The 140,205-nt window shown below is 43.6% G+C and overlaps 1 protein-coding gene across 1 annotated transcript; it reads right to left on the bottom strand.

Annotated features, from left to right (window-relative positions):
• Positions 1-6,357: 6,357 nt before the first annotated feature.
• INPP5F (inositol polyphosphate-5-phosphatase F) lies at positions 6,358-95,254 on the bottom strand. Its single transcript, XM_075935359.2, has 20 exons — positions 94,900-95,254; positions 75,379-75,459; positions 54,478-54,614; positions 48,621-48,749; positions 46,855-47,022; positions 46,482-46,538; positions 43,732-43,930; positions 42,127-42,306; positions 40,210-40,277; positions 39,598-39,722; positions 38,375-38,452; positions 30,141-30,261; positions 24,456-24,584; positions 22,241-22,358; positions 21,262-21,460; positions 19,909-19,980; positions 19,686-19,759; positions 16,776-16,904; positions 15,019-15,106; positions 6,358-8,609 (listed from the first exon to the last, which is right to left on the bottom strand). Exons 1-20 carry the CDS (start codon positions 94,994-94,996, stop codon positions 7,460-7,462), a joined length of 3,399 nt encoding a protein of 1,132 aa, XP_075791474.1. The 5' UTR covers positions 94,997-95,254; the 3' UTR covers positions 6,358-7,459.
• Between the last annotated feature and the right edge of the window lie 44,951 nt (positions 95,255-140,205).

The following is a 140,205-nucleotide window of genomic DNA, read 5'->3' on the forward strand; positions in this document are numbered from 1 at the left end:
CAAAACATCTTCCAAAGAGTAAAAACACCACCTGGGCTGTCTCTACATTGGCAAGATTTAGCTCAAAAGCAGGTGCTTTTGCGCAAAATCTTGCCACCTGTCTACACTGGCCATGAGTATTTGCGCAAGAACACTGACCTTCTACTGTATGAAATCAGGGCTTCTTGCACAAATACGCTGATGCTCCCGCTCCGGGGCTAAAATGGCCAGCAAAGCTTTCTTGTGCAAGAGAGCATCTACACTGGCATGGATGCTTTTGCACAAAAGCACATGCCAGTATAGATGTTCTTTTACTCAAATACTCTAAATGCAAAAACTCTTGCATTTAGAGTATTTGCACTAAATCTTGCCAGTCTAGACGTAACCCTTATGTTTCAACAACTTCCTGACATAGGTGCAAAGTGTAAAAAAGGCAGAATGCAGCAATGAATAAGCCATATGCCATCTTCAGCAGCAGAAAAGGCAAAGGGTATTACTTTCTGATCAAACAAAGCCAAAATTCCTTAGTCCCTCTAGGCCCAGTAGTAATTTTTGATTTTTGCAAATGGCATTTCCAATGCATAACATCAAGACAGTGGTAGAAGTTGCACTTTTTATTCTTGTACAACCAATCCAGTAGTTTAAGAAACTGCTGTAGCTTTTTTCACAACCTCTCATTGATAGTTACAAAATGAAGTCTATCTTGTAAGTTCACCTGGCAATTGACATCCCCTTGTGGCACTTTGAGAAAGATTAAATGGGGATCAATTAAACTTGTAAGCACTACTCAGCCATGAGTGAGGGCTAAATTTTATGTAGTTAAAGAGCTGTGGCCGTTATTGACCACCATGCATATGCTGTATCAGCCATTTACTTTTGAATATAAAAGTGACAGCTTATTCTAGTGCTATTACTAGTGTATATACACATAACTTTATACCTAACTTATAACTGTCCTAAAGGGTAGATACTATAATGATGTAAATACACTTTGTGGAAAAGAATGAGATCACTTGACTTTACTGCAGGTTCCTGTAAGTGGGTAGGAAAGACAGGATACACATATAGCCTATTGTGTATTTCACCTACATTACCCTGAATATGAATTTTCACTCATTGCACTCTCAAGAGTGACTCCTAGCCCACCCATCTTTATTGTTGATCTAATTTAAAATTAAGGTGACAGACATCTTTCCTTAAAGCACTAAGTGTCTGTATTCGCTTCCACTACCTCCCCCAGCAGTGTTCATAGTGAGAGGTCATTATCACCCAGCTGGAAAAATGTTGTGTGTGTGTGTGTGGGGGGGAACCTTTGAGTCAGGGGCTACTGCCCCCTAGGCAAGTAGATTGTATGCTCCATCCCTCATAGTGGGGGGGGGTCTGGAGTGCCAGCAGAGGCTGCCCAAATGCTGGGGAGTAGGGGAAGGCTTGAGCCTTAGGCGACTGGATCTAGGCAAGCCAAGGGGCACAGGTTCCCTACCTCTCCTGTAGAGAGATGCAATGAATGGTTCAGTTGAAGGCATGTGGTCAAAGCACATCCATCTATAAAGAGATGCTAATCCTCCTTAGCTGGGACAAATAAGAGTTTCAATTGCAGGCCCAGCCTTTTAAGTTTAGATAATCCATGGAGTTTGCAGAGCAATGATGCAACCTGCATCCAGTTAAAGGTCACTGTTGAACAGAAACCAGTTTAACATGCAGCAGCTATTCAAGGACAGTCTACATAGGCTAAGCTCTCAGTCTGTACATTTAAAGATACAGGCAGTCCCCGAGTTACGCGGATCCGACTTACATTGGATCCGCAGTTAGGAACGGGGCCCTCCCTCTCCCTGGTCTCCAGCAGACCAGGGAGAGGAAGCAAAGCCATGGAGCACAAGGGCAGCGGACAGCCCAGACACGCCCGTGTGTTCCGCCGCTTTGCTCCCCTGTCCCCGTGGTCTGCAGACCAGGGGGACGGGGAGCAAAGCAGAGCAAAGCCGCGGAGCCTGCGGTTCTTAAGTTGAATCTGTATGTAAGTCGGAACTGGCGTCCAGATTCAGCCGCTGTTGAAACTGATCAGTTTCAGCAGCGGCTGAATCTGGACGCCAGTTCCGACTTACATACAGATTCAACTTAAGAACAAACCTACAGTCCCTATCTTGTACGTAACCCGGAGACTGCCTGTATATAGCAATACATCATCAGTATGAGCTTTTCATGAGTCAACCATGGCACAAGGTAGAATTTACTCAAGCCAACTCTTGAAGCAGAGAGATGCTATTCAGAGTAAATATGCAACAAGCTTTTCTGAAACACAGTATTAGGTAAATGGTAACAAGGCCCTTTTTCTTGAGGGGGAAAAGCTTCTTCTACATTTTCTTTCACTATTACTATTTTCAGTCTCTATTCAGCTATTAATGATTTCTAAGATACTTGCTATTGTAGAAATACCATTTGTTCAGTTATTCTGGATACTCAATTCTTGGGAAAAAACCCAGCATCCACCTGCACTCCCTTTTTATGCTTATACTGCCATGTGTTATACTTCTGAGAAAAAAAAATATTATTTCTGGGGCTAATTAAATAAGTTGTGATAATGGTAGTTCTGATGCTTTTGCCAGTCTAATGAAAAATATTTTAGATAAGGTTTGTTCAAAATATTGCAGACCTGAGGAGGGAAAAATAACTAACTTGACAAAAGTTTTCCTGACAACACAAAGTGAGGTCATATTTATTCTACTGGTCTAATACATAGATTCACTCCAGTCTACACAAAAAGGCTTAAAACAATCAGTTTGGTTAGGGATAGCTCAGAAACTTCTCCACACTACATATATATGTACCATGTAGTCAGACAACCTTCTTGAATTCTCTGCTTAGCTGTAGACAATTGCATGTGCTGAAAGTCTGAAATGAAGTTCATTTTCAGTACTGAGAACAAGTTTGTACAGCACCTGTATATCACCTTCCAAGTAATGCTGTTCATTGAGACCCTTGTCTGAAACTGAGCTTCAAAGTGGCTTGCTAGATCAGAGGATTCCTGTTTTGTAGCAGACAATAAGTTTCTGTAAGTTTTCATGACAAAAGCTTGTTTGCACAAAGCGCTTTGAAAAGTTAAGCGGTGAGTTATACAAGTTTTCTAGAAGCGGAAAACCCCAAAGGACAACAGATTGTCACTGTCACTTCTCCCTTCCCTGCCACTTACTAGCTCAGTATGTGTCTGTTCTGTGTGTATTCTTTGCATACACGCACACACACACACACACCCAAAAGGTTACTGATCCCTCCAAGTCTCCCAGAGCTAATACTGTCTACCATGGGTGGCTATTAGGGATGTTAAAATGCATTTATCTTGGTAAATATGTACCCTGCTGAAAATTTCATTTTCATGCATGGGTGGGAGGTGGCTCTGCAGGAGTTGGTGTATTCAGGGAGCCAGCTTTTAACCTTCAGTTATATACAGTCCCTCCCCCCTCGCCCCCCCCCCCCCCCCCCAGGCAGCAGCACAGAGGGAAGGGACAGCACGTAATTGTGAAGGTTAACCAATGAGCCATCGTTTATCTGTTTACACTACTGCATTCCCAGTAGCAGACTATACACACACACACACACACACAGTTGCCACCTAACATGGATTGAACAAAAACCCAGCATTCTGCAATATTTAAAAAATTAAACTGAACAGGATAAACAAAATATGAATCCACTTAGGTGTTTACATACACCTTACACTGTATTTGAAGAGAAAAAAAGTAGCCTGAGGTAAGTACAATGAAGCAAGATATGAGTTAAGCTCATTCAGTGTTTTCTTCTCTTTACTGTGCAAGTTCTAATGATGAAAACCACCACTAACAGACCACGGAGCTCTGAAAAACGTCACTTCTATTGCCAGTTTCAGAGTGTTAGGCTAGAGGTGCAAGTGTCAAGTCAAGCCATAGACTCTGCAGTCTACTTAAGTAGTTTGTTTCCAGATTCCCCTCGCTCATTGCTCTGCACAACCCATCCTAGGATGGCATCTTGCTATTGATTATGCTCAAAGCCTAGACCTCCCTCAGGCTGTAATCACTAAGCCAGTCACACATTGCTACCTCAGAAGCAGACAGGCTCCTGAAAATGGAGGCTTTGAAGCAAGATATCCTATTGCAGAAAAATTAGTTTTCTTCAAGTCAGTGCCTAAATTACCAAAGATAACCAAAAAGCTAGACAGAGGAGTATGAATCTGCCAAATGCCCCACGCAAAAGGTGATAGGTTTCCAGCACATTCCTTCTGCGATTGTCATTTGCAAAACATCTACACCACATTGTATGTACATAGGCTTTAGACATAAATGTCCCTGTTCCTAGGAGCTTACTACGGGGGGAATAAAATTGCAAAATGCACACAAATTATCAGGTGTCTTATTTGTAAATTAATTCCTCCTTCACTGTGCACCAATGCCATAGCATTCTGAAGGGAGCATCTGCCTGCATTCCTTGAAGTGTCTGATTTTTTTTTCCAAATATTGCAGGAAACTTTGGCAGGCAGAGTAAGTGACAGATGTGAAAGGTTAACTGGGGCCTGCTCTGGTCCGTCCTGTCCTATCTGTGGCAGCCCTGGGCACATAGCAAGCAAGGTCTGCTTTGGTTCGGCTGGAGCAGCCCTCCCTCCCTTTAATCAGTTAACCAATTAAATGGGATTTTAAAACCCTAGTAAGTGATGATTCAAGGCTAGAAAGGACCAACAGATCATCTAGCCTAACCTGTACCACACAGGCTAGAGCAGGGTGGGCAAGAGGCTTCCAGCAGGCCAGATCCAGCCCACAGCTGCCTCGCTGAGGCCCTTAACCACAGCACAGCTGCAGCCCTTTAAATGTGGCTGCTCTATTCTAGGAGTGAGGAGGGGAGGCTTTGTGCTCTCTCACTCACCCCCACTCCACCTCAGCAAACTCTCCTAGCTCCCATTAGCCAGTTTCCAGCCAAAAGGAGCTGAGATATTTTGCTGGCAGCAAAGACAACCAAATAAGCCTCCTCCCTCCCTCCCCTTCTCTACCATGCTCCTAGCAGAGCCACATAGAGCAACTTGTGACTGAAGCCTTCATGTTCCTGCAGGGCTGCTGGCTGGGAGCTGTCTAGGTAAGCCCCTCTCAGCCAGAGTCTGCCTCTGGAACCCTCCCTGCCCCAAGCCATCACCCAAACTCTGTATCCCTCTCCTACAGGTCACAACCCCCTCCCAGATCCTGCACTCCCTCCTCCACCCTTCCCCCAGACCAGGATCCTCTCTGGCACCCATACTCTTTCTCTGACCCTGCACTACATTCCCTTGCCCTAAGTAGTCACCCAAATCCTCTTCACTCCCTTCCCCCAGGTCACAACACCCTCCCAGACCTTGCACCCTCGCCTAGAGCCCCCTCCCTCAGGCCAGAATCCTCTCCTGCACCTGTACTCCCTTCTGGACTCCCCACTCCAAGCCTCTGCCACAGACCACAACCCCCTCCCTTAATCATACTATGACACCACACCCCCTCCTCTACCCCAGTCACCTACCCCAAGCTCCCTCTGCACCCAACTTCTATCCTACACCCCAAACCTCCTCGGTAGAAATGTGGTCTGGGACCATTTGCCAAAACCTTGGAGTGCCCCCCCCCCCATTAAAAACTGCCCACCTCTGGGCTAGAAAATAGTATCTCGTTACTCCTGTGTTGGACCTAATAACTTGCTTTGGCTCAAGCATATTTTCCAGGAGATAGAGAATCCGCCCTTCTCCTTGGTGGAGGATTTAGGGTTGTTTAGACCTCTTACTGGAAGCTCTTATAGGGCTAAATCCTGGGAGCCAGGGAGTGAACAGTGGATGCAAAGAAGGCATGAAAGCCTGAGCTACATTGGGAAGATGTTGCTTTTGGTTTGAAAATTGAGAACCTAATTCAAACATGAAGAAGCAGAAAGCCTCTGAGTTTATTTTTTTTAATTAAAATATTTCTCATGTTCGTCCCTCACAGTAAAATACAATTGATGTTTTATTTTTAAATATAGTCACAAATGTATATAGACACGCCAAAAAACAAACCATTTCACTGTAATAAAACAAATAAATAACAAAATGGAATTTGTTTATCAAAGTTCAGACAATCAGGTTTAGTTAATAATTACTTCAGTTACACTAGAGGGGTTCTCAGACACCTTACTACCACCATGACATTTGATAATTGCTTAGAACACCACATCACCTACCTATAGTACATGTACTAAAACACAGAGGCACTGGCTATATAATCGTGGTGGTTATAGTTATGAACCACAGTATAGCAAGATGCTGCTTTATATGCAGTAGTTTCTATAGATGACATCCTACAAAGGACAGTGTTGGAAGGCCAATTCTGGGGGGGTGGGGGGGGAGGAGAGGAAATCAAGAATCTAAAGAGATTTAATTCCTTACACATACATTTATTGGTCCCTAATTCCCTTCACAAGTATGCATTCAACCTCATCCATGCCAATATCACATAAAGTCAAGGTGGTTTAAACTAAACTAACCGTTTCAATACATATTATAATCTTATTTTTAAAATTACCAGACAGACTTCATGAATGAATACTCTTTCCTTCTATGTTCTGCTTGCTTAATCACTTTCTGGTTTTGGCTAACGGCAGTTAAAACTTCTAATCAAATTAACACAACATCAGGACATGACCTGATATACTTAGCAATATGCATCCAGAAATAAGTACCCTGATTGTTTTACCTTATTATAGAGAACAAAAGTTACAGAGCAATGTGTTTAGTAGAACATAAAAGGGAACAAGAGAGTTTTAATATCAGCAATTAGTTCCCATTGGTTTTACACAATCCTCCCACCCCCATGCTTTAAAGAAGTTGCACTTCAGGCAATTAAGATATTAGATTTTTGCTAGCTGTCTTATCCTTTAATTGAGGTAGGATAGACAAGAGTGGTGGTTGGGAAGAGTAAACTTTCAGTTAATGTAACTAAACGAGTTAAAAGTTATCAATTCCCATTGCAAAGACACCACTTCTTGAGGAACATGTCTAGAACGTCAATGGAAACCACACCAAAAAAAAGTAAAAAAACCTACTTCAAAAATAAATAGAATAAATGTCATTTGTCAGTAAAATATATATTGCTGGTGCAGTGCAAGATTAGTAAGGTAACAGAAGAAGTGCAGTACCAGCCCCTCTTACTATAAATATTCTACACAAATCAGAAGACCTACAAAATTTGTCCCAAAGACAACTGTGCAATCAATTTAAAAGGAACAGCGTGCTTACTAAATATCAGTGTATAGGCTACCTGTTCAGTATAGTATGTATCATCTCAGCTGCATCAGGGAATTCTGAAACCTGTTCAGAACCAAAATAAATTTGCCTCAAAAAAAAAACCCCACTTCCTGTAAACATTACTATTGTTTTATCCCAATGTTCAGTGGCAATTCACAATACATGGGTCTTCTAGTATGAATATTTAAGAATATGTACGAGCCACAACAAGAACAAATTCTAAGTTAGCAACTAAATCTGAATTATTCGTGTCTGGCACTGTGTAAACATTTGTATCAGTTCATTTTGTTGGACTTCATTTACAGCCTCTGGTTCAGCTGGGCTCTTCTGTACCTTTGCCACTGCAAAGTTTATCCCTTGGGTCAATCCAGCTTGTGTAATATTAGCAACTTGGACCATAGAGCTGCGGATCTTAGCAAAGGGAGAGACTGCTCTGCTGCCATTACTGTCTCCTGGAGAAGGAGTCGTATGAAGTCCTGTCTCAACTTCAAGAATACTAGATGCAGATCCTGGGCTTTTATGACATTTATTAGAGTAAGTCTCCTCAACAGCTAAGAACTGAGAACCTGACTCAGAAAATGGTACATCCAGTTTAGATGGCCTGGAAGGGATGTCTGTGTTTGTTTCTGACCAGGTTTCTCTTTTCTGAGAAGTATTATTGCTGGTTTGATCTATTCCTTGGCAGGGCTGTTGAGGAGCAGTTTCTGCCACTAAAGCATCTGTCATCTTGTTTTGAGCATCTTGTACAAATCTGTGGCAGTATGCATCCATGGGTTTAATGAACTCCATTGTCACATTGTCAGCGAAAGGAGTTCCCTGCATAGGTCTGTCTTCACATTCAGGTCTGCTAGCCTGGGCGACATGGATCTCTGAAGGAACGTGAATGCTAATGTTGATGTCAGTGCTGTTTATTGACTGGGACCGACTACTCAGTCGAGGAGCTGAAGCAATGATACCACAGCTGGGCAGAACATAGTCTCTCTGGCCTAGATTCTCTGAAGAGTCAGTTAATTGATGGTCCTCATCAGATTTAGAATTTGTAAGGAAGTCATCAGAATGGAAAGAGTCATTATCTGATAATTCAATATCCGATTCCACATGGACTTTAGTATCTGTCATTGGATTTTCCAGAGTTTCAAGGCTACTGTCCGATTTCCAAAGATTAACTTTCAAGTTGGGTTTTAAAAAATTGACTTTCACTTCAGGCTTAGTAAAATTCCCTAACTTGCGAAGGTTGCCAATGTTAACATTGGATTTGGTTTGTTTGACTTTCTGATTAAGAGATGAAAACTTGCTCATTAAGTAATTCTTGCCTTGTGCCAGGGATCCTCGATTCTGGGATCTAATGCCAATGATGTCCTCATGAGGTTTACTGCTCTTCCTGAAAAATTAAAGAGAAAATAATGTCTTCTCTCGTACAGTTAATCAAGCAGTTATACTTATAAATCACAAGTTTCACAATATCCAAGTTAACACTGATTTTATTTTAATAGATTCAGATACAAACAAATAAACAAAACAAATAAATAAAAGTAATTTTAGAATCATTCCAAAGGAAAGACCAGGAATGAAATAATAAAATTATCTATTCATTTAGTATAACCTGACCAAACAAAAAACGCTTGAGATTTGAAAGTCATTGCTTTTCAGTAACTGGGATGAATCAAGAAAATAAGTAAATTGTTACTTGAAATGGCAAATATTTATTTACGCTTCTCCTTAATAGCTGTATAACTGAAATAGTCTTGCATAAATTTAGTTTATCAACACAGATTGAAATCAAAGTCTAAACTTCTGTTCATGACAATGACATCACATCTATGACACTAAATGTATGAAACAGGATATTCAAGAAGTTTGCTACTTTAAACAGCATACACATAAATAATATTACTGCATGTATAGTTATTTTAAAAAATCCTTCAGTTACAAACCCAAGCAATGCCAGGTACATCTCCTAGTTGGATATATATAAAAGTCCCACTTGATATGAAAACCTAGATTCTTAAACCGTCAAGTGTTTCTTAAATCTAGCCTACATTTTTTTTTAGTTTTACTCCATCCTCCTTACACCTATATTATTTACCTCCCTAGTGTTAACACCTTTCAAATATTTGCAGACCCAGATTGTCCCTGCCTAGCCAAGCTATTCATATTTATTTCTGAGAATGATAATCTTCTCGGTCCTTGATTGTTTTTATTGTTCTCTGAACTCCAAGTCTGATGTGCCAATATCTTTATGGCAATATGATTCCTGGAGTTAAATGAAACATTCCTCATGCAGCTGACTGGTATTATTACTATCCTTAAAAAAGGAGGCCTCTTTCTGACCCAATTTCACAGTGAAAACTCCAACCTACTGTCACAGATCCATCTCTGTATCCTTTTTTCTTCTTTCGGTCTTTCTTTTTCTCTTCAGTATCTGAGGAAGTGACTTGTAGATCACAAAAACTTACGCTCCAATCCCCTAATTTGTTAGTCTTTAAAGTGCCACTGGACTCTCTGTTTTTGCTCAAACAGATTAATACCGCTCACTCACTCAAACCAATCACTTCTTGTTCTCCAGCATTACTTCTTTTCTATGTAGCATATTACTGATAGTTACAATCTTCCAACCACCCAAATGACAGCGTGCCTTTTTTTCTAGCAAAAACAACAAGGAGTTCCAATGGCACCTTTTAGACTATCAATTTTATTATGGCATAAGCTTTTCAGGAGTTGCAACTCACTCCATCAGATGAAATGAAAGAAATAAGAAACATAGAAGGGATACAGAGTGTTACATCAGAGCTAATTCAAAAAGGATCGATGTGGGTAAGAAGGTGAGAATACCTAAAGTGGAAAATTACTTATTGTAATGAGAGCCATTCCCAGTTCCTATTCTGACCCATTCTGGTGGTATCAAATTTGCATATGAATACCATTCAGCAGTTTCAGGTTTCTAAGTCCTTTTCTTATTTCTCTGTCATTGCTACTATAGACTTATACCTTCCCTCCAATTTAGTATTATCAGTGAGATTCAGCAGATCTACTTATTCTTCTAGATCTTAAGGAAAGCATTAAATACAACTAGTTTTGCTACTAATGTCTTGGCACCTCAGCAGACATGTTTCCTCCCTTGCTCAATAAGTTATCATCTACCATCACCTTTTCCTTAAGACCATTTAAGCTTTTTCTAAGCCAGGATAGGTAGGAATGGTGCCCCTAGCCTCTGTCAGAGGCTGAAAATGGATGACCAGAGAGGGATCACGTGAGGATTACCTGTTCTGTTCACTCCCTCTGGGTTATCTGGCATTGGCCACAGTTGGAAGACAAGATAATGGGCTAGATGAATCTTTGGTCTGACCCAGTATGGCCCTTCTTATGTTCTTCTGTTTCAAAGTACTCGTCTGCTATGTCTTAATTTGCAAATCCTTTAAATTCTTCACCTTGTACTCAGGTTGATATGGAGATTCTAAATAGACATGATTTGCTTTCATGCAATACAACATGTATACACACACACCCCCACCCTGTGTTCTGGGTACCTACTTCGCTTGAGTGGAAAGTAGCTTGTTAGTTGTTCAGAGCTTCTCCATTGTTCATCTATATCCAACCAGTTTATCCCGGACTCACCTTCTCTATTCTTTGGCTCACACAATTATTTTCTACATAAACTTCAGGAGTTTGTTCCTGTTGTTGAGTCCTTTTTAGCTTTATCTGAAACCCCACTGATATCTGATAATTCAAATCTCCTATGACTAAAGTATTCTGCAGCTTAGAAACACTGAACTGGCCTAGGAATCCTCCTTTTCCTGTGCTGGTGGAATATACACAAATGTCTACATATGTTTCCTCTGACATTCATTCCTACGTATTTTCATTCCTTAAGGAGGAAAATTTCTCTATCACATACTCAGCAAGTTGCTCTAGTTTTTTTTTCTTTTTAAGTTGAAGTATCCACCATTTTAAAAGTCAATGCAAGTGGTGTGTGCTCAAAACAATTGAAAAAAAAGTCAGGCAATTGAATTAGCAAACCCATCCATCTTTCTGCTACTTTGAAATACATATAGAATAACCAGTCGATAGGCCAGTGTTATCTTCACTATAATATGGATACTAAATTATTCCACCAGTTAACAACTGCTATGAAATGCACATTACACAGGCTCTTCAGGGCTCTACACATTTTCTCCCATAGGCAAGATATTGCTCCTTTGCAAAATCTCTACTTTCCAGTTGTCTATGTTTTGTTAATCAAAGGGAACCTCGATAATCTCTCTGCTGGGCTTTTGTGACTCCAATTTCTGCTGTTTGCTTTTAACATTTCAGATAATCCTTTTATTAACAAGGACTGTTTTTGTTCCATTACAGCTAAAATGCTAAACACAAAACAAGACATTGGAAAATTACAAGTTCCACTGCAACTGAAACTCTGACAAATGTTGTAAGCAGAGATAAAGACAAGGTTATGTAATGAAAGCGTTACATAGCCGCAAGAGAAACAATTACAATTGCTGTGAAGATAGTCTTGAACTTTCTGATTTGTGCTTTTAAAATATCTTCCACAAAGTTAAAGTTAATCACTTGCATTTAACATTTTAATAGTTCAAGATATTCTGTAAAATCACCTTCTCCAGTAAAATGCACTCATCTGACTACACTTGATAACCCATCACCACTTGGACATAGGTTGAGTGTATACTGGTTTCATTATGTATGAATTGTCTTCCAGTACCATTTACCACAACTGTGCTTGTTGTGGGTAGCGAACAATACAGCAGCAATTCCCAACCGCCGATCCGCGGCCTGCTGTCGGGCCATGAACCACAGGCTGTTGGTGCACAAGCCGGCTGTTCCCAGCGGCTCGCCTCTGGCAGCCACAGTGGCTCAAGAGGTGGAACAGGAAGTGCCTTCCTCCCCACTCCACGCTTGGAGAGACACACTTGGGGAGGGAAAGGAGGGAGTTGCATGTGCCACCAATGGACGCTCCTCCTGACAATGCAGCTGCTTTTGCCACCGGCGGCAGAAGGCACCTCCCCAGGGCTCCGCTTTCCCCTCCCCCGCCTGCGCAGCCGCTTTTGCCAGTGATGGCCCTGGGGCTGAGGTGGAGCAGGAGGCATCTCCCGCAAGGCCCTGCCCCCCTGCTTGTGCAGCTACTGCTAACAGCAGCAGTGCAGGGGCTGAAGTGGCAGCAGGAGGTGGAGGAACAGGAGATGCCTTCCGCTCTTCCTCCCCTCTGTAATGGCTGGCTAGGACTCCGCATTCCTCCCATGGGGACGCAAGACGTGCGTGGGGAGGGATGGGCCACAAAGCAGGAGGGCCATTCTTCCTGCTCCAACAGCAGTAAACGGCCATACTCCCTAGAGGAGGCAGCCTGGCTCTGGTGAGTGCAGCAGTTAACGGGGGCAAGAGGGTGTTGGCATGGGCTGCAGGGGGGTCAGAGGTTAAAGGGTCAAAGGGTGTTAGGCACTGGGGAGCAAAGGGCGAGGTGGACCAGTAACATTTTATTTGCATATTTAGTATTTGCATGATAAATATGCAAATAAAGTGTTAGCAGTCCACCAAACATTTGTGAATGGATTTGCCCGTCCATGGCATAAAAACAGTTGGGAACTACTGCAATACAAAATCAACAGTCCTGAGCAATTAGCTGCAAATCAGAGATAATTTGTGTTCTGGGTACACAGTGTTGCTTTTCTAATGAGTTATGTTTTAAGTTTATTTTTCTGGACTTTCAGAGACAGACTTTCCTAGAAATAAATTTAGATTCAGCCTATCCAGAAGTTCATTATAAAGTAAAACTATTTCACTTGGCTGTTTTAACATCTGTATCTATTCTTGAGTAGTATGCTAATATTGAGTACATTTATATAAGACCTTGTTTTGCATGATGAAACTAGAGTCCTTTCATTCAATTATTTTTGACAGTTCTTTCATAGACAGGAGACTGTGAATTACAACTTCTGTATACTTGCCCTCAATATGTCTTGGAATGGTAAGATTGGATACATCCATCTTCTAGACATGTCAGACACCAGGAAAAAAAAAATCAAACTGACACAGCATTTTAAATGGTAATTTAGGACCCAAACCACATACATAAAAACCTTCAAAGAAGTCTAAAATTAATTTTAAGAATTCATTTCCCTCTCCCAACATAGCATTTTTAATACATTATATCTGAGTAAACAAACTGTTTCTTGTTTATCAGATTAAACTTCTGTAAAACTGAGCTGAATTTAGAAAGTTTTTCAATCAATACAGCAACATGCATATTTTGACCATCTAGCTTCACACACACACACACACACACACACCTCCTCAGAGTGGCTCATAGAAGATTTCAACAGATTATAAAGGTTGCCAGGAGTTACACGCAGAATATGGAGCAGCAATGTTTTCTTCCCATGATACTGCTTTTCAAAATTTCAACTTACACTGTCAGACACAAACATTGTGCCGAATAGTAATGTGCCACATTTTAAATAAATGGACTTGAATATAGCATTCAGTGCCCCTCATATGCCTTATAGTATTTCAGCAAATCACTTTAATGTACAGGGTGCACCTCCAAAATCTGAAACACTCGGGTCCAGCAATATCTGTGGTCCAACAAGGACCACAGAAGTTGTTAGCCAGAGTGTCCCAGCAGCAGGAGGGCTGGAAGGTCAACTGTAATGGGCCAGCTGCAAAGGTGGCCTGGAAGCCCCCAACGAGGCCAATGGCAACCAGGAAGCCCCGGGTGGGGTCAGCTGGGAAGCTCAAGCTGGAAACCCCGGCCAGGCTGGAAGGTGCAACCCCAGTGGAGGAGGGGGAGCCAGTGGTCGTGAGCCCTGCTGGACAGGGGCAGAGCCCACAGTGGGGCTGACAGCCAGCAGAGGAGATCTGACCTCCCTGGTTTGGGACCTCTCAGGTCCCAAGGTTGCTGGACCAGGGAGGTCCAACCTGTACTTTCACTTTCTGTAGTTTGTGAAGTCCAGTCCCTCATCATCAATGAGAGATGCCACCACCCATCTGTTGACTATTTCTGAACCTATATTGAGCAGTTCCATTAAGGCTACCTTAATATTATCTTCTGTTTTGTACCATATAAAATACTGAACATATTACAGAACCACTGATTATTATGAGAGGGAACAGAACTACATCTGACTTGCTCTACAAAGTTTTCCTACTATAGTACCAACCACTGGGCGTTAAAATAAGAGAGAGGTCTTGTATTATAAATGGAATACAAGTTGCAAAATGCTACTTTTTAACAACTAAAAATAACAAATAGTATGGCTTTCATTTTAGAGACAGCCTATATGAACACAGCACACTTGTGTGTTCAAATGCAAGATAACAAAGGACACCTGAAAAGGAATATCAAAGAAACACATTGTCTTATATTCACATACTATTCTTAAAAGAAAAGCAGTTACATTGCAGGAAGATCGTATGTGGCAAGGATTCATGGCTCCCAAGATGGTCTCACTTTTGAAGTGATAGTGTTATGTGTACATATGAGGCCAAACCCCCAAGTACACTGGAATCATTGGAAATCTTTCCACAGACTGTGATTGTGTATGGGACTAATCAAAACTTAACAGACAGGGAGAAAATATTTAAAACTTTACCCTTAGATAAATGTTTATAGCATGTAGGTATTAAAAGCAATAAATCAGGAAATGGTTAACACAGCAGATAAAATGGGGACACAGTTGATGTGAGAATCTCATGCAGAAATGACTTGGTGGTCTCAAAAAAGTTTTTATATTGTGGCTCTGAGGATTCAGGGCAGGAAAATAAAAAAACCAAAAACTCACCTCTCCAGCTTCTTCTCTATAATAGGCACATCTATTCCCATAGCTTGCTTCGTGATTTGCAGCATCTCTGCAATACACTGAAGGGTATCTGAAATCCAGCGAGCAGACTGTCAGATTTCCCTACATAGAAACTTTTTAAAATCCCACATTTTAGATGCTGTTTGTCACTTATTTATCATGTTTGTTTCTTTTTTTTAAAATGTTATACTCCAAAAGATGTGGTTTCCTGATGTAAAGCTCAAAGTGCGAGTATTATGTCCTGGTACTAATAGGTTAGAAAGGCATTCAGAAAGGAATGTTTAACTACTCAGTTTGGGGTCAGAAAGGAAATAAATATTATATTAATGGACAATACAGGCAGTCCCCGACTTACGCGGATCTGACTTATGTCGGATCCGCACTTACGAACGGGGCTCTCTCGCCCCGGAGCTCACATGCAGCCTTCAGCCACCTTGACCTCCGGGGCGAGAAAAGCTGCTCCCAGTGCCTCTGGTCTGCTGGAGACCGTCTCCAGCAGACCAGGGACACCGCGAGCAAACCCGCAGCAGCGGCGTATTCCCCCGCTTCTGAGGCTTTGCCAGAGCAAAGCCTCAGAAGCGCGGGACCCCGCCACGGCTGCAGGTTTGCTCGCGGTGCCCCTGGTCTGCTGGGGACCGTCTCCAGCAGACCAGAGGCACCGCGAGCAAAGCGGGTCCCGCGCCAGAGCAAAGCCTCAGAGGCGAGGCACCCCGCCGCTGCGGCTTTGCTCCCTGTGTCCCTGGTCTGCTGAGGGGGTGGGGGGGCGCAGCTAGTGTACCCCCCTCCCCCAGCAGACCAGGCTTTTGTTGTGGACCCTGGGGCAGAGCAGCTGGGGTGCTGCCAGTTGGTCCCACAGCGCCGCTCTGGGCACTACTGGACCAACCCAGCAGCACCCCAGCCCTCTGCCCCAGGCGTCCTGATTGAGCCGCTGCTGGTCAGTTTCAGCAGCGGCTGAATCAGGACGCCTGGGGCAGAGCAGCTGGGGTGCTGCTGGGTTGGTCCAGTAGCGACAAGGAGCCGCGCTACTGGAGCAACCCAGCAGCACCCCAGCTGCTCTGCCCCAGGCGTCCCCAAGTCAGCCGTTGCTGAAACTGACCTGCGCTGACTACAGGAAGCCAGAGGCACAGTTGCTCTGCCCCGGGGCTTCCTGGAATCAGCAGCTGATCAGTTTCAGCAGCAGCTGACTTGGGGTTCTTAAATTGAATCTGTATGTAAGTCAGAACTGGCGGTCAGTTTCAGCAGCGGCTGAATCTGGATGCCAGTTCCGACTTACATACAGATTCAACTTAAGAACAAACCTACAGTCCCTATCTTGTACGTAACCCGGGGACTGCCTGTATTTATTTTATTTCTCACTGACATCAAATTTGGAGCTATACATAGAAAGTAACGTTTTTCTCCTGATCAGTGTTCTGTTAACCAAGATAAACAAGATACCAACAACTTTAGTCATGAATTACAATGACTTAACCCCGCATTTTTCAAACTGTGGGTCCCAACCCCCAGGGAGTCGTGAGCAACTTAGACGGGGGAGCCACGGTATCACAAAGTTTGAGAACCCCTGACTTAATCCATAGTCATAAGCATCTGTGACCTTGTTAATTCATCTTACCATAAGTATGAATATCATTAAATGTACGCTCCTTTGTAAAGAGTTTAATAGATGAAAAGAGTTACAGAAAACACAAACTTTAGTATACTGAACATGATCATGTGTCACTGGAAAATGTATCTGTTACCTTTTCCATCCTCTTCAGGGTTGCGCACCACAGCTCTGAGAGTATGAAAATATCCACTTGTTTCATTGTATGTATAATGCAGCCTCATACAAGAGAACTTGGGCTTTCCAAAAAGGGTTGGTTCAGGACCTGAGAAATAAGCCAGACATCCATAATCTTGGGAGGGTGAGAAGCATTCTTACATGGAATAGCAGAACAAAGATTGCAAAAATTGTCAGCGCATATATATTTGAGAGAATTTGTCTATGCTCCTGTTTAAGAATTCTTAAACGGTAAGAGCCAAAACCATCCAATCTGGTATACAGCATCCTCCTATAAGATAAAGCAAGGCAAGGGTTTGGTTGTGACAATAACATGGGTTTGCTTCTAACAAACCATACAGAAAAAAGAATCACAAGGCCGATGCAAGGGGTTGGCTGGAGAAGCCCCCTCTGCTGTGACTGCCCGAGGCCCTCATACCTCACCCCAGGCACACACCCTTTAGGGAAGGCAAAGGCAGCTGAAGCTCCCTCCCTCCCAAGTCATACATGAACATTCCCATAGCTGCCTGATGAAGGGGAACAGCCAGCAAAGTGCAGTTTGCTTCATTCCTCACTGGCTAGCAGGTGCAAGCGGCAGATGAATCTGGACCTACCCCAACTGGGGACATTCAACCCTCCCCTGGCTGTGCCCGCTGGAGCTGCAGTGGCCATGGAAAGGCACTTCTCATCTGGTCCCAAGATGTGTGGTGAGAGGGTTGAGGTGCAGTAATGTGAGGGCTCTAGCTATTGGTGTGGGCTCTACAGCGGGGCTGAGGTTGAGGGGCCAAGGACTGGGACAGATGTTGGAAGTGCAGGCTCTGGGTGGGGCTGGGATTGAGGGTACAAGAGAGGGACTCCAGGGTTGGAGAAAGACTAGGGCTGGGGGTTGGCATGCAGGAAAGGATACAGGCTCTGAGCTGAGGATGTGGGCTTTGGGGTGCAGGAGAGTGCTTAGGGATGGGGGGCTCAAAGTTGGGAAGGGGGTTATAGCTTGGGCTTATTTGGATGGTGAGGAGGGGCTCTTCCCCCCCAAGTGCTCCGGGCTGGGGCTAGTGGGGATGGGTACCCATCTTCTAGTCATGGTAGCTTTAGGGCTTGAAGAGAGCTCTCTCCCTGCTGTAGCCCACATCTGTGTGGGGTTTAATGGGAATCTGCGCATCTGAAGGGGAACTTAAGACTACCAACAACTCCTACATACATGCAAGTTTAGAAACCATGTGACAGATATTGCAACTGCATACATCATCTGTGGGGACCATTTTCTGTTAAGCGTATTAATGGTTTATACTCCCCGTCACACAGTGTTACGTAGAATCATGGAAATGGTGGGTCAGAAAAGGCCTCAAGAAGTCATCTAGTCTAGTGACCTGCACTCTAAGGCAGAACTAAGTAATAACTAGACCAGGGGCGGGCAATAATTTTTTATGAGAGCCACACCAAGATTTTTGTAAGTGGTCAAGGACTACACTTTTCTATGGAGGAGGTGCAGGGTCTTGGACAGAGGTTGGGTTGGGTTTCAGAGGGGTAGTGCCCACAACCATCCTGTGGCAACCATGGGACACTGACTACAACCCCCAGATCCTTTTCAATAGCATTCTCGCCTAGCTAGTTATTTCTGTTTGTTGTTGGGCATTTGATGTTTTGTTCCTCAGGGCAATCATCAGCAGCTGCCATTACTGAATTTTATCTTGTTAATGTCAAGTCAATTCTCCAAATGTGTACAGATCAGACCAGCCAACAAGTGGGGAACAAATGGGGCAACTGCCCCGGGGCCTAGTAACTGAAAAGGACCTGGGATTCCCAGCCCTTTAAAATGTCCACTAGAGCCCTGTGCAGCACAGTCTGGGAGGCTTTGAGAGGTAGGTGGATTGGCAGGGCACGGGCGATGCTGAGGGCAGGCAATTCTGTTGGCATCCTTGGCCCAGACCATTTTGAATTCTAATCTTGTACCCCAATGTTTATACAATCCCACACAGCTTGGTGTTATGCACAAATTTTAGCAGCATATTCTCCACTCCATTATTCAAGACATTAATGTGAAACTGGCTTGTTTGGGACATCACAGTGAAGGCAAGGGACTCGTGCAGTCTACAAACCCCACAGCTGACGGGAGTATGGTAAGAGTCTCTACCCAGAGATAGGTGATGGCTGGAGACCTCACTGGGCACTTCTGAAGTGGACCACAGGAAAGGATGGGAGGAAGGGGAAATAGGTAGATGCAGTTACCTCATCTAGGAGATACCTACTGTACAACAAGAAAATAGCCTTCAAACCAGGTACCCCTGCTCTGTCCCTTCCCAAAGCCCTTCCCGTGAGCTATGCAAGCCAGGAGATTAGCTGGGCAGCCTGGCATGGGGTAGCAGCAGGGATCCATGCCCTGCTCCTCTCCACCCCGTTGCTCATCTCCCAGCCCAGTCCCAGCCTGCTGCACTCTGGGGAATGGAGCACAGCAGGCTAGGACCAGGCTGGGGCATTCTGCTTCTCCACTATACCACGGTGTTAGGAAGCAATCTGGCTGCTGGAGGGCAGGACCATTGCAGACTGCTGCTTGCATCACTCCGCTTTCTGGGCTTCTGCTGCTAAAGTGAGTGCGGGAGGGGAGCAGAGGCAGCCCCTGTTGCTGCTCCATACCAGCCCTCTCCCCCGTCTCCCAGGTAATCCCCCATGTCACTCTGGACCCTTATGGGCTCCCATCACAATGGGGGATCTTCCCAGCCACAGGACGATTGAGGCGGCTGCTGCAGGGCCCTCTATAGTGCACGTCTCAAGGCAGCCTCCCTAAACCATCCTATGGACAGGATGTCTCTGGACAGTGGAACACTACGTTCTGAGAGTACCTTCAAAGAAGGGGGATAGTATGTAATGAAGTGTAGTGTCTTTCCATTCTTACCTATTTCTATTTTCTCCAATGCTTCAAGGCTTAGTCTTTGATACTGATTTACTTTGTCAACTTCATCATCATAACTAAACAGAGAAAACAGTCAATGTCCAAAGTTATCTCTTTACTCACCGCTAAAAACTTATTGTGCAGCACAAAGCTACATAATTCTGCATATACATTTGGTATGATTATTAACAGAACACAGTGCATGAAAAAAAAATTAGTGACTTACTAGGCCACATAGTAGGCAGAGTTCGAAAGCAGCAATAGAACATCCACATCTTTGTGAGTAGCATCAATGAGGCTACAAAACAAGTAGGCAAATATACACTATTGTTTAGTGATACAGCTGCAGCTGACAGACATTTTGCAGAGATTATGTTTTGGAGAGAAAAAGTCATCACCACAATATCAAAATAAAAAAGGAATTCAAGTAATTGTAACTATGAATGACCTAGATTTAATTAAAGGACTGTATAATATGCTGTGTGCTTAACATAGAAATCCTGGACTAATATATAGTTTTCCATTAAAAAGATGCCAGTGATATGCAAATACAATTTTGAAGAGCACAATTTTCTGTGAGGAATATAAATAGGGTGCATGAATAACACCATGCCGAATTTGCCTGGCTGAAGCTACAAATGAGGTTGAGTAGGATCATACCACTGGGTTTTCACAAGAGGCAGTGTTCATTCCCAGCTGAAGATGTTGGATGTTTCTAAGGATTGCTATGGGGACATAAAGCTTTGACTGCTGAATTTAAGATGAGTCACCTCCACACATTTATTAATTTTAGACTGTTTCGTGGCTTTTGTTAACAAAGCTATGCACATCTAGGTCCATCTCAGTTCCTAGGGGATAGTTTATCACGGCAAAAAAAGTAACATAACTGAATTGACATTTTCTCTGATAAACTTTAGCCTCTGAGACTAACCTGGCAGGAGACACAACCATCCTTTTATCTTTATAGGTCACATCACCTTAAAGTTTGAGGCACTTTGGCACAATGGAAGTCTGTGCTCCTATTGCCTACGGTGCATCCATACTGTGGTTAACAAGAGGACAGAGCTTTACAAATCTTGAATTCACTTAATCAAATATGGCTCCATTACACTACAAATTATAGGTATGCAGCACACCTCAGTTTGAAATGAATACGGGTAACATGCCCATTCTCCTTTATGTCCACAAATAGCAGAATATTCTCTTTATGGTGTCTGCTACACTTGCAAGTCAAAGTCATTAAAAAAATGGCTACATGGCCAGGTGACGTATCCCAGAACTAGTTCTATTACTCACCCATCTTTAGAATACGTATGAGACCGCATTTTAAGAAATATTCACCACATTAACCTGCTCCGGCATTCAATTCAAACCACACTTTGAAGTGATTTGTAAAATACACATTACCAAGTACACTGGTCACTTTCTGCAAAAGTCTTCATTTGCAACATGCCTATAGAATGGATGTATCAAACTATCCAAGCTACAAATAAATTTAAGAGATTTAATAATTGTCAAAGACCCCAGGTTGGCAGATGGCCAATATAAAATGAATCAATTGTAATCTTGTTCTGCGTACCTTGGGTCACAATCAATAAGTGCCCATCCACCATGGAATTTTTCATCATCTGGTAAGAGTAGTTTCATGTAACTTTGCAATAGCTGGCTAATCAGTTCCTGATGGCTTCTCAGTGTCTCCTTATGCAATGCTTCATGTTCTTTCTCTTTTGTAAATATAGAATAAAGATCCTCAGTCACTGGAACACCTTGCATCAAATCTAGACAGCAAAGATAGAAGGTAAATATAAGAAATTGACATAATTAACTGAAGCAGTCTGTTAACACTTGTCTATACATTTCTAAATAAGCTATACGCTCCAAAACCTTGGGGAGGAGGGAGGGAAATGTCACAACAGTAAACTCCTATTTTACAAACTAATTGGGGACTGACATCACAAATTTAAGAAGTTCATAAAATTGAACATCTCAAAGTTACAGTATGACACTTTCTTCTTATTCTCCAAACCCCTGCAGGGTGATTTCCAATATACTGAAGACATCAGAATGTGAAGGGATATTCACTTGTTCTTTACAGACATCATTTAAGTTGTGATTTTTATTTGTAATATTGGTATGTAAAAAATCCAGGGTATGGCCCCCAACATCTTCTCAAGATATGCTTCGGGAATTTTGCTCAGAAAAATTTAGCTAAAAAGCTTTTCTTAAAAAGCAAATGACTAGAACCAGCTTCCAAGAAGCAAGTTTATTCTAATTGTACTGTATGAATAACATAAATGGATAGAGCAAAACACTTTGTGTATCATAAGTTACCAGTCAATCATAAAATGAGGTTATGGCCATATAATCCCACTAAGCAAACTGTCATCTACTACAATGCCATGTTGTATAAAAGTGTAAATCTCACAGAATGTGATTATGTCTTTTGCTTAACCTTTTGCAAGTGTGCATCACAGGAATGCAAGATATTTTCCCAAACATTCATAAAAGCAGACAAATATGCAATAATTCAAATGAAAATAGTTATATTTTCCCCTTACCTATGACTGCTTGCCTATAAGCATCCCTAAAGCGATTCAAGTAGTATCTGTTTGCAGAATTGACTCCATCTTTCATTACTCCTGCGAGTTTCCTTTCACCAGTTCTTGTGAAGTCACCCTATTACATAGAAACACTCCTTTCAACAATTACTCAAATGTGAGGCATTTAAACAAACTTCTCAGCTCTCAAAAAGCTATTTTTGAGATTAGTGTACAAAATGTATAGCTGAATGAGCGAAATTTCAGGGAATGAAATTTAAAGTTGCTTTGTCTGCCAAATAAAGATACATTAAGAATCCACAATAAAGAGAATATTTTCTTTACATGTGAAACAAAAGAATTTACAAATACAGTTCAAGAAATGTTTAAATCTCTGGAGAAACTTAAAAAAATGCTGACGACTAACTTGGTGCTGCAGCATTTTAACATACATTATACCTACAAAGAAATCATTTCTATCAACTTCTAGAATAAACTTCTCATGGATATTTGTTCAAAGTAATATCAATTAAGATAATAGATTATTGCATGACCTGTATATGCAAAACTGTACATTTCAAGTCTCAGGAGAGGCTGAAGAAAGAAATAAAGTCTGAATATTTATCCTATCTATTAATATTAGGATAGGTCACATAGGATTTTTTAAATTAAAAATAAATGAAGGGATCATTATCCTTCAGACTTGTTTGAAATGCATTTTTCTTTTTTTCTTGTCATTGCTCAAGGTTAGAATCTTTTCGATTCCATTATTAATACTAATCAAGCGCCATGCAAGGAAGGACAATGAGCTAACTTGAACTGAGTTATCTATGTCCAAATAGTTGCCCTCAACCATGATCCTCAGTAAGTAGTTGACTTGTGCAGGCAAACCAGGACCTGCAGCATCAAGAGTCAAAATTCTTCAGAGCAAAGAGTTTTGCCAGTGTCACTCCTGGATTTTACTTCATGAGGATCCTAGCAGAAAACTTCCCTGATTTCAAAGCCGCTGGGCACCTACAAAGCTAACAGGAACTACCAATCACCAACCTCTCAAAATCCCTTCAAGTCCTATAAATCCATGATTCCACTGGGACATAGCACCACTGAAAATCAGGTCAATTATCTTTAAAGAAAAATAAGTTTCAAGAATATTTAATTTTAGGACCCTAAGAAATGTATCCATTGCAAGATTGCTCACACTTCCAGGTGAATATCTTGGTTGTCAAAAAACAAGCATCTTTGTGTAAACTAACTATAAACACATCTTTGTGCTTAGTCTATTTGCTTGACAGGAACAAATTAAAGATATGATGGGAGGAAAAACAATCACTAGTTTAGTCTATGAGGATTCTAGCCAGGCAACCTTATTGATTTATTAAGTGACTAGCAAGTGCTGTAGCAGACAAAAATAAAGACCAACTCTACCTGAGGAGAGTAAAATTACAAGAGATGGCTTAACAACAGTGCAATCTGCTGCCAATATTTAGGATCTCCAACACCAGGGTCTGGAAAGATTTCACCAGTGTTTGTGAATATGGAGAACAATTTGCTTAGTTCTTTAATAATCCCTTGTAAAAATAAAAGGAGCAGCATCTACCAAAGGAAAGGGTCGCAGCTGTGAGGTAAAGAACTCTTAATTCTGGTGTTGGCAGGTAAAAAGCCTTTAAAGTTTGCCTACAACATTAAATAATGGAAAAATAATCCTTATAAGTATTTGTTTTTAATGATAGCTGGTTGATTTTCCTCACCATAGCGAGAAAGGCAGACTATCCTTTGCTAAGTTATTCAACACAGGTATTTTTGAAAGATTATCCATGTACTCTGCTGAAATGTAACTCAAAAGATTACAAAACAGGGAAGTTTCAATATTAATCCAGTTCTTATACTATTTTTCTCATAGAGTCAAGCTATTTAACTCCAGAACTGTCATGACCTGAAGAATGCTGGAAACTCTGGCAAAACTAGACATTCATTCCATGGGTCCAATAAGTGGTTCTCCAACTGTCTAATATCATTCTACAGAAATCCCCCGAGAGTCCACGGAATCTCCAAGAACTGTACAGATGTGATTAAACGTTAGCTGATTTTATAGTGTCATTTTTATGTGCATCTTTTAAAAACCAATAAACTAAATTACTTCTACTGCATATTGGATAATAATTCATGAAACTTGACAAAGTACTCATTACACTATGTTTTTGTTTGGTGGTTTGGGGTTTTTTGTTTGTTTTTTTACCTTTAAAGCTGCTGTTCCGGCATACTGTCTGCTTATGGAATCTCCATTGTTTGCCCACATTATCTGGTAGATTCTATTGCATTTCATCGGCAAAGGCTGTTCTGGTGGCATCACACCCAGCTTTTTCAGCTAGAATTTGACACATTTATTAGTGGGTAAGGTCAATGTGACATTCTCTCTCAAATGACAAACTCAAAGACAAATATTAATACAGTACACATTTTAGTAATTACATCGTTACTACATTTTCTTTGTTGAGTTATATTTTACAATCAGAAAAAAAGAGTTTAAGAATGTTTGTTTTTCAGGACAGTCAATTTGAAGATACCAAATATTCAATTCTATTTAGTTTCTATGTCTTCAAAGGCGACATTTCTTTGGACCAAAAAATAAAAAAATACCAGGTTTATTTTTTTAAGTGATTTAAGAAGAGCAATGGTCAATGAGGAACTTTTGAACTAATTTTCTTTCAAAGATTTTAAGAAGTAAGGAACTGGAGAAGTGAAGTAAAGCAAGAAAAAACAAAGCAGCAACTTTAAGATTTCAAAGTGGTTGGCTAAAGATAGTTTCAGAGAGAAGCTATTTTTCACCCTAGTAAGATAGCTCTGACGTTGAGGAGGATTTTGTTGTAGGCTATTTTCTGACACATTGAAAAGAACAGTTACTCACTTGTATTTTGTTCTTTGAGATGTGTATGTCCATTGCAGAGAGAGAGAGAGAGAGAAACTTGTGTGCTAGTTTCAGAGTTTTCTCTAGCAATATACATAGAGCACCCAGGCTTGAGCTCTAAGCTCCTCGTGCTACCAGAGGACAGTACAGAACATGGAACTGTCCTGCTCTCCCTTGAGTTCCTCCACAGCAGACCCCATGTTGGGGAAGAAAAATCAATCATGTAATAGATTTCTACAACACACGTCAAACAGCAAGTATCATGAAAGCGAGCAACCAATTTTGCTTCTTTGAATAATGGCAGATGTCTCTTACAATAGATGGCTCTCAAGCAGTTTCCAATGCAGACAGAGCTAGGAGTCTTATTAGAAGATAAACGGATTTCTCTATATTAGCATCTTTTTTACAGCAGTAATTACTATGTCCAGAAACAGCGTGGACTATTGCAGAGCAGCAGTGTGGTCCAATATCCACAACCGGGACATTATTCACAAATGCTGTGGCTGCTGAGCAAACACTGGTTTAATGCACAAACAACTCTAACAGCCTTGGTATTGTATTGTAATAAATAATGCCATTTAGGCAGCTATTGCATGTTGCAGGACATTCCCCCAATCATTCTGCACAGAAAGAAAAATAGTTTGAAGGGGATGCAAAAGGGCTTTGTTTCATTTAAATAAAAACCCAAGGCTTGAACATCCAGAGTGTGCCCTTGTGTTCACTCTTACAAGCATGTGATATTGGAATCACTAATTTGTAATTAATACAAATTCATTGAAATGATCAAAAGACAGGAGGAGACCCAAGCTGTACCTTGTCCTTGAAGAAAACAACATATAGAGAATATGTTAAAATGGGGGTGGGGAACCTTTTTGGGGTTAGGGGTCACTGATCCACAGGAAAATCAATCAGGGCTGCTCACAAGTGAGAAGCAAAAAACAAAACACACAAATCCTCACTGACATGGACCCCGACTGAGGAGAAAGACACTCCCATATTTCCCTTGCACACCAGAGCCTAAAGGGGCCCAGGCTAGTACCCAAAATCTACTAGCCTGGGTGGGGAGCCCTACACCCTGGGGGCCGGATCCCTGTGTTAAGGCATGCAGCTCTCTACTCTCCTCACAGATATGGTAGCAATTGAAAAGCCACCTTTGCTGAAACGTTGAGCCATGGCTCAGACAGGGTTATCAGTTCATGGGTAACCCTAAATTCAAATCCCATTGTGGGGCAGGGTCCCTAGCTGGTGAAAACAACATAGACCACTCAAGAACCTGGCAGCAACAGGACTGGAGAAAACAGCTCTATCTGTAATACAGATGTGGATTGCTGAGACTGCAGCCAGGATGCCCACTGATCGAACTGCCTGCCAAATCTGACCTTCAAGTGACCAACAGTCTAAGATCTTTTTAACCATATTGTACGTAATGGACACTGTGTCTAGGTGCCCAGACAGAAAATCACTTTCACTTACAAAAGTAAGCCGCCCTTGTGGAGGTTTTCATGTAGGACCATAAGACCTGCCATACTGGGTCAGAGCAAAGGTCCATCTAGCCCAGTGTTCTGTCTTCTGACAGTGGTAAATGCCAGGTGCCCCAGAGGGAGTGAACAGAACTGGGAATCAAGTGATCCATGCTCGGTCACCTATTTCCAGCTTCTGGCAAACAGAACCTAGGGTTTCCTGCTATGAAGCAGGACAATCCAGACCACATTTCTGAACAATGTGTCTCAGAGTGTAGCTCTGGGTGGGGAACCTAAGGCCAGGGGGCCAAATGCGGGCCCCAGCTTGCCTGGATCCAGCCTCCGGCCCCCAACACTCAGTCCCCTCCCCCATCCCACCACCACTGCGGAGAGTCCACACTCCAGCCCACGGCAGGGCTGAAGCACACAAAATCTATAAGTCTGCCCCATCCCCCCCAGGCTCCGGTGTGTGAAGGGAATGTCTTTCTCCTTCTCAGTCAGGGGCCACATCAGTGAGGGTTTGTTTGGGTTTTTTTTGGCAGACTTGTGAGTGGTCCCCAACTCAAAAAAAAGTTTCCCACCCCGATCTAGCCACTAAATAAATGACAACAGAAGTAGAGATTAAACAAACCACAAAGTATCAGCTACATTTATGGAGCCTTACAACAGCTGCCTTGCCAAGAGCTGACACTCTATTATGATGTTCCCAATATTATAGAGACGATTATGATCAATAAAAGTGGTGCGTGTATTAAAATCAGTGTGACCATAGTTTGCCATCAAAGCCTGATAAGCTATTTTAAACTGGAAATCTAGAGAAGAGTATCTTTTTATCTCCAAAATAAAGTAGTATCAGCTCTGGAGACCCATTTAAAAGAGTTTGAGAACCGCTGGCCTACACCACAATTAAACAACCCCTTAGACCAGTGGTCCCCAACGCAGTGCCTACGAGCGCCATGGCGCCCACCGGGCCATTTCTGTGCGCCCGCCGACTGATTGGGGCCGGCCCTGCCCCTGGGTACACAGCACAGGAGCGGCACCGGCCCCTCGGCGTGCGGGCGCTGCCGGGTCCTGGGTGCGCGGCTCAGGGGCGACTCCACCCCTGGGCGTGCGGCACATGGGTGGCGCTGGCCCCTCCCCCGGGCGCCCAGTGCCTGAAAGGCCCCGCCCCTGGCAGCCCTAAAAGGTTGGGGACCACTGCCTTAGACCAAGCCCCACAAGCTAAAGTTAACTGACATGGCTCAGCTGCAGATTTTTAAGTGCGGTGCGGATATATCCCAGGACTTTAACCTAAGATTTCTTTAAAGATTATCTTGCCTTGATTATTCAAGGCAGAAGAGACCGAGATCAGAGGAAAGATGTTAGAAAGAAAAATCAGATCAATCCTTGTCAAACTCAAAAAATCACATGGTCAGGATTCATTGCTGTATATGACACTGGAACACAGCAGCACCTATTTTCATAGTCAGAGAAATTCATTATTTATAGGAAAAAGACAGAAGGCCTTTATACAGGCAGTCCCCGGGTTACGTACAAGATAGGGATTGTAGGTTTGTTCTTAAGTTGAATCTGTATGTAAGTCGGAACTGGCGTCCAGATTCAGACACTGCTGAAACTGACCGCCAGTTCTGACTTACATAGAGAATCAACTTAAGAACCCCAGGCGTCCCCAAGTCAGCTGCTGCTGAAACTGATCAGCAGCTGATTCCAGGAAGCCCAGGGCAGAGCAACTCTGCCTCGGGCTTCCTGTAGTCAGCGCTGGTCAGTTTCAGCAGAAGCTGACTTGGGGACACCTGGGGCAGAGCAGCTGGGGTGCTACTGGACCAACCCAGCAGCACCCCATCTGCTCTGCCCCAGACGTCCTGATTCAGCCGCTGCTGAAACTGACCAGCAGCGGCTGAATCAGGACCTGGGGCAGAGCAGCTGGGGTGCTGCCGGGTTGGTCCAGTAGTGCCCACGGGCGCTGCAGGACCAATCGGCAGCGCCCCAGCTGCTCTGCCCCAGAGTCCAAAACAAAAGCCTGGTCTGCAAGGGGGGGGGGGGGCCACACTAGCTGCGCCCCCCCCCCCCCCCAGCAGACCAGGGACACGGGGAGCAGAGCCGCAGCGGCAGCGGGGTGCTGCGCCTCTGAGGCTTTGCTCTGGCAAAGCCTCAGAGGCGCGGGACCCCCCCGCGGCTGCGGCTGCGGCTTCAGTCCGGGTGCCTGTGGTCTGCTGGGGACCGTCCCCAGCAGACCACAGGCACCCAGACTGGAGCGGCAGCAGCGGCGGTTCCCCGCGCCTCTGAGGCTTTTGCCAGAGCAAAGCCTCAGAAGCGCGGGAACCGCTGCTGCTGCCACTTGGGTGCCGGTGCCTGTGGTCTACTGGGGACCGTCCCCAGCAGACCACAGGCACCGGGTCTCATGCAGCAGCAGCGGGGATTCCCGCGCTTCTGAGGCTTTGCTCTGGCAAAGCCTCAGAAGCGCGGGAACCTGCCCGCTGCTGCCGCTTGGGTCCCGGTGCCTGTGGTCTGCTGGGGACGGTCCCCAGTAGACCACAGGCACCGGCACCCAAGTGGCAGCAGCAGCGGTTCCCGCGCTTCCGAGGCTTTGCTCTGGCAAAGCCTCGGAAGCGCGGGAACCCGCCCGGTGCCCCTGGTCTGCTGGAGACGGTCTCCAGCAGACCAGGGGCACCGGAGCAGCTTACGAACGGGGCTCTCTCGCCCCGACTTCCGGGGCGAGAAAGCTCCGTTCGTAAGTGCGGATCCGACGTAAGTCGGATCCGCGTAAGTCGGGGACTGCCTGTACTTGATTTCAAGCACATCACATCACAGAGCTTTTTCACTTCTTCCTGCACTGCATGTTGGATTTTCAAGCCCTTAGCTACATGGACCATCATCTACTTTTAACGTCCTCTTCGGGAAGAAGATATAACAGAGGTCAAGGTTCCAAAGAAGGAAACAGATGATTAAACTGCAAGAAAGCTCCTTAATCTCCTCCTCCTCTGAAATGAAATGAAATCTCGATATGGGACAGATTAATTCCAGAAAGGGTGGTCTGTCAACTACCAATTTAGTATATCTGGAGAGATGGAGAATCATTGTATGTGGCCAAAGGGAATGACCTGTCAAGCATATCAAGCATTTAGTGTGCTGGTTGATGGGCTATTTTCTTCTCAAGTGCCTGTAACTAAAGTGTATCCCTGAACCCACTCATTTTCTACATATATTTTAATTTTGTAAAAGAAAAAAGCATATGCAAGCAATAATCATTAGCTACAAATTAATAAACAACTGCAAGTTTCCATAATAAAACTAACATAAATAGTGCTGGTGCTCCTACTGCCAGTCACATCTCCTGAAAATGTTAAGGATATGCCTTTTAATCCCAGAGCTATTCATCCATTTAAACGTTTGGGGACATGTTCACATTACCCAGCCTCCAGAAAATCCCATCACCTTTATCCCATCAACTTGAAATGTTGTATGTTATTTTTTTCACAAACATACATATTAACTTTTCATAAGTAAAAAAAAGACTAAGACATTTAGCACTTCAAAATTTACAAGTCATACATGCCTGCTGTTCCATGACGACTCTTGCAATAGCAGCTTGGACAACATTGGTCCGATCCAGACAGTCCATGCAGTTAACACGAAAAATTCCTTCTTGTTTACAAATCACACCAGCTTGATCAACCCTTTCAAAAGAAGTACAAAAATTGAAGAGGTAAAATGTTTGAAAGATCTTAAATACAAAATAACTGATCAGTCCACACAAATTTTCCACTTCAAGTTAGAAAACATGTTTCTACTAGACTAAATCATGGAATATTCATAGAAATGTAGCCGTGTTAGTCTGGGGTAGTTGAAGCAAAATGCAGGACAATGTAGCACTTTAAAGACTAACAAGATGGTTTATTAGATGATGAGCTTTCGTGGGCCAGACCCACTTCCTCAGGAAGTGGGTCTGGCCCACGAAAGCTCATCATCTAATAAACCATCTTGTTAGTCTTTAAAGTGCTACATTGTCCTGCATTTTGATGGAATATTCATTTCAATTTCATTCAACATCCCGGTTACATTCCATCAGAACTGGATGAAGTTTTTCAGACAAAATTCAGGTTGAATGCCCTCATCCATCAGGATTTGACCAGTACTGAACAAGAGAAAGAGAAATCACTCACTTCGTGCAGTAACAATTATTCTTTGAGATGTGTGTCCCTGTGGGTGCTCCACAGTTGGTGTCAGACTCATCCCGGCACCGCAGATCAGAGACTTTGAAAGCAGTGATCAGGCGGCGCAAGCAGCACTCCCACCTTTAAAGTAGCGTGCACAGCCCGCTTCTCCTCTGTTTCTTCTTTGACGCCCTCGTGGGCTGCTATTATTGCCCGAAGAAGTGGGGAGGAGGGCAGACAATGGAACAACCCTGGGGACACACATCTCGAAGAACAATTGTTACTGCACAAAGTGAGTAACTCCTCTTTCCTCGAGTGATATCCCCAGGGGTGCTCCACTGTTGGTGACCATGTAGTAGTGCCCATTCAGGTGGACAATGGGCTTTGATCAATTGCTACAGATTGATCCATGAGAGAACCGCGTTGGCTACTGCGGTATCTGTTGTGGAGCACGGTGGAATAGCGTAATGCTTTGTGAAGGTGTGATTAAACGACCATGTTGCTGCTCTGCATATTTCCTGGAGTGAGACTCCCTTTAGGAAAGCAGCCAACATCACCATGGCTCTCAGAGTGGACCTTTGGATTCGTTGGTAATGCCCTATTCTGGAGCGAGTGGAATGCAGTAATGCATGATATTATGAGCTTTGATATGCTCTGGGAAGACAGTGGTTTTCCCTTGGATCCTTCGGCCAGGGAAACCATCCATCTTTGGGATGATCGAAAGGACTGAGTCCTATCAAGATAGAAGGCAATTGACCTTCTGACGTCCAGGGTGTGTAATATGGCTTCTTCCCTGGAATTATGTGGTTTTGGATAGAAAGTGGGAAGGACTACCGGTTCATTGATATGGAATTCTGAGCTCACTTTAGGTAAGGACGGGTGTGGCCAGAGGATGACCTTGTGCTTGTGAAAGGTCATGTATGGAGATGAGGCTGTGAGTTCGCTGACCCGCCTTGCAGAAGTGATCGCCAGAAGGAAAACATTTTCATGGTAAGAAAGGTAAGTGGTGCGGTTGCCATTGGTTCAAAGGGTGGTCTTAGAATTGTCCTACACTCACAAGTCCCACATGGGGGGGAATGGGTTATCGAAGTGGGTGAAGGTTCTGTAGGCGCTTCCAGAATCTTTTTGAGATGGGGTATGTGAAGATGGGGAACCCATCAATGGAGGGTGGAAAGCCATAATGGCGGCCATGTGTACCCGGAGCGGTGAAAGTGACAAACGTTGTTGTTTCAGGTGCATGATGTACTCCAGTACTTGGGTAGAGCAGAGCCCTGGCTGTGTGCGCACCACTGTGTAAACCGGTGCCACTTGTATAGGTAAGTCTTGCGTGTCATTTGTCTCCTGCTATGCAGGAGAACATTTTTCACTTGTTGGGAGCACTGTTGCTCCACTTGCGAGAACCAAATAGGTACCATGCTATCAGGTGTAGCATTTGTGGCTGGGGGTGAAGTATTGACTCTGGTTCTGGCAGAGCAGATGTGGGCAGTTGATAAAGACATGTGAACCATGTCCATCGAGATCAGGCTGGGGCTATCAAGATCACTCAGGGCCCATCCATCTGTATCTTCCGGAGGACTCTCAGAATGAGAGGAATGGGTATAATAGGTGTCCCCCTCAAGTGAGAAGCATGGCATCGCCCAGGAAGTCACACCCTATACCCACTTGCAAGCAGGACTGGGAGCATTTGGAGTTCTGCATGGTGGCAAAGAGGTGCATCTGTGGTCGCCCCCATTAGTGGAACAGCTTGTGGGTGATCTGAGCATGTAGTTCCCACTCATGTTCTGTGAGGAAACTGAGGGTATCTGCCATAATGTTCTTGTCTCCAGGCAGGAATTCTGCCAAAATGGTAATATTGCAGCAAATGCACCAATTCCAAAGTCTGATCGCCTCTGAGCATAGCGACTGGGATCTTGCAGCCCCTTGGTGGTTGACGTAAAACATAGCTGATGTATTGTCAGTGAGGATCTAGATGGAAGAGCCTTGAATGTAAGGGAGTAAGTGCTTGCATGCATTGTGGACTACTCAAAGCTCGAGCAGGTTTATATGCAGTCTTGACTCGTGTTTGGACCATTTCCCCTGTGCCAACTGTTGTTGGAAGTATGCCCCCTGTTATTTACCAGCCTTGTCCTCTTGGGGAGCCAGGGAGTGACACTCATGGAAAACCATCCCACTCTCCCAGGCCTCCTCCAGAATCAAAGACAAAGCAATGAGAAGGCCAGGGAAGACACACCTAAACTGCCTCAGACAAGAGTGATAGAATTAAGGAAACACCCCAGCCTCATCTGCATAGAAGATAGTACAGAGACATCTCCATTAGCATCAGACATCTCCACTGCTTTTAAACCCAGTCTGCTGAATCCAGAGACATATGAAGGGGTCAGCCTGTGAGTGCTGATTACCCAGTCCTTTCAGGTATGCTCTATTAGTGGGTATGAGTGTCTGTGTGTCTTGCTAAGGTGGGAAGAACCCCATCCTGAAGAACTTGGTTCCTGCAAGAGAGATCCAATGGAAGGGGGAAATGGCAGCAAGAAGAATTCAGCTCCATATGAGAGCACAAGTAAGCACAAGCAACCTCCCCCCAATTCCATAAGAGTAACCCTAATAAATGAGCATACCCCCAGAGTATTGGGAAAATCAGGTAAAAACCCCATCCCATCAGCGAGGTGTCCATTGTAATTTGTTTGGACGGCTGGCTCTGGTGGAAAGGCACCCTGTTGCAGAGCTTGTGTACTTGTGTCCACCATTATAGAGAGATGAGGACTTTTGAGGGAAGGGAAATGCGCCTGTGAATCTGACAGCTGGCTGGTGTGTACACTGAAGAGATCCAGTGTTGGAAACAAAGGAAGCACAGCCTGGTATGTGGTAGCTGCCATGTGCCCCATAAGTTTGAGGCACATTATGATGGGTATCACCTTGCTGCTGGTAATGGTCATAACAAGATTTCTTATATTGTTGAACCAGTGATTGGGAAAGATAGGCTTGAGCTGTTATAAAGTCTATATGAGCGCCTATGAACTCCAAAGATTGTGTGGGGCATAGTATGGATTTCTGCTTGTTGATAATGAAGCTGAGCGACTGAAGCATGGTCTTCGTGAATGTGATCATGCTTTGATGGTCCGTTGTGAGGAACCTCGGATAAGACAACCGTCTAGATAGGGGAATATTGTGATCCCATTGTGTCTTAGATATGCCATGGCTACCTCAAGGGTTTTGGAAAAGACTCTGGGGGCAGAGGAGAGTCCGAACAGGACAACTCTGTATTGAAAGTGGTCTGAGGCTACCGTAAATCATAGGAAGCGCCTATGTGCAGGGTGTATTGTGATGTGAAAATACGCACATTGAAGGTCGAAGGCTGCAAACCAGTCCCCCCCCCCCCCCCCCGGGCCAGTGCTAGAATTAGTCTTGTGAGCATGAGCATTTTCAAGCATTGCCTTCGAAGATATTTAATTGGCGCAGATCCAATATAGGTCTCCAACTTCCTGTTCTCTTTTTGGTGAGAAAGTAGTTCAAAAAAAAATTTTGTATTTCTGGGGACCTGCTCTGTGGCTCCTATTTTGAAAAGGTGTAAAACCACCTGGCGGAACACAGTCTGGTAAGGGGGGGGGGGTCCCAGAAGTGGGAGAGAAAGGGTGCAGAGGCTGGAGGAATTGCCCCGAAGGGGACGATTTCTAGAACTCACTGGTCTGTAGTGATTGCTGCCCACTAATCATAAAAGGGGTGCAAAGTGGTGGTGAAATATATTGTGCTCTCCTGGGACTGTAATTGGGAGAAGGTTGGGCAGACCCTCGACCAAATTTTCAAACGTGCTGCCTCAAGGCCTGGGTCGCAGAAGAGCAGTTGTTTGGGGCTCTCTTTCGATGGTTTTGAGGTCTCAAGGGGTTTTGCTCAAAGGGTCAGTATTGGTGTTGTCTAGTGAAGGTTGTGTCCCTGTCTTTTTCATAGGGTGTGTAACGCTTTCTTCGATAAGTGGGAGTATACATCCCCACTGTGAGAAGGGTATAGCGTGAATCTTTGCTGGAATGTAATGCTACAGCGAACAATTCTGCTTTGTTGAATGGCAGATCCTCTTACTTTGGCCTGGAGGCCCTTAGAGACTCCTGCTGCTTGCAGCCAAGAGACTCCTGCTGCTTACAGCCAAGATGAACATATCATCACGGATGTCGTGGTGGACCTAGCTGCAGTGTCTGCGGCATCCAGAGCCATTTGCGGCGCCGTACGGGATATAGTGTGACCCTCCTTAATGATTGCCTCGAGGATAGGTCTTTTATCCTCTGCAAGATTGTGCATGAGTTCTGTTAATTTCACGTAATTGTCAAAATCTTCAGGGCTTGCCAAGCGGCAGCGAGCCCTGCTCCCCAGCCGCGCAACTCGGCGCACTGCGCATGTGCTGACCGCGCTGTGTGGCTGTGCCAGCTTGTAATCTACTCACCACAGGCGAGTAGATTACACTAATTGTCAAGCCCTGAAAATTACAATTTGCAAGTAGTGCTGTATAGTTAAGATGGAGGGTTGATGAAGAGTATGCTTTTCTCCCAAACACATCCAGGTGTTTGTGCTCCTTGTCCTGTGTATGTGTTTTGTGTTGTAGGTTCTTAGACCTTTGATTGGCAGTGTCAACCACTAAGGAGTTTGGTTGAGGGTGCAGGTAGAGAAAGTCCATGCCTTTAGATGGAACAAAATACTTCCTATCGGCCCTTTTATTAGTTGGAGGGGCCATGGCAGATGTTTGCCAAACTTCATTGGCTGCCTCAAGGATTGCTTCATCTAGAGGCAGTGCAATTTTGGACTTCACAGAGGGCTGTAGATCCTTTAGGAGTTTGTGTTGTTTCTCCTGGACCTCTGCTAAAACTACCTCCTGACTGGTAGCCACCCTTTTAAATAGGTCCTGGAATTTCTTGATATCATCAATGGGTATTGGGTCATTTGGAATAACTGCTTCCTCAGGAGCGGAAGATGAAGCATCATTTGATGCTATATCAGGTGCACAGCTGGGTCATCCTAGCTCTGTCCTTCCTCTAGATCTGAGCCCTCAGACGGGGAATGTGCTCCATCTGAGTGCATGGAAAGCAGTGACCTTTGTCTGTGGTGCAGTGGAGGTGTGTCATGATGCCCAGTAACAGTAGGGGGACCATCAGCTGCGGTGAGTGTCATAGTATTGCCAGTGTGCCACGGAAGATATTGGTAATGCAGTGGTCTGTATGCCCTATAATGTGCGTGTGCCCTATCTGGGAAGGAGTGTTGTGAGGAGAACATGATTCCTGTATCCCTGTAGTAGGCACTGAATTGCGATAAGGACTGTGACCATAGCAAGCCCCTTGTTCGTAGTGGGGATCGTGAATGGTATTGGGGTAAAGGCTCACGAGGGGACAGGGTCCTAGGCCCCCTGGTGTCATGTCCTGGTTGTGCTTGTGTTTTGCGATCTGAGGAACAGCAATGGGATGCAGGCTTGTGACTTATTGCCACGCTGGTCAGCACTTGGCATGGGTGTAGCTGTGACCGCAGGGGATCTAGAGTTAGTGTGGGGTACTAAGTAGCAGCTAGAGATAGCCTTATCAGTTTTCTGTGCCACAGGCGAATGTTGTGCCATAGGTTGGCAATGTGCTGGAGATCTTGAGTATGCCCACGATGAGCCAGGTGCCCTTAATGCCAGTGGCACCTCTGTCACCACAGGGCCCGTGCTAGGTGCCCTTTTTGTGGCAGCTGATTTTGAGGGCTGTTTCGTGAGCTCGTCTTTGAGGCCGTTATTGAGAAGGCTTGAGACTTTGCTGTGCCTGGCTCATCTCCTTTGCTAATTCTTGAAAGTATAGAGCGAGCTGGTGAGGGTCTAGGTTCTGAGCATGTTCTCTGAGGAGAAAGGCTTGGATGTTTGTCCTGAGGAGAAGTTATTGCGAGCCCTTATTGCTCCCTTGACAATTATAGGGGTCCAAGGCTCTATCCATAGACTGTGTGCACACTGTGAGCTCCCCTTCTTTGCAAGCTCTGGTTGTGAGACCACAGCCATGGACACATTTCTGAGGTATGCGTGTCCTCCAAACAGTGTATACATTCGCTGTGGGCATCAGAGGCTGGCATAAATTCTTGGCATTTGCTGAATCTTTTCTCCTTACGAGAGCTTCTGGGAGACATGCCAGATTATCTGTAATTGTACAAGCAGCAGAGACTGCTCATGGGTCACTGGTTTCTGTTTCTTTTGCTTGCCACAATTTGCCACTGTGTGGTGGTAAAAGCTGGCGGCGGCAGCTCTTATTTCCTTTTTTTGGTTTGGTTGTTTTCTGTGTAAAGTGAAGGTAGTCCCGAGTGCCTTAGGACTATCTAATTTGATAAGGTGGTTCTTCTTTCTCCTGCATAGCACACAGAGGAGGAGAGAACACTGAGCTCCATCTGTGGCCGAGGGCGGCAAAGGAGGAACAGAGGAGAAGCGGGCTGCACCCGCTACTTTAAAGGCAGGAGGAAGCCTGCCTGATTACTGCGCAGCCTGCCTGATTACTGCTCTCAGTCTCCGATCTGTGATGCCAGGACAAGCCTGACACCAACTGTGGAGTACCCACAGGGAAATCACTCAAAGAATTTGCCAGACCAGAGAAGGTCTCCTGCCACCAGCCTCAAGCACATGCTACCAGCTGGCTGCTCCAGCAGGCACCCTGCCTTGCCCTCCTCACCAAACCGGCTGGGCTGCTTGCTTACTCAGCTGCTGGCATCTCCCTGGGCATCACAGGCTCCAGCTCTTGCTGCAGGGCTTAGGCCCAGCTTGCCATGGGCTGCTGCAGGACTTCAATCCCGTCTCGCACTCCTAGGGGCTGCCACAGGGCTCCAGTCTCCAGGGGGCTGCTACGGGGCTCTGGCCCCACACTCCTGGGGATTGTCAGAAGGTGCCAGCCCCATGCTACCAGGGGGCTCCAGCCCCAACCCCACATTCCTCAGTCTTGCACTACTGCAGGTGGCTCTAGCCCCAGTCCTGCACTGCCGACTCTGTTTTTCCCCAACCCCAGCTGGCCTTCCTGCCCTTAGGCTCCTGGGCTCTTTGGTCCAGGAGCATCCATGGTCCTGCCAAACCATGGATGTTGCCAGACCAGAGAATACTGATATTCAGAGGCACAACTTATAAGTCTATTGGCTAAAAATGCAATTTTTCTCCTAGAAGCTACCTTCAAATTTGTCAATTTCAAACAAAAAGCCTGGGTGGCAGTAAGAGCGCGCACATATAACATACATTCACAAAACAGAGGCGGTGATAGTGGGTGTCCATCTGAACTTTTAGTCCAGGGATTAGGACAACTCTCTGGGATGTGCGAGACCCAGACTCAATTCTCCCCTCTGCCCGATGTGGAATTAGAAGCCTGAACTTTAGTCTCCCACAAAGAGGGAACAATGTTATTAGGAGTTCTTTTTATGGTTGAAAAAAGATAGACCCCCCCCTAAGTGGAATACTTCAGAGTTGAACCCAAGATGCTGATTTGCTAACCAGGAACTAATGTTCAAGACAAGATAAGACTGGAAGGAAAAGATAATCACTGGAGAAATGTAAGGCCATAACAATCCATCTAAAAGACACTGTTTAAACTGCTTTTTTCCCCTACTCTTCCATTCCAATATTTCTACAAACATTTCATAACAGTCTGAGCATGCAAATACCTACCAACACCACTTCATATCAAGGATGATATCATGAATGGCATCAGTTAACGTTTGAACATTTTCAAACTTCATCCCTCTGCTAAAATAAAAAAAGTTAAAAGTAAATTTAGTTTCACCTAGAAAAATGATGCAATAGGACACAAGTCAAGTACAAACAAATATATATCTAACTAAATTTGAAAATTTATTCAGAGCAGTTCTCAGGCAATGTACAAAGTTTATGAAAATCTTTTCAAATGCCAGTTGCAAATTCAATCATATAAATATTATACTCAAAACAGCTACATTATAGCCACGCCTATCTTCCCTCCAGCCTCTCAATTTTCTGCATGACTCTGGGCTGCGTTCGCCTATAAGAGAGGATTTGGGGCAGCAATTAGGCTGTGTCTAAACTACATGCCTCTGTCGTCCGAGGCATGTAGATTAGACACATAGGCAAAGTCAAATGAAGCCGCGATTTAAATGATCGCGGCTTCATTTAAATTTACATGGCTGTCGCGCTGAGCCGACAAACATCTGATCAGCTGTTTGTCCGCTCAGCGCGCTAGTCTGGATGCTCCCCTGCCGACATCAAAGCCCTTTGTCGGCAGCCCCGTTATTCCTCGTGGGATGAGGTTTACCGGGGCTGCCGACAAAGGGCTTTGATGTCGGCAGGGGAGCGTCCAGACTAGCGCGCTGAGCGGACAAACAGCTGATCAGATGTTTGTCGGCTCAGCGCAGCAGCCATGTAAATTTAAATGAAGCCGCGATCATTTAAATCGCGGCTTCATTTGACTTTGCCAAAACAACAAATCTACATGGCTCCGTCGACAGAGCCATGTAGTTTAGACGTACCCTTACAGTATAAGGCTAAAGTATGAAACAGAAGTAAAACAAAAAAGTGACAAAAGATAAAGTCTTTACATTCGTGTCATTTTTCATCATGAGAGCCTGACAAGACAATGGATGTAGAGATCCTTTCACCCATTATCAGAGTGAAGCCATCTCAGTACTGGAATGTAAAAGGTAATCTGTTCCAGCAACATCATAACAGGATCCAACATCCTCCTGCATGTCCAGACCCACTAGAAAAAGATTTCCCACGCCTGATTTACAAGGAGCAATATTTCTGTCTGTGAAAGTCAATGCACTTCACAGACTATTAAGAGAATGGTTTCCCCTCCCCTCAACATTTCTTTCCTGGTAGCAAATACTACAAGAAGACACATCAGAAAGCCCGCTTACCAGTGCTCATGGAAGTCAAAGGAAACATAAGTGAGGTTTGAATTGTTGTACAGTAACACTTGTTTAAGGTAAGCATCTCCAATAATCTTCTCTCGTCCAGTCTGATCCACCAAATTAATAATCACCTATTCAAAAATTAAATAAGTCAACAGTTGGAAACCTTAGTGAAGATACTTGCAGAATTACACTCTGTAAGGCAATGTACAAATTACAAAATCATGAAACATGATAAAAATGAGACTTAAGTAATTGGGCTCAGCTTATCTAGCAGGTTCTCTCTAGACATTTTTTCTAAATTTTGTTTTTGAACTCAAGTGATTAGGTTAACTGCTGTAGTTAATCTCATCTCAAATAAAAAACTATTGCTCATTTGACAAACCCAATTAAAAAAAACGTACCCAAAAACTGTAGGTTCAATTACTGTTTTCTGAAATTGCTGTATAATTCAGAAAAATCAAGTGCTATACCTGAAGTTCTAATTTTTTATGGTTCTTTTAAGTACTCCAATTGTTTAAATATACTTTAACTATTTCATACTTCAACTATTTCATACCACATGTTAAGTTTTAGTAATAAATACACTCATAGAAGTAGTGTCAGCCTAAAACTTACTTGTTTCTTGTAAATTTTCAGTTGTTCTTCAAAGTGTGCACAGAAATAGGGTACAGTTTCCTTTTCACCTACAAGGTAGAAGGATACTGTGAAGAACTAATAATTTCATTTGATTCATATTCAAGGCATGAACTCTTATTCAAGTTTGTATTATTAGGTACCTTGAGTTTAAAAAAAAACAAACAAACCTGTGTGTGAATGAAAATAGAATAATACATTCTACAGAATCATATCAACACCAATTCCCTACATCAGATGAACACCCTTCACTTCAGAAATATCTTAAATGTTAATCTTGTAAGCATTTAAACAGGATAGCACAACACCTGCTAAAGAATAATAATAAAAAAGGGTTCACAATCCCCAACAAAGTAGACTATATTCTTAAAGATGTCATGTCACAGACTAGGAGAAACTATTTGGAATACATTTAACCAACAAGGTAGGATTTCAACCTTAACCCGTATGCCTCACTTGTTAAGAGTGAGGCTTAATGGTTACACATTCACATCCTTAATTCACACCCCCTCCAGTCCAAACTGCAGGACAATGTAAAAGTGTCCCCACTGACCCAACCAAGATCAAAGCTCCATTCAGTTAGATGCTGTGCAAACATATAGAAAAAAGTAAGACAATCCCCTTTCAAGAGAAAATGCCCAAGACAAAATAAGAAATCCCCTCTCCTGAAGAGATTACAGTCAAACATTCACTGTTACTCCTCAATCAGCAAATAAGCACAGATTGTTCAGAACTATATATAGCTATCAGAAATAGGAGGTGATACATTATCTCACACACACAAACCCAATTTGGCTGAATTACACACTTGTGAATATCTAATCAATTGATTATGAACCCTGTCTATTTTTCTGATCCTATGGCAATACACTTTTCTCTTCTTTATTTTTCCTTTTGTAATAATGAACATCTTGTACTCCTGGGGGAATCCCATGTTAAAAAATTAAAAATTCTTCCAAATTCTGTGTTTTATTGTATTTTGATAAAATAACATAAAACAGTAATTTATTTCAAAATACCTTTGAGCAAGTATATATGTCTGTAAAAATACAGACAACAACAAAGATTCAAGAAATGGTGAGGCTGTTTGGAAGCGGCTGTTCTGTTCTAACATTACATTTTGCCCTGATGGGTAAAAGACAAAATTGCAGCAATTTTCTGTGGAGGAAAATAAACATGCATGGAACATGAATTCTAGAGTAGCACAGAATTCCTCCAGGAGTAAAACTTGGATACAGAGTACTCGCCAAACTCAACCTTTGGCATTTCATTCTGGAGATCCACCCAAATTGGGTACACATGACCTGCACCAACTCTCTCTCTCTGTGCCACTAAGATGACACAAAAAATAGAAGCGTTCTGAGTTGGAGAGAGAACAATTAACATACTGTGTCAAATTTGACACAGTAGGACCTTCTGGATTCTGTTTAACTTTTTAGATTATTTCTAAATGTCCATCCTAGAACTCACTGTCAGTACTATGTTGTAAATTAAATCCTACCCAATTAGAAGAAGCAATCCTTACAGATCAGGAAGAGGAATCTGATCTCTAAAGTCTTTTGCATTTCTGTTTCCAAAGCAGAACACCAGACTCTCCCCCTTGCCAACCTTGAACAGCATTAGTATGATTGGGGCATGAAAGAGGGATGGAAGTGCATACGGTTATGAGTTCGGAACTCTATTAATCCTCCTCTATTTGGGAGAAATAGGAATTCCCTAACCAAATTCTGAATTTAAATCAAGGACAGAAGTTATTTTAATTTTGACCAACTCACCATCATTACTTTTAGTTGAAAATTAAGTGATAATCAGAGTTCAACAGAATAACTAAGTGTTCAAACTGGTTATTCTTAAGTGATCTGGTATGTTTTACAAGTTCCATGGATTACCAATACTTACTCTTGTCCAGTCGTGGTCGTGGGTTGTACCTGTATCCAACCTGACTCCAAAATACTGGCACAGAGCCCCGTGTTTGAATAAATGAGAGAGTATGATTATGGACATGAATCAATTGTTCTGTCTCCACATAATTTGCCACATTCCCATTTTTATCAACACCTCTTCGCTTATACCGCATCCCTACAAAATGAAGAAATATATTGATCAGTTTATTCAAGAAAGTTGGGGTTTTTAAAAAAAATAAATAATCCTAGATACAGTTCTTCTGTACACTTCTGCAAAGCATTTTTGGTGGTGAGGAAATAAATGATATGAAGCAACACAAATCAGTCAGACTATCCAAACCGGCAATAACACTGCTGTTAGGTTCCTCTTCTGGCTCCCCTCTCGTGTTTTATTTTAAAATTTGGTAGAGATGGAACGACACTTTGGTTTTTAGTTCTTATTCTCCCCTGCAACTATTCCCAAGGGCTCTTTTTGTCTAAACAGCCTATGCACCTGTACTGCAGCAGGATCTTAGCTGCAAGAAGAGTAATATCATTAGGATATTCCTGGACAAAACAAAGAGATAATGTTACTTTGATAACATCTCTTTCATTCTTCCCTTCCCCTTCTATCTCTAAACACTGTTGCAGTGAGTGTTAACTTCATAGTAGCACAGAAACAAGATTAAGAATTAATTTTTTATTTGTGAGCATTGGGCTCTACTACTGGAGCAGCTCTATAGCAGGAGTTTAACTATATGAAAAAGTTTAAGAGCTGTCAGAGTGGTCTGAAGGTAATTTATAAGTCCTGTGATAATTAAATAGTGTGATCTAAAGTAATTAATCAGTTTCAAAAGGCATGTAACCTTGACAGAGCAGAACGAACATGTTCACACGGTAGAAAGCAAAACCTAAAAACTAAAAAAAAACCAAAAATACTAGATTGAAAGTCAAACTACAGATCTTTAACAGATGCTTCAATTTATAAAACAGTAATGAAGAAAGTTCCATGAGTAGCTTCAAGATTTAAGATGGGCAGAATGGTTCATTAGCAAATTAAAACAAACATTTTTAATCTATATACCTAGCTCTGCACATTTTAAACATTTCTTTATACTGCAGATATTATACTTTGTTTTTCTATCCACTGTCCTTTGATCTGATGGCCAAGTGTAATAGTTTGGAAAATGTTATAATGGTTTAAATCTCTATGCCAAAGGCAAGAAAGAGTAATTACATCCATATTAAGTATGAAACTAAATTTGTATGGAAATGTAATTCCACAATATCAGAGTAAGAATCAATCCCTGAAGCAGCACTCAACTTCTGAACTGAAGAGCATTAAACAAACAAATACTGTAGGATGACATAGTGGGGGCATTGGAAGGAAATTAGTTAACTAATTTTAAAACACTATTTTTCCCAAAAGTTTTAAGATACCTAGAATGAGAATAGCAAGAACTAAAAACAAAGCTTAAATCTATTGGTATGTACAGATTTTAAGTAACTAATTTTCAATAGCATTTTAGGTATGCTTCAATTGTTTCTCACTTATCAAACTATGGAGTGTGGTTCAGGATTTATCATGCAGCACTACTACTATTTTCTACACTCTACTTACCAGCTCTGTGTCGACTTCGGCGTGAGACAAGTGCTACCAGAAATCGTGGGTGAATATCATCTACACAAGTTGACTCCTGAGGTGGAGTCTCTGGACTACTTTTCTCATCATCAGATGTATCACTGTAATTAACTACAAGCTCTTCAATCTGTACAAATCCCTGAATGATAGGTATAATCCAAGAGTCCACTTCTGTATTCTGTAAATTACAAAAAATATTTACAACTCTAGCAGTTTTAACAATTATTCTAATCTAGCAGTTTCTGATATTGTTACTTCTTCAGGTGAGCTTGGTGCTACTATAAAAGCCAGAGAAGTCTTTTCAAAACTAAGATTCAATCCCAACAACATTTTGAGAATCCTCTACCTCTTCATTTTGTACCAATACCTTCTTTGCTTTCTCTTGCAATGGCTCTTTTATTTAATCAGATGAACCAGAGGCTGGGGGGAGGGGGAGGATGATTGGGGAATTTTGGGGGGCGGGGGATAAGGGATTATGAGATAAGAATTACACATTCCATTTATCTTTGTTAACTAGTTGCAATAAATGGAACAAGTTCTGCAGATCAAATGCACAGAGATCAAAATTAATTTCAGAGACAACCACTAATACTACTTTGAAGAGCTAGACATTTGTGCAAAGTCATGCACTACACAAAGTACTTAACCACACAGAATAAAAGAATAACCAAAAAAAAAATTAAAATCTTAAATTCTGTATATATGGTTTAGATTAGTTTCCCCTTTATTTCCGTTTATCATTTATATTTAACTTATATTCTAAATGAACACACAAACCAAGAAAAAGTAATCGAGTTAAGAAACACAACTGATTGTAGTTGTATTCTCTAAAACAGTGGCTCCCAAACTGTGGTGAGCAGACCCTAGGAGGGCACAGAGGAATGTTTGGAAAGACACACACACAGCAGGAGGGTGGGGATAAATGCTGCACCCATAGCCCCAGTTCCACCCACACTCTGTCGCCAGCCCAGCTCTCTCCTCTTTCCCTCTTTGCCCACAAATCAGGTCTGCTTCCATCCCCAATTTTGTCCCCAGCTCTGCCTTCAGCCCAAGCTCCTCTGCTGAGCCAACTGTGCAGTAATGGAGGAGGATCACAGGCAGATATTATTGGTAAGGGAGAGGGGGGCAAGAGGAAAAGTTTGGACACCACTTCTCTAAAAGGACGTCTCTGTTGAAGTAACCTGTGATTTATGCATCATAAGTCATCAAGTTCCTGATTTCCCTGCAAATTGTGGTATGAGTTTGCCCTAAACTATCCTCTTTTTGGCTCAAAAATAGACACGGTCATATTTGCAGCTAACGGAAATATAACTGAAACCAATTTAGTACATTTTACACCTTGTGATGAAATCTTTACATATTTAGTCCATGATCTTGCAAGTCTCACCATATGAGAAGGCTCCCACAGGAAGACGGAACATTTGACAGCCACTTTTCTTTTGTTTTTTTAAAACCACACGACAAGGCAAGCAGTAAACTTTGTTTTGAAGTTTCTACTGGTCCCAACTAGTTGGCTTTAACACTTAAATCTTTGTGATATATTGAACTACGTTCATATATGAGCTTGCAAATCTAGAAGACAGTCTTAACAATGCATTTCTAATTCATCATTGTATGTAAGGAAAAGATTAAATGGATCATTTGCTGCTTATTCATTTATGTAACAGCCATACATAGCTCAGAATAGGGATGTTAAATTTAGGTTAATCGACTAATCAATGGATTTTTCACCGACTAGTCGATAAGTGGGGGAGCTGCAGTGGGATTAGCTCTCAGCCCAGGAGATAACCCCGCTGCGGCCAGGAGCTAACCCTGCTGCAGGTCTGCCTTTTAAATGTATTAAGAGCTTGACAGGGCAGGGGGGTAGCTGGGACCAAGCAGGCTTACGCCCAGTTCCAGAAGCTGCGCCTCTGCTTTTTAAATGTATTAATAGCCAACGGGGGCGGGGGAGAGACCTGGCACGAGCTGGGAATCAGCTGTTCCGGCTCACGCTGGGTCCCTCCTACTGCACTTTAGCCTTTTAAATGTATTAAGAGCCGGCTAGCTCTTAATACATTTAAAAACAAGAAGCGCAGGCAGGCACTCATTTAAAAATCAGTAGCCTACCTGGTCCCAGGTATCCCCATGCCTCCTTTGCCTCCCCCCGCCACAGAGATGGTGCTGGGGGAACTACCTTTTAAGCTGGCTACCCCCAGCAGCAGCTCCTGCTTACCCCCCTTCCTGCCTCTAGAAAGCAACTAGTCGAGGGACTAGTCAACTATCTAATAAGTCGACTGGTCACTTACACCCCTAGCTCAGAATACTTTGATGCACAGTACCATTTTGTTATATTGAATAGTATTATTATTTATTTGCATTACTATAGCACAAAAAGTACTCATCAAGGACCAGGATGCCACTGTGCTGAGTATTTCACGTCAACAGCCTACATGGGCAGCCAGCCAACCAGGAAAAGAGGCGCCCCTACGCTGCCATGGTGCCTGAAGTCCTCCTCTCAAGTATTCTACCAGGCAGGCTGCCAAGGTTCTGGGTAGCCCAGCACACAAGCTACCAGGGAAACAGGCAGGTTTCTGTTGGACGTTTAGTTAAAAAAAAAAAAATCAATATAATCTCTGCATTTTCCTTTAGACAATTACATCAGAAAATTTCTGACTGTCTTGACTGAACAATGCTCAGCTTTACTTATGAGTGAATATTTAAAATGCACTTCTTAGAAAACAATTACTCACATCAATATTGATGAGATCCTGGATCATGTGTTTGTTCCAAAAGAATCTATCATCAACCTATAAGAGAATAAAAATGACAGCATTGTAACCATGTTTTTCAGAGCCTCTCAGACACCCATGTGATCCCAAACATGAATTAGCTATCCAGTAACTAATTTCTCACTCTTTTTAATCCAAATTATTACAAACCAATCTCAGACCAAGACATGTTCTTGTTAGTTTTGAATTTTGCTTTCATTATGTAGAATCCTAATGTAGGACCAGTTGATGTTTTATACTAGCTGATGATGTGGCTTTTAAAGTTTCAAAAATCAATACTAGCACAGTATGCTGAAAATACAGACTGAGCAGTCATGTTCTGATAAATACGTACTTTCCTCCACAGTGGCAAGTTAGTCTTCTCACATGAGCTTTGCCTCTGGACAGAGTTCGTTAGATCATAAGTCACACTGTAATAAAAGGAGTCTGAATCCATGAACATTTTGAAGAGTTCTTCTAATAACCTCTTCTCCAGTTTTTCCTTCTCCTTGCTTTCTTTTATCTGAATGTCAGAAGAATACCATTACCTGACTTTTACCTATTAAAATGGTAAAAATATTTGCAGAACACTAATAAAAACAAATTTTCTTAATGGAGTGCCCATGCAGATGGAGACAAGATCAAAATTTAATATAAATAGTTGTCATCAGAGTATAAAAAGGTTCCTCAATATATTGGGCACAAATGTAACTTCCCTTGTCCATTCCATGTACTGTAAAAGCATTTTTGCCAAGAACAATATCCAGAAGACCACGCAAGCAAGGTAGACATGGACACATTTTATTGACAACTTCGGAAATTTTATTGAAACTATCGGTCTAACAAAATATTTTACTAAATTACTCAGGTTTAGTCTATTTAACTTTATTCAAGGTTTCAACCTACTTAATATTGCAATGGAGATTTCTATTTAGTAAATTTTTCCTGCATGACGAAATGACATCATCACGTCATCTGCATCCACAGGCGCCAAGCCCCACCCACTCCCAGCCTGGCTTCCCCAGGGGCCATGTGCAGGAAGGATGTTAAAGACTAGTAGTCGACTGTCCAATACACATTTGCTTATCAGATAGTTTTTTGACTAGTCGATAGGCACTTCCACTGGGGCTCTTGTACATTTCAAAGGAGGAATGTGAACACTGTGTACAGCCTGGGGCCAGCATGAAGACCCACTGACTCCAGGCTGCACACGGGTGTCTTCTCGGAAATGCACTAAGTACCCAGGGCTGCATGCCGCTAGGAGCCCAGGGTCAGCTGCGGCATTTCCCAGGAAGCCTGGGGTCAGCTGGGGACTTACTTCCCAGCTGACCCTGGGCTCCCCGCAGCTGCCCCTTCAAATCCCGCAGATGTGTTGTTCAAAGGGACAGCTGCTGCACAGCTGATCCCGGGCTCCCGCGACATTTCCCCAGAACCTGGCTGATCTGGGGACTCCCCAGCTGACATAAGCATATAAGCGTAGCAGGGAGCCCAGACCATGGCTCTGAAATAGAAGGCACCCGCGTGCAGCCAGAGTCAGCAAGACTTCCTGCTGGCCCCAGGCTGTACGGAGAGCTCCGCATTCCTCGTTTGACACAGGGTCTCTTGTACATTTCAAAGAAGGAGTGCGTAAGTGCCCATCAACTAGTCAATTAACTGCATTTTAACATCCTTAATGTGTAAAGCTGGGGCTGCCATGCTGCAGCCCTGGCCCTCCCTTCCCCAGCAGGCGGGGGGGGGCGGGGGAAGACCCAGGGGAAGGGGTCGGCTTGGCCCTCCCCAGCAGCCAGGAGCAGGGGAAGGGGGTCGGGAAGGGGAAAGCCAGAGCTTGGAAGCTGGGGGGGGGACGGACGGAAGGTTGGTGAGCATAGCACCCGGAGGGCAGACACCTAATATTACATGAAAATCAAATGAATGAGTAGGAGGACTAAAATGAAACACTAAGGAGGGAAGTCAACTTGTTTTCTTTGACTTAAACAAGTGTTATAAACCCCTACATAATTCTAGGTTTTTATGGGTTTTCTTTACATAGTGTACTATTTTACTCTGGTCATCCACCATAACCTTCAAATCACTTAATCAAAAATGCTTTGAAAAGACACAAACTAAATAGTAAATCCTTACCTTCTTTTTATTTGATGCAGACACATTTGATTTAATTTGAGTAAAGGTCTTGAGTAGAAATTTAGATTCATCTGGAGACTGTGTAATCTTCTCTGTCTTATTTATTCCAAAGTGATGCTTTTTACAGAGCTGAATAATAAAAAGAGTATGTAAATTACAGTTGATACTTACCATATAACAGCAATTATATTTCATTAACATGTCATTAAGATCTCAGGTAAGAAAAAATAAGGCTAATATCTTCATCGGATTAAATACAAGTTCAACAAGTATTTACATTTTTCCAACTACTTCTTGCTGTTTTAACTGCATGTTTTATGGTGGGTTTCTTATTCACTGCAATAACTACTTAAAACAAAAAAGGTAATAAAAAAAATCAAACCATGTTAAGCATTTTGATATGTACAGTACAAGCATGCTCCCACAAAGAATGCCAGTCAATAATGAACTGCCACTAAACAATACAAACATGAATAATAAAAAGATCTGTTAATTGCTATGCTAGACTTTGCAAGTCAGATGGTTACTTTAAATTTCTGAATAAATTTTTTAAAGAGGGTAATGCTAGTTAATAACAGTATCCCCGTAGATAATTCTGCAAGAGTCAAGTCATTCACTCCGGAACTCAATGTTGTTTATTCCTTACCCTACCAGTGCACAATTCCAAAACTCTGTTCAAATTTCTCTTTGATAGCTAAAACAGAATCATTATTTGATACATAAAAGAGAATAACTTTCTTCTGTTAAGTGAATTAATCTTTTCAGAACTGTGTCCCTACAAAAGACTGCAGATTTAAGATGATACAGTTAAAGAACGGAATACATAAACTGAGTGTTTCATTTTCAATTTACACAAAAATACTTTTAATCTAAAAATTCCAGTGTATATTGGTAAGGAAAGGAACTGCACACTTATGGTGCCTCCATCTCCCACTGAACCTTTCTAGGACACATGCTCCCTTCTATCCTCATCTTGGTGTGTGGCATGGCATACCAGCAGTTACTTTTATTTCTCTCTGCCTCCCTAAGGCAAAATGTAAATTTTTCCATAGGCATCAATAAATACCAAAGATTCTTCAGTCCAGCTCTTAAATTCAATTTGCCTTGAACAAACAAAAACGGATCATTTTACAGAAAGAAAAAGTAAAACAGGTCACCTTCTAACTTGCTTAACTGTATCTTTAGACTGGCTATAAACTTAAAAAGGTACATAATTCCAAGATTTAGATTTACAGCATCATCATAATTAGTTGTTTTTCCCCAATCTCCTCCAGGGAACAAGTCTAACAAGTACTTATATGTGCCAGAGAAGCTTCTTTATGGCTAAAGGAAGGGTTTTTTACCTTATATAGCTATTTACAGTATTGAATGTTTATCATGTGCTGTACTGTTAAAATAGCAAAACTTATCAGAAGTCCTGATATTCAATGTTTTTTCTAAAGCTCCACTTTCCCACCTAAAGTCAGGGGATTATGTGAGAATTTCAGCTTTCATTTACAGTGCTCTCCTTATGCACATGGAGAGACTCAACATGAACCCTAACGGCACAAAATACAGAAGCCAAATGAAAATACAACTTCAAAAATCTTGAATTTTTAAACCAAATGATGGTCAGATTTTAGCAATACTGCCAGAGAAAACTGCAAGGGCAGACCAAGGTAAGCCTCATGAGCACTGCAATAAAGAAAAAAAAATAAGGCTCTCCAATTTAGTGATAAGGTACTACACATTAAGCATTTGTTTACCTTTCGGGCAAAGTATCTTCCTTATGATCAAGTGATGTTTTTTAGATTTTATTCCAAATATACCACAGTGTTCCCTGTAAGCTGTGCACTTGTACGGCTGCTCAGGAGAGATTCAAATGCTGCCCAGATGAGAAGCAGAGTGCCCATAGCTAGGTTTTTTGTTTCTACTGATGATGCACATTCACACGTGCCTTGGTACACACAAAAATTTATCCTGCACTTGGATGGAAAACATTACAGGGAACATTGACCACAATATGTAATTTCCCTTCCTAATTTAGAGTATCTTTTCAGAAGTAACAAAATACAGGACAATGTAGCACTTTAAAGACTAACAAGATGGTTTATTAGATGAAGAGCTTTCGTGGGCCAGACCCACTTCCTCAGATCAAATAGTGGAAGAAAATAGTCACAACCATATATACCAAAGGATACAATTAAAAAAAAAAAAAGAACACATATGAAAAGGACAAATCAAATTTCAGAACAGAAGGGGTATGCGGGGGGGAGGGGAGAAGGAAGGTGAATGTCTGTGAGCTAATGGTATTAGAGGTGATCATTGGGGAAGCCATTTTATCCCCTGGCTAATAGCCTTTTATGGACCTAACCTCCATGAAATTATCTAGCTTCTCTTTAAACTCTATTATAGTCCTAGCCTTCACAGCCTCCTCTGGCAAGGAGTTCCACAGGTTGACTACACGCTGTGTGAAGAAGAACTTTCTTTTATTAGTTTTAAACCTGCTACCCATTAATTTCATTTGGTGTCCTCTAGTTCTTCTATTTAGGGAACTAATAAATAACTTTTCTTTATCTGCCCTCTCCACACCACTCATGATTTTATAGATCTCTATCATATCCCCCCTCAGTCTCCTCTTTTCTAAACTGAAAAGTCCCAGTCGCTTTAACCTCTCCTCATACGGGACCCGTTCCAAACCCCTAATCATTTTAGTTGCCCTTTTCTGAACCCTTTCCAAGGCCAAAATATCTTTTTTGAGGTGAGGAGACCACATCTGTACACAGTATTCAAGATGTGGGCATACCATAGTTTTGTACAGGGGCAGTAAGATGTTCTGGGTCCTATTTTCTATCCCTTTCCTAATAATTCCTAGCATCCTATTTGCCTTTTTGACCACCGCTGCACACTGCGTGGAAGTTTTCAGAGAACTGTCCACGATAACTCCAAGATCTCTTTCCTGATTTGTCGTAGCCAAATTAGCCCCCATCATACTGTACGTATAGTTGGGGTTATTTTTCCTGATGTGCATTACTTTACACTTATCCACATTAAATTTTATTTGCCATTTTGTTGCCCAATCACTCAGTTTGGTGAGATCTTCTTGGAGTCCCTCACAGTCTGCTTCTGTCTTGACTATCCTAAACAGTTTTGTATCATCTGCAAACTTCACTACCTCACTGCTTACCCCTTTCTCCAGATCATTTATGAGTAAGTTGAAAAGGATTGGTCCCAGGACTGACCCTTGGGGTACACCACTAGTTACCCCTCTCCAATCTGAAAATTTACCATTTATTCCTACCCTTTGTTTCCTGTCCAGTTCTCAATCCAAGAAAGGACCTTCCCTCTTATCCCATGGCCATGTAATTTACACAAGAGCCTTTGGTGAGGGACTCATACTTATAACTTATATACTTTCAGAAGTAGTTCAAGTCTGTGTCCCTGCTTCAAGTTAGCCACACTTAAAAATGGGCAAACATCTTCATTTAGCACCTTTTTCATTATTATATACCACCACTAAATTCCTAGCCCATAAAAACATATATAACCTTGATTTTGTACAAGCAACTGTGGAATCAAGCACGAATGACTTAAGATACAACATCTGTTCAATCTCATTATGAGCATATAATACCACTGCAAAGTAATCAAGCAGATCAGGCATTGGTATTACATGCTGCCTTACTGCTCCATCGAATATGCTTCAGGCCTGATTCAGAGGTCATCTCTACAGAATGAGTGCTCTTTTTCCTTTGAAACAGGAGGAAAGTAGTGTTCTCAGCTTTACTACCTGCAAAGTTTCAGGATCCTGAGGTGCAGGTTACAAAGCTTCAGTAGATCATCTCAGACAGAGTTAGGCACCCCGATTTAAGAGATAAATACTCTCCTCTTGGATCTTACAGTGATAGATAAAAAAAATATACTAGGGCAGCAATGTGCTCCTTAGTTTACTGAGAGGGCCTTGTAAGTGGCCCTCCTTTGTCTCAGTGGCCCACAAGATTGAACCTACCCCCTCTGCGGACCTACCCCCTCTGCGGTTCTGCATTTAAAGCATATTAGGAGCCAGGCAGACAGACAGCCCGGCTCACACTGGGCCCCAGAGCTCTGTTTCCCCTAGCCCCTGGACCAGGGCTGCTGCCACCCCGTGTTGCTGCCTCTGTATCAGAGGCAGCAGCACAGGGCAGCAGGCAGCTGGTCTGCACAGGGGGCTGGCTGGTTTGTAAACTGGTGTCCCTTGCAGACCAGCTCCTGCCTGGCAGCGCTGTGTGGCAGGGGGCTCCTCGGGAGTGGGGCTGGAGCACACTGGATGCCAGCCCTACCCCTGGGGACTATAGAGTAACGGATAAAAATTCATTAGGTTAATCAACTATTCAATTAACCAATATTTAACATCCCTACTTACAGGCATGGGCTCCCACCTCCCTCCCCGTTGCTGCTTCTGATACAGAAGCAGCAAGGGGGAGAAGTGCATGTGGCCAACAGGATTAACCGATAAGCCCAAGCTTATCAGTTATTCATGTAGTCAACTAGTATTAACAGGAGATTTAGAACCAAGACATAAGAACTCATGAACTCACCAACATCACATTCTACAAGCCTCTTTGCTCTGATCCTACTGAGGAATACCCAAGTGAGCTATACCATGTACTCAAGAACCTCCCTGCTTCAGCTCAGGACCAAATCTACACAAACTCATCCCCAGAGCACCGACTAGGAGTACTCTGCTACCCAAGATCCATCAACTTGGAAACACTCACCCAGGAAGCTACCTCTGCTACAAACTCTGTTGCCAACTTCATCCATATATCCATACAACATACAATATCACAGGACCTAACCACATAAGCCACAACATCAGGGGCTCATACAACTGCATATCCTCTAATGTGATACAAGCGATCAAGTGCCAGCAATGCCCCTCTGCTATGTATGGCCAAACACCACCGCTCTGTGACAAAGGATAAATGGACACAAATTAGACATCACAAATGGCAACTCACATAAACCTGTAAGGAAGCATTTTGTCAACACTGGAATTTCATATTTATGCATTTCTACTCCTACTTCCGCATGTCTTGCTATAAGACGTTGGGCATGCAGGAACTAATAATGTTGAAATAGCACATTCAGACCCAACAAAGGAGCCTGGCAGAAATAGTGCTTTGCCACACAACAACTTTCCATAATTCTTCAATGAATATTTAAAATATTTAATTGCCCAGTTAAATATCAATACAATTCAGATGTGACTCTATGCTTCTAGGGGATACGTTTTGGATCTGTTAGATTAGAGCATTTCTTACGAACAAGAAGATTATCTCTACAGTCCTGAAGATAGCCTATTGAAAACCACAAAATAAGCATGTACAAATCTGCTAAAATACAAGTGATGGTCAGTCATTTCCCACCAAAGCTGGTGATCATAGTTTATAGGCCCTATTCTCCTCTGTCTCTACAGAGAGGGTAGCCTAAGCCTAAAGGTGATATGAATTTCCCCTCTGTGGCATTCACAAAAGCCCCCCAAAGTAGCTTTGACCTCTGCAGAAGTTGAGAAGTCTGATAATCCCAACAGTCTACCCTGGATTCCCTTCCTCCTAATCCAAAATGGAAGCACAACCAAAGGGCATATTTAAATAGTACTGTTTTCCCTGTGAAGTCCTGGGGCAGATATAGTAAGAGAAGCTTTGGTATGAAGGACTCCCACAGTAGTCATGAATTCAAAAGCAAGTAGAACTGCATGTCAGAGTACAGGTAATGGGCCCCTACACCAATGTCTGCTGCCTCCTATATACATCCCAGGAGATATGTTGATCTAATAAAAGATACTGCCTTACCCCCTTCTCTAAGACTCACAAATGACAAGTTTTGAGTATTTTACCTCCAACTCAAGATCCTGAGGTTCCGTTTCAGAGAGTGGAATCACGGCAATTTTGGTTATTTTGCATACTTCGTGGTCTTCTGGAAGCTTGCCAATCAATGATTTCTGGCGAATGAGAAGCAGCCACCATGGTAGATCTGGAAAATGTCAGCAAAATCTGTTAGTGTCACAACAGAAAATAATTAACCCATATGCATGGAGAGGACCCAGCCATACTAAACCCCAAAACTTCTTAACTCCTACCTTAGGCAGATTCCCTGCAGATCTCCCTGAGCTTTGTAGGAAGCAAAAGACCTCTGCTACTCTATCACTGAAATACTAAGGAAAGTCACCATGTTATATGGGATGTAAGAGACTAGTCGACTATCCCATAAGCAAAAGCTATGGGATAATGTAAGCAAGAGGATAGTCAACTAGTTCCTCGACTAGTCGCTTCCCCACCCTTTGCTGCCTCTATCAGGGGGCCAGAGAGTAGCGGGACCGAGGATGAGCTGGGAATCAGCTGATTCCCTATTCACGCCCATTCCGAAATGCTGCAGCTCTTCTTCTTAAAAGTATTGAGAGCCTCAATACTTAAGAGCCTGTGGCTCTTAATACATTTAAAAATCAGAAGCACAGCGGGGGGCCCAGCATGAGCCGGGCCAGCTGATTTCCGGCTCATGCTAAGTACCCCCTGCTGCGCTTTAGCCCTTTAAATGTATTCAGAGCCACAGCAGGGTTAGCTCCTGGGACCTAACCGCGCTGTGGCTCCTCTGCTTATCGACTAGTCGATGGAAAATACATTAACTAGTCAATTAGCTGATTAAATTATATTTAACATCCCTAAAAGTTATAGAAAATTATATTTATTTATTTATGTTAGAGTGCATCTGTGATTCCTTTGTTCATGAACTCCTCATAAGAACATCCATACTTGGTCGGACCAAAGGTCCATTTAGCCCAGTATCCAATGCCAGATGCCCCAGAGGAAGGGAACACAACAGGTAATCCTGACATGATCCCTCTCCTGTCATCTATTTCCAGGCAAACAGAGGCTAGTGACATCATTCCTACCCCTCCTGGCTAATAGCCATATATGGTCCTAGCCTCCATGAACTTATCTAGCTCCTAAATCATAAGAGCTAGGAACACAAAATTTGGTATGTTGCTTCCGCCTACCCTAACTTAAACCAAGGTCAGGGTTTGGTTGTGCCTGGAAAAATGGGAAGTGCCAGGAATGGGGTTAATTCCCATGACGTGGAAAGCGGGGAGGGATGCAATACTAAGGGTACGTCTAGACTACATGCCTCTGGCGACAGAGGCATGTAGATTAGGCTACCCGACAGAGTAAAATGAAGCGGCGATTTAAATAATCGCCGCTTCATTTAAATTTACATGGCTGCCGCGTTGAGCCGACCAACAGCTGATCAGCTGTTTGTCGGCTCAGCGCGATAGTCTGGACGCTCCCCTGCCGACATCAAAGGGAGTTGTCGACAACCCAGGTATGCCTCATCCCAGGAGGCATACCTGGGTTATCGACAACTCCCTTTGATGTCGGCAGGGGAGCGTCCAGACTATCGCGCTGAGCCGACAAACAGCTGATCAGCTGTTTGTCGGCTCAACGCGGCAGCCATGTAAATTTAAATGAAGCGGCGATTATTTAAATCGCTGCTTCATTTTACTCTGTCGGGTAGCCTAATCTACATGCCTCTGTCGCCAGAGGCATGTAGTCTAGACGTACCCTAAGAGTGGCTACTGTCGGCAGCCGCAGCACCAAGAATGTGGCCAGCAAGGCTGGGGCTCCATCCTTTCACCACACCAATAAAGAGGCCCCCTACCCCAAACCTAGAGCCTACCCCGCCCCCATGGACAGCCTGGAGGGGGGACTGCTGGAGGGGGCAGCCCTTGGAGTCTCATCCATCCCACAGAAAGCCTGGAAGCCACGGGGGCGGGGGAGGGGGAGGGAGGGAGAGAAGAGGGGAGGATGCTGGAAGGCGTTGCAGCCTCCAGAGCCTCACCCACCCCACAACAGTCTGCAGGCCATGGGGGAGGGCAACTGGAGCGCTGCCCCAGCCCCTGGAGGTGTAGCCACTGGAGCAATGCCACCCTAGCTGCCAGAGGCAGCCCTGATAAGCCCCCCCCCCAACCTCCTGCCCTAAGTCCTACACCTTCCATCTGCCTTGATTTCAGCACCCCATCCCTCTAGCTTCCCCACCTTCCTCCCCGAGCCCTCCCCACACCTCCCAACCAACTGACCTAAGCCACCTACTCCCACCCCCAAATGCACTCCAGCCTTCATTTTCCTTCCCTTTAGAAAGATACAATCATTGACATAGTTCATGTATATTTTCCTTTTATTTTTCCAGCAAAAGAAATTCCTTCAGTTACAGACCTGAGGAATGCCAGGAAAGCTATAAAGGGAGTGGGCACCACTGCTTCAATACTTCCAGATCTATGTACATTCCTACTGCATAGGCCAACATTAATAATGCTAGTGCACATTTAAAACAAGGTCAGACAATTTGATTTGTCTCATTAGAAACAAGAAAGGAACAAAATGAGAGTTCACAACATGGAAAGTCAGCTATCAAGGAAAAAACTCCCACAAGGCTGTATCATACTGGAAAGTAAATAAAACATTTAAAACCAGCTGCTGTATCCATTTTAAATGGTCTTAATTGAACAGATCATTTCAGTGCACAGACATGGACACTATGCCCTAAAAGTCAGATTAAATGAAGTTACTGAACCTGTATTTTTCATGTGCATGTGTATCTTGGAGATTAAGCGACAAAAGCTTAGTTTTACAACAAGGAACATGGGAATTTAAATCAGGTTTGTAACACACAAAATGGTGTAATACCCAACACCCATGTAAAGCAACCAGGTTTATCACACTCTCAATTCAAACAGAGATGGGGAACTAGAGAGAGAAGGCGGCCTTCTAATTTCCTATTCATGGTTAATCCTAAAAACTGTCGCTTTTTAACAACCAGCCACAAATATCAGACTCTCCCCGAGCCAATATATTGGGTTTTTTTTATTTTAAACACACACCCTATTTGTTAGACTCAGCAGTCTCTAGCTCTTAAACTCAATAGTTAGCAATAGTAACAAGACCAGAAAAGGCAAAGTATCAAATACAACAATATAGAAACTGTAAAGGTCCATTATTGTAATTGTAAATGAACAGTTCCATCTTTGGAAAACATAACATCTGAATGTTGGCAACCTATAGCATTTCTTTCCTTTCTTAGATCTATTTGGAAAGAACAAACTCTTTACTTTGGAATCTCCAATGTTTTCTTCTTAGCTAAACAGGTACTTTAAAAAGCACTATTAAACAAGAATTAAACAAGAATCTTATCAATAATACTTTTTCCAGTTTCGGTAGCACGTTTTCAATGCAGAATTCAGAATTTGTCCTTATATACACAACGTCCTTTCAGATACTGCAACCCCAGATCATATAAATCCTTTTGCCTTTTACTGTCACCTAACCCTTTGTCTGAATGGTAGGGGGAAAAAAAACTTAAATGAAAACTTCTGAAATTTTCTAAAGCTAACCTTATATTGGAATCAAGTATCTATATTCTCTCTCTCTCACTACTACCGTCATTGACATCTCTATTAGGGATGTGAATACGTATGAGCTTACTGGGTACTGATTAACTGGTACCTGGGAGAAGCCCCCTCCTGCAGCATGCCATAATCAGAGGGCTGCTCCAATCCCCACTTTTGGCATCAGCAGCCAAAAGCCCAAACCACAGAGGCGGGGAGGGAGTGGGCTCCTGCTTAATCAGTTAACTGGTTAACCTAAGGTTTAGCTGGTTAATCCCAGTTCATCTCTATGTTAATAGATCTGCTATACAATTACAAGAACCACAGCTTCAGTTTTGCTTTTGCTCTTACTACAATGTATTGTTGGCTCATTCCTGCAACAGAAAAAAAAAAAAAGACAGACAAAGAAGCCAAAACTGATTCAAGTGTAGCACAGCTGCCACATACCTGTATATGTACTTGTGTGCTGCAGATAAGGTGGATGGGAAGGGGAGGATGGATGTACAGGTTGGACCTCCCTAGTCTGGTACCTTCGGGATCTGACCCACTCCAAACAAGGATATTTATTGGACATGGTGAGGTCCCCATCATTGAGAAACCCTGACTTAGATGGTACTCTCTTCTGCCAAACTTCACTACACCCTGACCCCCTTCTGACAACCAAAATCACTACATAATCCTGGGAGAGAGAGGACCAAAGCCTCATTCCCACCATCCCGAGCAACCCCACTACCCTGGGCGGTGCCAAAGCTGAAGGCAGGGCATGGGTCATCTGCAGCCCTAGCACTTCCCAATCCAGCCCACAAACTAATTTGAAAAGAAAGTTATTTAACCAAGTCCATGCAATTGCCAGCCTGGAAGGAGCTAACAAGGGGCTTCCAGTAGCACCAAAGCCCCTACTGCCCATGTAGACCGGGCCGCAGAGGGCACCACTCAGTCTGGGAAGCTGAGCCAGCTGCCTTTGCCACAATGAGAACTGTGCTGGCCTGGGAGCTGCCCGAGTTGACATGCTTCTGCAGCCAGCAATGCAGGTGTTGGCGGGTTTTGCTTTTGATTTTCCCCAGGCAGGGGTGAGGGATCCCAGCGTGAGGCACCCCAGCGTGAGGCACAGATGCTAGTTGGGGTTCAGATCAGGCAGGATCCCAGGGAATATTAGCAGGAGGAGGAGAAGAGGCAACCCCATCAGGAAAACATGGAATCAGGGTGAGATTTAAAGTCTTTAGTAGTATTGTGGTCTCTATCTCTGGGCTCCTTGACACAAGAGAAAAACTTCGTCAACTTTCATGTACTGTATGGCCTACCCCAAGATTTCAAAATTCAAGACAGTGGCTTCTTGAAATCATAGAAAAATACACTTGAGGATCTTTTGATTTGGCATCCTGTGTGAGGTCTTTGGCCAAACTTGGGGCATGTTTTCTAACTTTTCTCTACAGACCATGAAACTTAAAGTCCTCCTTTATTAGAATTAAGCCAGATCTGAGAACATCACTATCTCAAGCACGGCTATCAAATGTGATTTCTCTGATTTAGTAGATTTAGGTTTGTTGGTTGGTGAATGATGTTAGAATCCCAGCCTTTCTTTTTCTCCCTTTTTTATAATGTGGCTCTGGCTTTCCAGAATTTTTTTAAGCTCCAATTATCAGGAGGCTTGTGATCAAATCAAGGGATATGGCATTACTGATAACTAGTCAGTTTCACCTAATAAAAAAGTTAACAGGTTACACCTTGCACCTATGGATGGGACTGCACAACACACCTCCCCCAGGCCCCTGAGATGTGCCGGCAGCAAGAAGCCATTCTAGCCCCCCTACACTGCTAGTGATGGCAGTGGGGGCCTCTGGCAGGTTTTCAATCTCTCATGGGCAGCAAACAGAATCAGAGGATGTGCAAGGAGGGAAGAACGCATGCAAGCACACAGGGCCGGGAGACACTCATGAGGAGGGAATGCATGAAGACCCCCATTTCCTCAGAGCCTTGCCAGACAGGGAGCCCACTGGCTGCCAGGAGGATTTGAGGAGTGGACCTAAGGTAAATTGAGTTTGCAACCCCTGGCTTAAGAGCTTCAGCCATGGGCAGTGGAGCCTGACCTGGGGCTTCAGCCGCAAGCCAGTCTAACCTCAACCTTCGTGTGACCTAATCTAGGGTCCAACTAACAGTTCTAGAACCACTGGTCTAGGTTCAAGGTTTTTTTTTTTTCAAGCACAGCCATGTTGATATTAAGTGAAACTGAATTTAACAAGATGAGGAAGCAAGTTTAATGAAATTGAGAGTCATTTACACTCCACAATGGAGTACAAAAAGTTTCTATAATAGTGATCAAGAACTAAAGAGATTAATTTACTTTCTCTATTGTAAAATGCAAAATCCAGACACTTGAAGTTGCAAAATGTGTACAGAAAGAATACTTAGATGCATTTTAAAAAAAGTGATAGTTGTACTGTAAGTCTAATATAAGAACGGCCATACTGGGTCAGACCAAAGGTCCATCTAGCCCAGTATCCTGTCTGCCGACAGTGGCCAGTACCAGGTGCCCCAGAGAGGGTGGACCAAAGACAATGATCAAGCCATTTGTCTCCTGCCATCCCTCTCCAGCCTCTGACAAGCAGAGGCCAAGGACACCATTTATCCCCTGGCTAATAGCCTTTTATGGACCTAACCTCCATGAAATTATCTAGCTTCTCTTTAAACTCTATTATAGTCCTAGCCTTCACAGCCTCCTCTGGTAAGGAGTTCCACAGGTTGACTACACGCTGTGTGAAGAAGAACTTTCTTTTATTAGTTTTAAACCTGCTACCCATTAATTTCATTTGGTGTCCTCTAGTTCTTCTATTTAGGGAACTAATAAATAACTTTTCTTTATCGGTCCTCTCCACACCACTCATGATTTTATAGACCTCTATCATATCCTCCCTCAATCTCCTCTTTTCTAAACTGAAAAGTCCCAGTCACTTTAACCTCTCCTCAAATGGGACCCGTTCCAAACCCCTATCATTTTAGTTGCCCTTTTCTGAACCCTTTCCAAGGCCAAAATATCTTTTTCGAGGTGAGGAGACCACATCTGTACACAGTATTCAAGATGTGAGCGTACCATAGTTTTATACAGGGGCAGTAAGATATTCTGGGTCTTATTTTCTATCCCTTTCTTAATAATTCCTAGCATCCTATTTGCCTTTTTGGCTTGCCTAATCCCCAAGCCAGAGTAATAAAAACAAAGCATAAGTCTTAGGGCAGAATGAAAATGGAAATCAGGAAGCGATTATGAAGATAAAATATGACCAGAAGGAAAAACTAGAACAATGGAAAGGGAAGGTTCTCAGTTATTCAGATATTGCTTTCAACTATTATATGGAATCCCTAAACTGGATGTGTGCTGTTACAGATAAGTTAAACAGTTTCCGCAAACAGCTTTTGGACATCACATTAGATTGGAATGGTTTCCTATTCATATATGCACCCTAACTCTCACCTTCAAGGAGGTGTGTACATTTTAATCACCCTCCTCATTTTTCCTGGGATTCAATTGTGTTTACACTGCATTACAAGCTGAGGGGAAACAAACAGATAGCAAGAGCCAATTTAAAGCACTGTATCTGTTAAAATAACCTACTGCTTCAGATTCTTCACTATACCAGGAATTTAATTCCGATTTTTGCTCCAACTACCAGCCAGTTCCTCTTATCAAGGCTACATTAAGCGTTTTTTCTAACACTTCCTAAAACACTCAGTGTACAGCAACATCTCAAGTAACAGATTATGCATAGCGTCTAGTCACACTTCTCCCCTTTACAAGGTGACATTGCTAAAGTATTAAAAGTTCTAACCTTGCACATCACATCACCTACCTCTCTGAACTTTGCTGCTTGAGTTTGCTCATAAATAGACCAGAAAACACTGTCGCTTCCTTATTCCTGTCATTTTGAGTTTGTCGTCTGAGGTAAACAGTAAATTCCTTGCCGAGAACCAAAATGATGTACATTTTATTTCTTGCAAATTTCTACCTATGCTTTGGGTGGAGGAAGAGATAGAGATAAATGCTCATCTAACACAAATACCAGAAACACCACAAGATTCAGCTATTTACTCTCATGTGAAAGCAGACTACATGAACCTTCACATGAGAGAATTATTCTGCTGTATTCAGATGGTTAGTTATTTATAAAGACTATGCCATGACTTATTACAATTTTATCTTAACTAGTAGCTCTGAAGAATGTTTGATATCTCTTCACTGACTTAAGACTTCCGTCAGGGGCAAGTGAGGAAACATTCAACATTAGTGAAATCTGCAAAGCTCTGATGCAGTGTGTTGTGACCAGACTTCCTACCTAAGCCATTTTCTAACCACAGATTCCAAATGGTTTTCAAGGACCCCCCAAGTAAAGTGCATTAAAATAATCCACTCAGGCAATCAAAGATGTAGGTAATTATGGCAATGTTCACATCAAAGAATTAGTCAGAAAGATGAATTAAAGAATGCTTCTATCCACCAAGACCATCTGGTACTCCAGAAATAGCTTGGGAGGGGAAGATAGGTATTAGATTTCAGAGACTGCAAACATTACTCTCCCCCTGCCCAGGCTGCATAAAGTATTAAAGAAAGTTATAGACAAAAGGGAGTGTCTTCTACCAGCCTAAGGGTATGTCTACACAGCAACACTATTTCGAAATAACTAGTGCTATTCTGAAATAGGCAGTTATTTCAAAATAGTGTCAAAATACTGTCAAGCTGGAGGACTTACTCCAACTCCTGTGATCCTCATTGTACAAGTAGTAAGGGAAGCCAGAGGAAGAGTGCTCTATAACACTACCTAGTTAGAAATAAGCTACGCAATTGACATAGCTCAATCTGCATAGCTTATTTCGAGTTAAGCCCTGCAGTGTAGACACACCCTAGGGATAAGTCAATACAAAGCTCCATTACCTCTATCCCCAGGATAAATCAAAAGAGCCTCTTCATCTCTTCCCCATTTTTCTCCCCAGAAAGACAGATAGAAACCCTTTAATAAAACCAACCTTAGAGATTGCTGACCAACAGGACAACTGGATTTAAACAGTTCTACACATGCACACGACGGCTGAAAAAGGGCCCAGCTCTTATGGTGAAATGGCAAGCAGCACACAACACCTCTGAAAATAAATCAGATTGTTTCACCTACACTATCTCCCCAATAAATAAATTCTGTAGTTCCCTACCCCACATCTTCCTTATTTAAAGGTAAGAGCCTTTTTCCTCTCAAATCTTGCTACACCACATTTTCACTTAAATTATCATAATTTATACTGCAGTGAACATATAAATCTTAGAAGGTATAAATGAAAGCAAACGTCATCTTTCTTCATGTTTACAAAAGCACATACCTAATACTCAGTGTTTTAGTGCACATTAAAATGAAGTCAGACTCAAGTACATTTTATTTTCAGCACCCAAAAGTACACTTGGAATTTCACTAAAACCATTTCTGCCTCAAATGTTCAAACAAAGTTGGGGGAAATGCTGGAGCAAGGAATGATGAAGACTGGTGCAGGAATACTAGGCATAAACGGATTCTATGACTTCAACTGTTTTTCTGTTCTAACCAGCTCAATTCCAAGTTTCATAATAGTCCCCCCTTCATTCTCTAAGACTTAAAGCAAAGTTTGTATAGCACTAGTTGACACGATTGAACAAGGTTTAAGTCCCTTTTCTCCCCACCCGTTTTTCATTAAAATCAGCTGCTAGAAGCATCATCATAAAATTGCAGATTAACTATTCCTGAAGACACATGTTCAAAAAACCTAATTCATAGTGGATAAATGGACAAATATTCCCATTCCAAATATAGAAGTACTGTACAGTTACAATACCACACTCATACAAGCTAGTTAACGGTGACAATGACCTTACTTTTTCTTCGGTCATATTTTCAAAGAACAAGTTGCAGTATTGTAGCCATGGATATACTAGGGATTGCTGACATTTACAGACAATATATTCTTTCATCTGAAAATTTCTATTTTCACTTTCATCTATCTAATCTACAGCTCAGCTTTGAAAACTTACTAATTTACAGCTGAGAAAAGGGAAAAGGATTGCAACTATAGTACTTGTTCGTATAATGCCTAATACAGTATTTCCTCAACATATGGCCTGAGGGCTGCTTATAGCACAATCAGCACACATCTGTGGCCCATGTGACATCCTCAAGGCCATACATACAGTACTGGATGCATCCCAGTGGCAGATAGGGTAACCACTGGCCTAATGCAATGGAGTAGTGAGCTAGTGTCTGTAGGCACTATAGCTATACATGTGTTACAAACTGGAACTGCCCTTCATATGGAAAACAAAAGAAAGCCACACAACCTATCACAGGACTGGCCAAATCTTAGCAAAAACTAGTGCTTCTTTAGCACCTGTGTGTCCTAGAGCATGAGGGAACATTGCTAATATATGAGATACTAAAGGACATAACACTGTAAGTGTGGTAACCTGCAACTGCTAATATGATAAAAACTGCTGAAATATTACAACCACCGAGGCCTGGTATTAACAGTGCAGAACTCTAGACTGAAATAGAAGAGTCTTGAAAACAGAGAAGTAAAGCATGAAGACAAAAGAATTGAAGGGATACTGCTGACTTCAACTTACATTGTACATTCAGAATCCCTTTCCCATGAACAGTCTCACACCCAAAGTCTTAAAAACAAAAACAAAAACAAAAAAAAAAACAAAAAACCTAAGGGGCCGTGTCCCCTGCTCACTACACTCACCAACCCCCCATCCTCACTCCTTGCTGGCCACTTTTGCAGCCAGAGAGCCTGTTAATCTTGCATTAAGCTGTAGCCAGACATGAACCCCATCTTGTTTTCCGCCCCCCCTCCTCCCCCAGAGAGCAAGAGAAAGGCAGTCAGCCTTTGATGCCCGGGGAATGCAGGTGTGCTGCCTGTCTCTGACTCTACCATAAAGAGAAACCAGACAGTAAATGGGCTAGCTGACGACTCGGGGCCTCCCGCAGTCCTGATGGCTAGTATCAGTAATTGACGCGCCTGCACTGTCCCAGGAGAGGAATCTTCGCCCATCACATACCAGAGGTGCCCATTGTCTGCATTTTCCCCAGGTGTGAATTATGCTTTGCACCCTTCGTGGGAAACTTCGCATTCAAAGCCATTTTTCCTAATTGGCCACTTGAGATCAGGAAGAAGCCTACATGACCCAAGGGGTATAAAGAGGGGTTTAGTAGCCCACCCCATTTGAGCCCCAATCATCTACACCTGCTGGCAGGTATTGATTGTCTCCCGAGGTCTGTGGGACGCCCAACCTCGCCCTACTTCTTCCCGAGGGATTGAGAGAAAGACGCTGGCCACGCCAAGTCTGGAACGCAGGGATGAGAATATATACCTGCTAGGTGTCTATTTTGAATGCATTTAATAAGAGCTCAGAGAGCCAAAAGGGTTTCATGGTACCTGTGAGTGACTTATTAGTGTAATTTCTGTCCTGTCCTTTGTAGTGGCTGTGTTATCTGTAACACAGTAGTAGCATTTAACAGCTAAGTTTACCCTGTAACAATAAAATAGTAACTGTTTAAGCTTTAACCTGACTCCTTCAGTTGCTGTAACAGAACCAAGCACAATTTAAAAGAACTCCAGCCGGTCATAAGGGACAGGTATAGGGAGAGCTCTGGCATTTTAGATCATGTCACTCCCAGGTGACAGATCCGTTGAGGCATCTCTCAGTCTTCCCTAGACTGCCCGCTGCAAAGGGATCCTTAGCAGCTGAAATCTGAGATGTAATAAGCTCTCCCTGTAAAATTCTTGGGGCGCCCGTCAACCTTCTCCAGGTTGCCCGCTGCTAAGGGACCCTGGTCTCAGCAGTTGAAGTCTTGGGTGTATAACACACACACACACACACACACACACACACACACACACACACACCCCCACTCACTGCCCTGGCCATCGGCTGACAGAATCCCAGCTACGCTCTCCATGACCCCACTCGCACCCTTCTCCACTCCCATCCACCACACCCCTGGATGGACTCCTCTATCCAAACGCTCTCAGCCCATTCCACCCCGCTCATGCCCTTCAATCGCCAGCCAGTCACCCCTCCCTGCATCCTTCTCGCTCCTGCCCCACCAGCCAATAAAAGAGTCCATGGCCCACAGCCCACCGCCCTCCTTCCATCTCTACCTTCACACCTCCATTCCTATACCCACTGGTCCTCCCTAACCGCTCCCTGCCTATCCCTGCACCCACATCCTTCCCTACCCAGTCTCCATTCCTATATCTTCCCACCTGCACTATCCCCCTTACACTCTTATCCCCTTTCCTCCCTCCCTTGGAACACCCTGCCGTCTCCCACGAACAGGCAACTTAACCAGAAAAGAAACAGCACCAGGCACACATGTAGGAATTCCTGTGGGGAGCTTCTCCAGGTGCTGTGACAGCAGGATCTGGTCAGCTGCCTGGAGAGAAGGGGCAACAAAGGTGGCATTGGTAGGGAGCTATGAAATGTAAAAGGGGGATGTCTGTGGGTCAGGGCCACTGACCCACGGGGGGGTGGGGGAAATCAGTCAAGGTCCACACAAGTGAGAAGCAATTTAAAAAAAAAAAACCACACAACCGCCATATACCCCCCCCCACACACACACACACACACACAAAATGCTCAGTGACCTGACCCCCAAGTGATACTCCCTTCAAGCTCAGGGCTTAACCCCAGGGCTACATTAACTCTTCTTGGGGCCTGGGACTAGTACATTTTGTAGGGTTCCCCGAGGCTCTGGGGTGGAGCCAAATATTAGGGGTTCAGTTTATGGGAGGGGGCTGCCAGCTGGGGTGTGGGGTCAAGGGGAAGGCAGTGGGGAGGCCAAGTCTGGATGGGTGGAAGAAGGCAGGAGGTGGCAGAGGATGGGGTGCTCCCTGGTGCAGCTTCTAGGGAGAACAGGTGCTTTGTGTGGCTCTGTACATTGCAGGGAAATGCTCCCACTGGCCATAATTCCAGGTCAATGTGAGTGACAGAGCAGTGCCCCACAGATCACTTACCTACCGTGCACAGAGCCACTTCATCCTCTCCTGCTAGGCAAAGTCCATGGGCTGAATCCAGCCCCAGCATCTCCTGATCAGACTACAAAGCTGAGAGCTCCCTGCTCTGCAGTGAAGTGCAGGTGCTGGTGGTCCAGCCATGGTACCCCCAACAAGGTAGAGTGCCAGCGCTAGCTCATGATGCTGCGGGGGGGAGAGGGAGCAAGCCCCAAGCCTCAAAGGCCATATCAAGACAAGCTACAGGCCAGAATCAACTTGCGGGCTATAGGTTCGCCACCCTGATATATTAAAAAAATCATCTCTTTAAAAAAAAAATCATTTCCTAGATTACAGCAAGATGCTCTGCATTCTTGCAGAAAATGTCAAGTTAGAATTAGCTACGTCCTATATCCAAAAGTAGGAGGCAAAATTATTCTGAATTTAGACAGTATTCCTGGCTGAATGGTCTACAGACACATGCCAGTTCTCAAAGAGAATACCTTACAACACATATCTAAACCTTTACTGTACAAAAGCTGGCACAACCAGAATAAACCTAACCTTTGCCTTCCCCTAATGATCGCCAGCAAAAGATGACTGATTGGGAAAAAAAAAAAAAAAGTTATACAGGTTGTACCTCCCCCCTAACTGGGAAACCCTGGTCCAGCAACATCCGTGGTCTGGCACGGACCATTGATGTTCCTGGACCACACAGCCCAGGAACAGGGAGGTCTGAAGGCGGGGCAGGAGCACTGTAGGAGGCACTGGCAACCCTGTGTCGGTGGAGAGAGGGAAAACAGGCGACCCCAGGCAGCAGCCAGGGAGTTCCAGCCCCGTCCCTCTGCCCCAGCCCTGGCTACTCAGCTCCAACCCCAGCCATGGAGGCAAGTGGCTGCAGAGCTCAGTCCCAGCTGCGGAGCTCCGGCCATGGCACTCCCCTCCCAACAGCAGCAGGGGAAGTGGAAGGTGGCATCTAGAGCACCCCAGGGAGCTGGGGGGCCTCAGCAGGGGCAAGTTGGAGCCCTAACCCAGTGGCAGCACCAGTCAGGAGGGTAGGGACCTCCCCTGGTCTAGCAAATCCCCTCACTCAGGACCAGTTAGGTCCCAAGGGTGCTGACCAGTGAGCAGATCTCTGCTCCAATCCAACAGGAGCATATCTGATGGAGACACTGTATAATGACCCCAGGGGGACAACCAAGGGGCAGAGGTGGAGAAAGGGACAGCTATCTACTATATATTTGACAATGTGTGAGTGTTTGTCCCACAGCTGGGGAACATGCACCCTTCCAACATCTGCACCCAATGGAGCTGCAGCAGCCATGGAGAGGAGGTTCTGACCTGTATGGCCCCAAGCTACTGCTGTAGTCCCCTCTCCCAGGGCAGCCTGTATAATGAACCCTTCATCCCCAGCCCACCTCAGATCAATGATTTAAATGAAGAAAAACAAAAATTAAGAACCCAAGCAATGCTGGTAATCATATAATACACATACAAAACCACTAATTAGTTAAATAGTAAGCCTAAAAGCAAAAGATAATGAAATAGAGCTTGAAATACCATTAGTTACAACAGGTACTCAAGGACAGACTTAGAGAAGGATGTTTATTGTCACCATTAAAGAACATACTGGAACCTCCCAACTGAAAAGACAAATATACATAGACATCTTGGGCAGATTTCCATCATTTATAATGTTAACTTGTGATTGGGGTTAGAAATTTACAGATACTGAGTTGTACAACACTATCACCAACAGGCAATCAAATGACAGCATTTCAAACCCTTTATAAAGCAGTATTAAAATACAGGCAGTCCCCGGGTTACGTACAAGATAGGGACTGTAGGTTTGTTCTTAAGTTAAATTTGTATGTAAGTCGGAACTGGCTCCAGATTCAGCTGCTGCCACTGAAACTGACCAGGGGCTGACTACAGGAAGCCGGAGGCAGAGTTCCACAGATTAACTAGTAAAATCTACAGAAAAGCTAGTACAAGTTAAATCTTGTGTTTCAACTTTACAATAAAAGCAATGTTTTATTCAAAACCCATTATGGGTTGTACAGTAAAACTCCAATAGTCCGGCATCCAATAGTCCGGCACTCCTGATAGTCCGGCATCAAAATGGCAAGAGCCTAGTGAGTGAGCTTTGGCAAAAAATGAGTCACAAGGTAACAGCAGCAGCAGCTGAACTGAGCAAAAAGGGTAAAAAAGGCTTTTAAAATAAACTAAAACATGTACATACTGTATACAGAATGTATAATAAAAAGGATTAAGAACACTTTATATACAGTATATAACCATCTTATAGTACCTCCTGATAGTCTGGCATATCTGATAATCCGGCACCACCTAGGTCCCATAGGTTCCGGATTATCGGAAGTCTACTGTACTAACATGCTAAAGAATTCTTTAAACTGATCATTGCAGTAATTCTTAAGCAATGGCTAATCCTCTTAAAATGAGCTACTTTAAACTTCTCAACACATTATTAACTTTGTTCACCTTAGCCTTCACCTACTTTCAGTGGCTAGTTACAACTCTCATCCTAATTCTATGCCACTTTTAGAGAGATTAGAAGTTAAAACTCATACGTTTGTTCCCTACTTCCAAATCATTGGTCCTTTCTTCTAGCTGTTATTATTCACATACCAAATCTGGTCATTTATATTGTTTGTTTGTAGAGAAATAATGTTCTTCATAGAGAAAGCTCAACACAATATTGTGCTTTTCAGATAAGTGTATTTTGACTTTCAAAATGTGTATGTACAATTGGTGAAAAACTCATTTCCTTTGTGTAAAGAAGAAATTAGAAGTAGGGGTTCAGAAGTACAACAGCAATGCAACATGCTGTTATGCCATTCTGGGCAGCTCGGGTCCCTTTGAACATATATAAGAAGCAGAGGCAGCACACTCAAGCCCTCGATGATGGAGCATTAACCCAGTCATGCAGACTCTCTGACCTCTGTTTACTAGTTCCAGGGAGAACTCCACTGATAAACCTTAACAACAATTGAAGAGGAGTCGAAAAGTCCATGACAGAGATCTTTTGAGTTGTGTAAGAGGTTCAACTGTAAAAGATATCTCCCTCTCATATTGACAGCCAGTATTTTATAATATATCTAACTTCCTTGGATATGTTTAAATGCAAACATTAAGTACAAATAAAAATAAGTCACCTTGAAAAGATAGCATTCAAATGTCATTTTGTGCCTTAACATGCCAAATGTCAGTACAAAATAATTCAAAGCCACAAAATAACTATTTTGATCCCCACATCAATGTTCTTCCCAGTTTAAAATAAAGTTGATTGAATTAAAAAAAAGGTATCTAAAGTAGAAATTAGATATCTTCACCCCACTTTCCACAGCTTTGCACCTATTATCACAGTACAGAAAGCAGCATTTCCTGTGCTCCTGCCACATAATAGCACTAGTAGTTCTCAATTTCAGCATCTCTAATATGCAGCATCTCCATTTCTTATTTTGACAGATAGCAAGAGTCTGATCCATTTTACCACTTAATCTATCCTAGTGTTCTGTAACTTATTTGAAATTTTATCTACAATCAATCATGTTTCCAAAAGCCACTGTTAAATGCTGTGTTTAGCATGAACGAAAATTTAAAAATAGTACTGAGAACAAGAAATAATGTAAGCAGCAGTTACGTAAGCTTTCCCACATAATTTTAACAATGCACTTTTATCCATACCTCTATCAGCACAGAGCATCTCATACAGTGAGAATTGAGTGTAGTCAAAACACACCCTCATTGTGAAGTGTTTGCATTTTAAATTCTAGTCTGCATCTCATTTCCAGACTGTCAAGAATTTGCAAAATAGTAGTTGGTGAGGTACTCGTTTTCATTTATGGTTCAGCGTATTTGTAGTAAAGTCATGTTCTGTGTTTCCACCAAAAGAAAGAAATGACAAAAGGGATTTTACACAAGAGTTCCAGTTATCCACTATTTGTTGCTTTTCTAAAAACAGCACTCAACTTAGTTGAGTACATAAACTCTCCTCTTTGGTTAGGAATTTGCAGGTCTTGGCGTCTGTTGGTCATCCGTGGAAATGGATAAAAAAAATACACAATCATTTCACCATTTCATAATATTTTGATTGGAGTATGACACTGGTTCATTAGGAAGAAGTTTTGATGGACAACTAGATAAGGATCATTACTACAAGCTAACAGAAAACAGCAGGAACCTAATTAATGCTGATATTAATTTTGTATTACTCTACCCAGGGCTTGACAAACGGCGGCAAGTGGTTTGGCAGCACTGCGCATGTGCTGATCACACTGCAGCACCGTGCCAGGTTAAAATCTACTCGCCCCAGGCGAGTAGATTGACTAATTTGTCGAGCCCTGACTATACCACATAGCTAAGCTGTCTGTGTCCAATGGAAAACACTGGAACGTCAACTTTAAGGGCCGCTAAAGTTAATTTCGGTACCCTGGCTTTTCACAAGGAGTAACACAAAATTCAACCTTGCATGGTCAACAACATGGTAGTGCAGACACAGTATTGCGAAAGTAGACATTCTTGGCCTCTAGGAGGCATCCCACAGTGCCCTGATGTGACCCCTCTGGCTAGAACTTGCAGCTCTACTGCTCTCATTTCCCATGTGGACAGCATTGCAAGCACACCTCAGAGCAGGCAGCATACCTAACAGCAGAGTTCCAGTCCCGTGAGCTCCCTGCACATCTCCATTAAGCTCTCAGATAGGAACTCTTTGATCTCTCACAAGATTTCTGGGGAGACCTGCTTTATTCTGTCCTCCATAGAAGGCTACTTTCCCCTGCCAAGCCAGCAGTAAGTGGTCTGGAGTCACTGAATCACAAAGCATTGCAGAATAAGGCCACATTCAGTCAACATCAGCTCCCTAGCACTCTTATGTGATTCAGAGAAGACCAGTATCTAGCATGGCAACCTCGATGAAGGAGGGGAAGCTATTAGCTGCTGCCTCCGCTGCTAACATAGCTGCAGCCTGTGGCACCCCTTCCAGCTCTCTTGCCCCCAGACTCCTGTGGGATGTGAAAGTAGCACTCTCCCAGGAAGCAAGGTCTGGTGGACACAGAGGGAAGCCACAGGATACGCCGTCCTGCCCCATTGGCATGCTGGACCCCATCCTCCCTCCTGCCCTCAGGATCATACCCTATCAAGCCCCTTACCACATCTGTTTCCAAACTGCGTGAATCCAAATGTTCCCTTGAGAACTGTGTTGTGTACCTACTATACAGTGGACACTTTAAAGCATAGCTTTGGCCTTGCACAGAACACATCTCCATTGTCTTTAGAGAGAGACCTTTGCTGTATGTTAACAGATTAGATTTTAGGCTCCACAATGAATCTACTATCACTTTTTGTTACAGCAGCAACAGCAGAGAGCTTGTTGCGTACTCCCCTGGCTCAACTACCTGTCTGGCTCGCACAAATCTGCAGGACAGATATGGACAGGAGAAGACATGTTTAAGGTGCAAATGGAGTGGAGGAATATGCTACTGGAGAAAATGTGAGCAGAGCAAAAGGAAAGGAGACCATGCAAGGGAAATGAAAGCGAAACACCCAGATAATGTCTTGTTGTCCATGACATCTGTGATGGAGCACATGATGACATACCCGGACAGGCTTCCTTACTCCTTGCAAAATAACTTCCCCTCTTCACCCAGTACCGTAGACTCCACCTCCAGGGGCCCCTAGGACATGGGGAGCAGGGTGGGAAGAATAGGACTCAAGGATAGTCTCCCACTCAACCTCCAGGGCATCACAAAGCAAAAGGCTGTCCTCACATTTCTGATTTCTCCCCCTACCTCCCGAGGTGCCCACCATGGACTCCTATTCTATCCCTGCTGTGTTCCCTAAATAAAAACTCATTTATTAACAGACTTTTTATTCCTGGTATTGCAGGGTAGGGAGGGGGATTACAGGTAAACACACTTCGTTGAGAGCAACATGCATGACTTTGAAAACTGGGCATTGATAAAACTTTCTTTCAGAGACTCTGATTTGCACTGCCCCCTGCTGTGCTCTCCTCATTCTGGCTAGGCACCTGCCTCAGCCCTTCCCTTCCCCCTCCTCCCCCCCGCCACCCCCCACACACACAAAGATTATGGAGCACACAGCATGCTGCCACCACAGAAGGAATATTGAAATCGCTGAAGTGCAACCTCATCAGGAAGCTTCTAAACCTTCTGCACTTGCTCAGCCAGTAGTTCAACTGCTCCTCCCTCTGGTCCAGGCTGCCTGTGTAAGGCTTCATAAGCCATGGGAGCAAAGGGTAAGCTGGGTCACCAAGGATCACTATTGGCATTTCTTCCTCTCCGATCTAATTTTCCAATCTGGGAAAACAGTTCCAGATTGCAGCTTTCTGAAGAGGCAAGAGCTCCTAAAGATGCATGTGTCATTCACCTTTTCCAATCATCCCATATTGATGTTGGTGAAATATCCCTTGTGATCTACCATTGCCTGCAGCACCATGGAGAAGTACTCCTAGGAGTTTATGTACTCCTTGGCAAGGTGGCCAACTGCCAAAATGAAGATGTGTGTTCCTTTTATTACCCCACTGCAGTTAGGGAACTCCATTACGGCATAGCCCTCTACTGTAGCATCCATGATTCCCAGAGTCACTACCCTCTGTAGCAGAATGGTATTGATTGCTTTTGCTTTGGCTAGTTGCATAACAGTAGTTCTCTCTGTAGATTTCCCCACACCAAACTGATTCCTGACAGACCAGGAGTTGTCTAGTATTGCAAGCTACAGGACAACTGCCATGTGCTCCTCCGCTGTCACAGTGGGTCTTAGTGGGGTGTTCCTGTGCTTCAGGGAGGGGAGCAAAGCAATTTGCAAAGTTCCATGAAAGTAGCCTGCACATTCAGAAGTTTTGCAGTCACTGCTCATCACCCCAAACCTGCAGCATCATGCGAGCCCACCAGTCTGTACTTGTCTGACAGTGCCACAACTGGCATTGTAGTGTTTCTAGAGATTTGAATGCTGACAGCATTTCCAATTCGCTCAACTCAAGGGCTTGCATGAACTAAATCCATGGCATCCTGAGATTCACCCTCCCCCTGGAATGCTACGAATACGCTCTTGACATACTCCACCATTAGACGCAGCATGATAAACAATCGCCACAATGCTTTGATGCACAATGAGATCCATGCTGGGGTCCATGCTTATGCCACTATGGCATCTGTGTAGGTAAGCAGGGCACAAAAGGGAAAAAAAGTGTTTCCAGTTGATTGTAAGGGGGGAGGGGAGGGAAAGGAATAGATGAGCACATTATGGGATGCTGACATTGAACCCAGAACCACCTGTTGAACAGTTTTGGTCCCTGTGTGCACTGGAAGCATAACCCAGAATGCAAAGTGGCGCAGGCACTGTGTGATAGCTACCCACAATTCATTGCTCTCAAAGCTGATGTCAGCCTTTCTACTTTGAACTACTTTGAATTCTTGCGCATCGTGGAGACGTGGGTCTTCGACTTTACAAAAATTGGGTGGCAAGAAATTGACATTTTCTCAAGTGTAGACATTACCTCAGAAAAAATATACAGAAAAGAGGAGTCCTCCCCATTTCCCTACCCCCACCCAATTTTTATTCTATCAACTTCATTTGTGAGCCAACAGTAACTCCTTAACTATCAAAACTTTCTCAGGGCTCTTCTACACCTAAAGTTCTTGAATCTTTCAGTCTCACTCTCAAGCCCTCCATATGGCAAAGATTTAAGATGCAGAGAAGCAGTCTCCTCTTACATATTCCTTGTTATGTATAGTTTTCTAATACTGTTCATGTCACTCAATCACAACAACAGAATAACATTGATCACATACACATGGTGCCTGTGGACCCAAGGTCTGATTAATCTCCTACATCAACACTCATTTTTGACAGAATAAACTGATTACATTAATCATTCTGAGAGAATCAGAACTGAATCCAACTGAAGCTTCCCTCCTGCCCTATTGCTCCACAAAAAAATGCCTATGGTAGTCAAGGTCAACTCAGCTACCTAGGTCTGACAGCTATTTTTAGCCTTCTCGTACCATCTCCAGTTGACATAGTACTGGATACAGCTAACCAACAAGACTACAGTATAGCAAGTGAACTCAGAAACCTAGACGAGAAACTGTTTTCATGGGACTAAAAACTTTGGCTATAATTTGCTTTCTTCATCAAGATTTACAAACAATTTTACCAGGACTGTTCTCCCCACCTAGAGAGATACTAGATCAGAAAAAGAGGACCCTTGTTCCTATGCACTAGGATTGATCATTTTAGATTTGGGCACAAAGCACTTTAAAGCTGCTTTTTTACCATGCCATCACATTACAGCCTACATCATTTTTAAGCAAATCATACCTGTATGCAGCTGAACTTTCCCAATAAGTCCCTCTACCAGGCCCAGACACACAGGATTCCAAGCAAGAAGAAGATCGGTAGCTGCAAGAAAAAAAAAAACAAGGTTTATAAGCAAAATCTGATATGTAAAAAACAAAAGCACTTAAGTTAAAAAACACTTTACTTTTTCAGGAATTTCTGATGCACTGTGTGAAAAGTTGTTTTCAACAGCATAACCTAAAAATATTCTAAAAGACTTGAGTTACTAACCTCTTACAGCTTAATCAGCACTATTAATTACTGTTCTGGATGAAATTCAGTTTGGTGATTTCTATCCAAGCTTCATGAGTCTCAGTAAATCTCAAGTTGATGACAGAAGCAGTGTGTAAAAACTAGTCCCGTTCACAATAGCTCATGTGTCATTTGAAACATGCACATCTAAATGTTCAAAATAGGAGAATGCCATGGCAATTACCAGCATTCTATTCTCAATCATGAGAAAACAAAAAATAATCACCCTTCTTCACAGTATACATCCAAGCCATCCTTTGAGACAGATTATGAAATAAAATCCAACTCATCCAATATGTGCATGAAACAAAGAATATTATATTACCACTTGGGGGTAGGCCTATCACCTTGAATTCATAGATAGAATGATGAAGAGCACCAACAGCCAGCTCCTTCCAAAAGGTGTTTCATCATAAGCCACCAGAGTACAGTAAAAAGGTAAATTTGTACCTCAAGTAAAATGTCCTTCATGCTTACTAACACTTTTTTGAAGTTTAGAAAATAGCCTTTGAAACCATTTCAACATCAAAGATGAAAGGATTTGATAAAGGTTACTCAAGGGGTTGTATAGACAAGGGAAAACTCCACAAATCCGTATCATGGTAGAACAAAGCAAAGTAATGGGTGTTGGATATTTTATTCAAGCCTCTATCATCACCTTCAATACCAGATTACAAATTATTGCTAATACTTAAGAAATACAACCTCAGTTTATGTATAGTATCACAGATATTTTTAGTAAAAGTCACTATGGGCAATAATGAAAAATTCATGGAAGACTGTGACTTGTCCCTAACTTTTACTAAAAATATCTGACAAAATGGGGAGCCTGGGCAACTCAAGGTCCCCGAAGTGCTGTGATGGTACCCTGCAGTTGATGCCTGCAGAAGCAGATATGAGGGAACCTTGCAGCTCCCAGCTGGTGCTGGTTGAAGTCATGAAGGTCTCTGGCAGTCATGGATTCTGTGACATCCATAACTAAATGAAAGCCCTACCTACACATTCTAAATCTACCAAGGGTACATGATAGCTAGGGAGGTGGGGAGAGGGGATTAGAACTGTTCATCCAGAACACTATGGGGAAAATAAGATTTCAAACTTCTGTTTTTTATAATAAAATTCTTATTTCAGTATTGTTCTCTCCCCTTCAAATGTCCTTAGTTTTATCAAGATGTCACTGTCTTTTTCTTATTCCAAGTTAAAGTGATCACTAGCTTCAATTTTCTTTCAAGCCTTTTGCAAACTAAGACCAGAAGCTTTTGACAAAGGAGATATATCTATACAGCAATAATTATGCGATCATCTATACACCAATTCCATTATTTCAAAATAATGGGCAGCTTATTCCAAAATCTGTAACCCTCCTTCTACAAAGAATAGCGCCTATTTCAAAATAGCTATTTCAAAATAAGGTGTGTGTAAACACCCCACTACTGCTATTTCGAAATAGCCTCTCACCAGGGCCATTCTAAATTATTCCTCCCCAATGCCTCCAGGGGCTCTTAATCAAGATAGCGCATCTACTTTAGGGAAGCCTGCCTCGAACTAATTTTGAGGGTTCCCTGTAGTGTAGACATGCTATTTTGAAATAAGCTATTTTGGAATAACTATTCCAGATTAGCTTATTTCAAAATTGATGTGCAGTGTAAATATAGCTAAAGAGTCTACACTGAATCTTATTTATGTCTGTATTTTTTTTTAGTTTTTCATTATTAAATAGGACATAAAAGGGCTCTTCAAAACTAAAAAAGAGCATGCTACTTTGGCATAAATAAGGTAAGACGACAGACAAAAGATCCCTCTCTCCACTGTCATCAAGAATTCTAGCTATTTATCAGTATGCTAACTACAAAAGCAAGGTATCTAGATTCACCAAGAGATTCTCTTACAATTCTCTTAGCAGTTACCACAAAGACATGTCAATCAATTCTACCATGGCCTTTTAAATACCCTTTTCTCTACAAGTGGTTTTCTTCCAAAATAGAAAAAAAAATCATTTCAAAGAACTTAAAAAAAATTATGAATCACTATCATAATATATCTTAATACAAAATAATTTTTAAAAGAAACTATTGTTTACAAATAATTTTGGTGTTTGCAGCTGACAACTTAAACTTGAACTATTATTTTCCTACTCAGCTTTGCACAGTGTAAAGATATCAGCAATTGCATTAAAGATGCCAAATGAGTTTTGTCTGCCAATACCATGAATTTAACAAAGAGTGGGTATACTGTACTGGAAAGAGCAAGCCAAATTCACAACTAATCCCTGATGAAGTAACAGTAATTTGCACAGGGAATTTGAAAGCCTGAAGGGCCATTCTAGACTATATTCTACAATTCAATATCAGGTCCACCTGGCTTCAGCTATTCCTATTACGTTAGGTGGCCTAGTAAAGTAGACAAAGCGCACTTGATATCAAGCCAACCTATATCCGTGTGTATTGTGTATGTAACCATAGAAAATAGAATATCAAGCAATATCATACATTTTACAAAAGTAAATTAGAGTTCATTGTTTTAAACTTCCAAATGGTCATGGCTCGAAGGCACAGGTAGGGTGTCATAGAATGTGTACATTAGCAGTAAGATATAACTGTCTATAAAATGCCTCAGCACACTACGTATATACTGATTTATTATCTTGAACAATTTTGACACCAGTAGCTCGAAAATACTTTTCAAAAAAAGCTAAAATTTAGTAAAATTCCCAGAGGGATCATGTGCGGGCGCACAGATGGCTCCCCAGGAGTTAGAAGGAGTGGAAAACACTGCAATGTCTGGGGACAACAAGGGAAAATAAAATCTTCAGTTTCCACTTCTTGATCAACTGGGCATCTATGATGGCTGTTACACTTAAACATATCCTCCACTCACACCACTTTGTCTGCATCACAAACTAAAGTTGTGCAAGATTCCTTTCTTTCTGCTGTTCCTTTAGTAATTATTAGTCTTGTCTGAAACTCTGCAGAATTGTGTGGTGTGACTGGTATTTGTGTAAGCATCACCCATTAATATTATCCAGTTAATCTTCCACGTTCCTAATATGCATATTTAACCTCACTACTGATCTTAATGCTTTGTTACCTCCCATTTTCCTTTATCTGTACGCTATTTAGACTGAACTATTTTCAAGGGGACCCTTTCTTCGTACTGTAATGCACCTAGCAAATTACCAGCATAATGCAAATAGTTTAGAATAAGAAAAGGCTATTTACAAAAGCAATGAAGTCAGTGGAAGTTGACCTTGACTAAGGAGTGCTGATGAGGGTCCCCAGAGACTTCTGCTTATTTCATTGCTAATTATAGCCCTTTTTAATTTGCGAGGAAGGAAGAGGGGACATTTGACTGCCACAGTGAAAGAGAAATATAACTATTTCCATTTTCTTGGATGTGGCAGAGCAGGTTCTCTATAGAAAACAAGCAGGTCATATATGTCCTCAATCTGTATCTCAGCACATGACAATATCGGCTAAAAAAAATTTTTTAAACTAAACTATTATAGTTACTTGTGGAATAATACTTCAGTTTTTAGAGATGAGAAGCCTTGGGATGAAAAGCAAGGTTATTTTAAATAACCTTATTTAGAACTCAGTTTAGATGAGCGTGAACAGGGATTTCTTTCATTTGCTGCAGAAGGAATATATTAAAATGACAGATTTTATTAGCTAGTTACTACATCTACAAGATTAAGTTTCCTTGTACTACAACCAGTATTCAAATCTCCAAGCAAAATTATCAACCTTTTCCTGATCATGCATCACTGTTTTCCCCAGTTTCTTACAGCAGTCTTAATACTCTTTGTATGCAGTAATGAAACGAAGATTTGCTGGATGCATTGATATAAAGGAATGCAATCTATTATGGCAATGAAGGTTCCCTCTGAGTCAGCAAAGTACAACACAACTCAAGCCAAGCTTACAGAGAAGTATATCACATTTGTGGCAAGACCCGGGTGTGCAAATTTTCAGCTGTTCAGGAAGCCCAGATGAGCAAGAATTTTAAGAATTAGTTTAATAATGACTAAATTATTAAGAGAGCTCAGTGGTTTGAGCGTTGGCCTGTGAGTTCAATCCTTGAGGGGGCCATTTAGGGATCTGGGGCAATTCTATCAGGGATGGTACTTCGTCCTGCCATGAGGGCAGGGGACTGGACTCGATGACCTCTCAAGGTCCTGTCCAGTTCTAGGAGATGGGTATATCTTCATATATATTTTAATTTCCAGAGCTCCTACTGAGCATACAAAACTGCCACAGAACCATCTGGCCATACTCTCTTCGTACTTGCATCTAACAAGCCATCCCAAAAGACGGTCCTTAGGACTTTTAGTTCTCCATCTCCATCTTACAAAAAATATTTAAAGGGGACTGATGTATCCAAATTTTCACAGGCTTGGCTTCAAACCAATGCTTCCATTTCAGGGAAGCACACCCTCCCCATCCTCCTAACCAAAAAAAATAAAAATAAAAATTAAAAAAAAAAAAACACCACCACCAAAAAAAAATATGGTAGGGGATTTAGCAGGGCAAATTCCCATCAGTACTAAAAGTTTAAAGCAAGAGGTCTGTAGGAATCCCTTCAAAAGTCACCCGTCAGCCTGTACTACAAATATCAAGAACTCAAACAGAACAGACATTTTACAATCATCTTCTTCCCCCCTCACTGACAGACCCAACATTCTCTGAACACAATATTTGAAAGCTCCACTCTACAAAACCTACATTTTCACATGCACATAACTTATTTTTGATGCAATGCCAATATGCCATAATGTTAAAAAGCTAAAAAATATTTTACCTTTCAAAAAGCCTGATGCGATGTATTCCGTTTTTTTTAAACAAAACCATAAATGTTCATGACACTTAGGCACAGGGTAATATCCTGGCCCTACTGAACACATAGTGACAGTTTTGCAATTCACTTTAACAGGGTCAGGATTTCACCCATGATCCCTGCACTGAAGATTTCAAGCTAAATTAGACAATGTACAAAGAAATGAAAAATGGGTTTACAAAAGTCATTTCATGAATATCTCTAAGTTGCAATATATATATATATATGTGTGTGTGTATTTTCACACACACACACACACACACAAACACACACACACACACACACTAGAAGATTTACCCAGCTTTGCTCAGGTCCTTAATTTATTTTTCATTTAAATCATTGCTCTGAGGTGGGGCTCGGGATGAGGGGTTTAATATGCAGGTTATCCTGGGAAGAGAGGACTACCCCAGCCCTCTCTCACTGCAGCAGCTTGGGGCCAGGTGAGAAGCACCTCTCTATGGCCACTGCTGGGGGAAAGGTGCATGTCCACTGGCTGAAGTACGTTCAGGTTCGTCTGCCCCCTGCACTCCCCAGCTAGAATGAGGGATGCAGGAAAGTGCATAGTTTCCCCTTGCTCCCTTCCTGATAGAGGGGAACAGTCAGCAATGTTTCCATATAAATCAGAGGGGAGAGCTTCAGTCCTTTGCTTCTACCTTCCCAAAGGGCACCTGGAGATGGGAGGCTCAGAGCAGGGGCAGTAATGGAAAGGGGGCCCTCAGTCAGCCCCTTTCACCTGCCTGGTCAATCTGCCTTTTCTGTATGGTGTTCTAAGAAGTAATCCCATTCTAGGGGCATCCTGCTTTTCTGGCACAACTAAACCCTTATCTTACTTTAAGTTACGATAAGAGTATGATAAGAATGTTATAACAACATTGAACATTCCAGTGGTGGAAAGAACACCTCAGCAGTCCAGCACCCTGGCATTTAATTTCAAAAAGGGGAATTACACAAAAATGAGGAGGTTAGTTAAACAGAAATTAAAAGGCACAGTGACTAGAGCCAAATCCCTGAAAGCTGCATGGAAACTTTTTAAAGACACCATAATAGAGGCCCAACTTAAATGTATACCCCAAATTAAAAAACATAGCAAGAGACCTAAAAAAGTGTCACCGTGGCTTAACCACCATGTAAAAGAAGCAGTGAGGGACAAAAAGGTATCTTTTAAGAAGTGGAAGTCCAATCCTAGTGAGATAAATAGAAAGGAACATAAACACTGTCAAATCAAGTGTAAAAATGAAATAAGCAAAAAAAGATTGAGGAACAGCTAGCCAAAAACTCAAAAAGAAACAACAAAATGTTTAAGTACATTAGAAGCAGGAAGCCTGCTAAAAAACCTGTGGGTCCCCTAGATGATCGAGCTATAAAAGGAGCAATCAAGGATGATAAAGCCATTGCGGAGAAACTAAATGATTTCTTTGCTTCAGTCTTCACAGCTGAAGACGCTGGGGAGATTCCCGAATCTGCACTGTCCTTTGTGGGTGATGAATCTGAGGAACTGTCCCGGATTGAAGTGTCATTAGAGGAGGTTTTGGAACAAATAGAAAAATTTAATGTTAACAAATCTCCAGGACCGGATGGCATTCATCCAAGGGTTCTAAAAGAACTCAAATGGGAAATTGCTGAGCTATTATCTGTGGTTTGTAACCTATCCTTTAAATCGGCTTCCGTACCTAATGACTGGAACGTGCCACTGTGACACCAATATTTAAAAAGGGCTCTAGAGGCAATCCTGGCAATTACAGACCGGTAAGTCTAACTTCAGTACCAGGCAAATTAGTCGAAGCAATAGTAAAAAATAAAATTGTGAAGCATATAGAAGAACATAATTTGTTGGACAAGTCATCATAGTTTCTATAAAGGGAAATCCTGTCTTACTAATCTATTACTAATGATTTAGTTCTTTGAAGGGGTTAACAAACATGCAGATAAGGGGGATCCAGTAGATATAGTATACTTGGATTTTCAGAAAGCCTTTGACAAGGTCCCTCACCAAAGGCTCTTGTGTAAATTACATGGCCATGGGATAAGAGGGAAGGTCCTTTCTTGGATTGAGAACTGGTTAAAAGACAGGAAACAAAGGGTAGGAATAAATGGTAAATTTTCAGATTGGAAAGGGGTAACTAGTGGTGTACCCCAAGGATCAGTCCTGGGACCAATCCTTTTCAACTTATTCATAAATGATCTGGAGAAAGGGGTAAGCAGTGAGGTAGTAAAGTTTGCAGATGATACAAAACTGTTTAGGATAGTCAAGATAGAAACGGACTGTGAGGGACTCCAAGAAGATCTCACCAAACTGAGTGATTGGGCAACAAAATGGCAAATGAAATGTAATGTGGATAAGTGTAAAGTAATGCACATCAAGAAAAATAACCCCAACTATACGTACAGTATGATGGGGGCTAATTTGGCTACGACAAATCAGGAAAGAGATCTTGGAGTTATCGTGGACAGTTCTCTGAAAACTTCCACGCAGTGTGCAGCGGCGGTCTAAAAGGCAAATAGGATGCTAGGAATTATTAAGAAAGGGATAGAAAATAAGACCCAGAATATCTTACTGCCCCTGTATAAAACTATGGTACGCCCACATCTTGAATACTGTGTACAGATGTGGTCTCCTCACCTCAAAAAAGATATTTTGGCCTTGGAAAGGGTTCAGAAAAGGGCAACTAAAATGATTAGGGGTTTGGAACGGTTCCCATATGAGGAGAGGTTAAAGCGACTGGGACTTTTCAGTTTAGAAAAGAGGAGACTGAGGGGGGATATGATAGAGATCTATAAAATCATGAGTGGTGTGGAGAGGGCCGATAAAGAAAAGTTATTTATTAGTTCCCTAAATAGAAGAACTAGGAGGACACCAAATGAAATTAATGGGTAGCAGGTTTAAAACTAATAAAAGAAAGTTCGTCACACAGAGTGTAGTCAACGTTAACCTTATTTGTTTAAAAATTCCCCTACTATCCTTCGCCTGTGAAGTGTCAAAACAGCTTTTCCTTTAAACATGCATGAAGCATGAATCATTCATCTCAAGTTCATGATTAACGTGTAGGAGTCACACCCTGTACCAAGCATGTACAACACATTATCTTTCAGCTCACAAGTAAATATATCTGAAAAATTTTTTGTATACCCAAGTCAAACTCTAAAAGGAGTAGACCATGAATACAGAACGGTCCAATGCTGCAAGAATTAAATACATGGCATCAGAAGTAAGCTAGGAACTGTAACAAGACTACTGTATCTTCAGCGATTAATGGGATATGAAATATGTCAGAAAATCTAAGGGATAGCAATGAAGTTTGGCATACATCATTAGCTCTTCACTTTTAATGCCGTTTTAGTCCATTTGGAACTAACATTTTAGCCTCCTGAGAAATATTTTAGAGTCTTGAAAAACAAACGGTGCTAATAGGTTATTAATTTTCTTATTATAATGTACCAAGATTCTCATTGTCAGGACCAATTCCAAAGCATAGGATAATGCCACTAATGCAGTATCACATAATTACATTCCATCTCTTCACAAGCTGGCATAGCTGTACGCATACCCAGGGTCGACTACAGCTGATGTGGCTAAGTGATACACAGGGGCTTCCCAGGGGTACAGCAACTCATCTAAATATTTACCTAGTTTTACAACAGGTTGCATAAAAAGCACTAGCAAACTTAGTGCAAAATAAAGCTTCACACAGATAAAATGAGAAAAGTAAGCTATTTTTCAGTATTACTGTGCTGTAACACTTCTGTATTTTATTTCTTATTCTTTAAGGGTACGTCTACACTTGCTCCCTAGTTCCAGCTAGGGATGCAAATATAGTCGTCCAAAATTGCTAATGAAGTGGGTATTTAAATATCCCACACTTCATTAGCATCATCTCACCTGCACACTATTCTGCTCGCCAGCTGATTCGAACCAGGAAGTGCGCTTCGGGACGCATTAGTTCTAATCAAACCCTTTGGATTGAATTAACATTACTCCTCATTAGTAATGTTAGTTCAATCCAAAGGGTTTGATTAGAACTAATGCGTCCCGAAGCGCACTTCCTGGTTCAAATCAACTGGAGAGCAGAATAGCGCGCGGGCGAAATTATGCTAATGAATCCTGGGATATTTAAATTCCCGCATCATTAGCAACTTTGGTCGGCTACATTTGCATCCCTAGCTCAAACTAGGGAGCAAGTGTAGACATATCCATAGGAATTAGTTTTTCAGGCCTGGTCTACACTACATGTTTATACAGAAGCTAGCTGTGTTAGGTTGATATTATAACAAATGAGTCTACATCACCTGTAAGACAGGAGGAGTGCTGACCAGCACTCAGTGACTAAGAGGTTAAACTCAGGTAGCTAGCAAAGGTGTTGGCCAGGAGGACCAATCGAGAGAGAGAGAGAGAGAGAGAGAGAGTGTTGAAATTAGAATTTGATATAGGTTTCTTGCCTGCTTCCTTTGTGTGGGAGAGAAAAACCAGGAGTTGAGAAAGACAGAATGATTCAAACCCAGACGGGACTACCATGTCTCCAAGGAATTTGGAGCATGGGAGTGGACTAAACAAAGAGAAAATTGGAAGTAAGTGTTGACCCCATCCCCAGGGATTATCATCAAGTAGCCGATAAGAATTCATGAGGTTAATCAACTATTTAATTAATCGATATTTAACATCCTTAATAAGATTTAACACTAACTCAGGTTTTACAGGATATTGTCATGTCTTTCAGAACATCTTTAAGGTATGGCCTTTTCCTGTCATCCACACAGTCAAAGCTTTTGTCCAGACACTCTTCATCAAGGTGTTTTGATTCCTGCAAACTCTTGTGCTTGGATCTTGACAAATAGTGTCTTGGCCTGCTAATTTCATTCAAAATATAGATGTAAGAACTGTTTTCCTAACTCACTGTTTTGACCATGTCACCCATTTGCATCCCTGCACTAGCTCCCCTTTCTGTGTCACATCAAATATAAGTAACTTGTCTTCGCTTTCAGAGCCCTTGCTGGTCTGTCCCCATGCTACCTATCATCTCTTGTTGAAATTTCAATAGTAAATTGGTAGGGCGAGTGTGTAGGGGCTGCATTCATGGTGGATGCAGTTCTTGAACCACCTCAAATGGTGCAGTTACAGGACTATTCAATTACCTTATATCTAACATCCCTAGAAGGAAGGAGTACATAGAATAGAACTCATGTGTGACAGTGTGTTAACCTCAAACTTCCAACATCTCAAAACACTTCACAGGCGGAGGTGCCCTTATCGACTAATCGAATAGCAAATTGCATCGATTATTCAATTAGCCAATTAATCAAAATTTTTTATTCTAATTGGCACAATATCCAAAAGATAAGTCTTCCATCAATCTATTCCCAGGGTGTTGAACTGGATCCAGCCCCTGAGGTTCCCTCCCCCGACATTGGGGAACCAGCACTGGCACTCAATCCTGTGCCCCTTCCCCTCTCCCAGGCCTGGAGTCAGGCAAACCAGGACTGAATCCAAACCACAGGCTCTGCCTGGTAGGAAGAGGAAGAAGCTGCCGCTACAAATGGCTGTAATTGCAGCCAATAGCAGCAACCACGGGAGGAAGTGCCTGAGAGCAGCGGGGGAGCATGGAGCCATGTGGATCCCCAGAGAGCTGTGCTAGCTAAGTGCCCGACCCCATTCCTGCATGCTCCCTCCTTTCCAGAACCTCCACCCCCAGCCTGCTCCTGCACCCTACTTCCCACCCAGACCACTCTTGTGCCCACCCCTCCTGCCCAGGCCCCTCACCTCTACTCTTGCATCTTACCTACGTCTCCCACCGCCAGCACACATGCACCCTACCACTCTCCCAGACCCACTAACCCCCAAACCACTCCTGTACCCTTCCTGCTGGCCAGACCATACACCCGAAGCCCCCTTCCCGGCTGCCCCCTCCCACACACTGAACCTCTCATTTTTGGCCCCACCCCAAGACCTGGGGGCCCACAAAATATACTAGCTCAGGCCCCCCCACACTCTGTTGTGTGAGGGGAATGTTCAGAGTGTCTTTCTGTCTTTCAGTTGCAGGCTATATCAGTGAGGTGGGGAGGGGTGGTTTGCATCCCCCCAACTGACTTCTGTTGGTCAGCAGCCCCCACAACCCAAAAAAGGTTTCCCACTCCAATCTATTTCAACATGGAACAGATACAGCACTTCCCCAAAAACTCATGCAAATAATTAAACAGGAAGTTTGGAAAGTTTTCAGAAATACTTTCTCCTCCCAGTCTTCTCCACACTGCACAAAATGGCAATGGGAAATGCCTGGAGGGTATAAAGGATTAACAGTCATTTAAAATGTAGAGTAAAAAAAGTGAATATAGTCTCTGAACACAATCTTTTTGTGATTATTTTTGTAAGAAGATCTATATATAACTAAATTTGTATTTTTGTTTATGAATGAAAGAACATAGCTCAAAGGTCTCTCAGAGGTCTCTCAGCAACCAGCAAGTGAGTTGCTGACAGGGTTGATGATGGGAGTCTACAATTACAAGGTTCAGAGCTTTTGACACACAAGATCCATTTTTATTTGCCAACACCTACTGAATTATTTCTAGTTCAAAGCTACCTTGAAAGTTCATAATCACAACCCATCTTGTTCAGTTTGAGAGATCACAACCCAAAACATTATGGCTGCAGGTAGCATGTGTGCTTTATCCTTCCAAATTGCTGATCACACAATTCCTCTTAGCTGAAAGACCTCTATTATTTTTGCCTTCCCTTGAGGAAGACAACCTGATTAACATTTATTTGTAGTATGCTTTTAACTGATCCGATAGAGGGTGAGGAACTGCTTGGTACTATCATATCCTTGTAGTAAAAGTCATTGAATCCATATTTGTAACCTACATGGTAACACATGCCAGGAGATCCTAGCCAATATGTAAATTGCTAACAGTACATTATATAACAAATTAATAGATATTTACAACATATTAAAATAAAGGTATGTTTTGATCACCCAGGAAGATTTTCATTCACAAGACATACATCATGGACAATTAAAAAAATCTAACACCATAGGGCCAAAGTAATCAAAAGGTTCTGGATAGAGATTCAAAAACACTAAGTCCAATAACAAGAAAACAACTATGATCAGAAAAAGTCTGTGTAAAAACAAGCACATATCACTCAAATTAGAGAACAATGTCAGCTTTCTTGTGAAGTCAAATAACTAGAATACACTTGTTGCAATAAAACCTATCAGTTAGATAGTGGAGAGAAAAACTAAGAGATTGGACGGGAATTTAAATGCTCTGTTAGTCCAAAACTTGCAATATTCAATCCTGAAAAAAATGTCAAAAAAGTTTACTCTTAATACCTCCTAAAATTGTCAGGGTAGGAACCCTTTTGCACACAGTATAGCGGTTTTGAAGTTCTCTTTCTGATCCCCACAAATTTAGTGGTATGTGTCACACACACACACACACACACACACACACACACACAACTAGAAGCTATATTCCTGCCTGGGAACAAATTTTGTTTCCTGTTAATGATTATACATTTTTAGATACCCCAAAAACAAGCTAAGGAGCCTATTTTAATTTCTAAAATTGTAATATAGTTCCTTTAACAAGTTACATAATTGATCGCTTTAAAATCTATTCATTTTGATATCAAGTACCACACTTGAGTCTACCACTTTGCAAGTTTCATATTTTTCCCTGTTGCTTTGTGAAAAGCCATACACAAACAGAAACTGAATGCAGCCACCACAGTGCTATTCACAGTACGTATGTCACACATACATTCACACACACACACCAGAGCTGTCAAATGCAAAGTAAACTAGAAGCCATATTACTAACCCTTTGTGGAAACCAGTCCTTCACTTTTTTACGGTAATCCCAGGTACAGTAACTTCCAATAATCCGGCACCCTTAGAAGTCAGGGGGTGCTGGATTATCAAATATGCCGGACTATCGGAAGGGGGGGCTATGAGGGGTCTGATCCCAGACCCCTCATAGCCCCCCCTTCCGATAGTCCGGCTCTGCCTCAGGCGTTCCTGATTCAGCCGCCGCTGGTCAGTTTCAGCAGCGGCTGAATCGGGGACGCCTGCAGCACAGCACCTGGGGTGCTGCCAGGTTGGCGCGGTAGCGCCGACCCTTGACGCAGCAAGACCAACCTGGCAGCACCCCAGCTGCTCTTGGGGACGCCTGGGGCAGAGCAGCTGGGATGCTGCCAGGTTGGTCCCTGCAGCGCCGCACCTGGGCGCTGTGGGGACCAACCCGGCAGCACCCCAGCTGCTCTGTCCCAGGTGTACCCAAGTCAGCTGCTGCTGAAACTGACCAGCGGCTGACTCCAGGAAGCCGGGGCAGAGCAGCTCTGCCTCGGGCTTCCTGGAGTCAGCCGCTGATCAGTTTCAGCAGATACTGAATCGGAAACAGCTGGGGTGCTGCCGGGTTGGTCCCGCAGCCCAGAGGGGCAAGCGCTAGGGTACCTACCCGGCAGCACTCCAGCTGCTCCGCCCCCGGCTTCCCCGATTCAGCCGCTGGTCAGTTTTAGCAGCGGCTGAATCTGGGAAGCTGGGGGCAGAGCAGCTCCAATAGTCCGGCTGCCCAGAGCACTTCCAGGTTCCTGATGGTGCCGGACCATCAGAGTTTTACTGTATTACTTTTAACAATACTAGGTAAGAGTTTCAAACACACATCTGTGTTCCTTTATATATATGAACTAAAAAAAAAAAAATCATTGCCTACTTGTAAAGGAACTAGGTATTTGAGATCAGAATTCGAATAAAAACTCCCCCACAGGACTTGTGTGATTTCTACCTGAAACAGGGTCTAATTTCCTTCATCCATAAAATGGAGAGAATACTTACCATGCTCCCTTTTAGGCCTCCAAATCTCTCTCTCTCTCTCTCTCTCTGTACAGGTTAGGGATAGGCACACCTGCCCTGGGTGTCCCATTGCGGTGCTTAGCCGCTGTTCCACTGAATACTGATTCAGATTCAGTACGCCCAAAGGAAAAGTACACACCATCTTGGCAAATTAATTTGAGATCTTCAAAGGGAAGGTCTTAAATACATACCAACTAATATTTTGCATGGCTTACCACCCACCTGAATTTCGGTGTGAACTAGGGAAGTTAAAATGAGTCTATTTAGCTACTCGAGTACTCAATTGGCAGCACTGGCTCGCTGGGTGCAATACCAAACCTCACTACAGCTCTGCAATTTAAGAGGCAGTAGGAGTCAGGAAGCCTGGCCCCTGGCTACTACAGCATCTTACATTGCAGAGCCGCAGTGGGGTTTTGTTCTGCACCTGGTGCGAGCCAGAACTGAGTTGGGCTGCCTGCCTGCCTGGCAGCACCCCCCCTTCATGGGGTTCAGCAGGGATTTGGAACCTTCTGTGCACTGGGACTGCTGCTGCAAAGCAGCCTCTGTGCACAGGGGGGGGGTCCCAACTTCCCGCTGGGACTCCCAGCGCAGTCTGCTGCCAAGAAGCAGCCCCTGTGCTCCGCCCCCCGCCCCCCCACCTCTGATAGAGGCAGCAGCGGGGAAGGGGGGGAGGAACGGGAGACACTGTAGTGACAGTGCTGGGGGGGAACCAGCTTTTAAGCTGGCTCCCCCCAGCACAGGCTCCTGCTTCCCCTCAGCCTTGCTGCCCCTGATGCAGACGCAGCAAAGGGGGGAGAATGCATGTAGTTGACTATTCTTTTACATCCCTAGTCTGACCCACATACATGGAATGTTTAAGCACTGCAAAACAGAAACGAAACAAACATTAAAAAAAAAAAAGAATAAATATTCAACATGCAACGTCAAAGTTGTACAATTCTGAAACATTTCAATGCACATTAGGGATGTGATAGGTAACTGGCACCACTCTAGCTCGCCAGCCTCTTCCCCACCCCAGGTAAAGCAGTTAACCAGTTAAACATAACATTTAATTGATTAACTGATTAAATGGAATTTTATATCCCTAATGCACATAGTAAACAGAAAAGGTATAATCTAATAAATCACTGAATCTGTTTGCTCATGTCATTGGGGGAATACTGACCATTACAATAGCCACAGAACACAGTATACTACCAATGTAAACAAAATTCAGACAAATGCAGCTTTTTAAAAAAATTACCAAAACCCATAGCTAGCATCAGAAATTCACCTCTTTTTCAGACATTTTATACATTTAAAAGGAATTAATGTATAATCAGTTTCACTACTATCATTTTCTCCTGTTGGCAAAGGTCTTTTACACAGCAAGAGACAGGTTAGAAACCCAATTTTAAAATAAGGAAGCGCGCTATAACCACAACAAAAATGAAGAAGATGACTGAGGGGTAGATGTAGCATCAAATGACTTTCACTATTTTAATCTGAGTAGAGCTCAGATTTGCAGTTTTCCTTTAAAATTCTCCATCAGTAAGAATCCAATCCAGACAGACTGCTGCACTCGCACAAGGCCTCACTGAAGTCAGTGGGTTCCATAAGACCCCAGTAATTTCCAACAGCATTTCAGGCCCCAATAACATCAATCTTAGACTAGCATGTGCAAGTTTGTTAGGTTACTGTTTACGTGTGACCTCCTACTATTTGTAGAAAATGGTAACTACATCAATTTAAAATTGGATTTTGTGTGAACATTTATTCAACTATCACGTAGAACAGGTTGTGTCAGCAAACACTGCTTAAGTGGTTGTTATAACCCAGTTATCATGTGGTTCATAAGTTACAATGATCAGATCTTAAACTATAAATAAAGCTCCCGGACAAAATATAATGAATTAATGATGCTAGAACAACATTAAAACCCATCTCAAGTGAACTGAAGCATGCAAATGAAAAAGGCAAGACCGACACACTTTAGCGCATACACACGTAAGTCTGGCCAAATTTCAAAGTTGTTTGGAGTGGCTTTTATTTGAATGAGAATGTGTATCAAAATAAATATTCTCATACTCAATCTCAAATACTATCAATATTTATGTATTTTATTGCTAGAAGTATTCAAGACATTTTTCATCTTTACAGACTAGCATACTCAAGAGATAATAGATTTGATCATACACATGCTTATACAATGTTTTCCTCAGTTTACCTTGGACTCACATTTTAGATGGGTATAGGTAGTAAGACAAGCTACTTTTCAGTGTGTATGAACAGTTGCTGCATTCTTTGCGGAAATATCCCAGCTATTTAAAATGTATACCATACTACAAACTAGTTGGGGGTCAAATATTTCTTAATTTTTAGTCATATGTCTATTGTTCAAGGGTAGAAGGTGATTTCTTAAAATAGGAGTGTAATATCCACAACGACTGCCATATTACTAGGGGAAAGGATGTTGCATTTTTTAATATTTTTCTTTTCTCACTATTTGAGTCTGAGTCCTCGTTTATACTCTGTTTCTTCTCTTTTTTTTTAAATTATCTTTGAATAGTATTAAGTGACACACAAATAAGTCGGTACAGGTTGAACCTCTCTCAACCGTAACTCCCTGGTCCGGCAACATCTGTGGTCCAGCAGAACCATGGATGTTGCTGGACCAAAGAGATCCGGTGGAGGAACAGAGGCAGAAGCCCTGCCTCGGGGGGCCAGGATCCCGGCCAGGCGGATCCAACGAGACCAGGGGCTGAGAGCCCTGTCACGGAGTCCGACTGAGCCTGTGGCAAGGCAGCCACAATGCCAGCAGGCTCCGGGGTAGGGCAGCAGTCTGCTGTGGTGTGGCCAGAAGCGCCAGCAGTGGGATCGCAGGGCTGGTGGAGCCAGAAGCCCTGGCAGTGGTGCCAGTGCCGCCCAGGTAAAGCTGGCTGGGTCGGGAGCCCAGCAGCAATCTGTTCCGGAGGGAGGGGCAGGAGTCCACGCAGTGGGACTGCGGGCTGGTGCAGCTGTTGCAGGGCTGGCAGGTCCAGGATCACTGGTGGCGGGGCAATGGTTTGCCACGGCAAAACTGTTAGCCCCAGCAGCAGTACCGTGGGCTGCCATGGTAGGGCAGCAGGGCTGGTCACACGTGGGAGAGCCCGATAGGAGGCTAGGCAAGGAGCAGAGCTGGCCTGAGGGGCCAGTGGAAGGGGGACAGAAATGACCTCCCCTGGTCCAGCAAAATCCCTCCTTTGGGACCAGATGTCCAATCTGTACTTGCTTCAAAAACAGGTGAATTTGATGAGAACATCCACAAAAGTACACAACTGTCTTCTTAGCTCATGACTTTTCTCTTTAGGAGCTAAGTTCATTCAACAAGATACTAGAATAAAAAAAACGTACATCAATCAGGAGAAGGGAGAGGGAATTATTTACCCTACGTAAGAGAGAAAGTGCCAGATAATCAACCTGTATTACAATACTAAAGAATTGTTTATTTTGCATACTGTGTTAGTCACACAAGATGGCCTTCCTCACCTTCCTGACAGTTGAAGACGGAAAGCAATCATACACCAGTCTATTCCAACAGCACACAATTTTTTTTTTTTTTTTAAAGAACAGCTATTGGTCACACTTCCAGTTTATTTTACCAAAAAAAAAAAAAAATCATAGGAGAACAAAGACTGCTTTTAAATTGATTTAGTCTAAGTGACATCTCAACAGATTCATGGATCTCAACTAGGGATGTAATAGCATAGTCGATTAACTGATAAGCAAAAGCTTATAGGTTAATGCTATAGATTACATGCATTTCCCCTCCCCCACCTCACCAATAAATATTTTAGCAGGCTGACCAGCATCCTGTCTCAGTTCTGGCTTGCCATGGGTCTGGGACCTACCCCGCTGCGGCTCTGCATTGAAACTGTTATTAGGAGCTAGGTTGGCAGGCAGCGGAGGCTCAGTTCCAGTTCACACAGGATCCAGGAGCTCAGACACTTCCTTCCCGTCACAGAAGGGCTGCTGCCACCCCTAGATCAGAGGCAGCAGCCCAAAGTGACAGGCAGCTAGCCTGCAAAAAGAGCTGGTTTTAAACTGGTTCCCCTCACGACAGCTCCCTGACTGATAAGAGGCAGCGGCGCAAAGTGATGGGGCTCCTTGGGAATGGGGCCAGAGCACACTGGCTGCCAGCCCCGCCCATGGGGACTATTGAATAGCCAAGTAATGGATAAGAATTCATGAGGTTATTCGACTATTCAATTAACTGATATTTAACATCCCTAGTCTCAAATGTACGAGACTTTGCCCTGTAGATGATATACAACTCTAGTTCTCTAAAACCATTGTGGAGACTGCTACCTACTCTAATCAACAGCAAAACCTGACTCAAGACAGTTCCTGTCAGCAGCAGAAAGGACTGAGAAATTTACCACTGGAATGAGCTATATCCTTAATGTATAATCCTTTATTGGTACAGGAATAAAAAGATAGGTTTAGAAACAGTCAATGACCACCCAGCAATTTCAGCGTAAGTTACACCATCTAATGATCAGAAGACAAACCCCACACTTCTGGGCAATCAGCAAGGTCTACATGCCCCATATCCAAGACAGCCCTCCCCAATGAGTAAAGGACTGTGTCACCAGCTTCCCTAGTGGTGGCTGGATTCACACTGAGTGCTCCAGCAGCATAATGAGGAAAAGTGACTGTAAATATCAGGTTAAGTTTTGTTAAGGGGGGTTAGTGAGTAGCAAGCCACAACAACACTACTGTGGAAGTGAAAGAAAGAATAAAAACCTCACACTTATGCCTTCCTAGTACCAAAGCCAATGCTAGGCATAAACAGATTAAGGAATGTCTTAGGCCCCTGAGCAGGTCAAGGGGCCGCTCCAGTCACTTTTTAAATGTGTGTTCTGCTGGTCAGAATATTGCTGCTTAGGGCTACCAATGGGCTAGCACCACCTCTGTGTTTATTACTGCCACAAGGTTTTCAAGCATCTCAATCCCACCTTATAAACCCTCCAGCACTCAAAACTACCAGCAGCCTACCTGAATGGGGGTCTCCTGCCGTGCTCCATCACCCCCTCCCCCCCCCCCATCAACCTGCCTGTCCCCAGGGGGTCAGCTATCCCTCGCAGTCATCACCATCACCTGGCGCGTGCCCAAGTGAGTCTGGCATCCTCAAGCATCCCTCCATCACCCCCACCCACCCCTGCAGCGGCTCCACCCACCTCCCCACCACCCTCACTCTCCACTCTGCCCCCATATTCTTGTCACCCCCATTCGTCCCCCTGCTCCCGCTTTGCCCATCGCCCCCCGCCTGCTGCCCCGGGGAGCTCGCCGCCGCCACACCCCCGCGAGCCCATCCTGCTCCTCCCCACGCTGCGACCCTCCCCAGGGGTCCGCCACATGCCCCAGCCTCATCTCACGCCCCAGCCTGCCCCCGCCGGAGCGGGTCTGCCCGTCACGCCCTCCCCCTGGCCGCTCCCGCGGCGCGTCCGCCGGTCTCCTCAGGCGCGGAGCGCACCGCACCTCTGTCCCCCCCCCCCCCCCTCCGGCTGCGGGAGACGCGCCCCTCCACCCCGCCGGGCGCCCGCGCCTGACTCACCGGGGCGCAGCTGCAGGCTGCCGTCCCTCCGGCTGCACCAGAGCGCCCGCTCCCCGCGCTGCAGGATGTAGTGATCCTTGGCTTGGAACAGCTCCATCCTCCGCGGCGCGGCGGCCGGGCAGGGAGCGCCGCTCCAGGCCGGGCTCCGGCGCCCCGCGCGCCAGACAGCTGGGAGGGGGAGGGGGGCGGGGAAGAGCGCGCGCGCGCAAGCCCTGCCTCGCTGGGTCCCGGCTCCGCAGCCTCGCAGCCGCCGCGTTCCAGCCCGGCCGGGTTCCGGCGCCAGCCGCGGGGCACGTGATTCCCTCCGTCAGCCTCTCACCAGCCTCTTAAAGGGGCCGCGCGGGCTCACCCGGCTGCAGAGACGCCCCCCCCCGCCCTGTGCGCGCGGCCGGCCGTGCCCCTGCGCCGCCAGCCACGGCCCGGGCCAGCCCCTCCCCCGCCGAGCACCACAGGGCAGCGAGAGCGGGGCCCACCCTCGCAGCTGGGGAGGGGCGGGAGCCCAGCGCAAGCCTACGGGGGGTGGGGGCTGGCTGGACGGACGCCTCCCGCAGCGCGATTGCACGCGCGATACGCGCCCGTGGCAGATTGTCTGGGCGTGCGGGAAAGCGCCCAGCGACAGCAGCCGCTTGCCCAACACGGAATCGGTGACCTTGAGCTAGAGGTGGAAGCAGGTAGACACAAGCCAGCCCAAACCCAGCCAGGAGCAGCTGTGCAATCAGACTGGATTGACGCAGGGAGGGAGGCTCGGTCTCCTCCAATATCTGAAATGCGAAAGACTCAAGAGTGTAAGAAAATGTTAGTGGTCAGCAAAGACTTGTAATAAAAAAGCATTGACAAAAAAACCACCTTACAGTGACCTGAGAAATCAGAGACACAGCACAGGTGGCATTGTACTCTGCAGCAACCTGTTACTGAGTCGGGAACGGACTCTCAACAACACATGGGTGCAGAAGCTAAATTCCCCTAAAGGACTGAAGCAAATTTTGGCTTAGATCCACGAAAGTACTTAGGTGCCTAACTTCCATTTATGTCATTTATTAATTGATTTTTATGTGAGTTAGGTGCCTAAATACCTCTGAGGATCTGGGCTATTATGTCTGTTTTTGATAGGCAGAGGGTTATCTCTGTTTTTTATAGCTTGGCACCACTAACGTAGCAGCAGCTTGAGTGCCAATAAAATATTGTTATGAGTTAGGTGAAACTTGGGGATGTGCGGAGTTAAAACCGCATTGAGCTTGATGGTGGGAATGCATCCCTCAATGAACAGAGCTGTAAGAATAAATTCATCACAACCGCCTATACAAGATAAAGAGATTAAGTAAACATGGCCAGGAGGTTTTGGGCTATGTGAGTTGTTTGTTTGTTTCCTCTGAGTATTGTGAATAATATTTTGAGTTAGAAAAAGAAGGTAGAACAGATAAGTAGCTAGACACACAGAAATAGCTTGAAAATTCCAAGTAAAAACCTGTAAGCAAGGTGTGACTCTCAGATAAAGCTAGAGAGAGGTTCTGGGTTGGAGCTGGCTGAAAAGAAGCTTGGGCCTATGCACTAAGAAATTACTCCTTTTACCTCAATTTCTCCTGCATTCAGAGAAAGAGCATTTTGTACATTTCTTGCTATCCAAAAATTAAAAGGAAAATAAGGGGGAAAACCAGATTCTATCATTTTCTTCTCCCAACTGGAAAATTTCCATATCCTGACTTTTGACTAGATACCGAAGTCAAAAATAGGTAATGCTAGTGTTTGAATAGAGTGACTGTAAACTGGCATTCCTGTTTAACCAAGCTGGAACTGTGAAAGTGAAAGACTGTAGCAGGTGAAAAAGTTTACCCCTTTAAGGGTTAGGCTGGAGCCTGCAACCTGCAGGCTAGCTATAATCAAGCAGAATGCTCTCCAGCTGAACAGGAAATAGAGTGGCAAGGAGGTCAGGTAGATTGCAGAAGGGTAAGATAGTTGTTAGATATCAGTGAACCTACTGAGTCAGAAACATGGGTGTGGACTATAAAATTGAGAGGTTGGTCTAAGATATTGATGAACTGTTTGTTACAATGATTCCTGACTTGAAGTGTAATTGTAAAAGCGTTTATAGTATTGTGTGAATGTGCGTTGGTGTCTCTTTGCTCTAGATGGTTAATGTGAATCTGTTGCTGTTCCATTCAGTTGGGGGAAATTAGGGTGAAGGTACACCTGTATTATTATCCTGGGCTACTAGGAATGTGTGGTGACTGCATACATCTTTTAGGAACAAGTAATGAGATCTGCTTGTAGTTCCAAAAGGAACTAAAACAACATTTAGAGGTTTCCCAGAAAGAGCTAACAATTTAACTTGCAGCGAGAAGTCAAATCTCTGTTAGAGCAACAATTACAAAGTATTTGAATAGGTTGGGGAAACTCAACTGCAAAAATCTTGGTTGGAATAGTAAAGTGGATATATGAGGTGACCAACAATATGATTGCTGGAATATAGAAGTTAGTCCATGAAAGACTGAAGGCTAAACAAGTGTTAGTCAACTTAGAACTTGCCAAAAGAGAAACTGCAGCAAGGACTTTAGCTGCTGAAAAATGAACTTCACAAAAATTACAGGCTACAATGGAAAGCAACTACCTGAAAGAAGAACTGGACCAGCCAGAAGATTTGGGTAAGACTGGGTTTATAAAAGTGTTCTGCTCCATTTGTAGACCACAGAGAGTGGATAAGTTGTTTAGCTCAAATAATACAAAAGCTCACAGTTTTTTGAGGGGAAAATCCCTGTCTGACTGACTTAGCTCAGTTCAACATTATAGCACAAATGAAGGCCTGGGAAGAAAAATAGAAAGGGATGTTAAGAAGTGACTGTGAGTGGCCCAGTTCTGATTGTACTGGAGAACTTAGCTACCGAAGAGAGACTGACTTCCCCAGATACGGTAAAAGGCCTTGACAAGTGCTAGCCATCAGTCTGAACTGGACCGGATGCAGCTAAGAGCTAAAATGAGAGAGAATAAACCTCAGATATGAAATTGCCTCAGAGATGAACTATTGCACGTGATACGCAACATTTTTTAATCAATCTCTGTGCCAGGTGACTAGAGGATGGCTAATATAATGCAGGTTTTTTAAAGGCCCCAGAAGTGATTCTGGCTATTACAGGCCAGTACCAGATAAAAAATTTTTGAGTGCAGTTTCTACCAGAATTTTTGGACACACAGCTTTGTTGAGGAAGAGTCAACTTGGCTTTTGTAAAGGGAAGTGATGCCTCACCAAACTGCTAGAATTGCTTGAGGAGTGCAAACATGAGGAGAAGGTGATTCAGTTGATGTAGTACACAGATTTTCAGAAAGCCTTTGACAAGGTCCCAAGGTCCCAACCCACTTTTCAGCAAAGTATGGAGTCATGGAATAAGGATGAAGGCCCTCTCGTAGATCAGTACCTGGTTAAGAGCCAGAAAATAATGGTCAGTATCCACAGTGATGAGAGGCAGGTAATAAGGTACCCCAAGGATTTGTACTGGGCTGAGTGCTCCTCAGCATATGATCTTAAAAAAGGAGTAAACATTGAGATCACAAAGTTTGTAGACTATACAAAATTATTCAAGACAGTTAAATCCAAAGCAGTCTGAAGAGTTATAAAGGAATTTCACTAATCTGAGTGATTGGACAATACAATGGCAGATGAAATTGTGTTAATAAATGTTAAGCAATGCACAGAGGAAAGCATAATCCCAACTATACATACAAAATGATGGGGTCTAAATTAGCTGTTACTACTCCAGAAATAGATCTTTGAGTCATTCTGGATAGTTCTCTGAGAACATCTGTTGAATGTGTGGCAGCAATCAAAAGAGCTAACAGAATGTTAGGAACCATTTAAGAAAGGGTTAGCGAATAGGACAGGAAATATAGCCTGCCTCGGCCACTGCACCCTTTGTGCCTGCAGCCCTCCCTCCTGTTCTCCATGCCTACTGGAGCCCAGAAGGGCCTCCCCGACCATCCCCAAGGCCACCCACGCACCTGCTCCAATCCCTGAGCACCTGACAGAGAGGCAGTGCAGCCCCAAACCCTAGAGTGGTGGGCAAACAGGCAGCTGAATGCAGAACCTAGCATGGCACACAGGTAAGTGGGCAGCATGGCCATAAGCACTAGGTGGGTGGGCCACACAAGCATCAGCTCCAGCCACCCAGAATCCCTGTCTAAATGCTGGCCCCCGCTAATCTCAGTCCAGCACCAGGGTGCCAGAGTACTCCCAAAAGTGATGGGGAACCAGGGACACCTTCCCAAGGGGGAGGCAAGACCAGCCTCCTGCCTGTATCACAGGCCCCTGCCTAAGGCTGGTGGAGGGACCCAGGCTCTTGTTTGTGGAGTTCTCCCCAGCCTGGTGTCAGTTCATGTGGAGGAGACCTTCGAGCTACAGTTCAGACCTGATAAGAACTGAGTGAGCAGTTATGAAGAGCTGCTGCGGTCCCTCCATCTGCCTATAGTTTGGGTGGGCCAGCAGGCCCCAGGGACACAGGACTGCAATATCCAGTGGGGTGAGAGAAACTGCTTGATCTAGATGCTGCCCATTGTAATAAGGTTGAGAGTTTAGACTGCATGCTTACATTTTATTCTCTTTGGGTTACTAACTTTTTGCCTGTCACTTACTTATAGTGACTTAAAATCTATCTTTTGTAGTCCATAAACTTGTTTACTGTTTATCTTTACCAGTGAGTTGTCTGAAGTGTTTGGTAAACTTGCTCAGGTTTTACAAAGGCTGATGTATATCCACCTTCCAATGATGAAATGGTTAACCACTTAATAAATTTGCACTGTCCATCTTGAGTAGTGCAAGACTATCTATTCCTGGGGTACAAGGCTCAGGGCTGGGGGGATTTGGTTCTGTGCCTTTCTATGAGTGGCTTTGGTAGCATTCATACAATCTAGCTGGGTGTGTGACTCTACCTGCTGTTGTGCTGAGTGATCGCTGCACCCGGAGTGGTTTGTTGCTTGTCACTAGCAAAGCATTGTGAGAGAGAGTCTGGATTTCCGGATTGGAGAGTTGAGGACACAGCAGTCCCACATTCCAGATTGCACCCTGGGGATCTTGTCACAGTGTCACCAATGTTGTGATAGCACAGGAAGCCCTCTGCAGCCCTGCTGTCATGTGAGTGGGGCAGAGAAGAGACCCATGGCCAGGACTGGGAGGAGACTGAGCCCCCCCCCCCCCCAGATGGGAGGTTACCTGGCTGATGAATGGCTGCTACCCTCTTGATTATCCATGGTATTTGGATAATTGCATATATACTGTAATTCAGAAATTAAAGGACACAATTGGTCACAAAATAATTGTTATAAACTTAATCTAGGCCAAGACAATATGGCACATGTATCTGGTGAAAACCTGTCACAGTTCAGGAAAAGAGGAACACCAAGCTGAGAGAGCTAAACTTTGGTGGAGGTACAGGCAGTCCCCGGGTTACGTACAAGATAGGGACTGTAGGTTTGTTCTTAAGTTGAATCTGTATGTAAGTCGGAACTGGCATCCAGATTCAGCTGCTGCTGAAACTGACCGCCAGTTCTGACTTACATACAGATTCAACTTAAGAACCCCAAGTCAGCTGCTGCTGAAACTGATCAGCAGCTGATTCCAGGAAGCCCGGGGCAGAGCAACTCTGCCTCGGGCTTCCTGTAGTCAGCGCTGGTCAGTTTCAGCAAAAGCTGACTTGGGGACGCCTGGGACAGAGCAGCTGGGGTGCTGCTGGGTTGCTCCAGTAGCGCTGCTCCTCGGTGCTACTGGACCAACCCAGCAGCACCACATCTGCTCTGCCCCTGGCGTCCTGATTCAGCCGCTGCTGAAACTGACCAGCAGTGGCTGAATCAGGACCTGGGGCAGAGCAGCTGGGGTGCTGCCGGGTTGGTCCAGTAGTGCCCAGAGCGGCGCTGCAGGACCAATCGGCAGCGCCCCAACTGCTCTGCCCCAGGGTCCAAAACAAAAGCCTGGTCTGCTGGGGGGGGGGGCACACTAGCTGCGCCCCCCCCCCCAGCAGACCAGGCACACGGGGAGCAGAGCCGCAGCGGCAGCGGGGTGCCGCGCCTCTGAGGCTTTGCTCTGGCAAAGTCTCAGAGGTGCGGGACCCCGCCGCGGCTGCAGCTTCAGTCCCGGTGCCTGTGGTCTGCTGGGGACGGTCCCCAGCAAAGCCTCAGAAGCGCGGGAACCCGCCCGGTGCCCCTGGTCTGCTGGAGACGGTCTCCAGCAGACCAGGGGCACCGGAGGAGCTTACGAACGGGGCTTTCTCGCCCCGGAGCTCGCAGGTAGCAATCTGCCACCTCGACCTCCGGGGTGAGAGAGCCCCGTTCGTAAGTGCGGATCCGACATAAGTCGGATCCGCGTAAGTCGGGGACTGCCTGTACAAGGAACAGCTCTACAGTATAGGGATGTTAAATTGTGGTTATCTGACTAATCATGTCGTAAATTGTATTGACGACACGATTCGTCGATAGGACCCCTCTGCAGAGCTGCAGTTGGGATAGCTCCAGGAACTGGCTTGAGCCAGGACTGAGCAGTCCCGGCTCATCCTGGCTCTGGGAGCTACCCACGCTGCAGCTCTGTATTTCAGTAGGAGCCCGCCAGCTTTTACTACATTTAAAATGCAGAGGCACAGTGTCCTGGACCAACCCAAGCTGGGACTACATGGTCCCAGCTCTCACTGAGTCCAGCACCCCTGGCCACAGTGATACAGGCGGGGGGAGGGGGGAAAGGGAGGCAGCACTGCAGCGCTGGTGCTGAGGGGAACCGGCTTCTAAGCTGGCTCCCACCAGCTCCTGCCTCCCCCTCCCCCCCCCCCTCCCGCCGAAGCGAGTAGTCAATATTTCAATCGACTACCTGATAAGCTTATACTTCTTGGATACTCGACTACTCGTTAACATCCCTACTCAGTATTAGTGTATATCTGAGTAATTAAGTAAGGATAATGGGAGTTTGGCTATTGAGTGTGTATTAAAATCTGATCAAATGCTCTGCCATGACTAACAGGAGCTCAAACATAACTTTAGGCTAAGGAATGAGGAGATCCGAAACTGAACCATCTTTCTGATTTCAAGTGGAGATAGTAAGTGGGACAACAACATCTGTTTGAAAACTAGGGTTAAAGACTGAGCTTCCTGGAATTTGCATAAAAAGTCTGGTTGACTGAAATAGTGGATGAACTGATAATTGGTCTGGATTTTCTTATGGCTAATCACTGTGTCATTCATGCCAGGAAAGGTGTCTTACAAATGCAGTCTGTGGACATTTCTTTTAAAAATACGGCCTGCATAAGATAAGTGGTGTGTAGACAATTAGTTTGCAAGAAATGACTTCTGCCCACAGTGGCAGAAACCACTGTAATAGCTGCGTTCTATGGCAGTTTTCCAGGCAGGGAATGATTGGAGAGGTTCAAAGCTGTTTTCAGACAAGGATCAGAGACAAGGAATTTTATCTGCTAAAGCTTTTGTAGATCTGAAACAAGAATTGATACCTGTTCATTTGATGAATGCTTCCGATAAGTAGTGAATATCAAAAAGATACCACAGTTGCAAAATATGAACCAAAATATCTGATATATGCTGGTGCACACAGTGCAAAAGGGAGTTTTTACTGACAAAAAGAAACTTGAGGCTATACAGAAAAGGTCAACTACTTAGTAATTCACTGAGGAGCTGTGTTCCTATTATAGAAGGTTTATTTGTGGGTTTGGAAAAATGCTGTATGGATTCGGTGAGAAAGGAAAACCATTGCAACAGTGAGGCAAAGCATGATGTAGTATTGCAGAACTGAAAAGTATTGCAGGCTCTTCTGACTGTCCCTGTATTGGCCTGCGTGTTTTTCAAATCCCCTTTCACACAGACACAGATGTAATAAAATGAGGGCCTGAAACATAAGCCCATGTATCACAGGCCTGATCGGAGGCCTAGGCACCAGTGGTCAAGACTTTGCTAATATAAAGCTAAGCTGTGAGCAAGAGGTCCCTGCTCGCAGAACTTGGCACAAACAGAACAGATAGTGTAAAACACTAATTGGTAATAGGTGAATGAGTGAATTGGAGTTGGGGCTGGGTGAGAGTTATAGGTGAAATCTTTTGATGTGTTGGGTTAAAATCTCATTGAAATTTAAGGGTATGAATGCACCCTTCAGTGATTATAATTATAAGGATAATTATCACAATTCCCCACCTAGACTCATAGAACCATAGAGCTGGAAGAGACCTCAGAAGGTCATCAAATCCAGCCCCCTGCTCTAGGCAGGACCAATCCCAACTAAATCAACCCAGCCAGGCCTTTGTCAAGCCCAGACTTAAAAACCTCTAGGGATGGAGACTCCACTACTTCCCTAGGTAACCCATTGCAGTGCTTCACCACTCTCCTAGTGAAACAGTTTGTATAAAACTATGACAAAAGTGTTATGCAAATTGCTTACGAGTTTTGGGATACCTGAGTAGTGGGATTTTTGGTGTGGGTGTAAAGACATGGGCAGAACAGAAAGATAAACAGCCTGAAGAAATCCAAACAGAAGCCTGTAAGCACAGAGAGAATCCTAGAGAAGGTATGGGGTACTGCCTGAAAGAAGCTTAGCCTGTAAGCTAAGAAACTACCTCTTTGGCCTTTGGTTCCTCCTGCATTTGGAGAAGCAAGGGTTTTTTATGTTCCTTGTTTAAAATAAATAACCACATTAAAGAAAATACCAGATTCTATCATCAGTTTCCTCTCCCAACTGAAACATCCCCAGGGCTCTGAAATGGTGCAGCAATGTTATTGAATTTAATGCTTTTTAACCTGACATGCACTGAATCTCAATGCTCTTTCACTGACACACACTACCAAATATCAGACCCAGTCCTGCTCCCATTAAAGGCTGAATCACACTTTTTAATATTTTTTTTTCAATTTGTCAGCTTAAGCCTTCAGGTTGCAATTGGTTATTCAATCACCACTAATTAAATGAATGGCAACTATATTCAGAACAAAACTGTGTTTATATACACCAATTAAATTGCAAAAAGCTTAGACTAGGTAACGGGATGGGTCACTTGATGAGTACCTGTTCTGTTCACTCCCTCTGAAACACTTGGCATTGGCCACTGTTAGAAATCAGGATACTGGGCCAGTTGAACCTTTGGTTTAACCTAGTACAGTTGTTCTTATGCTCTAACCATTCCCCACACTCCTTCCTCCCAAACGTATGTAGAAAAAAGTTTAACAGAGCAGGCATTTGATGGAAAATTATATCAAGATGTGGTTTCAGGAAAATTTTCAATAAAATCTTGATTTCAGCTGATACCGTAACTCAGTTTTCATTTATACTTTAATAGGACCATAGCTGGCAGATAGAATTGTAGAAGATTAGGGTTAGAAGAGGCCTCAGAATTGTAGAAGATTAGGGTTAGAAGAGGCCTCAGAATTGTAGAAGATTAGGGTTAGAAGAGGCCTCAGAAGGAGGCCTGACTGGGGCACTGGGCGGAGTGGGTAAACTCTGGTGCCCCAATCCTGCTCTTCAGTTGTGGTAAAAGCTGGGGGACAAGGACAGTCGTGGGTGGTCCTAAATGTAAAATGGGCAGGCCACGGCCCACTCAGGCTCATCCGTGGCATCGCCACTGCCTCGCCCAGTGTCTCTTTGGACTCTCTGTCTGCGTTACACGTGTGTGCCTATATTTCTCAGAGTGGAATCCTATGATTCCTTCCACTTTTAGACTGAAGCAAGGATGGAGTTTTGGGAGGGTAGGCGGGAGGGACTTCAGAGTTTATGGGAGTCACCCCCCGCCCCATGCACTCAACGCAGTGGCGAGAGCCAGAGCAGCCTGGCAGCCTGCTCTGTCCTCTCCCAGTCTGCTGTGCATGGCTTCTCCACGGTGGTGGGAAGCATAGTACCCCATCCCTAGGGTGCTCAGATTCCCACCTCTGCACTGAAGCAGGGTGGAGCAGGCTGCCCGTGTGGTGAGTGGAGGGGAAAGTGACTCCAGCTGCCACCGTGCCGAGCTCCTTTAATCCCTCGGGCCTCATTGCTTGAGGGAGAGGGCAAGGGGGAGGGCAGAGCAGGGGTAGGGCTTGGGGAAAAAACTGGGATGGGGGTTGCCCCAGGCCCTGTGCCTGGGGCATTGAGCGGGGGGGGGGGAGAGTTGCCCCAGGCCTCTCACTCCTCTTGGGATGGTCCTGGTTTAAGTCCTGGCTGATCAGTGGGCTGTGAGGGACCACCACTCAGGTCCTGAGCTCAGCTTCCCAGGGTCCTCCCATGGAAGCCCAGCCTAGGCCTTCCATTGCAATGCAGAGGTGTCATGGCCCAGAACCTCCCGGGTTCCAGCTTGCAGGTTCGCACATTACGTCTGTTGGGTGGACTCACACCATAAAGGGGGAGGTGCCACCCCCCAGAGTGACTAGACACCCTGCCTTTGCAAAAAGTCTAAGTGACAGGACTGAAAGATATTTACAGCAATTTTCTGAACAAATATAAAGTGATTCAAAATGGGTTTTGTCATAGCTGGAAGAGAGATGCGAGATGAAGGCCCAAACAAAAGATGCAGCTGCAAGGATGGAGAAGAAGGGCCAGATCTGAGATCTTATAGGAAAAAGTAGCAAAATGTAATCACTGGTCAAGTGAGAGGCTTAAGTCAAAGATAATACCCATGTTACAGGCCAGAGCAACAGGAAAGAGGAAGATTTTATCCAGTGATTCATTGAGGTGATAGGTCTTGGGGGGAGAGATCTTATTTTTATGAACAAAAGTAACATTAGGCAAAGTTACAGCATGTTATTCCTACTCTTCAGAAAGCAACTGGAGCAGTAGCTGGCTTAAGTCCTGTCTCATTTGAGAGTTGCAAGTAATCTAACAAGCATTAGTCTCTCACAATTAGCATTTCCTTTGGAGTTTCCAGAGATTGTGAAGCTAGAGACATATATCCATTTTACATTCGCTCTTCATCAACTGTAGCAAATGAAGACAAATGTTTTGGAAGACATTGAACTGAGCATTATCAAGGCTTCCCATTGTGGAAAGCAGACTGTCTTTGGGATGGAAAAGATTGGTGTTTTTCCAGGCTAAAGTATGACTTTCTCATCGATAATCGCTCCCTTTCCAATTGCAGTTTTTTCTTCTTTCATGAGCTCTTAGGATCTCCCAAGTTTCAGTGGCAGTGTTAGCACCATTAAGCAAACACTCCAAGCTATATTTCAAATACAGATTTTGGTCTTTCCATAACTAGAGATGGAATTATTTATTCAAAAGCTATTCAAGCATTTGAGACTCTGCCTCGCTCCACTGAAATTCCATAAGACCAGCACCACCATGAAGCTTTGGTTACAAATGTTAAGACCTCCAAGATTGAACTAGTTAGTGCAAAGAATCTTTGTAAAGCAACTCATACATGAGGCATTGCTCCTCCTGTTTTGACACAAGCAAGATGGTTTATACAACAGGCTTAATATATTTATTTAAATATACTCTAAGTGTTATGAAATCTGTGGTCTTAAAAGATACGTTTAGCGCTGCTTTTGACAAGTTCAGTTACTTTGTTAATTTGGATAGTGATTTGAGCATCCACAGTACATCATTTGTAATAACACATGCTCCCAAGATAAGCAAACGGTGATAATACTACAATACTAGATATTGCTGGTTTAGCATAGGGGTGGTCAGGACAGGGTAAGAAAAGAATGTCCATTTTAAAGCCATACTGGATCAGACTAAATGTCCATCTAGCCCAGTAGCCTGTCTTCTGATTGTGGCCAATGCAAAGTGCCCCAGAGGAAATGAATAAAATAGGCAATCATCAGGTGGTCCAACTCCTGTCACCCATTCCTAGCTTCTATAAAAAAAAAAAGACAGTAATACCATATCTACCCATCCTGGATAATAATCATCAGAGGACAATCATCATCCTCCATGAATTTATCTAGTACATTTTTTAATCCTATTACTATCTTGGCCTTCACGGCATCCTCTGGCAAGGAATTCCACAGGTTGTGTGCGCCTTGTGTGAAAAAGTACTTCCCTGTGATTGTTTTAAACCTGCTGCCTATTAATGTAAATTACACTTCCTTCTTCACTTTCTCCACACCAGTCGCGATTTTATAGCACTCTATCATATCCCTCCCTCTTTTCAATGCTGAAAAGTCCCAGTCTTATTAATCTCTCCTCATCTGGTAGCCATTCCATATCTGTAATAATAATCTGTAAGCCCTTTTCTTGTTTGTTCTATCAGTGAGACTCATGTCCATTGCTACTATTCATATAGTAGCTCCTACAGCAGTGATGCATGCATTCAGGGGGCAGCAGTAACAATTTACCAGGCTATAACTTCAGCTGTACCAGCTAGTGTCAACCAATCCATCCATTTTATACTTTCTACTATGCGGTAACAAGGCATGGACTACTACAAACTTTAGGATACACTGTGGATTATAATACGCACCACAGCAAACTGAAATATAAGGATCTTTGAAAATGTCTCTGTGCAAGTTTCAGGATTCTTCCTCCCCTTAATACCTCTCCTTTATTTTTTTCCCTCCAATTTATCTTCTTTCGCTTCCATATGTATCTCTTTAGAAAATATGCAGGAATGAGATACTTGGGCTTTGCATGTTCAGTTTATTATACAGAAGCTAAGTGGCAGTTGTTCACTGTTTGACTTAAAACATATCTATTCTTCATTTATCATTTACCTTCAGTGTTTTGTTAATTTCCCATTTTCTTGACTCCCATTTGTTCTTCCTCTCTTCTCTTCTCTCTGTTTTTCCTCCCCCATTCTCTCTTGCTTGTTTTTGTCTGGGTTTGGGAAATATCTCTTCAGCCTATTTTAGTCACTTCATTTTCAAGGACAGACCCAGGGCATGGGGCCACTGCAGCTGTAAAAGGAAAAATGTTTGGAAGAGTGAAAATTTACTTTCTGGGAGAGAGGGCTTATGGAACATTGCCACATTCAAGCTCTACTTGGAGTGGAGAGGGCAGAGGAGTGGATTACAGCTTCCTGTCTGTGTGAGGGGTGAGTGTCAAGCCTGAACCTATGGGCTACTCTTACACTACCACTGGCCTCAACATTAGTTAGTGCAGCTTTAGCTAGGTGCTGCTCTAATTTATGCCAAAATGTAAATGGTCCTTATGGGATATCATGGCAGTGGAAGATCAGCAAAGTGGCGCTTCATCTTCCCACTGCTGCCTTTCCCCATCTCTCTTCTGACATGCCTCCTACAGGTCTGGTGTAGGAGCTAGCTCCTCTGGCATCACACTAGCAATCAGTTCCTGCTTGCGCAATTCTCCCGGGTCAGTGGCTGCTGGAGTCATCGGACCCCCTTTTTGCTGATGGAGTGATGCAAAGGAACAGGTTGTGATTTAAAATGGGAAAATGTCTCTATGTGATGTGACTTTGCAAAATGAATGTCATTAAGTGAGGATAAAATAAACCAAACTAGAAGGCGGGATAGGAGGTTGTGGTAAAGTACAGCAAAATCGGAATTTAATCCCAGCAAAGGAAGGAAGCACAGTCAGCTATCATAAAAATCATGGATGAGCTATTACTTGTAATTTTGCTTCATTAATGTGCAGTGATCTGAAATAACTTACAGAAGGTGAGCAAATAAATAGATGCAGAATAGGAAAGGGGCACTTACTGAGGGGCAGATATGTGGAGAGGGATGAATAGAGCCCTTTACAGAAAATAAAGGAGGCAAAAAGCAGGGGGAGCCGAGAGGTGAAAAAGGAATGGGAAGCAGAAGAAAGAGAAATGGTTGAAAACAGAGAGAATGAATGTGTTGTTTGTGGAGGAGAAAGGGGAAAATCAGAGGACTGAAAAAGAATTTATACTGGTGGAAGATGGAACCTTGTAATACTGGGGGTGTGGGGAGTAAGGGATTTGTTCATCTCAGGTTTGTAGCAAATTACTCCACTGCTGTAAGGATCTTTTATATCTGAGTGACCTATTAGGTCCCTGACACAGAAAAACTGCAGCTTGCACTTAACCTTGGTTTTAATGATCCACGCAGTATGGTGAGCACCTATATATACAAAATGGTCTACTGGTATCCTAGTGTCTTATCACAGAATCAAGTCTGTAAGATAACTAACATTATGGTTGAACAGCATCTAGCCAGATATTTTGGGAGAATTTTGCTGTGCAGCAATATCTGGAATGGAATAGAATAGAATGTCAGACTACAAGGTACCAAATGGTTTGTAGGTCACAGCTGTATAAGAACTAGCATTACATTTATCTTTTCTGTTTAGAGTTTGACTATGATTTGTTACCAGTCCTCCGGGTAAGGCTCCACTGTCTGTATATATCTGCCTATCTGGAATATTCCAGCCTGCAATCAAGTAAAAATAAGAATGTATGATATATTCATTAGAACTTTCTGGAAAAAGTTTGACACAGAATACTGAAATGTCTATAGAACATTTCATCTGGCCAGTAGAATCGTGGCTGAGGGCTGTAATTCTCTATTCCACTGTATATGGTTTTAGAATGACTTTCATGGAATCTTTTTATTTTTCATTAGAGCCTTATTGCCTTCATTTGTTGTAAAGTCTATGAGACTCTCAGACATCCCAATGGCTAGGTAATTCTGGGCCCTAACTCTTATTTCATTTTCACTGGTGTTGTAAACAAGATTAACCATACTGAAATTTATGGAGCTTTGCTTGTGTAAAACAGATGCAAGATTAGCATTGGTTCTAATGGGTCTTAACGTCAGTCCAAATTATCTTTAAATCCACTGTTAAGAGCTAGTGCCTGGGTTGTCATTCAAAGCCACCCCTCCTAAAAGTGCCATTCAGCAGCTCTTCTCCTCCCCCTCCGCAATCTTTTGGCTGCTAGACTGCATAGGGTAGCCTGACTACCCAGACAGCTACTATCTGAAGCTCAAACAAAAGTCAAGTATCTCCATTCTGCTGATTACATCTTAAAGAAACCTCTGCTTTTTCTGTCAATTGTTCAAATTAACACCCAGTCCTACTGTATTACCAGGCTACTTCTCTAGCCTGCAGTCAAAGGTGAGATTGCATCTCAGACAGGTATACCTCTGGTAGGTTTAATCTAGCATGGCTAAAAATAGCTGCATCGGCTAGCAATATAAATCCACTGTGCTCGGTGGGTTTGTACAGCCTGCACTGAAAGCTGGGCTGCCCCAATTTCACTGCTGTGTTTAGCCATGCTAGCTAGATTAAAGCTAGCTGGTGTGGGGAGGCAGGAGGAAAAGCAGTATGCCTACCCAAGCTTCAGTCACACCTCTGACTGGGCAGACATGTGTATTCAATCAAATGAGGCACAATAGATAAGCATTTTCCCATTAAACTATCATCTTGGTTGGTTGGGAGGCCTGCAGTGATTTTTTTTTTCTTTCATCTTTTCTAGGAAGAGACTGGGAGAGCTCCAATTCTCCATTAATGCATGATTCTGGTCTGGCACTTGTTCGATACATGTGATAGGACACTCAGAGTGGGAGATCTTCTTGTTCAATATTATCATTCATGGTTTAGGGCCTGTTCCTGAACAGTGCTGAGGAGCTAGTGTAACTCTGTCAGGCAGAACTGAACCTGGGAACTCTGGAGTTTAGTGCATGAGCCTTTACAGCTTGAGCTAAAAGTCAAGTGGCTCTCAGCTGAGGCAGTAAAGGAGACTCATTCTTTCTTTCTGTAAGTGGTCTAAGTGCTGCTATATGGGACAGTGAACCACACCCAGTAGGTGTGCAAGTTATACTAGCAAAGCTCTTAAACTAGGGCTGTCAAGTGATTAAAAATTGTAATCGCGATTAATTGTGCAATTAAAAATTTAATCGTGATTAATCACAGGCAACTCCCCTTTCAAATGCTATGGCGATGGTTCAAAGGGGCGGCACTGCATGGAGCCTGGGATCAGCTGGGAACTGATCCCCGGCTCTGCTGTTGTAAAGCCTCTTTGAAGTGCTCCAGCTGATCCCCGGCTCCGCTTGTGCTGCCCCTTGCAAGTGCTGGAGCAGCACTTCAAAGAGGCAGCACAGCATTAATGTGTTTAAAAAAAATTAATGCGTTAATCCTGTCCTGCGTTAATCACAGGCGTTAACATGGGTCAATTGACAGCCCTATCTTAAACACATGCTGAACTTTTTGCTCATTGACCTCCATGGGACTATTCAAATGTTTCAAATTAAGCTCTTGTTTCAGTGCTTTCCTGGATGAGGCCAATATTCAGCACCTTGCAAGATCAAACCCTAATTCTTATGTCCTTCTCCTTTCTCAGCTAGGGTGTTGTGTATTTCCCCTCTTCTATGTTAACTGATTAAAAAGGGTTGGGTTAGAGCAGCCCCCCTGCTCCAGCTGCGTTAGAGCCCTACCCACCTTCAACAAGCTCTGCGGGGCTCGAATAGCCCTGTGCCGGTGACAGGTAAGGGGCTGGTCCAGTCCCCATCGGTTAACCATAACTGGTAAGCATCAACCTTTAAAGGAAACACTTATTGTGTTTCCACATTCACATCCTTAGTTTGCACTAAGATCTTCCAAATAGGTAATGAGGTGCCACATGAGTGTGTCAATAGCTTCATCTTTGTTGTATGGCTTCCTTCATCTAGGATTGTCATAAATAGTTCACTGATTTAGTAACATGTGGACAAGTAGGACTGTGATCAAAGTAGTTCAGTGCTCCACACGTGAGTTCAAGGGCAGAACTTGTTTTGATCTTCAGTGGTCAGGGTATTTATCCTCTCTCTCTCTCCTCCCTGCCCTCCCCCTCCCCCCGTGCTCCTCCTGGCTATTTTTCTATTGATTTTTTTTTTCACTGTGCTCTCTTTGGATTCACAGTTAGGTATGGGTTTCATGGCCATGTCAGTTTCACTTAGCACAAAAACAGAGGGCATTTTTGCAAGTCATTGACAGTGGCTGGCAGAGAGGAAGCATGTGGGCTAAAAAGATGAAAATTCAGTTGTACAATATTTCATTCTTTCTCAACATAACCTGAAAGCTTTGTTTTTTTTTATTTTTAATTTATATTTTGACACAAGGGAATTGGTTCCATCTGATTTATCAGCAAATGTTGGATAGAAGTGTGGCCCTAGCAAAGCAGTGTAAAAACCATGGAAACCCCTTTACTTATATTTTCTGAAGAGTAAGAAATAAAATTTTCTGGCTCGACAGCCAGGGAGACAAATCTTCTAACTTCAGATCAGGTATATAGCACAAGCAGGATCAGAGCAAACTTCTTCACGCCTCCAGCTGCCCAATATGACTCTATTGTCTTTCCAAGCAGCCACTTTTACAAGTGTAAGGTTTCGTCCCTTTTCCTGAAAGGGGTATGTTAAAGCTGAATGTGGTGGCAGTCTGTGTCTGGACTGAGAACGCAGGCTACGTTTCTATAGCCACCAAATAACTGTAAGGTGGAACTAAATTTTGGTCACCAAACTACTGGCTTAGGGCACACTTACATTGATAATGTACTGTAGAAGTAAAATGCCATATATTGTCCATCTGTGGCATTGGCAGATGAGGTGCTAGCTCTTGTGAAAGGTTTAGTCCTTGGCCGAGCACTGACAAATTCATTGCTGGAAACCAGTCTCTCTCTCTCTCATGTGCTAGTACAGATTATGAAATAAGTCCAATATCTATCTTATCTGTACTAGCACATGAGAGAGAGACTGGTTTCCAGCAATTAATTTGTCAGTGCTCAGCCAAGGACTAAACCTTACAAATTGGCAGACCAGATGCCAGCTCTTGTGAAAGATGCTCCCTGCATTAATCCCACAGCGTATGATTAAGAGATACAAAACGATATTTCAGTTTTTGCTTTGTACCTGTTTAAAAAAAAAAAAGAAGTTTGCTCAAGTCAGGAGGGATTGTGACCTGCCCATTAAGGAGGACTACTTCTTTCAGGGGTTGGCAACCTTTGGAACATGGCCCATCAGTTTCTTTATTTTGGGCATCCACAGACACAGGTCCCTGCAGAACCTAGTGACCAGAGTTTGCCATTCCCAGCCAACTGGAGCTGCGGGAAGTGGCAGCCCTCATGTGACTACAGTCTTACCCCCTCACACTCCTGCTTCCCCATGCCTGATGGATTAGCTAGTTGTAATGGAGTTCATCTCTGGCACTCACTTTCTTCCCCTGCTGCTAATCCAAAAGATGCCTTTTTTTCAGATGCCTGACATCTTTGCTTTCCAGCAGCTTATGAGTCCCATCTCTGGAGGTTTCCTGCTGTTTAGGTGTTGATAGTTCCATCAATCAACTTCAGCCAGTTTCATTCAGTTCTTTAATGATCCTATACCTTCCCCTCCAGTGAGCTAGGTCACACACATACACATCCTTCCTACTTTGTGTGCTGTTCCAGGAGCAGTGTTAACCCATTTGAATCACTGGTTAGTGATTCCACGTTCAGAAGGAAACTGAGGCACACCTAGGATTTGTATGAGTATTACAGAAAATTCCTCCTTTGTCCCATATTCATTAAACAGACATTCTGCAAAGTCTGTCTTCAAAGAATCTCCAGTGAAGAAAACTAACACTGTAGGCTGTCCTCATTACCAATCTTTTTTCCTCAGTTTGGGTACGTCTAGACTACCGCGTTTTGTCGACGGAAGTTTTGTCGACAGATACTGTCGACAAAACTTCCGTCGACAATTTGCGTCCAGACACATGGAGTTCTGTCGACAAAGCAAGCCGCTTTGTCGACAGAACTCCGTAGTCTGGACGCAACGTTACAGGCAATAACACCTTCTGTCGACAGAACTCTGTCGACAGAAGGTGTTTTGCCTCGTAAAATGAGGTATACCAGCGTCGACAAAACCGCGGAGTTCTGTCGACGTTATGTCGACAGAACTCCGCGGTAGTGTAGACGCTGGTATTGTTTTGTCGACAAAAGTCCACTTTTGTCGACAAAACTAGGTAGTCTAGACACACCCTTTGCTTGTCAAAGTCATCCAAAGTATTTGTCACTATTATAAAACATACATTATAAAAGGATTTGTAAAGGGGGTTCTTAAATATGTAATGCTGTGAATAACATCAGTTTAATTTCAGTATTTATATCAGAATAATACTAAAGCGCTAGTATCAACATCAGCACTTAACAACAACAACACAAAGCCTTGCTCCACAAGAGGAGAAAAGTGAGACATTTGCTCAGTTTATCTGGTGCTTATATCCATTTAAATGTTGTTTTGAAATGTCAAGGATCAGAAACATTAAATAAAGTGTGTGTGTGTGGGGGGGGGGGGAAATCTACATTTTTTCCTTCTGTCCCTCCCAAAGTCTTTAGCGTCACCATCCAAAACCACTGAGGGTGTTTCCATTGTCTACAGGGGGCTTTGAATCAGTCCCTAGAAAAATAAGGGAACTTGTACATAGAGGAAATGAGTTTTCCAATTATTTTAGTCCTTACAAGTAATATGCATATTACTAACATGTGTAGAATGGATTATGGGGAATGCATTGATTTCCATGTGCTGCACTCAGTTATTCAAATATTATTTATAAGGAAAACATACAATATTAAGCTTAAGTTTATGTATCTATTTGCACAAATAAGTGAGAGAGATTTAGTCTGGTATGATCTACTTCATGCTCTTACTACAATCTAAAATGACCAGGCATAATGAATATTGGTCTTAGTTCGGCATCTTTGACACACACATAAAGGACTGCTTACAGGAGTAAGATACTGCCTGCAATATTTGAGGGTCTGTGTATGTGTGGAAGGGTTTTAGGACTGGATTATGGAATGCACTATTGGACGGGAAAGATGCAAATAACTTATCTCAAGTAAAAAAAAGATTCACCAATGTAGTTTAATATGGTACAGTAAGGCCAGAGAAACAGGCGATTTGTGCAGCTTGATCTCAACTTTAATTGCTGCACTGTTCTTCAATCTTGCAATAAATATTCACACAGAACTTACGTCAGAAAGTCACCTGTTTTTCCTAAATGGGTTACCCAGGAAATACAAAACAACAAGCTGATGAGTAACTCATTTTGTTCATCAATGAATACTTAGGCTATATCTATACTGAAGTGAAACACTATTCTTTGGCCCATAGCCCTGCCTCATTATTCTTTCTTGAACACCTGTGTGAAGGTTGAGCAGAGCATTCACACCTTGATAACTGCTGGAAATCAAGTAATGCCTGGGCACTCTTTCATCCATCCATCCATGATTTAATAGTAGTTCTATAACCAGCTCAGCTTCTCCCAAAATTATGTATATTCACACATACCATGGTACCCAGAACCCCATACACACCACCCCTTCCTGAGTAAAGGCCTAATTTCAATTAGGCCTTGTCTACACTATGCCAGGGATTGATGCTGTAGCAATCGACCCACCAACCGTTGATTTATTGCATCTGCTGTAGACATGATAAATCGATCTCTGAGAGCACTCCCATTGATACTGCTACTACACCAAGATAAGAAGAGTAGCCATCATTGATGGGAGAGCAGCCCCTGCTGACCATAGTGCAGGCAAGACACCACAGTTAATATGTCTACTTCAGCTATGCTATTTGCATAGCTGCAGTAGATGAATGGTGCAGGTAAATATAGACCAAGCCTTTGTGTAAGCCCTTCTGCAGAGAAGGTATGCCCACAGTTATGTTTCTCTTTAGGGGGGTTTCACACAGATAGCTAAGGTCAGAATTCGGGCTTTTAATAGGTAAATAAAATGCTTCAAAGCTTTTTAGGTTATTCAGTTTGACAGAGAGCTTGGCGAAGCTTGAAAATACACATCCAGATATTTTCCCTTACTATTGCTAATTGTTTTCATTAGACTTTAAAGTATTTCAGGCCTTCTGTTTATCCATTAATAGTTTGATTAACAAGAATAATTTGTTTCAAGCAGTGTAGAGGCTCCGGGGAAGGAAAGACACAATACATAGAAAACTGTGTGTGTATTTCCTTTCTTGGCAGAAAATTCCTGTCTTTAAGTCCCATGTGTTCTGTTGGGAATTGGCACAAAATACCTCACAAAAACAGCAAGGGTTGGCAAAAAATTGAGCAATGTCATAGCTCTTTTCATCAGCTGTTTTCAACAGCTGCCTGACAACAAATACCTTGTTTAGCCAGTGCCATTATCTCCATCAGTGGAATATGATGTAAATGACCATCAAAAATTCTAATCTTGCTTCCTTTCTTTCTTGTTGCTTTTTCTGGTTTCCCCTTTTTTCCTATGATATGTGCATTTTCCAGTCCAGCTTATATACATACATGTTTTTGTGTATTCAGTGAAAATATTAAAATTGGCATATGGGAAAATTGATACATTTTCCCCATCTAACACTTATTCATCAATCTATATATTAGAAACGTGCATTTGTCTGCCTGTGAGTCTTTGTTCAAGAGCTCCTCCTAAATGGTAAGAGGTAGGACCACCAAATTTGGTATGTGAGTTCCTTTTATCCTAACTTAAAGCCAGGTCAGGGTTTGGTTGCGACCGGAATGGGCCTGTTTTCCAGAACATGGAAAGGGAGGAGGCAGAGAGGAGGGACGTAATACAGTCACCATTGAGGGCAGCAAGCACAGTGGAGAGCTGTACTGCAGAAAGACCACTGCAAGCAGCCATATCACCAAAGGACTGGACAGCAGGGCTAGGGCTCAGCATTTTGCCTGCCACTAGGCCAGATAAGTGGGGCTCCCCCTGCCTGGGGGAGAACCACTGTTAGCCGGGGGGGAAGGAGAGAGAGAGTACCCCTGCTGGTCCTGGTATGGGCCAGGGGAAAGGGAGAAAGAGAGTCCCCATCGGGCCCTGCCCCAGGAGGGGCCACAGGGAGGGAAAGAACCCCTGTTGGGCCCTTCTCTGGCCCCAGGAGGGACTGGAGGAAGACAGGAAATCTCTGCTGGCCCCTTCTGCAACCCCACCCCACCACCAGCCCCCTGCCCTTTGTCCCCCCACATCCCTAAAGCCCTGGCATGATTCCTGCACACACACACCCCACCACCAGTCCCCGCCCTGAAGGAGCCGGGTAAGTCTTCTAGTATAACAGTACTGAGTGGTGGTGTCAAAATCTTTCAACTTCTCTAGATAGTGGTAGCAATAACCCATGGTGTCACGAGTTCATTTAGGGCCAGAGTCTCATACCCTTTCTGATACTGAGTAGTACTTTACTCGGTGAGTATCCCTTCTGATTTCAGTGGGATTGTGTGTAAGGTACTGCGGAACAGTTTGAATCACAGAGATCCTCTTGAGACTGTCACCTGATGGGCTGATCACATGCACCACTGAGCCTGCCTATGGGTGCCCCACCACTCTGTCATAGTCCTTTGCTTTATGCTTCTTGTCTGTCACACTGTCAAGAGTAGTTCACAACAGTTCAGGCAGTCAGAATAAAGGGCAGTGATAAAAATGTAGCCGTGTTAGTCTGGTGTAGCTGAAACAAAAAACAGGACGATGTAGCACTTTAAAGACTAACAGATGGTTTATTAGGTGATGAGCTTTCGTGGGCAGACCCCCCCCCCCTCCCCCAACCTCCAGCTATATTCTGTAATTTCGAGGTCCCTTCCAGTTTTAGTGTTCTGATTCACCAAGCCGGTAACATACCATGGAGCCACAAACAATTCACTTAAGCTTTCTCGTGCATCTGGCTGCCCAAACAAACTAGACTTTGCGATGAGTGGTTATTAAAACCAAAACCACTTCACAATAGGTTGCTCCCAATCCCAAAGAATCAGTCACTTACCCTGGATCAATAGAAACTCCCGATCTTAAGCCAAAAACCTGCGCTGCCAATGGGGGCGGAGGGAGAGGGGAATGAAAGGAACAGTTGCCCCAGGGCCTGGCAATTTAAAAGAGCCTGGAGCTCCAGGCTACCATCACTGCTACTCCAGGAGCAGCCGTGGTCCGATCCCCAGGCCTTTTAAATCTCCACTGGAGCCCTTCACAGTGTGGTCTGGGTGACACTCAGGCCTAGCCCCATCCACCTGAGGCCCCACCCCTTCCAGGTGGCCCAGAGCAGAGTCCCCCTCATGTTGCCCAAGGCCTGGCAATATCTGTTGCCAGCCCGACCAAAAACCAACACTGGCAGCCAAGGCTATATCTACACCGCAGCACTATTTCTGAAATAGCTATTCTGTGTCTTTTGCGCACACCAGTAATTTTGAAATATAATGGGCTCGCTATTCCAATTCCCTGTAAACCTCATTCCATAAGTTGTAAGGGACATTTTGGAATAGCGATTTATTTTGAAATAAGTGCTGTGTAGACTGCGCCAAATTTCAAAATAAGCTATTTTGAAATAACATCTAAATAAGCTACACAAGCTACACAATTTGTGTAGCTCAAATGGCGTATCTTATTTCAAACTTCAATGCAGTGTAAACGCACACTAACAAATTAGAGTGTATTAGACAAGACAAAGAAATGAGTTACAGATAAAATACATCAATAGATCATGAGTCCAGGTTTCTAAATGCAAAGTGGTAGCAGAGAGGTCGTGATCTGCTCAGGGCTGGATTAAGCGGGGGGCTAGCTGGGCAGCTGCCCGGGGCGCCAACCTATGGGTGGCTCCTGATGGCAGCTGTAAGAAGCGCAGCGCGCCAGGGGGCAGGGCCGCACATGCGCTGTATGCCCGGGGGCGGAGCCACACATGCATCACGCTCCTGCTGCCTAGGGCACATGAATGCCTGGAGCTGGCCCTGGATCTGCTAGTTTTCCAGAAGTCTCTCAGCATTATGCAAAACTACTTGAGGAATCTCTCTCTCGCATCTGAATGCTTTCTGAAAGTGTCCAAATAATTCAGAGTTACAGGATTGATCCTTGGGTCCATTTTATAGATATTTTCCAAGGAAAACGATCTGGCAAGTTTTTTCATCACAGCATAGGGTCTTCCTTGGGTGAATAAATGCAAACTGAGCTTGTGAAATTCCATTGTCGAACACAATTACCCTTGCTTTGAAGTTAGCAACCTTTTTAATTTACATTTTCAAGGATTCAATTGCATTTGGTGGGCAAATGTAATTACTGAGATATATACAATGTACATTTTAATTTAACCACATAGAACAATCCTTCATTAGTTTCGGAAGGGTGTCCGTGTTAGTCTGTAACTTAAAAAACAGCCAACAGTCCTGCAGCACCTTAGAGACTAACAAAAAACTTAAATGGTATTGTGAGCTTTCGTGGGCACAATCCACTTCTTCAGATGAATACAGTCTGAAGAAGTGGGTTGTGCCCACGGAAGCTCAGGATACCATCTACTTTTTTTGTTAGTTTCTATGGGTACATCTATACTTGTACTCTAGTTCGAACTAGGGATGCAAATGTAGGTGACCGAAATTGCTAATGAAGTGGAGATTTAAATATCCCACGCTTCATTAGCATGATCTCGCCAGCGCATTACTCCGCTCAACAGCTGTTTTGAAAGTGAACGTGTGCGTCGAGATGCATTAGTTCAAACCAATCCCCTTGGTTCAAACTAATGTTACTCGTTTTTTGAGGGTAACGTTAGTTCGAACCAAGGGGTTTGGTTCGAACTAATGCATCCTGGCGCGCACTTTCACTTTCAAAACAGCTGTTGAGCGGAGTAACATGCCGGCAAGATCATGCTAATGAAGCGCGGGATATTTAAATCCCTGCTTCATTAGCAATTTCAGTCGCCTACACTTGCATCCCTAGTTTGAACTAGAGTGCAAGTGTAGACATACCCTAAGGTGCTGCAGGACTATTCATTGTGTTTTAAGTTTTTTCAATACTTCATTAGTTTTCATTAAATCCACATCAAGTAAACTCCCATGTTAATGTTAACACACACTTTTGATCTATGGTTAATTCAGTACAGGGATATACATAATGTAAATCAATAGCAATCTACGGGTTACAGTTAAGTGAAGACAATATAATTTGTGTTTTCTTACATCTAAATTAACACTAGTACACTTAATATTCTTTTGATATTACCACACAATTTAATTGACCTGTTGTTCTGACCTGAGCTGATTGGACAGTGTCACACTTGTTTTTTAGCATACTTTTCCCTCCACCTATCACTCTAATTAGGCCACAGTAGTACCCATCTGCAGTAACTATACCTCCCAGATTCATCACACAGAAACTAGAAGTAATTATTTTAGCAGACTTAGTCAACATTATGATTGAGGATGTTTTTGAGACAAGGTCAAAAGACAGCCTGAAGCAAAATTTAAAAGATATTAATATACTTTTGTCCAACAACTGATACATTTTCTCTCTCTTGTCTCTCGAAATGAAAATGTATCTTGCTTAGAAAATGATCGTATGAAATATTAATACTAATATTTAAAACCATGAAAAGAAACCTTTTTTATATTAAAGAATTTTCTTAAACCCTTCCGGTGATGATATGTCCCTTGAGGGCAATTTGAAATCCCTTTATCCTTCTAGATCCTTGCTTGAGATTTTATTTTCTTGAATCAACTAAATTTCCTGTTCAGTTTCTAGTAGAAAAGGATATATCTTCATATAATCCTCAGTAGAAAAGTCTACAGTTTGGAAATGTAACATTAAGTTTTTTCTTCACAGAAGTTAGTTAGTTATAATGGTTTGGGACAAGATCAGACTTGGAAAATTAACTGCTTTAAAGAAAAAGTCAATGAATTTCACATCTTTTCTCTTTGTGGTTTTCCAGAAGTAGATTGTGATTTCCATACATGTATTTGTTTAAAATTCTCTGAGCAGGTCTGTGAGTCATTAGTCACCTGTGTTTGCTGCTTGGCAAGTCCAGCTGTTTTGATTGAAGGTATGGGACTAGATCCTATGGGCTGATCCTCAACTAAAGCATAAGGGAGAACTGGGGAATGCAAACATAATTTAGAACCCCCTTTACAGCTCCTTGTTCCTTACACTGTCAAGCTAGGATTCCTTTTAACAGAATGACCAGATTCATTTAACTTCAGAGGGGTAGCCAAGTTAGTATGTAATTGGAATAACTTAAAAATCAACCAATAGTCTAGCAGCACCTTAAAGATTAACAAAATATATAGATGATATCATAAGCTTTTGTGGATACAACCCACTTCTTCAGATGTCTGGAGTACTAAAAATCCAGATCCAAGAATAAATAAGGGAAGGCAGAGGGGGAGAAGAGGGGAGAAAAGGAAAAAGAATATTAAATTAGATTGTTCAGGTTACAAGAGGCTGATAACAATTTGTACCTCTATAAGTACCCGTTGTTTGTTTGGTTGGTTCAATCATTAGGATGTGGAAGGTAGTGTGCAAGCCAGCCAATATCTTTATTAATTCTTCTGATAGACATCAAGCTTATAAATGAAATTAAGTTCCAATGCTTCCATGTGAATTTGGCTTGTAGAATTGGCCAGAAACAACACCGTGACTTTAAGATCCACGAATGAGTGCCTGGGCAGGTTAAAGTGTTCTCCAACAGGTTTCTGTGTGTGTTGCCTTTTCAGATATCCAATTTGTGTCCATTAATTCTTTCCCATAGAGACTGTCTAGTTTGGCCAATATACATGGCAGAGGGGCATTACTTGGATTTTAAGGCATAGATCACATTAGTGGATGCGCAGTTAAATGAGCCCCTGATGCAGTAGCTGATGTGGTTGGGTCCAGTGATGAAATCGCTTATGTAGATGTAGACAGAGTTGGCACTGGGGCTGATTGCAGGGTTGGGTTCCTGGGTGATTATGATGGAGGTGTGCTACGTGGTTACTGGAAATAATTTGTTTGAGGTTAGGGGGTTGCCTGTAGGTGAAGATTGGCCTTTCCCCCAAGGTCTGTGAGAGTGAGGAGTCATTTTCCAAGACAGGTTGTAGATTGTTGATAGTGCGTTGTGTCAGAGAAAAGAAACTTCCCCCCCCAGTAAAAAAGTTTGGCCAGGCCGCTCTTGTTCTGCAGTACTCCTTGAGAGAAACCGGCTGCACCCTTCCTGCATACCATTGCCTTTAGAAAAAGGAAAGGTGTGAAAAGGGGAAAATAGCCTCAGACTCTCCCACCCGTCACCTTGGCGTGAGAACTGCGGGGCTTACCTGGTCGCATGAAACCTGCACAGTTTCGGCCCAACCCCTGGGACACAGACCCCCCACTTGGTGACCATTGGGCCATATATGGTAATATGCAAGCGCGGGAAAGCGATGTGCAGATTTGGGGATAAATACCCAGGGCACAGTTTGCTCTAGGAGGTCTTCACAACACACGTACCACCATGCGTGTGCCTTCTCGTATACTTCAAAGCGCTGCCGGCCTGATCAACCGACCAGCCACCTCCCCCGACTCTCGGGCGTAACCAAGGCCTTCGCAACCGAACCGATATCTGTGAAATGTTCCGTGTGCTGTGTAAGTTGGCATGTATGATTTGATTTTTTCTTGTTGTATAAGCTTAGTGTTGTAGCTGTTTGTGGGTAGTACATAAGAGTTTGTAGTTATCACTGTTGTTTTATTACTGTAGCTGGATAGTTTAAGATTAGAGACTATTCCCCTTGCCATTCCCATCCCTATATCTCTGACACGTTTTACTAGAAACCATAGAATAAATATAATAAATACTGTAAATTCATTATTAACACGGTCTATTAAAATCTTAGAATAAATACTATAAATTCACCACTGTCATAAATAAATAGTTTTTATTTGATAAAACTGTCCACCTGGTTCTGTCCTTCCCCCCTTGGGTATTCATTATCGGACCTGTGATTCTCGCGACACGTTGGAGGAATTTAAATTGCGGGCTGTAGGTGATGACAAATGGAATTCTGTTGTTTCCTCTTCTTGGCCTGTCTGGAAGTAGTTCATGTCTGGGTACTCTTTTGGCTCTGTCAATCTGTTTTTTCACTTCTCCGGGTGGGTATTTTAGTTTTAAGAATGTTCTATAAGATGTTATCACTGTAGCTTAAGTACAGTAAGGGTGCTAGGGGGCGAGAGCTGAGAGAGGTCAAGGTCAGCCATAAAGACGCTGTCATATTGTGGGGCCATGTGGATGTTGTTCAAGATCAGCCATAAAGACGTTGGCACATTGTGGAGCCACGTGGGTGCCCATGGCTGTGCCGCTGACTTGAAGATACAAATTGCCTCCGAATCGGAAGTAGTTGTGGGTGAGGACAAAGTCGCAGAGCTCTGTAATCAGATGTGCAGTGCTGTCATCAGGGATGGAGTTCCTGATAGATTGTAATCCATCTTCATGTAGAATGTTGGTATAAAGAGCTTCTGCATCCATAGTGGCCAGGATGATATTTTCAGGAAGATTAGTGATGTTTTGTAGTTTCCTCAGGAAGTTGGTGGTGTCTCAAAGATAGCTAGGAGTGCTGGTAGCATAGGGTCTGAGAGAGAGTCAATATAGCCAGATAATCCTGTTGCAAGTGTGCCAATGCTTGAGATGATGGGTCGTCCAGGATTTTCAGATTTGTGTATATTGGGTAGCAGATAGAAAACTCCTGGTCTGGGATTAGGGAGGGTGTTGGTATAAATTTGATTCTGAGCAGTAGCAGGGAGCACCATGAGCAGTTGTTTCAGGGGTTTTTGGGGGGAGAGGGGCATTCTTTAGTGGGATTACAAGAGAGAAGCTTGTAGAATCTGGTGTTGATGAGTTGTCTGGTCATCTCCTGTTCATAATCTGTTCTGTTCATGATGACTACAGCACCCCCTTTCTCAGCCTCTTTGATTGTGATTTTAGAATTGTTTTTGAGGCTGTGGATAGCATTAAATTCTGCATGACTGAGGTTATATGTTATATGATAACCCTAACACTGTGTCCTCTCTGAATATGCTCCAACCTTCTCCACTGATGAAGCTCAGTCTTTGTCCAGTGTCCAGCTAGGCTTCACCTCTCCCCAGTCTACTTCTTTTTTTCCCCTCCCACCAGATCACATACCTCTTCTCCATTGTCCACAGCCAGCAAATGGAAACAGCTCCTTCTCTAGGCAGACCAATATACTTGCTAGCCAGCCAGAAACTCCTCCAGGTCCTTAGAAGGCAGACAGTCCAATTACCCTTGCACTTGTCTGTCTGCTTGGCTGATTCAAAAATGCTCTTCCTAAAATCATGGGTCCAGGACTTTTGAGGTGGTTAGTTAGCACAAACTTGCCCTTGACTTGGGTCATGATAGGGGTTGCTAGAGTATGACCTATTTATAAACCAAAATTTGCAAACTTGGGTGCTTGCAGTTAGGCCGCCAAATCAGGGTGTGTGTACACAGCAAAGTTATTTAGGAATAACAGCCATTATTCCGAAATAACTATGAAAGCATCTATACAGCAATTCCGTTATTTTGAAATAATGTCGAAATAACGGACGTCTTATTCCAACTTCCGTAAACCTCATTCTACGAAGAATAACGCCTATTCTGAAATAGCTATTTCGAAATAAGGCGTGTGTGGACGATCCACTGCTGCTATTTCGAAATAGCCCCTCCCCAGGGCCATTCTAAGTTATTCCCCCTGGGGCTCTAAATTGAGATAGCATGTCTACATTAGGGAAGCCTGCCTCAGACTAATTTTGAGGCTTCCCTGCAATGTAGACCTACTATTTTGAAATAGGCTATTTCGAAATAACTATTCCAGAATTGCTTATCCTGAAATAACTGTGCAGTGTAGATGTAGCCTTAGTGGCCTGATTTTCAGAAAAGCTGAAATGAGTGGAATGTGTCACTGCTGAGCACTTTCTAAAAATCAGACAAATTCTTAAAGCCCTTTTAAAAAGTAGTATTTAGCACCAACTTTTAAAATCTGGGCTATACTTGTTGCTGATCTCAGTTCACTGGCACTTTCCTTTGGGGCATCTGTTTTTCAGACGCTGACTTTCAACCTTGAGAGAGATTTTTTTCAAGACCATTTTGTCCAAAAAGCAAAGATTTAAAAGTTCAAAGAAAAATTTTCAGATCCAGACCCCTACCTAAGCAAGTTCTATAGCAATCAGAAGTTTTATATGTGAAGATGCTAAAAAAGAAAACAAACATGCAAGCCTCCAAGTAGCATCTCTTCTCTCCAAATTTTAGAATGAGGTTTCTGAACCTCTTTAGCTAGGGCACTAACCACAGAAATCTTCTGCTTACCTGATAACTCAGCCTCAGGCCCCCAGTATTAATTAAAGTGAAAAGGATAAATACAGATTCAGTATTGAAAATATGCTGATATTTTAAACTGTCACCACTGTCCTCTATTTATACAAATCAATTCAAGCACAACATCTGCGTGTGTATGCATTTTAACTCTGGTCGAAACAGAAGTCAGTATAGCACCGTGAGCCCTAACTGTTTTGTTCAATAAGAAGATACTGCCACTGGAAAGTAAAAGAAAGTGATTTTTAGTCAGTGTGGTGTGGTTGGCACACAGGGTAGAATGACGATGCTGGGTTCTGTTCCTGACTCTGCCAATGAGGTACCAAACAGCTCTGCCTTTATACATCTGCAAAACTGGAATAATATGTCCCCCAGCCTTCAACCTGTGGGATGTTTGGAGGCTTAGATCATTCAAGTTTGTAAAGTGAGTTGAAAACATAGAATGATCAATGCTATGCCACTACAAAGTACAGCTTGATAATTACATGGCACAGCAGGACAGCTGCTGAGGAATAACTCCTTTAATTGGGATGAGCAGGGGAATTATGGGTGGATATTTCTTAATTACCCAATTGGAATGATAGCAGGATATCAAAATACCATGCAGCCAGCTGGTTAGAGCTTTAGTTTTATGTTTTATCTGAACTGTGAAGTCAAAATTAAAACTTCTACAAACAGGATGAGTGGAATGGCACAAAAATGATTATTAAGCTAGTAGAAATATGACCTTGTAACTGTTACACTATTGACTCACGCCTTTGACCTTATCTGACACTAGGTTATCCTCTATTTGCAACCCCATCTCATTGAGGAAGGGCTGCATGCATCACCTACTCAATCAAAAAAGAATGGTTCTTAAATTAGCTTGTCATGGGTGCCCTGGATTACAGGGCAAGAATGCTGGCCCTGTAATCCAGGGCACCCATGACAAGCTAATTTAAGAGCAGGAGCCTAGCTAGGATTCTAATTGAATAACAAGCACTTGGGCCTGGTAAAAGGCCATCAGGGAGTAGTAGTTGCAGCTAGCTGAGCTCTGATGGCCTTTTATCAGGCTCAGATGCAGTTATGCTGTTCATACTTCAGGTAAGTGGAGTGACTTGGAAGCTAATGTGGAAATGTTTGGCTCTAAAGAAAATGTGCCAAATGTGGACACGGAACTGGCTTTGGTAAATCATTGTAGTGACAAAATGACACAGTTCTAACAGGATAATGACATGATGGATTGTGAATGTATAGGGTCAGAAAAACAAGTTATCTTGCTCAGTCCCGGGTTTCACTGTCGTACTCACAGTTGTCATTGTGTACGATATTTTCACAGAGGTATAACCATGCACCTCTTCTTCCTGCCCATTAAGCAGGCCTGTATACATAAATTTCTGGGGGGGAAGGGTGTGAGTTGTGGGAGGTGCTGGTGGCTGACCTACCCCTGCAACTCATCCCTGTCCCAGCCTTGCTCCCGTGGGGGGGGAAGGGCGGCATGAAGCATGGGGGAAAGGAGGCTGGGGCAACACACCACTTCTGCCTTCCTCCAGCCGGCCAGAGCATGAGGGAGGGAGGCTGGGGCAAATGTGCCATCCCAGCCTCATGCTTACTTGGAGGAAAAAGGGGGATTCGTACCCTTTACGCACACACCCCTGTGTACGCCTGTTAAGAGTGGTGTTGTTTGGCAGTGGTCTACAACATGCCTATTTGAAGAGGGTATATGCCGGAAATTAAAATACAGAAACGTGAGCGAAGAAGGTTGGAATGTTATGCTCCCATGCGACCTCTGCAACATGCAAACATCATTCTCCAGCTCATTGGAGGAAAAAATCACCCTATGCAGAGTGCCAGAACATGGCTTATGCACTAGTCAGGTTCTGCTTGTTTCATTTTTGTGGACTAATGAAGGCAACAGCCTTGTGCTGGTCCTCTGCACAGGGGTGAATTTCACCTATAATGAGCTGATAATGATGCTTGAATGTTACAAAAGAGCAGTGGTGTAAATAACATTTGCTCTGCCCTGGTTGTGGTTGTCACTGATGTCATAGTTACTTCCCTGGACTCAAAATGAGATTATTCAAATTTTCAGGCAGCTAGATAAGACCAGGATCCTATTTTGCTTAGGGTTATAGTGGATGTGAGTAGAAACACAGGGGTCTTGCATGTTAAAAGAGTCTGCTCCATAGCAATAGTAGGCTGTGGAGATGAAATTCTGAGGTTGCTGTCAAGTTTCTCCAACATGGAAGCATAAGGTGTTAGCCCCACAAATTGTATTATGTCACTGATCATTCAAGTGGTTGAGGACTTGAAACCCATTTCCTTAAAATGTATGGGTTAAAAAGCTGCTGTTCACATAGTTGTGTGAGGATAACCTGACATCATCATCGCTCATTCAGTGTTCCAAAGAAGCTCTTAGTGAGCAAGGGCCCCTGAGGTAAGCCCAACAAATGTTCATCCTTCATTTTGTCTCCTCTGAAGTGAGATGCTTGAGCCTAGTAAATTAGGAGTGAAATCTCCATATCTGAAGAGAAAAGAGTTTGAGGGTCAGAGTAATGAAAAGAAGTCTCTTCTGAACATTTAGAAATGCATGTTACATAATATCAGTGGTAATAAATTGCCCTCTGCTGGTTACTGTGGTGCAATTCTCCCTTCCCACATTCAGGCTTATTAATAATATATTAAATACATTGTAGGAACCACATGATAATGGCTAAGGATGGGAGTCAAATTCTAAATCTCCGATGAACGAGTGTTTCAACCTGGGTAATGATTTATAAGAAGTCTTATTCAAATCAGATTTAAGAAGATAAAAATTGTATGTGAACTATTACTTCATGCCTCACAGCATAATTATTAAGCACTCAAATTTATAAGGACATAGGCTCATATTCTCCATTCAGATACACTAGTGTAATCCCATTTAAGTCAATTTTTTTCAGAAGAGCAGATGCGATTTTTCAGTATCTCTGTTAACCTCATTTTATGAGGAAGAAGGGATTTTCTGAAAAAGGGTTTTTTTCCCCCTACATTTGGCCCAGTGTTGATGGGCCAAATGGTCGGAAAAGCCTCTTTTGAAAAAAGAAGCTGAAAAAGCTACACAAATTGTGAACCGCAATTTGTGTAGCATTTTCTGGAAGAACAGTGCAGTGTAGATTTAGCCAATGAGTGAGTTTTGCTTCTGTAGAATCAGAACCAACGGTGGTTTGGATGCAGACCCTATTCTGTCAGAGTAACCAAATTCAAGGGTAGTTTGAGAATCCTATGACAACATTTATTGTCTATATTGTGCTTTGGAGAAGGACACTACTATGTAAAACCCAGAGATTCTTAGTGAATATAATATATTTTAGGGAAGAATCATTTAAATGAATAGAACTGACTTACTGAGAGAGAACATTGTTGGCTCATCGTGAGATGGCCCCATGTAAAATTTTTCTTTACTCTGAGTTTGTTATAGTATCTTTGTCTCTCACCTTTTGCATATCAAATAGAAACCTGTCTTCTGGTACGCGTATTGAAGTGCTTCCACCCTAGGGACCACACCAAGAGAGTAGTAATGGAGTCCCATAAAGGCTTGGGAATTGGCCCTGTTGATTTATGGGGCGTCCCAGAGTCAGTATGTTTGAGGCTTACTCCTGTGGATCCTTTGAAATAACATACTATGGCAATGGTTCTGCTGGGAAAGGCTGGAGATGAATTCATTTAGTAATGTGTTCAGGAAGTAAGGAAATGTCTAAGGGGAGTGGATGGATAGCCATCACTGTTACAGGATGGCATCTGCAAGCACAGGGCCATATCCGAACCAGAGTGTAACTAGTAACAGGGCATCTTGATTGAAGTGAATGCTTTGCTATATCAGATGGAGATTGTACCTACATCTCTATGGATGAATTGACATCAGGCAGTCAAAACACACTATTCTTTCTTGATATCACCTGCCAATCCAGTATATTGGCTGGCTATGCTAAAAGGAGAAGAGGAAACATAGTTTTAATCAGGCTTCAACTGTCCGATTAGATGTCTGAAACTACCCAGAAGAAAAAAGCATAGAGTGCAGGGACCTCCATTTCATTCAATAACTATCTCAGTAGCTTATACCAGCCTCCCCTTTTTTCTATCCAGGTCCCCCAGCCAGCCCACTGCTGGGGCCTTACCATCCACCTTCCCTGTACATGGGTTAAGATGGGCTATAAGAAAGGGGGCTAAGCTCCATGCCATACTATTCATAGGAGCTCTGAAACAATCTCCTCTCCTGTTAACCAAGACTTACTTTTTAAGTCCTTTATTAAGCCATTTATCTGGTCCCCCTATACTTTCCTATGGAGTACCTGTACTGCACCTCCACACAACACTTACATAAGGAGTTGCAACATACAGCCTAACTCCCTTCACCCCTCACCATAACACAGCCTTCCCTGAACCTGCTGTGGAAATGGCAAATCCCCACACATTCCACATAGGGCAATCTGGTGATGAGGGGAAAATTCTTTCTTAGCCCCACTCAAGAAAAGCAGCTACAAGTCAAACCTCTCTAGTCTGGCACTCTCTGGTCTGGCAACATTTGTGGTCCAGAATGATTTTAAGTAGTCGGATGTCCACTTATCATGCATGTGACCAACTTTCCTGCAGTCCCTTAAAGTTTAACAGCCACAAGTCCTGGCTCTCAGTGTTCTGTGCTGATATTTAGCTCTAATTTACCCCTAAATGTCTTCTAAGAGCTCAGTAAGCTGCTGGTAATGCTTCTCGACAATACTGACCTCCCATGGTTCTGCAAATTCTCTGGTTCGGCACCGGTCAAGTCCTGAGGGTGCCAGACTAGAGAGGTGCCAGACTATAGGCATCACAACCTACAGTGTGATGCCTACAGCAGGTTCTGGCCAAAGTCAGGAAGAGGGAGGGTATGTGGGTGTCACTTCACTTGCTCTGTGGAAATCGCCAACCCAATATGCTATTCTGTGATGTATACCAGACAAACTTTCGCTGTTGGGAACCTATCTGATGGAAAGTCCTAATGCTCCAAATCCTACAGAACTTCTTCAGTAAAAACTTTATTTCAAGTGACTGAGTAAGGACTATAGGCTTTGGCCCATTAAGCATTTAGCTAGGGCCTGATTTTCAAAGGTATTGATCACCTTCTTCTATTTACCTCACTAGATGCTATGGGAGCTGAGCACTTTTAAGCTTAGACCCACCGTGCTTCACTTTTTCAAAGTACCATGCAGATGTTAACTAATCCTCAGTCCACTTATGTAAGGACTGTAAGCAGGCATTATTATCCCCATTTAATGATGGTGAGGAAACTTTGAAATTGGACCCTTTCTCAATATTTCTCAAATTATATTGGTCATTTTTCCCCCATCATTCTGAAATGTGCCTCTTAATTGCTGCTATATGCTTTCCTGAAAGGCACCTTGATACTCATGAATGCAATGATTTAATTCATTTACTAATAATACAAAGTTGCATCAGAGCTTCATTTTTCACTTGCTAGTGAGTCTTCTTCTGGTAAATTAGCCCTTTGCTCTATGGAAGTTTTTGCGGACTCTCTAAGCTGGGATATGGAAATTCCATCCTTAATTCACTGGTGCCAGAGATCTAGCTTCCTAAATATGCATTTAGGGACAAATATCTAAGGAGGCCTCAATTTGGCCTCTAATTTTGTGCCCTAAATCAATAGCAATTGCAAACCGATTGCTGTCTAATCATGGGCTAAATCTGAGAGGTGCTGAGTATCTATCTGTGCCTTCCACTGGAATTGCTGGTGCTTGTTCAATTCAGTACCTCCAGGACTTGTTCCAAAATGTATAGGTAGCTAGAAATCAACGTTGCATCACAGCTAATGGTGTATATGATTATAATGCCAAAAAGTTAATTTACTATAAACTACTTCCTTCTTGGGCCAGGATTTCCTTCACATATGCTTAATGCAAGCACTTGCCAAATCCCAGTTTGGGTAAAAAAACGTTATGGCAGATGCATTTTCATAGAGTAGACCTAGAATCCTATCAGTTAAGGTTGGAAAAGCCCCATTAGATAATCTTGTCACTACCCTTCAGGAAAGAATTCGTCCTTATAGTTAGTTTTCTATCATTTTCTCCAGTCTGATTTTTTTTTAACTGTTCCGAGTAAAGCAGTTTCTTCTCTCTCCCTGGTGATGCTATTTCATAGTCTAATTTAATCATGGAGATCTTCATGATATTCAGCTTAATATTTTCCTTTCTTAATGTCATTGTATTACTCCTAGCAATTCCCCTTATACTAACCTAAAGGTGTCGAGATGGTAACTGATCAGAGGCAGTAACAGTTGACTGCTTTTTAAAAAAGAAATATAATGAAAATAACCACTCTTCTCCTCCCTCCATCCCGAACCTTCACAATAACAGAGTTGCAACAAAAGATTATTTTCAGCAAAACTTGGGTGGTGGGTGAAGGTGGGCTGGGGGAGGTCCAAACTCCACCCCCACAGGAGCTAAGCCACCTCCCCTCCCAGCACCTGGGAGGCTAGGACCACATGGCCCCAGGCCTTCCCCTCCCCCCAGCACCATGGGGATGGAGGGCAGGCAGTGCATGGCCCCAGCCTCCCTGGCCCTGTGGCATGGGGAGGGTGGGTGCTCGGAGGCAGCCACGCTCCACCCCAGTATGCCTACAGTAGGCCTTTTGGAGGCAGAGAATGGGTGGGGCCAGGCTGGCAGTTTCAGAAGGCAGTGTCTTCCCCTGCCTACCATACCAGCCACCCCTGCAGTCAAAGTCATTTTATTACTTGGAGCAGAGGCAGGTTTTTTAAGTTCTTCAAAGAATCCTGGTGAAAGCTGAAGGGAAAATTGTTTTCACATAGTTCACACTGGGTCAGATGTGTAAGCTGCTGGGAAAAATCCCTCCCAAAGCTTCCTCGCAGTTGTGTGCCACAGAAACCTAAGCAAAACAACCATGGAACTGGCCCATGATGAGCCAGATTCATCTGGCATAATGAGGGGTCACAACTTGCTGCCCCTTTTCCTTGTATCCTACTCAATCACCACCTTAATGGATACACACGGGCCTAGAAAAATTAGGTACTATTGGAAATCACAATATTTTGTTTTAACACAGCACAGTGAGTTGCTCTATAAATATTGAGGGAGAAATCCTAACTTTGAGCTATGAGCCTTACCAGAGAGGGGATGCTTCAGTAATCCTGGCAGCTCAAGGCAGGATCCTAGACAGTGGACCATGACAAATCACTTCCTTTTCCAGGTGGCTGGTAAATATCGTTCACTGGATTGTTGGGCAGACCATAGCCATGTAGCTCTCGCACAATGCTGCCACAGGTACCAATGCTTGCATCGATGAAGGTGCACCGCGAGGCATATTTGTTGAATGTACTTCATTTCTAGTGCAGATATATGCACCCCTGAGGTATATTCTTAGTGTAAAGTATAGATGGGGCAGGGTAATGTTTCCTTTAATCTTTTCCAAGGGTGCCATTTCACGAGTGCAGAGGGAAGAACAGCCGTGCATACTAGGACGTGGCTTGCTTTTCTTCCCGTTCTCCTGACTGTCGGGGAGCGAGGGGAAAATACATAGCTTCTGTGCATGCCTCTCACTCCTGGCTGGTGAAGGGAGGAGGCAGAGAAGTAATTCACGAAATCCATGTACTTGCTCCTTGCTCCCTGATAGTCAGGGGAACAGGAAGAAAAACAAGCAGCATCCCAGCATGCATGCCTGCTGTTCCCTCCTAGCCCGTCCTCCGAAAATGGGGTCCTTGATCTTTTCCATCCATTACAGAATAAATGTTAAATGCACCGAGGCATGTGTGCAAATGCACCACCAATAGAAAAAAATAGCTGTGGGCACTCTGCTAATCAGCTGGGCAGCATTTGAATCCTTCCCAAGCAGCCACACAAGCTCACAGTTTACAGGGAACACTGCCAGCGACCTTCTTTCTGTTTGCATAGCAGTTGACATCGTGGGATCCTGGTCTATGGCTGGGGATCCTTGTTTCTACTACAGACCAAAATAATTTTGCCAGGTGGTTAAGGTAATATACTATTATTTATATCACTGTACCACATAGGAGCCCTCATTAAGGCCTAGGACTCCATTGTGGTATGCATTGTACATACAGAACAAAGGTGTTATGCTGACTACAAAAGGTCTGGGGACTGCCTACACCCTCTAAATCCTTGTGTCACCGCCTACAGCAGGCTCCAATTCTATGCAGTTGCATCAGAATGGAATCTTCTACCTAATTTCTCAGTAATTATACTTGCTGTTCCAAGACGCTTAAAGATGCATCACCAGAGAGCTTGTAGTTTTAGACCTCAGGAACAGGTGTGGGTTTGGGAGGCACAATAATAACATTTGCTCTTAAGGCCTTTCATCCATGACTCTCAAAGCACTTTACAAACACTAATTAAAACTTTCAACATGTCTGTGATGTAGCTATATTAGACCCATTTTACAAATAGGTTAAGAGCATAATTTTCAAACTTGCATGCTTAAAGTTGGGCACTTACTGCAAATTTATGTTTAGGCACTAAACACAAGCAGGCTGCTTTTCCGACACACTGGCATCCATTGAAGTCAGTGAGTATTATAGGTGTTCAGAACCACTGCAACCCAGGAATAGAGATTCTAGTACCTAATTGTGAGCATGAAAATTTAGACTTAAGTGAATCATCTACAGTTACTGAGCCAGAATGTAAATTCAGTGACTCTGACAGCATATTTCTCTGTTTTAACCATTAGTCATGCTCCCTCCCAGATATTTAATTTTATAGTCAGCACTTGTTGGTTTCTATATTAGACAGTAAACTCTACAAAACAGGGACTGTCTCCCCAGATGTGTTGTACAGTGCCTAGCACAATGAGGCTCTGAGCCTGGTTGGGTGCTAGTGTACTAAAAACCTACTGTATATTTAAGAGAGTTTGTCAGTGAGCGAGCGAGCGAGTGTCTGAAGCTGCCCCACTCCCCTGATTTGTACAGGGAGGCATAAAAAGAACTCCTAAATGGTAAGAGCTAAGACCACCAGTTTTATTATACAGCTTTCTCTTATCACTTAAAGTCCCTCCCCCCCATCCAGGACTATCCCCACCCCAAGCCTCCGTCCTTTAGGAAGGGTGGGGAAAGGGCTGGAACCCCTCCCCCCCCATTCACTTGGGAGCATTGCTGGCTGATCCCCTTCATCAAGGAGTGAGGAGAAAGTGCACAGTTTGCTGCATTCCTTACTCTGGTTAGGGAGCAGGGTCGGCCCGAGCCCTTTCGGCACCCCGGGCCCGATGCGTGGCGCTGCCCCTGGGCGCACGGTGCATGCACAGGCCAGCCATGGCTGCTGGTGGGCCCTGGGGTGCACGGCGCATGCGCTGCCCAGCCCGCCCCGGTCAGTGATGCTGGAATGCGTGCCAGGCCATGCAAGGCAGTAGAGGGAAGGTCACTGCTGGGCCGCTGCCCCAGGGCTGGTGCTGCGGTAGCTGGGTGCACAGTGCCTGATGGCAGCTGTAAGGGACGCTGCGCACCCCTTACAGCTGCCATCAGGCGCCCCCCATCGGTTGGCACCCTGGGCAGCTGCCCAGCTCGCCCATGCTTCCGTCCACAGGGAGGCAGACAAATCTGGACCTGCCCCAGCTGGGAGACATCCACCCCTTCCATGGCTGTGCCTGCTGGAGCTTCAGCAACCATGGAGAGGCGCTTCTCACCTGGCCCAAGCTGCAGTGAGAGAGGGCTGGGGTAGTTTGCTTTCCTGGGGCAGCCTGTATACTGAACCTCTCATCTCCTGCCCCACCCCAGAGCAATGATTTATTTTACATAAAGAAAAACAAAAATTAACTGAATTAAGGACCCAAGCAATGCCAAGTGAACGTGCTAGTATGATGTAACTAGGACTGCAGACATGCCACAGCATTATTTTTATCAAAATCATGGGAAAGCCACCTTGGTAAATATCATGGGTGAGTAAATTTCCTGTCAGTGCCCAGCAGAGAGGGCAGCATGCTTTCCTGGCATCGCAATCCAGATGCTGGTGTGTGGGGCAGGAACTTGACAGGGGAGCCTTGACAGTGGCAGCTCCGGTCCAGGAGGTCTGAGCCTAGTGCACCGTTCTGAGTGTTGTGACCTAGCACATGATGGAGGGATCATAACAGGGGTGACTGGACCACACCTGAGTGCTGCTGCTGTGACTCCATGTGCCAGGTCTCAATGTCCAGAGCAGGGCAGGCTCTGGGTCCAGTTCCCTAGAACAGGAAATGCTAGAGCCATCCCTGTGGGGTGAGTCACAGACACACACAAAGCAAAGTCATGGACAAATAGGAAAATCATGCTCGCCATGACATCCTTTCCACAATGACAAACCTGCACCCTAATACTGATTGTTATGTCCGTCTTCAAGTAAATCCTGTACACGCCCTTTCAAATGACTAGGAACGTCTGATATTATGGCTAGTTTATAAGGTACATTAAATATTTTATTATGCTTATAACCACTGTATCTAGGCAGCCATATTTGTTTGCTGCTATTATATAATTATTTCCTCCCCATAAATGCAAAACTGAAATCCTTTTCCCAGTCTAATCGAGATAGGGGTATTCTGAGTTCTGTGGCATTTTAAGTTCCAGCCCTGTTGTTTTAAAATATAGAGATTACTTTTATATTTACATAGTATAAGGTGACTGATGCCATATAATGATAATAATCATAAAATATATACTTCAGTTGAAGATTTACTCTATGGGTGGCATGGCATGTGTGAGACCCAGACGAGTGCGGGAAGCTATTGCAAAGGCGGGGCGGGGAGGCATAGCTTAGTAGTTTGAGCATTGGCCTACTAAACCTAGGGTCGTGAGTTCAATCCTTAAGGAGCCATTTAAGGACTTGGGGCAAATCTGTCAGGGATGGTACTTGGTCGTGCTGTGAGGGCAGGGGACTGGACTCAATGACCTCGCAAGGTCCCTTCCAGTTCTATGAGATGGTATATATTCTGGGGAAATGTTAAAGCTGAGGTATGTTTACAGGAACCAGAATAAGGACTTGTTAAAATTGAGCTGGTATATGTGCACCTCTCCCATCTATTGCCAGTATTTTTCTCTTTCATTGGGACAGTGTGTGTGTGTGTGCGCGCGCGCAATGCCAGCAGGAGGAACCAAACCTGGGATCTCTGGCGCTTAGTGCATGGGCCCCTACAGCTTGAACTAAAAGCCAGCCAGCTCTCCGCTAAGGCAGTAGAGCAGGGGTGGGGAGCCTCGGGCCCAGGGGCCGGATGTGGCCCCCCACTTGCCTGAATCTGGCCCCAGAGCTCAGAGACACACACCCCATCCCGCACCATTGGAGAGCTGCCCCTCCCCCTGCTGCCCCACCACAGGCTGGAGCACACACAAATCTACTAGGCTGGGCCCCTCCAGGCTTTGGTGGACAAGGTAATGTGGGGAGTGTCTTTCTCCTCAGGCCACGTCAATGAGGGATTGTTGGTTTTTTTTCCTTCTCACTTGTGTGCAGGCCCCTATTTTTTCTGTGGGTCAGTGCCCTTCCCTCCCCCCCAGGTGTAGAGAAAACTCATTCTCTGTAAGTGGTCATAGTGCATGGGTGTGGGGCAGATAACCACACCCAGTAGGTGTGTGGGTTACATGTGCACTACAATACTTGTGTGTTTTAGATTAATTCAGCTGAGCATAAGGGCCCAAACCACAATTCTTATTCTGAAACCCCTCTGTTGCTTCCCCAGTTTTCTCCAATCACATCACTTCAAGTCCCAGTAGCAGCTTTGTTGCCCCCTCTTCTGCTGTAGCTGCTCAACTCCTTCGCTGGCTGCCTGCTACATCGCAGAAGAGGAAATGCAGAATAGCTCTAGCTCTGGGGTGAACAATAATTTTTACCAGAGAAGGGAGATGGGGAATATATGACGTCTTCCCCACCCCCCTCCTCCCAGAGAACAACCAGCTGGTCTGAACAGCTGGTGGTTCCATCTAGGCGCCAGTGCCTTTGGTGGTGGGAGGAGACCTCTGCGGGCTGAATCAATCCACTTGGCGGACCAGATGAGTCCTGTGGAGGCCCTTTTGCCCTCCCCTGCTCCAGCTTTTCCATTGTAGCTGCCTTGCTGGGCTGTGGGAGCCCTAAAGAGAGCAGGATAGAAACTCATCTGGTTCTGCCTAAGCCATGAGGAGTGCCTAGCAAATGATGGTGTTCCTCTCCCAGACAGACATCCAGTGCAGGCCAGGCAGGGAGGTAGAAACTGAGAACCAACAACCAATTACAATTCCCTGATTGTCAATCCCAGCCCCATTGCAGATTAAAATAGCCGGGGGGGGGGGGAAGGGGGAAGGAGTAGCAGGGCCGGATTAAGGCATAGGCTAGCTGGGCAGCTGTCCGGGGTGCCAAACTATGGGGGGCACAGCGCCCCTTACAGCTGCCATCAGGCGCTGCACACCCAGCTCCTGGATTGTGGGCCGCAGCAGCTCCCAGCGGCCACCCTGCAGTGGCCGCCTGGGGTGGGGACCGCGTTAACCCCCGCAGCGCTGCCCAGCAGCGCCCTTCCCCCTGCAGCTGCGGGGCCCTGCATGGCCAGGCTCGGCCCGCCCCGGGCTGTGCGTCAGCAGCGGCCAGGCTGGGCCAGGCACGCGCATCCTGTCACTGCCAGCTCCACGCGCCCTCTCCCACGCGGGGGCGGGGCCGTGCATGCGCCCTCCCCCAACTCGGGGCGCCTTATTGGCTCGGTCCAGCCCTGAGGAGGAGAGGGCGGAGGCTAGGCTACTTTGTGCAGGTGTCTGGCCACAATCCTTTCCAGTTACTTCATGTTCCCATGTCAGAGGCCACAAGGAGTGAGGCACAGAAGTGAACTGTGCTGGCTGTGTATCGACTTGCGACTGCCAGTAGAGAAACTGTTTGCAAGTCATCTCCACTCCCTTTGTCCTGTGTGACTCAGTCATGTGGAGAATCTGCACCAAAGCACTGACAGTGGCTCCCTTCTTTGAAATAATATTGTGATATGTCTGCAACTCATACTAGGTCAGCAAAGTGTTGGATTGAGGTTCACTTACTTAGCAGATGGGTCTGACAATTAAGGCAAAACACTCAACTAGTAGTGATTGGTTACTCACTAATGGGATGCTTATCCGGACAATCATGAAATACTTGAACTGGAAGGGACCTCGAGTGATCAAGTCCAGTCTCCTGCCATTGTCCCTGGCAATCTCATTACAGTCTTTGCCATCACCAGACAATAGCTTCAACTTCCCTTTGTTACCACAAACTTATTCATATTGTTCATGTTCTCTTTTCTTATGCATTTGTATCAGTCTCTCATTTCCATGTTTACTCTCCTCCTCTGCCAGTACAAGTTTAGGGTTCGTTCAAACCTGTCTTTTGTAGCTTCTTGTACTCGCAAACGTGATTACTCAGTAGTTAGCCAGCGCCAACATGAAACATGATTATCCTGCTATTTCTTACACAGGCACGGTTTTACTTATGCTTACACTGTTGTTAAATGTGATCAGAAGGGACTGTTAAAATCCACGGCAAGTTCTCTCGGGTCTAAATATGCCTTTGCTCACAACAAAAAGGGCCACTTGATTAGCCTGTTTTTGATCATTCTTCTAGCTTCTTACTGGAGACTGGTGACCCAGGAGGGAGGAAAAGGTTCCATGGCAGTTGAGAGGACAGTTGGGCAGAGTAGCTGTAAGAGGTAGGATGTCTTGGGGAAGAATGTGGCATTGACGGAAGATGGTGCAGCCCTTCCTGGAGCCACCTAGTGCTGGTGTTTGAAGAAACATTTGGCCGAGTAGTGTTACACCTCACAGGATACTCACATTGACACGACAGCTCTCCAGTAATCCGCAGGAAGCAATGGGTACAATATGTCAGGTAGTTGATACCGCTCTGGTTATGCTCAGTGTTTATTGAGGTAAAATTCAGAACTCCCATTGCTCCAAAGGGGCTCTAGAGGTGATCCTGGCAATTACAGACTGGTAAGTCTAACGTCAGTACCGGGCAAATTAGTTGAAACAATAGTAAAGAATAAAATTGTCAGATACATAGAAGAATATAATTTGTTGGGCAAAAGTCAACATGGTTTCTGTAAAGGGAAATCATGTTTTACTAATCTGTTAGAGTTCTTTGAAGGGGTCAACAAACGTGGACAAGAGGGATCCAGTAGACATAGTGTACTTAGATTTCCAGAAAGCCTTTGACAAGGTCCGTCACCAAAAGCTCTTATGTAAATTAAGTTGTCATGGGATAAGAGGGAAGATCCTTTCACGGACTGAGAACTGGTTAAAAGACAGGAAACAAAGGGTAGGAATAAATGGTAAATTTTCAGAATGGACAAGGCTAACTAGTGGTGTTCCCCAAAAGTCAGTCCTAGGACCAATCCTATTCAACTTATAAATGATCTGGAGAAAGGGGTAAACAGTGAGGTGGCAAAGTTTGCAGACGATGCTAAACTGCTCAAGGTAGTTAAGACCAAAGCAGACTGTGAAGAACTTCAAAAAAATCTCACAAAACTAAGTGGTTGGGCAACAAAATGGCAAATGAAATTTAATGTGGATAAATGTAAAGTAATGCACAGGGCTTGACAAACTATAGAACCTACTTGCCCGTGGCGAGTAGATTTCAGCCGCGCGCCCTGTTTACCGGCAGCGCGCACATGCGCAATGTGGCTCTTGCGCAGTAAGGGCTGGCGAGCGGCTTTCGCTGCCGTTTGTCAAGCCCTGGTAATGCACATTGGAAAAAATAACCCCAACTATACATAAAATGTGATGGGGGCTAATTTAGCTACAACTAATCAGGAAAGAGAACTTGGAGTCATTGTGGATAGTTCTCTGAAGACGTCCACGCAGTCTTCAGCGGCAGTCAAAAAAGCAAACAGGATGTTAGGAATCATTAAAAAAGGGATAGAGAATAAGACAGAGAATATCTTATTGCCCTTATATAAATCCATGGTATGCCCACATCTTGAATACTACGTACAGATGTGGTCTCCTCATCTCAAAAAAGATATACTGGCATTAGAAAAGGTTCAGAGAAGGGCAACTAAATTGATTAGGGATTTGGTCCCATATGAGGAGAGATTAAAGAGACTAGGACTTTTCATCTTGGAAAAGAGGAGACTAAGGGGGGATAGGATAGAGGTCTATAAAATCATGAGTGGTGTGGAGAAAGTGAATAAGGAAAAGTTATGTACTTGTTCCAATAATATAAGAACTAGGGGCCACCAAATGAAACTAATGGGCAGCAGGTTTAAAACAAATAAAAGGAAGTTCTTCACACAGCGCATAGTCAATCTGTGGATCTCCTTGCCTGAGGAGGTTGTGAAGGTTAGGACTATAACAGGGTTTAAAAGAGAACTAGATAAATTAATGGAGGTTAAGTCCATTAATGGCTATTAGCCAGTATGGGTAAGGAATGGTGTCCCTAGCCTCTGTTTGTCAGAGGGTGGAGATAGATGGCAGGA

This window comes from Pelodiscus sinensis, chromosome 8 (genome assembly GCF_052426305.1).
Source record: "Pelodiscus sinensis isolate ZL-2025 chromosome 8, ASM5242630v1, whole genome shotgun sequence".
In the NCBI taxonomy this organism is placed as follows: domain Eukaryota; kingdom Metazoa; phylum Chordata; order Testudines; family Trionychidae; genus Pelodiscus; species Pelodiscus sinensis.

Coding starts and splice junctions, on each gene's coding strand:
- INPP5F (XM_075935359.2), bottom strand. CDS start 94,996: ATGGAGCTGTTCCAAGCCAAGGATCACTACATCCTGCAGCGCGGGGAG. Junction 30,262..38,374: donor CTTGATATGAAGTGGTGTTG/GTAGGTATTTGC, acceptor TTCTTTTGAAAG/GGTTGATCAAGCTGGTGTGA. Junction 8,610..15,018: donor ATAGAGAAGAAGCTGGAGAG/GTGAGTTTTTGG, acceptor TTAATTTTTCAG/GAAGAGCAGTAAACCTCATG.